Genomic DNA, 121,896 nt, shown 5'->3' with positions numbered 1-121,896 from the left:
AGAAAACATTTGAATATTTTTGGGAAAAAATCTTTTCTTTATAAAATATATTGCATGATTTTTACCTTTCTACTCAGCACTTACTTAACTGATCTACTCTATGAGTTTTTAAGAGTTAATAGTTATGTGGCACAAAAACAGACACTCAGATCCATGGAATAGAATCGAGAACCCAGAAATGGACCCACACACGTATGGCCAGCTAATCTTTGACAAAGCAGGAAAGAATATCCAATGGAATAAAGACAGTATCTTCAGCAAGTGATGCTGGGAAAACTGGACAGCAACATGCAGAAAAATGAACCTGGACCACTTTCTTACACAAGACACAAAAGTAAACTCAAACTGGATGAAAGACCTAAATGTAAGACAGGAAGCCATCAAAATCCTCGAGGAAAAAGCAGGCAAAAACCTCTTTGACCTTGGCCGCAGAAATTTCTTACTCAACACATCTCCAGAGGCAAGGGAAACCAAAGCAGAAATGAACTATTGGGACCTTATCAAGATAAAAAGATTTTGCACAGCGAAGGAAACAATCAGCAAAACTACAAGGCAACCGACAGAACAGGAGAAGATCTTTGCAAACGACGTATCAGATAAAGGGTTAGTGTCCAAAATCTATAAGAACTTATCAAACTCAACACCCAAAAAAGAAATCATCCAGTGAAGAAACGGACAAAAGACAGGAATAGATACTTCTCCAAAGAAGACATCCAGATGGCCAACCGACACATGAAAAAATGCTCCACATCACTCATCATCAGGGAAATACAAATCAAAACCACAATGAGATACCACCTCACACCTGTCCAAATGGCTCACATGAACAACTCAGACAACAACAGATGCTGGCGAGGATGCGGAGAAAGAGGATCCCTTTTGCACTGCTGGTGGGAATGCAAACTGGGGCAGCCACTCTGGAAAACAGTATGGAAGTTCCTCAAAAAATTAAAAATAGAACTACCCTACGAGCCAGCAATTGCACTACTAGGTATTTACCCAAGGGATAACAGCATCCATTGAAGGGGCACATGCACCCCAATGTTTATAGCAGCACTATCAACAATAGCCAAAGTATGGAAAGAGCCCAAATGTCCATCGATGGATGAATGGATAAAAAATATGTGGTGTATAAGTACATATATATATATATATATATATATATATATATATACACACACACACACACACATACACACACACACACAATGGAGTATTACTCAGCAATCAAAGAGAATGAAATCTTGCCATTTGCCACTACATGGATGGAACTGGAAGGTATTATGCTAAGCGAAATTAGAGAAAGACAAATATCATATGACTTCACTCATATGAGGACTTTCAGAGACAAAACAGAGGAACATAAGGAAAGGGAAACAAAAATAATATAAAAACAGGGAGGGGGACGAAACATAAGAAACTCTTAAATATGGAGAACAAACAGAGGGTTGCTGGAGGGGGGAGGGGCTAAATGGGGAAGGGGCACTAAGGTGCCTGATTTCACTACTCCTGAAATCATTGTTGCACTAGATGCTAACTTGGATGTAAATTAAAAAATAATTTTTTAAAAAGTAATTAAAAACAGAGTTGTTCTACTGGGAGAGGCTGATAAACGGACAGCTGCCCTCTTGCCCTCCCCAGGGAACCACAGGGTACCAAAGAGCACAGTGTGAAAACCACAGTTCATCTAACCCTTTCCATCTCCCAGATGAGGACTATGGGACCTAATGGTCTAATTCCCACGCAAGGTCACACAGCTAATCAGAGACAAACTGCCTGGGCTAGAAGCTAGATCTCCAATACCAAGGAACTTACCAACTAGCCATGGAAACGGAATATGTGTGTGCTAGAATGTGGAAGAGAATTCAGGCTGTTTTTCAAGTTGTATTATCAAAGCCTGAGACTTGGCCAAGTCCCTTGCTCTTTGGGTTTCGGTTTCTCGACTGAACCTTCTGTTCTTAATAACTTATGTCTAAGTATCTATTAACAGCGAAAAGAGTGATCACTTACATGCTCAGTCACACCATTTTTTCATTGCATACTTGTACAAATTTGTGGATTTGTTATGAATTTAAATACAAATGGAAAATAAAAATGTTGACATTGTAAAAATAAATAATCATTATGGAAATTAATCGTGTACTTGCTATCATCCCCTGACTGGCACACAGGGTTTTCAGCTACAAGTTTCCCGGGTGCCTACACCAAATGACTGCACGTTGCTTTGTTTTCCTGAACGTGTCTTATTTTTGTGATACTCCTGTCTCTTCACTTGCTGGTAGTGTCCCATCTCTGTCCTCTGGGTGCCTTTCATTATCCATCTCTAACTTGCTGCTTCTAATTTAACATATAGGCGATGGAACCAGACAATTAACCTTGTTAGAGTTATGCCTAGAATGACGGCACTTTCCAGCTACCCGTGAAAATTTCAGTTGCTATTTATTAATAGCCTATATTTTTTATTCTTGAGTGCATCCTGGGCTTAAATAACAAGTGATGTAATCATCCTAGTTATGTGCCAAATAAGAGTGTATCTCTATTAAAAGAGCTTATCTACCCTCCATGCAAGGGCTAAATTATCAAGGTATTGGGGATTTTCAGCATTTATTGAGCATCTACTAAGTGTCATGCACAATGCTAGTCCTCGCTCTCCAGGAGCTTACCCTGTAGTAAGGAGGTGACAGAATCATTAACACGTGACTAATAAGGAATACACTACCATACCTACATAAGGACACGTATAAGGACAGAACCATGCACTTGGGTACCGTGGGGCCACAGACCAAGGGCCATTAGTCTAGCATGGGGTTTGTCAACCTCAGCCCTATTTACATTTTGAACTGAGTGGGTTTTTTTGGTGGTGGAGACTGCCCTACTCGTTGGCAGGTTGTTTGGCTGCATCCCTGGCCTCCAGCCAGTAGATGCCAGAAGCACTCCTGGAAGTCATGACCGTAAAAAAATGTCTCCAGACACCACTGATGTCCCCTGGCGGACAATACCGCCCAGGATTGAGAACTACCCTGGTCCAAGGGTCATGAGGACAGTGTCAGGGGACTGTCTGAAAATTCTTCCTGTAGGAGAGGAAGCTCACCAAGGTCATGTAACTGGGTAGAAGTTGGTCCAGGAGGGGAGAACTAGTGGAGGATTTTACTGATTTCAGCTCAGGTCATGATCTCACAGCTCATGAGTTTGAGCCCCGAGTTGAGCCCTGTGCTGATGGTGTGGAGCTTGCTTGGGATTCTCTCGCTCCCTCCCTCTCTTTTTCTCTCTCCCTCCCTCCCTCTCTTAATGACCCTCCCCTTCTTGTTTTCTCTCAAAATAAATAAATAAATAAACAAACAAACAAACAAACAAACAAACAGTAGGGAGAAGGGATAGACGGAGTGGGGGTGGGGAAGGATGAAAATCACTCCGGCGTTGCTAACCTATCTATATTGATGATTTTTTTGCCTTATCTTTCCCATTTTTCTTTGTGTTTTGGTGATGGTCAGGTTGACAGCTTAATTCCGAGCAGATAATACACGGAAAAGCACTTTGCAAACCCTGGGAAGTGTCACTCATACACAAAGTATCGCTGGTATTACCATAGCAACAGATAAAAACAATGCAGTTTATGGCTTTCCTTGTATGTGCTAATTCTTAGGAATTTGTGAAGAACAGAGTATTGCCGCGTTGCTTATTAAGCCATTGTCTCTCACGCCAACCCCCCCCCCCCCCCCGCAGCCTGCTTGCCAGAGCTAACCACAATCCTAACTTTATGAGAATCACTTTTTTTTTTTTAGTTTTCGACACAAACTGTGCATCCATAAATATAGCACAGTTTAGTTTTTCCTCTTTTTAACTTTATATACAAGATCACACAGTACGTATTTTGAGGGGTTTTCTTCCTCAACATTTTTAAGATCCCTCTCTACATTGCTCTATCGCATTTGAACGCAGTCATCACAACTGGTCCCACCCTCTCTGCAAGAGCAGGAGATGCCACCGCGCGTGCGCCCGCCCCCCCCTCCCGGCGCTGGCCCCGCCCCCGGCGCTGGCCCCGCCTCCCCAGCACCTCGCTAGCTGAGCTCCGGGCTTGGGTCTCGTTGGCTGCGGTCTCCAGGGCAGCACCTGCGACGCGGGCGGGGCGGGGCGGGGCCGGGCGGCGGGAGGGAGGCCGGCTGGTGGCGGCACTGGAGAATGCGGGCTGCGGGGGTCACGGTCTCCGAGGAGCGCTGGGCAGGTGACAGGCGGTTGCCTCCTGAAGGGGGGGGGGTGCGCGTGCCCGGGAGGGAAATGGGAAGAGCTGAGACTTGGGGGGGGGGGGTTGGTGGGGACGGGGACAGCAGGAAACCTCCAGAGGAAACTGGATCAGGACCAGGAGACACCCAAGGAGCCCGTGCTAGACAGCATTTGGGGTCCAGGCGGGAAAGGGGACCGTGGCGAGGCAGGGACAAGGGCCCCTGGAAATGCTTCGGTGCCCAGACTCCCAGAGCAGCCCTGTCCTCTGTTGACTAAGACCCGTGCAGGGCACGACCCGTCACTTCCCTGATCTTAAACCGCCTTTGCTGCCCAGTCTTGTCCATCAGTGGGGGGGAAAAAAAGGAAAATACAGAAAACAAACCGGCCGCCCCGTACGGGCAGTTTCCAGGCTGTTCCACAACAGGACAACTTTCTACTTTTCCTCTTAGCCAGAACACGCAGAGTTCCCTTTCACCTACAGAAGGAAATTCGTTCCTCCCCGTATGAGAGGATGAGACTCAAGGTCTTGAAGAGAACCCTAGGGAACTGGCCGAGTCTCAGCGCCTGGATACCAATGGCGACATCCCAGCCTGTCTTGTTTACTTTGTAACGAGATTTGTCAGCCTCTCTAGGTCAGAAATTCAGTGAAAAACAACTGTACCACTAGGGAGCCACTTTCATTACATTTAAAATGCCCGTGTGCTCATTTATTCAAGATACTAGTTTCCCCTCTTTAATCTCACGCCTTTATGAGATCAGGCCTCCACCAAAGTCTGGTGATGTTTGCCTCTACTCTCTCCCCACTATCCCAGATTTCATTAACAACAAAATTATCTTCTTCCACGGACATTATTTTTTTATTCGTTAAATCTCAGAAACCTTAGCCTATTTCATTTAAGAACAACTGAGGGGACTGAAGGATTTCATGAGCAATTCCAAATTGAAACAGAATGATTATTTTAAGCCTTGTCTATAAGATCCCAAGTACAGAAGCTTAAACTCATTCAGTCAAACTCTTAACAGATGTTTATACAAATTTTCCATTAAAATGTTAGTACTTGGTGGATTTGCTGCTTTCTAAAAACACCCGAGGGGCCCCTGGGTAGCTCTGTCAGGTAAGCCTCTGACTTCAGCTCAGGTTCATGAGTTCAAGCCCCGCCTCGGGCTCTGTGCTGACAGCTCAGAGCCTGGAGCCTGTTTCAGATTCTGAATCTGTCTCTCTCTCTCCGCTCCTCCCTGCTAGCACTCTGTGTCTCTCTCAAAAATAAACAAACCTTAAAAAAAAAAACTTAAAAAAATAAAAATAAAAACACCCTAAAGAGCAACAGTTAATCTGCTTATCAATATTGAGCTAACAAGGTAAGGCACACTATGTATTTTTAAAATGAGCTGATACAGCAAACTAGTCTGTACAGTTAACCCATAATATATTAGGTCTACCCCCTTGGGGGATTTTGAATTAAAAAGAAAACCACTTCATAATGTATTTAAATCTGAAAGCTGCCTTTTGTCTGTTTTGTTTGTTAAGGTATTTTCCTCTAAGGAGCTGATAACGTTAGCAACCAGATTCCACGTGATTACAGTGCAAGGAATCCGAATAAGTTCATTTATTTAATTAAAGCTAGCGGTCTGCCAAAATAACAAGAGCCCTTATAAATGTTACAGGAATCTCTGATGGTAAAGTTTCTGTTACCTGACCTACGGGGGAAAAAATGGCACAAAGGCGGGGAGAAAGAAGACAGAGCAAAATAGGAATGCTAGGTGGAGATGAAAGGGAGCACAATCCAAAATCATCATCTCCTTTCAATCTGATATGAACTCAGAGCACCCCTTTCCATAAACTGTCTCATGGGTCTTTATGACAGCCCTTTGAGACAGGGAAGGCTCGCCTGGAACCACACACTTAAGAGAGTTAGAAGGGACCCTCGCTGTTACTCAGGCCAATCTCCCACCCACCCAACATTCTCCAGGACAACGTCCCTCTCAGGTAGGTAGATGTCCAGCCTCTGCTATGAGTCACTTAGTGGCCGAATGCACAAAGCCTCCAAATATTTTGTTAAACGGTTCTAATCATTGCTTTTTTAAATATATATACTGACCGGAGGTTGACCTCCATGTGATGGCCACCTAAGTTACACATTCCTACCCAGTAGCAAGCTGGGTACCAACATGTCTCCTAAATGACAAGACCGGCCAATATCGGTCTACGCACAAAAGCCTTCCCTCTTTACAGTTCCAAAACACATTCTTCCCTTTTTTCTCCTCTACTTTTCAAAAGGTAGACCCTGAACCTGTTTTATTCTATTCATGAATACTCCTGAACCTGGCATATTTATATTGGTGCCCTGGGTGTTCGAAATAATTAATTATTTAGCTCTTGTCCAGGCGTGTCTGTAACAGGCCCTTGGAAGGCAGAGGAAGGAATCTAGCCACTGGATTTCCTCAATAAAGCTGCATTTGATTACTCAGGCTATTTATGAGCTCCACATCAGATGTGTTTCCGTAGAGAGAAAAACACAATAGTTTTTCTAATAGACCTTCCTCCCACAAAAGGGTACAGAAAGGCTGCAGATAATATAACGGAGTTCTACTCACTTAAATGTTTGAGTAACCCTGGAATTAAAGAGCTTTCAGGAGTCGCCAAGTGACATAAACTTCCTTGTTTTTTAGGTGATGCTTTTGTGAACCGCAGCTTTAAATACTCAAGCCAACTGCTCCTATCGAGAATATTTGTATTCATATTCATAAGTGTATTTTTTCAAGATGAGTCATAGTAAATTAATTCCCAAGCTCTCAATTCGGTCTCCTGTCCACCACACCAGCTTAAAAGTCCAGTCCACAGAGCCACCTTTTAAGAAAGACTTACACCTGATTTCAAAAGACTCCTTGGAATCCGATTCAGAAAGCTTCACTCAAGAGAGCAAGTCCCAGTCTGAACTTGGAAATCCAATCCAGGACAATATGGAGCCTGACAGCCTGGAGGAGGAAAGCCCTCAACTGGAAAGCCTGAGTGAGACAGAAGAGGAAGCAAGCAGAAAAGCAGCCCAGAAGGACGGCAAGGAAAACCTCCATACCCAGAACGATGGCATATATTCCAGGTAAGGAATTGGCTTGTGTAAGATACCAGTGGGTTCTGAAATGTATTGTTAAATAATTACAAGCAACAGTAAGGACAGGCTAGAGTCATGAACACCTTGTAATGTGTCTGGCACTGGTCCCAAGCAATTTCCTGTCCATATTCCAAGTGCCTCCACTGCTACGACCTGACCTTGGAGAAATTCCAGGAAGCCTGTTATATAGGAAAGCACCAGGACGTGGAACCAGGTGGTCTTGATTTAGTCCAGGCACTGCTATCTAGTCTGTAATTTGGATAAATCATTTAACTCTTTTGCAACTCATTTTTCTCACCGGTCAAACTGATCTGGCCTGCCTATATCTCCCAGGACGGCTATCAATGTCAGTAAATACATTCTGGGAGTAGAATCCTAGCTACCTCCCGGGGCTTATATAATCATATAAGGATTTAATTTCTAGTAAACTGTATTTATGGGGTATTAACATAATGCTATGTGGGAACTACCAAATAATTTAAGAGAATATAAATGAATACAGTACTCAGTTTTAACGAAAATACTAATTTTCTGACACAGTGTGGAAGAAGTTAAAAGCTACTGATTAGAAAAGAGGTTTTCACAGGGTAATGAAGCATATAGTCCAAAACGGACAGTCTGGGTTCAGATTCTGCCACTTACTAGCTATGTGACTTGGCCAAGTTCACTTAATCTCCCTGTGCCTCAGTTCCATCATCACTGAAATGGGACAATAGTTCCTTCACTGAGTTTTGAGGTGAAAGTCAATCAATACACACAGAGTATGTAGAATGAAGTGCTTTTTAAGTTATATAGGTATCAGGGTTTTTTTTTCTAAATGGATAAAATATATTAAAAAAATTTTTTTAGTGTTTATTTATTTTTGAGAGAGACAGAGACAGAATGTGAGTGGGTTAGGGGCAGAGAGAGAGAAAGACACAGAATCCGAAACAGGCTCCAGGCTCTGAGCTGTCAACGCAGAGCCCGACGCGGGGCTCGAACTCACGAGCTGTGAGATCATGACCTGAGCCGAAGTCGGACGCTCAACCGACTGAGCCACCCAGGCGCCCCTAAATGGGTAAAATATATTGAACAAAGTTTATAGAAGGCCTAGAACTTGGGCAGGCAGGGTTTTGGAAAGAAGGTAAAATTTGACAACAACAGAATTAGAACGAACGCATGACACGTTAAAGCCCCACTTGGTGCCAGAGGAGCATAGAGAAAGAGGACGGCACAGGGCCCTGATTATAGGGACCACAGTGAATGCAACCAGCCCACCCCCCAGACAGGGCATTGAACATGGAACCCAACAACCAGCCCTAGCAACACCGTCCTAACAAGGGCACCTGCGGGAGCCACAGTGACGGCCCAGTCCTGAGTCTTTTTGTTCCTTTCTGCTTTCCTTCCTTATTTCTTTCACTACGGACATCCTGCAGAATCAAGTGCATTTGCTTCTAAGCAGTAACTGCTGTGACCAAGGTGCAGCCACGGCGCTGGGGGAGAGAGGTGGGCTCAGGGAGGCATCAGCCAGACAGCCACCCCTGCGTGACCTGGGTTGGGTACACCACGGGGAGAGAATACAGGCTCTTGGGGACACCTGGGAGACGAAGCCATGTGTAAGGAAGATTATCCTGTAAGCAGGTGCATCGTGAATTAGAGGGTAAACTCATGATGGACAAAGAGACTACCCAATAGTAACAATTTATAGCCATGACAACAGTATCTCTTTTTAAAGGCCCATCTGTAATTTCTTTTAATTCTGCATTGCCATCCTGCAAGAAAATGCTGCTATTCCCCTTTTATGGATAAGGAAAATGAGGTGAACAGAGGTCAAGTAACTTGTTCAACATCATAGTGCTGTGGGAGGATACTTGTGGTTTTGTTCTTGATGTTGATTTAAATTTCGACAAAATTCTGGGGGGCCTGGGCGGCTCAGTCAGTTAAGCATCCGACTCTTAATTTCAGCTCAGGTCATGATCTCATGATGCCTGAGATCAAGGCCCACGTTGTGAAGCCTGCTTGGGATTCTTCCTCTCTCCCTCTCTCTCAAAATATTTAAAAAAATATGACAAAAATCCTAATCTACAGATTAACCCTTCTTGCCATATGTGTGTCGTATATTTTTTTAAAGACCTAAAATGTTACAGTTAAAGTGTCCTTATTCCCCTTCTCAAACCCATTCCCCCACGTGCCTCCTCAGAGAGAACCAGTATGTACCCTTCCGTGGATGTGTATCCTTCTTAGCAATCTTTTATTCACTTACTGCATCGGTAATTTAGAAAGAGAGAGAATGAGAACATGAGTTGACAGGGCCTGTTGACACATTAGATATGGTGACCGAAGGAAGAAGAGAAACCAAAGGTCACTATTAAGGTTCTCGTAACAATAGCCAGCATTTATAGGATGTTTATCATGAGCCCGTCCCTGCACTAAACACTTTATGCGTATTGTCTCATTTAATCTGTATGCAGCCCTGTTAGGAGATGCTACAATGATCCCCATTTTAAAGGCTGCCCACGACGCTTAAAGGGATTGCTATTATATACATTTATTACCTTGGCTGAGTGGGAGAGTGGAAAACTCACACAGTCTCTGTGCCTTAAGCCGTGTTTTTATCATAGCTCTGATGTAAGAGAGTCAGAGTCTCCTAGGTAATAAATGGTAGTTCTTTGGGGGGTTTTTTCCTCCAGAAACGAGGGCACTGGAAAGGACAGATCTTTGCAGTAGATAGGCATTCTTGTCGGTACTTTTACAAGGGAGAAACCAAAGCAAGGATCCATTAAGTGACCTCATTTCCCCAGTGTTGAGTTTTTCTTCTTTTGAGTCCAGTGCTCAGGAAGCAGACTTTTCTCCCTTGCTCTTTACCCCAGGCCAATGTAAATGCCACTCAATATATTTCAAAATAAAGACCACTACTTATGGAAATCAAAATTATGGCCAGGGCCCTCGTCTTCTGATTCAGAGATCCATGAAGATTGCTGTTTTTTGTAGACCGATTTTGTTTCGAAATCTTTAATGACAGACTGTCATCCCCGGGGTTAGAATGGCTTTTAGCCCTAGTAATTGTTTGGCGGTGTAGTGCTCCGTGCACTGAACATTAGGAGGACCAGTTCTCCACTACAAAGGAAAACAGAACTGAAGCATTTAGCCAAATAATGCCTCAAAAATATTATTCAGGTTAGTTACTGGCCTTTTTCACTTTAGTCCTAGAAACCTTTCCTATGTGCAGTTGTTGCTTGGCCCTGGGTAGTTTGCTAGCCGTGAAACAGACAAATCGATCCCAGGCTCTCCTATGAAATTCAAGCAGGCTTTCATTTTTGCGAGGTAGATGGTATTCTGGGAGTTGTAGTTCAAAAACAATTACTCAAAGCCGTGCCTTAAAACCATGAAAAATCTCGGGCGCCCGGGTGGCGCAGTCGGTTAAGCGTCTGACTTCAGCCAGGTCACGATCTCGCGGTCCGTGAGTTCGAGCCCCGCGTCGGGCTCTGGGCTGATGGCTCAGAGCCTGGAGCCTGTTTCCGATTCTGTGTCTCCCTCTCTCTCTGCCCCTCCCCCGTTCATGCTCTGTCTCTCTCTGTCCCAAAAATAAATAAACGTTGAAAAAAAAAAAAAAAAACCATGAAAAATCTCTTTCCTCTTGCTGTTATAAGCAACAATTTTAAAAGCTGCCTGACAAATCACTTGAGCCCCACTCTTCTGTTTTGATGTTCCCAGAACCTCCTCAAAGCAATTACTCTCCTGTACCTCACCAAAGTCAAGCCATAGTGCAATGTATATGGATTAGAGAAAACCTTTTACTTAATGGAAATTGGAGCGGCATTGACTACAGTGAATGAATCGAGAGTGGAGAGAGAGAGAGAGAGGATCTCCACGTGATAATCCTTAAACCCCACTCCACAACTAGCCATAGGAAACTCGGCAATGGCAAAGAAAGAGATCAATGTAATTCCTAGAGCATTAGAAATAGCCTCTTCAGTCGTGGGGCCTCTGAAACCTTATATGTTAAAAAAAAAAAAAAAAAAAAAAGTCAGGGGGCAGCGGTACCATACCTAGTATATGTGTTTAATAAGAATACTTAAATGTAATTAGCTACCATTTGTAGAACTATTTGCTTTATATATACTATCTCATTTATCCTTACAAGAGCCTCTTAGGCACTATTATCCCCATTTTGCAGATAAGGAACCAAGGCTTTGAGAGTCGTGTAGGTGTATGTCGTTTCTAAGTGGCAGAGCCAGAAATTGAACTGAATGAAAGCTCTCCTAACCAAAGCCTGATCCTCTAATTATCGGTTATCTAGATAGGTGATCAGGGCTGATAGCAAAAATTAAAGCTATAACAATCTCGATACGGACTAAATGGAGGCCAGAGTAAATATGTATGTAAGGTAATAAATTTTAGGAAAGTAACACACATTTTTTTCAAGGATACTGTGCCTTTGCAATGCACAAACATTGATCGCACTTTGTTCTGGGCGGCAGGGTCACTGGCTACAGCATCTGTCCCAGGAAACAGAATTGTTTTCATTCATCAAGGCCTGTAGGTGTCTTCTGCATCACCTGGGAATGAAAGCCTTCACCAAAGATCCCATATTCTAATAAACCACCTCATACCAGAAATCACTGGGCAGGAGACAGGCACAATGAGGAATTTTTTTTTTTTAATTTATTTTAATGCTTATTTATGAGAGAGAGAGAGACAGAGTGCTGGGAGACAGAGTGCAAGCAGGGAAGTGGCAGAGAGAGAGACACAGAATCCGAAGCAGGCTCCAGGCTCCGAGCTGTCAGCACAGAGCCCGAGGTGGGGCTCGAACTCACGTGCCAGGAGATCATGACCTGAGCCGGAGTCACACGCTTAACCAACTGAGCCACCCAGGTGTCCCCCCCCCCCCCCCCCCCGGCCACAATGAGGAATTCTTACCCTGTGATACTCAAAACTGTCTAAAAGTAAGAAATGGATTCAGTAATAATCTGCATTTTTATCGTGCTGTGGTGGTATAGGATCTTCCCCTCAAATGCTTTCATAGGTATTATTTCTGATTACTAATACAAGAATCAGGTGGAGGGCTTAGAGCAGTACTGAAGAACCAAAAGAGACAGTGAGTAAAGAGAGACTTGGTAAAAAGCAAAACTCAGCGGGGCACCTGGGTGGCTCAGTCAGTTAAGCATCCGACTTGGGCTCGGGTCATGATCTCATGGCTTGTGGGCTCGAGCCCCACATCGGGCTCTGTGCCGACAGCTCAGAGCCTGGAGCCTGCTTTGCATTCTGTGTCTCCCTCTCTCTCTGCCCCTCCCCTGCTCGTGCTCTGTCTCTCAAAAAATAAATAAATGTTAAAAAGAAAAAAAAAAAAAAGGAGCAAAACTCAGCATCTCATTTCCCCTCAAATTTCCCAGGCTGTTTTGGAGAACACACTGGAAATATTAAGCTGAGGGCAGACTTTCTTTCACAGGTGGTGTAGAGATTCCCGCCCCCCAATAGTAGAGTAAGAATGACACCCGAGGGCACGTTTAACATGCTAGTGTTACTAAGAACATTGTGAGAGATTCCGGGAGCTCACTCATCCCTGTTGGTCTCTAGAAACATTCACCCATGTTCATTTTTATTGACTTTATTGGATAGATTTTCAATTTAAGGACATCAGTTGGCCAACCACTTGAAATATACTACACTGCCTTCCTTACTCCACACAGTATTTGGGGGAACGGCTACTAGCATTTTTGTTGTTTGTTTCTGATCACGTGGGAGTGGCTGTTATCAGAGAAGTGACTTTTTCCGTAGGTATTAGTCATTTGTTTTCTTTTCATCCGTTTGTTCAGAAACTCTGCTGTAGTTAAACCTCGGCGCCCTCCCCTGGGAAGGCAGGGTGCCATCACAACGGATGAGCCGTCAGAGACAAAAGTAAAGAATGTGCGTGGGCATAGATTGTGTCCATTAAAGGCAGAGTCCCCGCCAGAAATGCTAACGCCACAGTGCCCTGGGGTTTAATGCCCTCGGAGACCACCACCAGTTCCTTTCTGGCTTATTTCAAAATTGGGATGCTTACTGTGTTAAATTAGTAAATAGCGAGTTCCGAACCTCACAAAGCAGAATTTAAATTCACATCACCTACAATCCTGTGAGTTTATCAAGATGATTAAGCGGATTATAACCAAGTTACTAAAGGAATGGCTTAATCCATGGCCTTTATTGTATTCATTTTATTTCTACTCCCTGGCAAGTGTGAAAATATAGAAAGCTTTCATTACTATACGTTTTGAATATATTGAATTTAAAATGAATGCTTTTTCCAATTCGTTTTTTTTTTTTTTTTTTTTAATGTCATTTTTGAGAGAGAGGGAGGGAGGGAGGAAGGGGCAGAGAGAGGGTTCCTCGCTGACAGCAGAAAGCCCGATGCGGGCCTTGAACTCATGAACCATGAGGTCATGCAAACCGTGAGATCATGACCTGAGCCAAAGTTGGACGCTTACGCAACTAAGCCACCCAGCCACCCCTCTCTTATGTACATTGGTGAGTTTAGCACAATGGATGCAACCCAATGAATAAAACTGGATTCTTAGAGCTGCAGGGCTCTTAAAGCCCAGCCTATTTTCCTTATCGTCCAAAGGAGGAACCGGGGGCCGAGGGCGGTGAAGAGATTCACCCAAGTGCACCCAGCCGGTCAGTGGCAAAATCTGGACTTGGGACCCAGGTTTCAAGACCTGTCCCTTCCACTGCTTTTCTCATGACATCATGGCTACCTTGCAGGTACAATGCTGTTAATATCTGGCATCTCAAAGACAGGAAATTCTATCTAAAGAAAGTGTAAGCACCTAGACATTTTATAAATCCAAGGCTCTGCTTCTAAGAAGGCAGTGTTGGGGCGCCTGGGTGGCGCAGTCGGTTAGGCGTCCGACTTCAGCCAGGTCACGATCTCGCACTCCGTGAGTTCGAGCCCCGCGTCGGGCTCTGGGCTGATGGCTCAGGGCCTGGAGCCTGTTTCCGATTCTGTGTCTCCCTCTCTCTGTGCCCCTCCCCCGTTCATGCTCTGTCTCTCTCTGTCCCAAAAATAAATAAAAACGTTGAAAAAAAAAAAATTAAAAAAAAAAAAAAATAAAAATAAAAAAAAAATAAAAAAAAAAAAGAAGGCAGTGTTTCTGCAGATTAAAAAGAACATCCAAGACCTGTACGGAAAATTCCTAGTGAGCGCTGTAACTCTCACAGACTGCGAGGAATTATGTTTCTAAATACTGGACATAAAACATTTTCCTTGTGAAGCTGTAGGGAGGCTTTGTTTCACGTAAGTGATAGAGGTGAGGTACTAGGATTTTACACTGCGATTACAAACACACACTCTTTACAGCGTTTATTTTCCTTTAATTCACAGATTGCCCTTGAATCAAGGCTGAACGTGGGGCAAATATCTGGTTATTTTGCCGCCATAAATCTGTTGTCGACAAAGAAGGGACTTTAGTCGGAATTACCCAAATTATATAATTGCTGTAAATAAAATCCACTCGGTACCATCCAATCCCTTCTCTTCGGTGTGTTTCTGTAGATAGTGTTTGGCCTTCAGTTCATTAAAGCAACATTCTTCCATTAAAATGTTTAATTTTTTTTTTAGCAGAATGCCTACATTAAGTGAAATTTCCCAAACTGTAAACAACCTACTTGAAGTACATCCGTATAGTTGTGGCACCATTTTATTTCATATTTGCAGAAGTGATTTTTTAATCCTTTGGATTTATTTCATTTGATTTATTTAAAAGCCATTGATTAAAAGATGAACATGAGCCTAGAATTCAGAAATCCTTGGCAGTGATTGTCAGTTTTATAGTTCCTTAAAGAAGCATTAAAAACTTTACACTTACACAAAAATTGAATTTGCTGTTCATATGCATAAAAGATTTAATGGCATATAAATTGGGAATAATTGGTCTGTTTAAAAGGATTAAATTAAACCTAAATCAATAATAACATGTGCAGTTTCAATTTAACTGCCTACTTAAAATAAAGTGGCAAATAAATAACTGCTAAATGATTAATAGCAGTGCTTTTATTCACCTCCTCAACAGGCAAAATGGCCAGTTATTGAATATTTTATTATGAGTGCCAAGGATGTTAATTGTGCTAGAAACATGCTCTAATTTTAGTAGGTTTTTTTTGATCGAGTGCTATGCTACATGTGAGGCTCTTCATTAAATGGAGATTTGATTTTATTTTGTTTGGAGTACAGTAAGCCCTCGAATACGGTCCATGAAAGCCAGCAAATATCATGGTGCATGCATATGAGACCACCCTCCCCTGCCTCTCTGCATCCGTGTCTTACCTAGGCATCTGAAGAGGAGACCTTGCATCTGTTGTCTGAACGGTAACAAAAGAGTTGTGTCCGCATTGTCTGCGTAACCTTTCTAGCGAATGCGAAGGAAAAGAAGTGCACGTTTTGTGTGCGGATGATTACCGATGAAGGAGCACTTCACGCTCATTTTGTTCCCGCGTGTTGACCTGGACCACGAGACATAATTGAGCGTCTTTGCACACAAGCCCGGTACAATGGGGATCCTTCAGTATCATGTTCTGTTTCGGCCATTAGATTTGTTTCTGTGAAACAGTACAGCTTCCCATGCCCGTGATTTTGCGAAACGTAACCTTTCATTTGTTTCAACGTAGAGTTTCCATCTAGACGGGGGACCGAGGGGAGACTTTGAGACAGTCGTGGCCGGCGCAAGTGGCACAGCGTAATTAAAGCTCTTAGAAGAGCCACGTTTTCAGATTTAAATCTGCTATGCAAACATCATTAGCGTTTCTCTCCACACGATTGGTTCAAAACCAGTTTTCTCAGCCAAAGCCATTAATTCTTTCTGATTTGTTTCCAAGCCCGTTGTGTTTTCTAGGTTCCACTTATAAACACCAGTCTCTCTGCGGCGTGTGATATAGTTCTACGGGCATTTAGGAACGGAAATTTGTTGAGGCCCGAAAGTACAGTTATTTCTGTAGATCTAAAGTAATTTAATTCTCCCTGTTTTATCTTCCCCCTCATCTTTCAGCAGGTTCTTAAAATACTTCACCACGTGGCTGAAATTTCTTAATCCCATCTCCTAAACTATAGCTCAAAAAGATTGTCCACGGTGCCTAAATCGTGGTTAAAAAAAAAAAAAAATTGGATTTTTAAAGATAAGTGTTAATCCTTCAAGGCCACTCAGGTGCCACTTAGTGCATCACAAGACAGCCTTATGTTCTGGAAAGAACATAAGCCCCAGGGAGAGAAGAATCCCTTGAGATCTATCAGCAGGAAGCACAATACACAACACTGTTATGTCACGGTGACTGTGACACTCAGCAAGCAAAGCACGGTGACAGAGCTCACTGACATAGGCTTTCACAGCTAGCCCTCACTCTGTGGCAAGGACACAACTACAAGCATTCGTACGTATTAATTCACTTAATCCCCTCAACAGCGCTGTGAGATGGGTGCTGTTCTTATCCGCATGTTACCGATGAGGAAGCGCAGAGAAGGTAAATAATTGGCCCACGCTCACACGGTTACTGTTGGCATCAGGAATTGTGAATACGGGCAGTCTGATGTGGGCCGCCTGTCCTTAGACGCTCTGCTATACCATTTCTCAGAACCAAAGTACTCCCCGTCATTATCCAGGCAGGAAAAGCACCACGGAGATGATGTATAACTGAGGAAGGTCTACGGTCGCGACTGCGGGCATAATGCCATTCCCGGCCGATGCTGGGTAAATACAACGGCCGCTCTGAGCGCTAGTCTTACTGCAGAGATACAACCAGGGAAACCATATCCTTCAATCCTCGAAGACTACCTATTTTTTTTTTTTTTTTATAAAAATAAGCACCCCTCAGCGTATCGCTTCTTCTGTGAGTTTATCACAGGGTCATAGAAGGATAGAACTGAAACGGACCTTGAGGTGATCATCTAGCAACCGCCTCTGGAAAGAAGAGGTTAACACGTTTTCAGTGAGAAGCAAGGTTGTGCAGCCCCCCATTTTAAATACCCATAATATGCTGCATGTTTCTGTACACATCTAACTTCGCCCTTGATTGTGAGAGCTGGCGCAGAAAGCCTGTTTCCTTTCCAGTAGGTAAGATCCGCCGGCCTGCTTCTGTTTGCTCACCACGCTCCAATGCCTCCGCACCCGGGGAGCCACTCAGCGTGTATGTGGACTAACTCGCTAACTCACATGAGGCAGGCCTCGCTCCGTGACCGCCCGCGGGGATAGCTGCACAACACAGGCCACCGACCCCGTGGACAGGAGCCAGTGCAGGCTGCCGCGGTCTCTGTCCCGGCTCCACCACGTGTTCGCTCTGTGACCTTGGCAAAGTGACACAAGCTCTCTGGGCTTCAGCTTCTTCATCTATTAAATGGGGCGCATGAGAGTACTGCCCTCACAGGGCTGTTCTGAGGAAAAAACTGGAGATTCGCCGTGAGCACTCCCCCTCCCTGGCACGCAATAAGTATGCTGCCTTCCCAAAGTCAGCCCGTCACATCCCACCCCGACCGAGTAGCCGAGCAGATCCGCAAAGTGATGCGTCACTCTTAACGGAGTGCAAAGAAGGGGACTCTATCTGTTCGAAACACCAAATACATACGCACACCTCTAGAGACAATCCCTTCCCAAAACTCATCGCCTGGACTGTTCGAAAGTATTCGTGTCTAACACCTCTGTTCTCTAATTAAGTTATTTTTGCTCAATGAAAGCCAGACTCTCGAGTTCACTGAGGTACATGCAGACCAGGTTCCTTCGCAGAGTTCACAAAGCCTTTCAAAGACCTCCCCCCTGCTTCGCCCTGAGCTCTCCTCAACCTGCCCTCCTCCCGCCCTCCGCTGCATCCGTACAGAATCTGTCATCAGGTCCCTCATCACGGCCACTGTAAACTGCCTGTTTCCTGGTCTGTATTCCCCACAAGGCAGGGAGCCCATCGCTGTATCCCCGAGCTCAGTAAGTGCTCAGTAAATACCTGTAGGGTCACTGAGTGAGCAAACGAGTGAGGGAAGTTAAATTCTGGGAAACGGAGCAAATGAATGAACAAGGAGAGTTGAACGTTATGTTTTCCTTTCAATATGTACGGCACCCTTCTTCATGTAAAAAAAAAAAAATCATGGCTTTACTGAAGATTATATGATTATATTGAATCATATATTGAATTATATAATATATTGAATTACATAATATATTGAATTATATAATCAAGGTACCCCTTCCTCTTTTCTTCCTTAAACCACTGCCAATGAACCCTATGTTTAACTCATTACGAACCAAGCCTTGAAAGCTTTCACTAATTTGGTTCCAGGCAAGAAGCTTTCCTGCATGTTTCGAGTCTAATTTCCTACACCGTTGGGTTTTTAAAAATTAACATCCGATGCCACATTTGTGTTGACTCGAGTATTTTTGAGGCCCAGTTATTGAAGAAACACCCGTTAACTCCTCTGTCCATAGCTCAGGGTGGAGTACTAAGGGCAGAGGTTAGAGAAGGAAGGGTGACACTTAAGTCCCTGTTGCCCAGAGCCTTAACTAGGTCGAGAGGCAAAGTTACCACAGTGAAAATAAGCAAATACAAACCCTTAATTATGACATAACTGCCTCATTTTGATGCTTATGCAAGCCCAACAAGTAAACAAAATATAATTTTTCCCTACTTACAGACCAGAGAGACTGGCTCAGAGATGACAGCATTCGATGCACAGATAGGTAAGGACAGACCCAGAACTGTCCAGTCCCAGGTCCAGATTGTGCCCTGCTGCACCACTCCGTGTCCCCGCTACCTGCCCAAAGAGACCCACGGAACCAGGCGAAAGGCAAGGCCAAAACACAGTGCTTTCAACGTGACAAGACATCACCCAGGAGAAAGGTCCCCATCAAAGCCCCAGAGGCACGTAACCCTGTGCTGCCTAGGGGGTGGACTAAGCTGAACAACCGGGTGTCCGGCTTCCCGACTCGTGGGCGCAATCTCCCTTCAGGCATTTTGCTGGAAGAGCGTGTCATTTCGCTTCCCTGGGTGGAGAAAGAAAAGCAACCAGCTCCAAGAAGTTCTCCGTCTTAATACGTGAACCCCAAATTCAAAGTGACGGTTTAGCAAGGCATGGGAGTTTTGTGGTGTTGCCCTAATTTTTGCCTTACATCGAAGCAAAAGAAATCTAGGTCCACGTTAAGAGAAGTAAATTAGCCGTAGGGGCACCATTAGTCTGTTTACCCAGCATAGAATTACGTCCTCTGTAAACGGGAATATCAAGTAGCATAAAAAGCCTAGGTGATTTACATTTTCTTTTTGATTAGAGGATTGCAAGTACTGTACTCAAGGAAGGAAAATCTCCCCCATTTAGCTTTTGAAGATCAAAGGGGCCATTAAATATGCCATATTACCAGCCTTTTTTTTTTTTTCTTTTTTGGTTAAGACCGGGAGGTGCTTTACAAATTGAGACTGTCAGGAGGAAAAGGCAAGACTTTATTTGGGGTCATATGCACGGATTATGGACTGGCCTGTGTCCCTAAGGCAGGACCCTACGTTTAACCTTTGGCTGAAACAGGGCTGTCCTACAGCTTAAAGCGCATGCTGACCTGTCTGCTGTTCTGTGTGCATCGATCCGACCAACGAAAAGAATACGAACTGAGGATGAGTTCGGATTCTCAACATTTGGGGATCTTTCTGTAGCGCGGCTGATAAAACCTACAAAGACAAAGTGAAAAGTAAAATCGCTTTACAGCAGGATGAACCTAGGCGGGTATTCAGTTGAGACGAATCTTGCTTTCCCTCACAAAAGGCGCAGACCGAGGAAAATAGCGTCCAGGCAGCAACAACATGTTCTTCCTAGATAAGCAGTCAAATGTGTAGGTCACCAGCCAAAACGTGAAATCAATTTTATCTTCATTAGCCGAAGTACTTAAGGTGTGCATAACAGCTTCCCTTAAACCAGTGAGTCACTGACATTTATTTTTCAGCTGTTTTTCTAGCATTTATAAATTAACTATCCCCCACTTTGATTCTGTAATTTAATGAACTGGGGTAATTAAGACCTTTTCGTCCTTAGGTACAGCGTGTAAACCTAATCTGAGCCTCAGATAGGTCTATGAACACATAGATAGCAAAAGAATGGCTCAGTAGGTTAAGCATCTGATCTTGATTTCGGCTCAGGTCAAGATCTCGTGGTTTGTGAGAACGAGCCCTACACTGGGCTCTGCACGGACAGTGCAGAACCAGCTTGGGATTCTCTCTCTCCCTCCCTCTCTCTCCCTCCCTCTCTCTCCCTACCCCTCCCACATGTGCACACCCTCTCCCCGCCTCTCTCAAAGTAAATAAACAAACACTAAAAACAAAAAAGATAGTAAAGAGGAAAATTATAGGAGAAAGATTCAAGTAGGATAATCAACTAAATATAATGAGTAAGTTCATTTTGATGAAAGACTTGACATTTTCCTTCTGCTTTGGGCAGCCAACAGCCGGTAGAGGATAAATACTCAGACCTGCGATACGACCCAAACTGGAAGAGTAAGAAAGAGGAGAGGAAGTTCTTGACTGTGGAAGCACTGCCAGAGTCTGTAGACAGCTCGACTGAAAATCTGACTTCAGATCCACTGTACCCCTCCAAGGAGACGTCCATGGAACTCCCTGGGGGAAAGGCGGAACAGAAGAGGAGCCCACAGAGCGTTGCCTCCTTACTTGGCAGTGAATTTTTAAGCCCGAACTATGAGCGCGGCACCCATCACAGCCAGCCATCTTCGGAGCTGAGCGACCGTGATCTGGAGAAGTCCAGCAAGCTCTCTCGGTGCTTGAAGAGTTCAAGTTCACATAATGAGGTTTCTCTGCCAGGATCACGTGGCCGGCGGCGAAGGAAGTCCAAACAATATTTTGTGGAAAAAAACAAGCTGACTCTGGGATTACCTACTCCTAAAACGGACTCGTATCTTCAGCTTCACAATAAAAAAAGGGGGGACGTTCTCTCAGAACAGGTATGTAAGTGCTCCTTTCTCTCTTCCCAGCCCTAGACTGGGACTTGCCCTTGTTTGAAATGGCTGGAGACCACTTCCTTTGAGATGGTGATGTCATTGTAACCACATGGCTAAGACAAATGTCCTTGCTCTTCTTTGAGGAATCGGGGGAGTTATTCCACTAATTCTTAAGACCAAAATCAAAGCCATCAATGGCTTACAATGCTATAATTCAATTATATCCAAAATATCTCCATTCAAGGAAACAGAATTTAAAAAGAAATTTTTTTTAATGTTTATTCATTTTTGAGAGAGAGAGACAGAGACACAGTGCGAGCAGGGGAGGGGCAGAGAGAGAAAGAGAGAGAGAGGGAAACACAGAATCCCAAGCAGGCTCCAGGCTCTGAGCTGTCAGCACAGAGCCTGACACGGGGCTTGAACTCACGAGCTGTGAGATCATGACCTGAGCTGAAGCTGGACGCTTAACCGACTAAGCCATCCAGGCACCCCAAATGCAGATTTTTTTTTTTTAACTGCCTATTCCATTAGATAAAATAGAGAACTGAACGTATGGTTCCCTGTGCTGGTTACCTGGTTTTCAACCCTCTTAAATGCCCAATACAACGGAGGTGACATGACAAACTCACATCAGAAACAGCAACTCACATACACAAGTTGTTCTCAACTTAGATTTTGGATACATATTGTGTGGTAGTGGGAGAGGGGCGGGGTACAACATGTGGTTGTTTGGTCATCGTTTTTCATTCTCCACCTGATTTTATTACCTTTCCAACCATGATTGATAATCACTACACCTTCCTTTATTCTGTGCAGATGATATAATTAAACTTTAGTTTCTCCATCTATAAAACTGGAATAAATGCCCCCCCCCTTTCTCATCTGATCATTTCTAGAATAAATTCTATCCCAGATGATGGATTCAAAATCTATTTCATGGGCACTCATTAACAATCCTATCAGCCCACCTCCTGGTGGACGTGTCTGTGGATGTAAGAAAAGAAGGTCTTGGGCGCCTGGGTGGCTCAGTCGGTTAAGCGCCTGTCTTCAGCTCAGGTCATGACCTCACGGCTTGCGGGTTTGAGCCCCACGTCAGGTTCTGTGCTGACAGAGCCTGGAGCCTGCTTCAGATTCTGTGTCTCCTTCTCTCTGCCCCTGCCCTGCTTGCGAGCCCTCTCTCTCCCCTCTCTCTCAAAAATAAATTTTTAAAAATTGTTAAGAAAGAGGGCGCCTGGGTGGCGCAGTCGGTTGAGCGTCCGACTTCAGCCAGGTCACGATCTCGCGGTCCGTGAGTTCGAGCCCCGCGTCAGGCTCTGGGCTGATGGCTCGGAGCCTGGAGCCTGTTTCCGATTCTGTGTCTCCCTCTCTCTGCCCCTCCCCCGTTCATGCTCTGTCTCTCTCTGTCCCAAAACTAAATAAACGTTGAAAAAAAAAAAAAAAAAAAAAAAAAAAAATTGTTAAGAAAGAAAAGAAGGGCCGGATCAGTATATCTACCATCCATATTGGGGAAATAGCTTGAAATTCATTACCTACTAATGTGGAATCATTTTCAAATAAGAAGGAAAGTTATTAAATGAGGATGCCCTTAAACCCATCCCAGATTCAAACTGGTATTATTTAAAGTGCTCTAACCTGTTCTAACCTGTAGCTTTTCTTTTTTTTCTTTTTTTTTTTTTTTTTTTGATAGAACAAGAGAGATGAGGTAGATGAACATTTGAGATTTTCCCTTAATTCAGAAAATCCTTTTATAGTCTTAAAGGATTAGGGTCACATCCTCGCCTTTGTAACTAATAATAAAACAAAAGAATGGATGTATTATATTCAGCTGAATTATCAAAACACTTAGCGGAATTTAATTTTGACCCAATTTTAGATGTTAACATAATTTTCATGAAACTTAGGTGGAATTGTGAATTTTGCTTCATTGCCCATTTAAAAATATAAATAGGGGTGCCTGGGTGGCTCAGTTGGTTAACCATCTGACTTTGGCTCAGGTCATGGGTTCAAGCCCCACGTCAGGCTCTGTTCTGACAGCTCAGAGCCTGGAGCCTGCTTCAGATTCTGTGTCTCCCTCTCTCTCTGCTCCTCTGCCACTTGCACTCTCTCTCTCTCTCTCTCAAAGATAAATAAACATTAAAAAATTAAAAAAAAATTTTAATATAAATTCAACAGTCCAGTATCTGTGAAAAATGCTTAGCCAGTAGTTTCCCCCAGACAAGAACAATATTTTTCATTTATTTTTAAATGTGTTCTCCAAAGAAGCCAATCTAGGAGAGGCAAATAATGAAGCCAAAGGAAAGAGTTATATGTCTACTAATAAAAGTGAAAATAGCTTTATTATAAACTCTTTAATTGCTGATTTTTTTTTTTTAACATTTATTTTTGAGACAGAGAGAGAGAGAGCATGAACAGGGGAGGGTCAGAGAAAAAGGGAGACACAGAATCTGAAACAGGCTCCAGGCTCTGAGCTGTCAGCACAGAGCCCGACGCGGGGCTCGAACCCACGGACCGTGAGATCACGATCTGAGCCGAAGTCGGACGCTCAACCGACTGAGCCACCCAGGCGCCCCTAACTGCTGATTTCTTAATTGCTAATTTTTCTTAGTAGTTGTAACTTAATTTACAGACAACATTGGGGTGAATTGACTGTCAGTGATTCCACAGCATAATTCTGTGTTATGCCAGTGAGGAAGCTTCAAAGCATTTTTGGCCCGCTCAATCTTTAAGCTCATGAATTATTCTTTGAAGTGGCCATTGACCTTGTCTGCCACTTGGTCCAGGTTTAAATGTTGAAGGGCTTATTTATAATTATAATCGAAAGTGTTTCTTCATCATTTCCCAACATATATTTCCTTCATCTTACTCCATTTAAAAAAAAAAAAATAGTAGCAATTTAAAAATAAACAGGCTAGAAATCAGTTTGACCTAACAGTGATATGATACGTGTAACTTGTTTTACTGAATTTTAGTCAATGGCATAGAATGACGTGTTCCTTTCATTATTTATATATGAAATATGTGCAGGTCTTTCTGCCAGTAGAGATTAAAAGTTCCCTTATGGGCAAGAACTATGCTTTGGACTTACCTTTTTTTTAGCTTATTTATTTATTTTGAGAGAGAGAGAGAGCAAGTGTGAGCAGGGGCGGAGCAGGGAGAGAGAGAGGGAGACAGAGAGAGAATCCCAAGCAGGCTCCATACTGTCAGTGCACAGCCCGATGTGGGGCTCGAACCCAGGAACCGTGAGATCATGACCTGAGCTGAAGTTGGATGCTTAACCGACCGAGCCGCCCAGGTGCCCCACTTTGTAGTGATTTTTAATCTTCGTGGTAATGAGCCTAACATATGGCAAGGTCTCAGTAAATATATGGGAAATGAAAACTGAATCTCTTCCATCACCGCCAAACTTATTCTCTTCAGTATAAAGTTTATTTGAGGGGGAAATAGTATTTCCAGAGCAGTGGTTAGAAAGCCTCACTGGATATTAGATTCACCTGAGAAACGAATTGTAAAATGATTCTTGGCTTCACCCAGACCAACTGACATCTCGGGGTAAGATCCTGAGAGGCAGTATTTTTCTTCCAAAGCTCCCCACGTGATTCTAATATTTAGCCAAAATTGAGAGGATCCTTGATCTAACGGAGTGATTCGGGGGCACCTGGGTGGCTCAGTCAGTTAAGCATCTGACTCTTGATTTTGGCTCAGGTCATGATCTCCCGGTTCGTGAGATCGAGCCCCGCATCAGGCTCTGTGCTGACAGGGCAGAGCCTGCTTGGGATTCTCTCTCTCCCTGCCTCTCTCTCTCTGCCCCCCTCTCTTGCAAAATAAACAAATAAACATTCGAAACAAAACAACAGGGGTTCCCAAACGTTAGTGTGCATCAGAGCCAACTGGAGGGTTTATTAAGACAGACAGCTGGACCTAACCTAGGGTTTCTGATTTCGTAGGCATAGGGTAGGACCCAAGAATTTGAGTTTTCTATATGGTTCCGAGTGATGCCACTTCTGCTATCAGGCCCACTGAGAGCCATGGATCTTTTTTTCCCCTCAAACTTTTTGAAGGCACTAATGAGCCACCTCAGGATCTTGTTAAAATACAGATTTCGATCGAGTAGGTCCGAGGCGAGACTTAATTAAGAGTGTTCATCTCGAACAAATTCCCAGGTGATGTCAAGGCTGCTGGACCACACATAAAGCACATACAGGGGTTTCCAGAGACCCAAAGTCAAAGTTGGGTACGTGAGTACCCACAGAGCATTGATGTTTTCAATGGCTGATAGGATTGTTCTGTGGATTTGGGAGCAGGAGGTTAAGTATTGGGGGTGGCGGGTGCGGAAGTTATTGTTTTAGATTAAGCAGCATCTATCTGGAAGGTTTTCATATTTGAAAATCTATTGTCTCCTCCTAATTTCTCTGAAAAAGATGACAAGTGTCTTACAACTAGAAATACTGAAAGAACAAATGACACCTGTTGCCAAATGAATGACTTAATGTCAATTGCCATTACACAGCCAAGAAAACCAGCTTCTTAATACGTTTTATTGTTGCAAGCATCCCTGCCCAGTTGAGTAATACAGGGTCTTAAGTAGTGTATTGTATTTGGGAAGATTTGATAGTAAATCTAAGGGGCACCTGGGTGGCTCAGTTGGGTAAGCCTCCAACTTCAGCTCAGCTCGTGATCTCATAGTTTTTGAGTTCGAGCCCTGCTTCGGGCTCTGTGCTGACAGCTCAGAGCCGGGAGCCTGCTTCACATTCTGTGTCTCCCTCTCTTTCTGCCCCTCCCCTGCTTACACTCTGTCTCTGTCTCTCTCAAGTAAATAAATAAACATTAAAATTTTTTTTAAAAAAAGAAAGTAAATCTAAGAAATTTACATTTAAAAAAGTCAACAGTTTTTTTAAAAAACAAAACTCAAAAAAAAAGCTGATTAAGTTCAGATGAAATCTAAAACCAGGAATAATAAAGAAAGCTCTGGAAATTAAGAATCATGCGAGAGGGGCGCCTGGGTGGCTCAGTCGGCTGAGCGTCCGACTTCAGCTCAGGTCACGATCTCACAGTTCGTGGGTTCGAGCCCCACGTCGGGCTCTCTGCTGACAGCTCAGAGCCTGGAGCCTGCTTCGGATTCTGCGTCTCCCTCTCTCTCTGCCCCTCCTGCTCTCAAAATGAATAAACATTAAATTTTTAAAAAATTTAAAAAAAAGAATCCTGAGAGAATCTAGTACTACCGCATAGTGTATTATAAAGCCTCAATAATTAAATACCAGGGTAACATTTAATGCATATACAGACATTAAAACGTGGTAGAAAGTCTAGAAACAGAGCCAAATTACATACGGGAGTATAGGATATGATACTACGATTCGATGAAGCAGGATCTCAAGTCAGTGAGGGAAATGATGGCTTGTTCGATAAAACAAATGGGTAGCCATCTGGGCAAAGATGAAGTCATATCCATACCTCATATCATACAACAAGCTAAATTCCAAATGGGTCTAATATTTAATTGAAAAAAATTAAACCGTAAAAATACTAGGTGGAAAAAAAAAACAAGAAAATTCTCCTATAACCTCAAAATGGTTCACAGTCCAAAAATCTATAAAAGACTGAGAAATTTGACTACATAAGTATCAGAAACTTCTGCAGAGAAAAAGCCTAAGAAAGTCAAAATATAAAGAACAAAGTAGAAAAATACTTCTAATTCATATCATAGATGGAACACTAATATCCCCAATATATAAAGAGCTCCTAGAAATCAAGACCAAAAAATCCCAATATAAAAATACACAAGGGCGGGGAATAGATAATTCACAAACAAGTTAATACCTGTATCTATGAAACATGAAAAGATCCCCAACCTCAGTCATTAGACCTCAGCCTTTAGGCCAAAACAGTACAGAATAGTTGGTGAGAGAATAAATTAGTATAACTGATATGGAACACAATTTGTTAATATCTATTTAAAATACAAATACAGTTACTCCTTGAAAAAGTAAAGCATAATGGCTAAGAGAATAGACTTTTGAGCCACGGCGGCTGGCACTGACACCTGCTAGCTGTCTGACCGTGGGCAGGTGGCTTAACCTCTATGTGCCTCAGTTTCCTCATCCTTAAAAAAATAAATAATAGTACTTTCCTCCCAGGATTATTAAGAAGATTAAATCAATGGGTTAATATAAGGAGTGTGCTTAGATCAATGCCTGGCTTATAGCAAAAACTACACAAGTGTTAGCAATGATTATGATTTTTTTTTTTAAGTAGGCTCTGTGCCCGGCATGGAGCCCAATGCGGGGCTTGGACTAACGACCATGAGAACAAGATGTGAGCTGAGATCAAGAGTTGGACACTTGGGGCACCTGGGTGGCTCAGTCTGTTAAGTGTCTTGACTCTTCATTCTGGCTCAGGTCATGGTCTTATGGTTCGCGGGATCAAGCCCCGCACTGGGCTCTGTGATGACAGCACAGGGCCTGCTTGGGATTCTCTCTCTCCTCTCTCTGCCCCTCCCCCTTTTGCATGCTCTCTCAAAACAAATAAATAAACATTAAAAAAAGAGAGAGAGAGAGAGAGAGGCGCCTGGGTGGCTCAGTCGGTTGAGCTTCTGACTTCGACTCAGGTCACGACCTCGCCGTCTGTGAGCTTGAGCCCCGCGTCGGGCTCTGTGCTGCTGACAGCTCAGGACCTGGAGCCTGCTTCATATTCTGTGTCTCCCTCTCTCTCTGCCCCCACCCCCACTCATGCTCTGTCTCTCTCTTTCTGTCAAAAATAAACATTAAAAAAAAGAGAGAGAGAGTTGGACACTTACCCGACTGAGCTCCCCAGGCACCCCACAATTATTTTTAGTTGACCCAACACATTCCACTCCGAGGCATTTTTCCTAGTTAGGTATGTGCAGTTTTTAAATAAATCGTGTATAGGATTATTCATTTCAGCCTTATTTTTTTTTTTTAATTTTTTTTTTCAACGTTTATTTATTTTTGGGACAGGAGAGACAGAGCATGAACGGGGGAGGGGCAGAGAGAGAGGGAGACACAGAATCGGAAACAGGCTCCAGGCTCTGAGCCATCAGCCCAGAGCCCGACGCGGGGCTCGAACTCACGGACCGCGAGATCCTGACCTGGCTGAAGTCGGACGCTTAACCGACTGCGCCACCCAGGCGCCCCTCAGCCTTATTTTTAATAGCAAAAGACTGGAAACTACCCAAATGTCTACTATTTGGGGCATACTGAAATTATAGTACATCCATAAAGTAGAGGACATTGTAACTGTTAAAAAAAAAAAAAAAAAAAAAAAAAGAATGGAGATGTTCTCCATGACCTCTTATGGATAACTTATCAGGGCTTATTAACAGAGAAAGTAAAGGTGTAGAAGAATGGCACATACAGTGTAAAAAAAGTGAGGAAGAATAAAGATACATGTTTTGTTCGGAACGCATAAAAAACCCTGATAGGACTGGCGGGTGTGAATTGCAGAGGGTGGACGGGGGGCCAGAGTGAGAGCACAGCTTTTCCCTTTCTATCCTTTGATAGCTCCTCTCTTTGGAACCATGACTATGGATCCACAACACACAACATCTTGTAATAACCCTTGTAACTATACACCCCCGAGTGCTTGGGGGTGACCTAAAATGCATTCTCTGCTTCTAAATAATGACTCCGAACCACCGACTTTTCAATTCAATTGCTCTGCAATTTTTTGTGTGTGCCATTTTTCACACATCTGCTGATCGTACATTAAAACGCACTGGAAATCACCTTGAAATGTACGAGAAGATCTTTATCACATGCCGTGGAAAGCAAGGAACGGATATAAAAATGAACACACACTAGAGGGCACCTAAGTATCACAGTCAGCCAGGAGCTTTGCTGGGGAGTATTCAAGGCTTAACTTTTTTATTCATGGTTTGTTCAGCGTTTGCCGGAAACGCACCAGGATTTGAGCCCATGTATGATCTATCATGAAAAGAAAGTGGGGTCTTGAAAAAGGAGCTGCCTTTGTGTCTTGATTTCAGAATGACTCTGAAGACTGATAAAGGTGAAATCTAGCATGCTTGGAAAACAGCAGGAACAGCTTTAGACACGCTATTCGTCTCCTGGCCTTCCTTAGAAAGTACAGATGCTTTTCAAGTGCAAATACAGAAACGTTATTCAGTCGCCCTATAGCCTTGAAGCCAACGTAAAGCCCTGTAAGTATCCACTACCCATTTTGAAGGTCAACATACGTTTGTGGCTCTTGCTGCGACAGCAGGTCAGTCAGCCCACACACCTTTAATGAGCACCAACGATGTGCTCGGTGCTGTGCTCGGCATGGAACAGAAAACAAGACACACAGAGCCTAGTCTTCAAGGAGCTTACCTTCCAGTCACGTGACAGAGGCAAGAAACGTGTAACAAAATAATTTCAAACGCCAATAAAAGCCTCAGAGGATGCTGAATAGCTACTTAATGAAATGACGAGGGGGAGCCTAACTGGGATGGTTGGGTTCTTGGGAAGGGCTCGGAGACGTCGTCCAAGTTGAGGCGTGGACGGACGGGAAAGGGAAAACGTCAGGAGCTCTGGGGGACCAGCTTCATTCGGTCTGTGCCAGCTTTGGGAGCAGCGTTCTCCCATAAGGGCAACACGATGTCATGGGAGAAAAAAACAAAACCAACACAAAGCGCTAGTTTGGGAGTCAGACCATCATGGATTATACATCCTGGCTCCCCCGACGTCCTAGGTGGTGGCACTTCCTAGACATCTGAGCAAGGGATTCTTTAAACCTTACCTTCTTCATCTATTACGTGGGGTCAACGTCTGCCTTGGAGGCTTATTGGAAAAAAAATTATACAAAGCCCCTGACGCGCTGCAGACACTCAGCAGAGGGAAGCTGTTACCAACACTGGGCATTCCGAAGCCACGGCTTCTAAACAGATCGTTTTCTTTTTTCAGGTTACAGTGACGCAAAAGGAAAGGGATAGGGCTTCAGGTGGGATAAGAAAGTGTAGCTAAAAGGATAGCATGTAAATGCCCTGCCAGCCCGGTCGACGGCTGGACCCCCAGAAGACCGTCCGCAAACACTTCACGCTTGCCATGTTGTAGGTCAGACTCAGACCCTCAGACTCGCACACCCTCTCCGAGACCCAGCCCATTCCTGCTGCTTCAGTCTTATTTATTTTTTGTCATCCTCCCCCTTCCATCTTCTGGGAGCTCGCGGCTCCCCGAACCCAGCATCTCCCCTGTGTTTCTGGCCACACTGATGGACGACCCTTCCCTATCTTGTTTGCTTAGGAAAACTGTACCCCCCTCTTGCGATGCAGCTCAAAGGCCCCGGCCTTGTACCACAGGTTCAGGGTTATTGGGATGACCGAATGAGATACTATGTGTGAAAGCCTTGGATGGGCATGTCGCCCTACATGTCTATTATTATTGACATTTAATTTGAACTTAGTCTCCCACTAGAGAAGATTAATAGTTAAGTGATACACTGCTTGCCTTTTCCATAGTTTCAGCCTTAGCAAGACGTTTGGCTGTCTAGAAAATCAGGCTTTACCTTTAAATGATGATCATCTTTTTCTTAACACATCTGGCTAGAAACATAGAATCCCGTTCTAGAGAATTCTTCCAGTCTGATGGCCTGTTCGAGTCTCACCTTTTTATGCTGGTAAAAACGTTTCTTCTACAGAGTAAGTACTCTGTGCGTTCATTGATTGGCCTTTTTTTTTTTCTTCTGCCCCGTGCGACCGCAACAAGAGCACTTACTTACGACAGCCTAATTTAAATTGAACTTTACGGTTTTGTCCAGTGTGTTGCTTAAGGCGTCTTTCCACGCGTGCTGTTTAGCACTGGCTTGGGCTACCAGTTGTATGATCCATAGAGTGGCACTCCATTTGAACTCCATGTGACTGAGGAGGGATCCACGAAAAGAGAACCTTTCCACGTAACGAAAGCATGCCCTTTAGAAAGCCAGAAGTGATCGTAACACGAGTAATCGTGTCTCAGGACAGCTTGCACAGATGCGCCCGGTGTGCCCAACCCTTCCGTGCCATCTTGCCCAGGCCATACGGCGTGGCTCTGTGGTAAGGTCGGGAGCTGTGGCAACGGGAAGAAGCCGTTCTTTTGCGGCTGTCAGTATATCTGCTCTTCAGGACCTTCTGGCCCCATGGCAAGTCCACAGAGTAAAGACTGGGTACCGGATAGCAGCTGCTGTAGTAGAGACACGTACGGCCCCGAAGGAACACAGAAGAAAAAGTGCGCAAGTCTGGCAGGGGAAGTCAGCGAGGGCTTCACAGAAGAGGCAGTCGTTAAACAGATTCTCTAAAAAGCAGAAGTTAGCAGGTGGCGGTGGGCGGAAAAAGTATTGAGGCCTAGGGAGTGAAGTGCAATGGTGTAAAAGCAATGAGAGGATGCTGGGGTGCCTGGGTGGCTCAGTCGGTTGAGCGTCCGACTTCAGCTCAGGTCATGATCTCACGGTTCGTGAGTTCGAGCCCCGCGTCGGGCTCTGTGCTGACAGCCTGGAGCCTGCCTCAGATTCTCTGGAGCCTGCTTAGGATTCTGTGTCTCCCTCTCTCTCTGCCCCACCCCCACTCGTGCTCTCTGTCTCTCAAAAATAAATAAATGTTAAAAGTAAATTCTTTTAGAAAAGCATTGAGAGGATGCTGTTTAGGCAGAAGCCCCCTGGTACAGTGGGAACCTCTAGGATACAGGTCAGGAATGGTATTTGGTCAATCAATCCAAGTGGCTTGGGTGCCTGGGTGGTTCAGTTGGTTAAGCATCTCACTCTTTTTTTTTTTTTTTTTTTTTTAATGTTTATTTTTGAAAGGGAGAGAGAGTGTGAGCAGGGGAGGGGCAGAGAGAGAGAGACAGAATCCGAAGCAGGCTCCAGGCTCCGAGCTGTCAGCACAGACCCTGACACGGGGCTTGAACTCATGAGCCGTGAGATCATGACCTGAGCCGAAGTCAGATGCTTAACCGACGGAGCCACCCAGGCGCCCCAAGCATCTTACTCTGGATTTCGGCTCAGCTCGCGATCTCAGTTTCGTGAGTTCAAGCCCCATGTCGGGCTCTGGGCTGGCCCAGCAGAGCCTGGTTGGGATTCTCTCTCTCTCTCTCTCTCTCTCTCTCTGCCCCTCCGCCTCCCCACTCCTGCTCTGCCTCTCTCAAAATCAATAAATAAACCTAAGGAAAAAAGCAGTCAAAGCAGATATGAACAATGATAACCTGAGATAGTTGATTTTCACGTAAAGTATATAAACATACATTAATTCACCAACCTTTAACAGAGGGGCCAAGGCCTCTTCTGTCCGTGCATATGATACCAGGATATTGCGTCATCTTTCCTGAATCAGTCTGAGAGCTAAGATTTATACTTTGGATTTCTTAAAAGCAAAGGGAAAACTTAAAAAGCCTAGGATCTAAGAACATAATCTTTGATTTTGCTAATAACCATTTCCATAATCTTTTACAGCTTTCCCCCTGCCCTACTTGTCATTTTGCCTTTTGCTTTACTGGGTCAGTCTAAGTTATTTTACTTAGTTGTCATGAAAATAACGACTCTCTGTTCACACACAGACTTCTCCAAACAATCTGACCTTCCAATGAATTTTATAATTTTAATAACACGTGTAATAGGGGCGCCTGGGTGGCGCAGTCGGTTAAGCGTCCGACTTCAGCCAGGTCACGATCTCGCGGTCCGGGAGTTCGAGCCCCGCGTCGGGCTCTGGGCTGATGGCTCGGAGCCTGGAGCCTGTTTCCGATTCTGTGTCTCCCTCTCTCTCTGCCCCTCCCCCGTTCATGCTCTGTCTCTCTCTGTCCCAAAAATAAAAATAAACGCTGAAAAAAAAATTTAAAAAAAAAAAAATAACACGTGTAATAGAAATCAATAGGTTTGCAAACAAATGGAGAAGGAACTGCTGGTAAACATACAGTTCAACTACCGGAGACAGAAATACCCAGGCATCCTAGAGAGCAGCTGGCCAGTCATGGCATCTGGCTGTGGGCATTAGCTGGGATATCTTTTTTGGTTTTTTCTAATGTTTATTTTTGAGAAAGAAAGAGCGAGCAAGGGAGGGGCAGAGAGAGAGGGAGACACAGAATCGGAAACAGGCTCCAGGCTCTGAGCCGTCAGCACAGAGCCCGACGCGGGGCTCAAACTCACGGACCGTGAGATCATGACCTGAGCCGAAGCCGGACGCTCAACTGACTGAGCCACCCAGGCGCCCCAGGATATCTTAAAGAAGGACTAGAGGGTATTACTTAACCTGGTAAATTGAGACGACGAGTACTTCCGTGTTGCATGGGACTAGATTGTGTGGATGGGAGTGTAGGTATTTAGGCAGAGAAACTGGCTGGTGCCTTTCATGCAGGCTCTTGTAGGTCACTGTAATGCAGGGGCTCTCAGAACGTGGTCCCTAGATCAGCGTCAGCATTGCCTGGGAACTTATTAGCCGTGCAAATTCTTGGGCCCCATCCTCTACTTCTTGAATCAGAAACTCTGGGGCGAGGCCCAGGAATCTAGTTTATTTTTTTAATTTTGGAGAGAGTGCACACACAAGCGGGGAAGAGGGGGAGAGGGAGAGAGAGAGAATCTTAAGCAGGCTCTGGGCTCAGGGCACAGTCTGACACGGGGCTCCATCCCACGACCCTGAGATCAGGACCTGAGCTGAAACCAAGAATTAGACACTCAACCCACTGAGCCACCCAGGTGCCTCCCCCGCCCCCAGCCATGTTTTAATAAATGCTCCAAGTGATTCCAATACATGCTCAAGTTTTAGAATGCTGCACTAAGGAAGTATCTTTTCCTCTACATGAGGTAGAATCATTGAAGGATTTTAGAAAGGGAACAATTTGAATTATGTGGTCATCCAGGGGTCCCATGTCCATATTCTTAGTTGTGTTATACAGAACTCAGGCTGCTGGTTAATCGAATACAAAATCTCTTTCGTATTCTTTCAACGTTTATTTATTTTTGGGACAGAGAGAGACAGAGCATGAACGGGGGAGGGGCAGAGAGAGAGGGAGACACAGAATCGGAAACAAGCTCCAGGCTCCGAGCCGTCAGCCCAGAGCCCGACGCGGGGCTCGAACTCACGGACCGCGAGATCGTGACCTGGCTGAAGTCGGACGCCTAACCAACTGCGCCACCCAGGCGCCCCTCTTTCGTATTCTTGAAAACAGTTAATTGCATCGTTCACCTGCCTATATTTATTACCAGCTTATGGTGGGTCAGGCATTGTCTTAGGTACTTAGAGTACATCACTGAACAAAATTCCAAAAAATTCCAACCACCATGGGGCTAACTTTCTAGTAGGAGGAGACAGACAATAGACAGAATAGATAAATCAGTGCAAAGGAGAGAAATAGAGCAGAGAAATGGTGAATTTGGGGCTGGGGGGAAATTATAGTTTTAAAGAGGTCATGAAGGAGGTGAGAGAAACGAACCTAATGACCAAGGTAAGACTTGTTACAAAAGGGAAAGTACAAAGTGCCAAGGCCATAAGCTCAGGTGCATCTATTGTTAAGTAGCCTCTGAGGAGTCAAGGAGGGCTTCCTAGAGGAAGTTATATTTCAGCCAAGGCTGGAACAGGAACAGTGAATGGGATTGGTCAGAATAAATCAGGTGAAGAGGGGTTTCTCAGCAAAGGATGGCCTACGTGCGGACCTAGACATAATGGTACATGCGGCCCAACCACAGAACTGAGAAAATACGGTGTGAAAAGACCAAGTATAGGATGCAGGGCCTTACAAACCTTTAAAGATTAAGGACAATGGAAAAGTGCTGAAGGTTTGTTTGTTTGTTTTTTTCATTTCTTTATTTTTGAGGGAGAGAGCACAAGTGGGGAGGGGCAGAGAGAGGAGGAGACAGAATCCAAAGCAGGCTCCAGGCTCTGAGCTGTCAGCACAGAGCGAGCGGGACCGGAACCTGTGAACTGTGGGATCATGACCTGAGCCGAAGTTGGACATTTAACCGACTGAGCCACCCAGGCGCCCCTGAAGGTTTTTTTAAGTTTGTTTATTTTTTGAGAGAGAGAGAGAGAGAGAGAATATCTCAAGCAGGCTCCACACTGTCAGAGCAGAGCCTGACATGGGGCTCGAACTCATAACCCATGAGATTATGACCTGAGCTGGACCCACTGAGCCACCCAGGCACCCCACTGAAGGGTTTTTTAAAGTGGTGGCTTAGCATAATTAGTTCAGGGGTTTTTTAAGCTGCGGTACCTTATAGGGAGAATGAATGTAAAAAATAATAGATCCAGAGGTCTCGAGGCCCTCAAATTCTTATTGAACACATATTTGTGAAATACATTAGGAAGTGATCGGCAGGCACGGAGAAAGCGGCCCACGGGAGCCAAAGTATCTCCCGTGTATTGTCTCTAAACAGCTGAATAATTACTACAGGTCCCCAGACAATCCAAGTAGCCGTGCGACGTATCGGAGGTGGAGCCCCACCACGGCAGGCTCTCTGGACCGCCACGCCTCCACCTGTTTTGCTGGCCACGTATGAACAGAGGTGGCAGCACCCATGTGAGCAGGTGGGGACTGACACGGAGCAGAATGTATGAGAAATAGGACAGAATTAATACAGCAGATCGCTCGTCAGCCCAGTTAACAAACGCTCATTGAATCCGGCGATTATGCACCGAAGGGAGGGTTTCAATAGCAGATGTGTTGGGGTGAGAGCGAGCGAACACTACATTTCAGAAATCAGACTCCTTGACCTGCTTTAATTTGGGCACGTGCTAGTTAATACCCTCAAGGAATAACAAGGAAACAAATTAATAGTGGGGCTCCCCATAAAGTTAAAAAAAAACACACACAACATCAAGGAATAAAGGAGCCAAACATCCAGCGATTACAGGACTTAAGGCTGATACGCTTTGCAAACACAACTCAGCATGTATCGTGCAGATACGCTAATTCACATATCGCTCTTGGTTAAAGCCTCAACTTTTTTGTGCTGTGCCGATTCTCTCTGAGAACCTGCCCAGTTTCTTTGAGAGAGAAACCGCAGCCCAGTCTAGCTCAGCTGTACTCAATCTGAGTTGCTTTCCTTCCTACAAACCCTCACTTCAAAGCAAGGAACATAATGTACAATTTTTTAATGGCTCTAGACCCAGGCACTCAGGCTCTCTGCTCTGCGCCTTACCTCAGTGTAAACACCTAATCAGGATTGCCCGCGCTTCATCAATAGCAGCCAAATGCAATTCGAGAACCACAAGCCTTTGAAGTCCTCCCAGCAAAGGCCGGTTTTCTAGTCTGGGATAATGACATGCCATGATTGCTGTCTTTGTTGTATCTTTTCAGTAGAGAAGCAATTATAGGCCCCAATTTAACAGAATAGACATTACGCAGCTTATGATGCTCAAAATGCAATTTCATTTGATCATTTTCTCGATTTGATTGGTATTAATAGAATGGTTCACAAAAAAAAAAAAAAAGCTAGCAGAGGTTGTGTCCCACTCCACTTTCAAAGAGATAACGTAGAAAGAAGCATGCTTTACTCGCTCGGAGTCTCTCGCTGGGGTGATTCAGACACGGAGTCCACCGAAACAGCGTGTGGATGGAAATATCACGCAGCCCACATTCTCTGGGGAAGGCAGCGTAGGGCAATGCATTTCTAATTTGTAAATTCTTTACCAGAGGCTGTGTAGGGGATCCCATTACTGGTCGTCAAACCATCGATATCACCAGTGAAAAACGGAGTTAACGAAACCCAGTCCCCTTCCCAGAAGTCCAGGGAATCAAACATCCTAGTGGAGGCTCTAGGAGATCAACCCAACTTTTTCTCCCAGGCTCCAGATAACGTTTTTGTCCAAGACGTCGCTCATTTGAGGTTGGAGAAAGGATTATTTCCTTGCCTGCTTAGGCAGCCTATTTAGACTCTTAATTTTTTTCATGTTTATTTGTTTTTGAAGGAGAGACAGAACATGAGCTGGGGAGGGGCAGAGAGAGAGAGGGAGACACGGAATCGGAAGCAGGTTCCCGGCTCTGAGCTGTCAGCACAGAGCCCCACGCGGGGCTGGAACTCAAGAACTGTGAGATCATGACCTGAGCCGAAGTCGGACACTTAACCGACTGAGCCACCCAGGCGCCAACCCCCCCCCCAACTTTTTTTTTCTTTTAAACTCTGTTGGCCTTCATTTCTCCTCCAGGAAAGAGATGATTTTACTTTTAAATGAGTGGTGTTTCCTTTTAACATCATGGTAACAAGGGATGGAAACCTTTACAGTAAGAGGAGCAAAAGCTGTAAAACCCTAATGCTTGTATAATCCCCTTGTGTTTCTTGAACCGGTGCCGTGAGAGGGATGGAGACATGGGCATCATGACACAGTGGTTCCTGACCTTGGGTGGCAGCATTCATATTTCTTAACTACCTCAGTGCAAGTTACACTGTTTCGTGGTGTTGGGAAGCTTCCCTTTCGCGGAGTAGGTAATCCTTCAAAATCTGATCAGTCCCATTTGTAATCAGAAAAATCCCCATGATCCAACGGCACAAGTCGCTCCGTGTATTTGCCAGGATGGTTCGAGCATCAAGAAGTTTTGTTTTCATTTTTCCCCATTTTCAGATCAATCTCTGAGTACCTACACTTCCACACCATCAATTTGCCGTATCTCCGTATGCGACTACAGTAACCATGACAGGTGTGCCTTCAGGTAGAGAGAAGATTTCACTTAAAATAAACGTTGTCTTTCTTGGGGCCAGAGAAGCCACAGGGAGTGGTGAGAAATGAGGTTATCTTTTTTTTTTTTTTTTTTAAGTTTACTTATTTTGAGAGAGAGAGCGCGAGTGAGAGCAGGGGAGAGGGGCCAAGGGAGAGGGGGAAAGGGGGAGAGGGGGAAGGAGAGAGGGAGGGAGGGAGGGAGGGGGAGAGAGAGAGGGAGAGAGAGAGAGAGAGGGAGAGAGAGAGAAAGAGGGAGAGAGAGAGAGAGAGGGAGGGAGAGAGAGAGAGAGAGGGAGAGAGAGAGAGAGAGATCCAGGCAGGCTGCACACTGTCAGCACAGAGCCCAACCCTGGGCTAGAACTCGCGAACCGTGAGATCACGACCTGAACCAAAATCAAGAGTTGGACGCTTAACCGACTGAGCCACAAAGGCGCCCTGAGGAATGAGGTTATCTTCACTGTCAGACGCTGGCTTATTAATATGTAACAAATATTTCCCCCTCTTCCCTGTATTGACTCTGCATGTATGCGGAGTACGGAGCAGCAGGAGAATTGGAACACGTGAACGCACACGACGGACCCTAAACCCCATGCTTCTTCCAGCATTCCACGGCTCGCTGCTCGTCACGCTACGCAGCCCACCGGGGACAATTTAATAAAACAAGATCCAAAACCTAAATTTGAAAGTTATATGGGGTGCCTGGGTGGCGCAGTCGGTTAAGCGTCCGACTTCAGCCAGGTCACGATCTCGCGGTCCGTGAGTTCAAGCCCCGCGTCGGGCTCTGGGCTGATGGCTCAGAGCCTGGAGCCTGTTTCCGATTCTGTGTCTCCCTCTCTCTCTGCCCCTCCCCCGTTCATGCTCTGTCTCTCTCTGTCCCAAAAATAAATAAACATTGAAAAAAAAAAAAAAAAGAAAGTTATATCAGTTTCGAAAGGGCAAGCTCAACATTGACGAGCCATCAGGCACGGTGGCGAAAGGAACCCAAGCTGGGTAACCTGTCCCGGGACGAATGGCAAAGAAATCTCGCCACCGCGCCCGTGAATAAGAGGAGGTTTAGCAAAGGCATCACAGTCAGCTTCTATTATTTGAGGCCATCGTCTGAACGAGCCAAACAGTCTCATTTTGTTTGACTTACTCCATTATTTCAGAAGGAAGCAGGCTAGAAATTACAGGAAGATGTATTTCTGCTCTCATAGGAAGAAATTTTATAGCAATTTCTATAAAATTTGGCTCAGTGATGCGACAGTATGTTCACCATCCACGAAACAGGGATTAAGAGAGCGAGTGTTTTACTCCATGGGATGGTCGAGAGGACCAGGTCTCCTACAGAAAAAAAGGAATATTCTCAAGCCACCTTATGCCTTCTCCCCTCCTTAGTCCACAGAAGGTCTTTAAACCTACAGTGACACAGACGGGAGTGTATTTATTTTGAGAGGGAGGGAGGGAGTGTGCACATGTGCACACACATGAGCAGGAGAGAAGAGCAGAGCGGGGAGAGGGAAGGGGAGAGAATCCCAAGCAGGCTGCACACTCAGGACGGAGCCCGACCCAGGGATCGATTCCAGGACCCTGGGATCATGACCTGAGCTGAAATCAAGAGTTGGATGCTCAGGGCACCTGGGTGGCTCCGTCGGTTAAGCGTCCGACTTCAGCTCGGGTCATGATCTCACGGTCCGTGAGTTCGAGCCCCGCATCGGGCCCTGTGCTGACAGCTCAGAGCCTGGAGCCTGTTTCAGATTCTGTGTCTCCCTCTCTCTCTGCCCCTCCCCTGTTCATGCTCTGTCTCTGTCTCAAAAATAAATAAACATTAAAAAAAAAAAGAGTTGGATGCTCAACCATCTGAGCTGCGCAGGCGCCCCCTGGGGCATGTGTCTAAATAGCAAATGGATGGTATAGAAGTACTATAGTTACACTGGATTACCTCTAGAATCTTTTACCAACATTAAGACTGTATCACTTCAGGGGCGCCTGATATCTTGTCATTCCAACATCTGACTAAAGTTGAGAACCTCACTCTCCATCATTCAAATTCACTAAGTGCCAACATTACAAATTCTGCAAGTCAAAGATGATATTGCTCTCTATGTTTTTACGTTTTTAATTTTTTTTTTAACGTTTATTCATTTTTGAGAGAGAGAGACAGAACATGGGCAGAGGAGGGGCAGAGAGACAGGGAGACACAGAATCTGAAGCAGGCTCTGGGCTCTGAGCTGTCAGCACAGAGCCCGACACGGGGCTCGAACCCACCAACCGTGACCCGAGCTGAAGTTGGACGCTCAACCGACTGAGCCACCCAGGCACCCCAAAGATGATATCTGTAATAAGTGAGTTACTTGAGCAAAATTGCAAAATATGAGGCTCTGGAATTAGACTGTTTGGTGCCTCTACTTACTAGCTGTTGATTCTGGGCAAGTTACTTAACCTCTCTGAGAGATGATAATCAGATCATCTGTTAATAGTTAATAGTTACATACCTGATATGGTAGTTAATAGTTACATACCTGATCAGCTTTAATATAACTGATAGAGGGGCGCCTGGGTGGCACAGTTGGTTAAGCGTCCGACTTCAGCCAGGTCACGATCTCGCGGTCCATGAGTTCGAGCCCCGTGTCGGGCTCTGGGCTGATGGCTCGGAGCCTGGAGCCTGTTTCTGATTCTGTGTCTCCCTCTCTCTCTGCCCCTCCCCCGTTCATGCTCTGTCTCTCTCTGTCCCAAAAATAAATTAAAAACGTTGAAAGAAATTAAAAAAAAAAAAAACATAACTGATAGAATATATGCTAAGTGCTTAGGACAGCTACTAGCACACCATGCACATCCAATGAATATTGTTATTTCTGTTGTTGTTGTCGCTATCTTCAAGTACAGCGTTATTTCACTACGTTAGTATCTCATTTGATATACTCGACATTTGTTGCTACATTCAGTTCAGGTAACTGTTCGAAAACTGGGTCCCCTGAGTATATATCGAACATTTAAAGCACAGGGTGACTGGGTGGCTCAGTCGGTTAAGCGTCCAACTCTTGATCTCGGCTCGGGCCATGATCTCACAGTTCGGGAGTTCGAGCCCCACATCAGGGTCTGTGCTGACAGTGCAGAGCCTGCTTGCGATTGTCTCTCCCTTCTCTCTCTGCCCCTATCACACTCTTGCTCTCTCTCTCAATAAATAACTTTTAAAAGTTTTTTAATAAAAAAAATAAATAGTAGTTTGACCTCAAAGCACCAATTCTCACATCGTGCCTACAGGAGGAAACGTTATTTATTCCCATTTTCCTTAGGAACAATCCAGGTCCCTGAAGACTGAGATAGATCCTTGAACCGAAAAGAAAACACAGCCCTTCAGGGTCTCTTTCTAGGTTACACGGATGAGCCTCGTGGCTCTAAGACTAAGAAGAAACTTGTTAACATGCTCTCTCTGTTTTACCCTCTTAGATCTCCTACTCCATCAGTGTAACTGACAAGACGTCCATTCAGAATGCCAAAGAGACTGAAAACGCTGCCATTGATCCTGTAGACAAATGGCATCAAAGAGCCCAACAGTTAAAGGTTACTTGCTAGACTGAATTTTAAATGGGTTTCAAGGGTTACTGCTAAATATCAATAATATCCACCACTGACTTCTTATTACTTACAGGTGTATTCTTTTTTTTTAATGTTTATTATTTTTGAGAAAGAGAGTGTGAGTGGGAGAGGCACAGAGAGGGAGACATAGGATCCAAAGCAGGCTCCAGGCTCTGAACTGTCAGATGCTTAACCGACTGAGCCACCCAGGCACCTCTATTTACAGGTCTATTCTTATGCCTGAGAATAGTTACCCACCATAGGTAAGACTGATTTGTGCCCAGATGGGCAGAATTGCAATTGCTGGGTCGTAGGGTAGTTCTATTTTTAGTTTTTTGAGGAACCTCCATACTGTTTTCCAGAGTGGCTGCACCAGCTTGCATTCCCATCATTTGTTTATTTTATTTTTTTGAGGTTTGTTTATTTTTTGGGGGGAGGGGGGCGGACAGAGGATCCAAAGAGGGCTCTGTGCTGACAGCAGAGAGCCCAATGTGGGGCTTGAACCCACCAACCACAAGATCATGACCTGAGCCAAAGTCAGACACTTAACCAACAGACAGAGCCACCCAGGCGGCCCAGAACTCATTTGTTTATAACCCACTCCTGAATGAAGATAAAGAGGAGCCAAGTATCTCAAGATGGTTAGACCTAACATGGCAGCAATACAGAGTGGCCCATGGGATGCTTCCAAAGGATTTGTTCATTTCAAAAGGATTTGTTAATTCCCTGCTGCATCCTACACACCAGTCAGGCGTTCAGCATACCAATGCTGCAGGCTGCCTTTCCTTTTCCTCTTCAACTACCCAAATCTAGTGCCTTCTTTCTGGATGGAAGACCATGGAACCCGAGACATGAACATCTCAAGAAAAAGACACCGGAAACAAGGTCCCGAGACAATTTATATTTATGTACCCTCACTTTAAAAATACTGACAACTGATGGTCGTCATAATCATTTTTTTCTTTTTTTGAATTTTTTTAAATGTTTCTTTTTTTGTGGGGGGGGGGGGACAGAGAGAGAGGGAGACACAGAATCCGAAGCAGGCTCCAGGCTCCCAGCTGTCAGCCCAGAGCCCGATGCGGGGCTCGAACCCACAAACAGCAAGATCATGACCTGAGCTGAAGTCGGATGCTTAACCAACTGAGCCACCCAGATGCCCCATCATCATTATTTTCTATGGAAGCATCCTACTTGTGCCTGAGGTCTCTACTTTAAACCAACTAATCCCTCTTCACTCTACCTTTCCACATAGGTCTTGTCCTGAATCATTCTGTGCGGTCCTGTGAACGTTCCTGGGTATTCCGAATCCCAATTCCGTTGTGTATCCAGAACTAGACCCAGTACTTTGCTGACTAGTCTGAGGAAGCACATTCCCAATAGCAGAAGATCCTTTCCCAGGCATGGAACAGGTCACCAATAGAAAGAAATGCAAAGTTCTCCAATTAAGTAAAGCTTCAAAAAAAAAAAAAAATGAAATAGGAGATTTGCTTTCTTGCCACTCTAAAATAACTCTTGGGGCTCCTGGGTGACTCAGTCATTTAAGCGTCTGACTCTTGACTTCAGCTCAGGTCATGAGCTCACAGATCCTGAGATCAAGCCCCAGATCAGGCTCCATGGTGACATCACGGAGCCTGCTTGGGATTCTCTCTCTGTCCCCCACCCCTACCCTCTCTCAAAAATAAACAAACTTAAAAAAAAATAAATAACTACTGGGACGCCTGGGTGGCTCAGTTGGTTAAGCATCCAGCTCTTGATTTTGGCTCATGATCTCATGGTTCAGGAGAGCTCTCTCCCAAAAAATAAACATTTAAAAAATAATGAAGTAACTCTTGACTTTCTAGGCAAAGGAAGGACAGGGTATGTAGGATCTTTGACTGGTTAATGTCAGGTTCCTTGTAATCACATCCTAAGTAACTTCCCACCTTTCCAAAGACCTATTATTTTGGTTTGGGCTCCAACACTGTCAAGACTTCTTGACGTCTTTTGTTCATCTGAACACAGAACCCTCCCTTCCTGATGCTATAAATTAGAGCCAGTTAATATGTGTGCTCTAAGTTTTCTTATCCGATGGAATTTCTAACCCAAGTTCGAAGTATTTGTGTTTCATTGTTAATAAACACAACAGACACTTCTCAACGTCAGAGCTGACCCTGGAGCCCAGGCACAACCCTTAGGACGCCAGGGTCGATCAGGGTCACTAAGGACAAGAACAGCTTTTGTTTTTTTTTAAATTTTTTTTTTTCAACGTTTATTTCTTTTTGGGACAGAGAGAGACAGAGCATGAACGGGGGAGGGGCAGAGACAGAGGGAGACACAGAATCGGAAACAGGCTCCAGGCTCTGAGCCGTCAGCCCAGAGCCCGACGCGGGGCTCGAACTCACGGACCGCGAGATCGTGACCTGGCTGAAGTCGGATGCTCAACCGACTGCGCCACCCAGGCGCCCCGAACAGCTTTTGTTTTAAAGCAGATGAACCTTTGGTTAAGACGACCATGCATCCTCCTCTCTGCTTATAGCATAGCAACAGGAAAGCCGCCAAAGAGAAACAGCCAGACGCTGCCTTTTGTGGGGTTGGGGGCAAACTACCCTTGGATGGCACGGTATGAACAAACGTTAATAACGAAGTGCGGATCTTACTAAGAAATCATCCTCCCAGCGTGAGGCACCAGGATTCCCCGACACAAACGCTGTTCCAATGGACAAGGGTGTGTGTGGGCCAGGGAACCCTAGTGCCATTAAGCCGTTATTCTGAGTGCATGTGGCATGGACCGGTTGTGAGTGTTGGTAACAAAAGAACCCCGTTGAGAGCAGGATAAAATAGAGGATTTCAGCGCTGATGGAGATTAAGTAGCCTGAGAATGGCTTTGTATATTACCTTGAGGGAACTCAGGTCTTGTGACCTAAAAAGTGACACCTGGCACCTCAATTGTAGGGAAATAAATCTTCAGTAAAACCACACAGCTCAAGTAGCCCGCTCACAAGGTGAGAGAAATCACAGCAAGCCCGTAAATGTCTTCCCTTCTGGGGACTGAAATGCCATCTCTGGGCACTTACGCTCACGTGAATAGCGGATTTAACACTCGAGACAATTGAAGTTTCCTCAAATGAGGAGTCCTCCGCCTTGTTGACAAAGCCCCCTATGAAGAGTACTACTGTAATCTGAATCGTCAGCAGCAAAGGTGGGACATGATTAAAACCAAGTGGTAACCCAAGATTTTGGGTCTGGGACCCCAGAGAAAGAACTCTTGGTAGCTTTCCCCCCCCCCCCTTTGTCGATGGGAATGAGGAGGGAGGGCTAGGATGGCAGCAGAAAGAATTCCTGTTCGCTTATTTTTCTAGCAACTAAAAGGCTGGACAAGTTTCTTTTTAATTGTTTGTTTATTTTGAGAGGGGAAGAGAGCCGGAGATAGAGTGTGAGCCAGGGAGGGGCAGAGAGAGAGAGGGACGATCCCAAGCAGGCTCCTCACTATCAGCACAGAGCCCCACGCAGGGCTCGATCTCACTCGCGACTGTGAGATCGTGACCTGAGCTGAAATCAAGAGTCAGACGCTTAACCGACCGGGCCACCCAGGCGCCCCAGAACAGATACTCTTCTATATGACACTATCAGCATCAATACATATTTAGAGATCACAGCAAAGGTGATTTTTCTTTTTTGCCTTCATAAACAGGGATGACAGCCATGAAAAGAGCCACCGTGTTTCATTAACACACTGATACGACTGTAAAATAGCCGTTTTCTTCTGGGTCCACTTTAAGGAAGGATGCTCTTGGATTATCTATTTGCAGAGCCTCTGTGCCCACATTTCTCCCGTGCGGCAACATGTACCACACGGAAGGAAAACTGTTTTTCTTTAATGTTTATTTTTGAGAGGGGATAGGCGGGGGGGCGGGGGGAGACACAGAATCCGAAGCAGGCTCCAGGCTCTGAGCGGTCAGCACCGAGCCCGATGCAGGGCTCAAACTCATGAACCACGAGATCATAACCTGAGCCGAAGTCAGATGCTTAACCAACTGAGCCACCCAGGTGCCCCTTTCTTAACTGAAATACAAAAAAAAAAAAAAAAAAAAAAGGAAGTTTTTCTTTTTTTCGAGTACCAAAGGTAAAAATGTAAAGTTTAGACGAGCTAATCAGAGCCTGGCCAATCCTCCGGAAAGCTCAAATTCTGAGGAGAACATAGTCTAAATTTCAGATAAGCCATTCTTACTTAAAAATCTGACAATGCAGGGGCGCCTGGGTGGCGCAGTCGGTTAAGCGTCCGACTTCAGCCAGGTCACTATCTCACGGTCCTTGAGTTCGAGCCCCGCGTCAGGCTCTGGGCTGATGGCTCGGAGCCTGGAGCCTGTTTCCGATTCTGTGTCTCCCTCTCTCTCTGCCCCTCGCCCATTCATGCTCTGTCTCTGTCTGTCCCATAAAAAAAAAAAAAAAAAAAAAAAGTTAAAAAAAAATAAAAATCTGACAATGAAAAGTAATATTGTATATTACTGTGTTAAATTTAACAGTCTCGACCTAATCATTATAAGGAGACTTCATTAGAAATAGAATGCCATTTATTATTACAGAGAACAGGATGTCCTAGTAATTCTACCAGAAACGTGAAAAAAAAGTTGAACTCGCTGCAATAATTTAATCATTATTCATAGCAAGCTTAAACAATTTGAGCAAAAAAAAAAAAAAAAAGGGTGTTCCCCCCCTCGAGTGATCCAGGTAACTTGGATTTTTCAATTAACATTGCATAGATACAGGCCATAGAGATTTTTTAGGTGTTCAGAAAGGAAAAAATATGGCACAGGTATATTCCACACTGATGCATATGGTCTTTACTATTTTTACTAAGCATTTAATCATTCTTTTCCAAAGGCCTCTTAACTCTGCTAGTTTTTCACAAAGTAATGAGTGCTTTATTCCTTGGAAAATATTTCTAAATGGCTTAGCACAATATAGTTACATAGTGTATCTATTATACCAGGAGTACATTTTGTTGTTACAAGACTTTGAAAAGCATAAAGACCTTTCTGAAATTGAAATATTTCCCCCAGATGTTTGATTGCCTAAGTACAGGCTATATTAAGGAACTGAAGCAAAACAACCCTTGTGGTTTCACAGATGTCCTATCACAGTGCAGCCTCCTTTATAATCCTCTGAATAAAATCTAATTTGTTTCATCTGGTGAAGAGGTCATTTCTAGCTTCTGACCCATATGAGTAGGAAGATCTGATCATCTAAATTGTATCTCCTATTAGATTTGTACCTGGTTGGTAAGCAGATCACTGATGTCCCTTCTGGTTAAGATGTTTAAAAATATCCGTCTTGGTTAGAATAAACTTGCATATTTCGGTACAGATTTGCACCTTCTTTGTAATGCAGCCCTGTAGAGGTAAAGCCCCTTTCCCTCCCCACCCTGCGGTGATACATCGTTTTACATTTGAAGTCAAAGACTAGTCGTGAATATAAAGCCCATTCTAAACTCTCTTCTTCTTTCTAGAAAATTCATAATCTGAAAGTGCCAAGAGGAATTACTCAATCACTCTCATATCCTGAAAGTAGGAAAGGTCCCCCCCTCCCCCATTCATAATCTCCTTTCGATTCTGTGGTCACTTTCCAGAAGTCTTAACTGGCAATTTGGAAAATACTAATATAAATTGTGAAGCATGCTGATCATTTAGCTTTACGTTAACCAAAGGTCTCTTTTTAGAATCACCAAGGACACTGGTCTCAATGTGAAAGTGCAAAATCAAACAACCTACTGAGACGTCAATCATCTGAAACCACCAACGGTCAGCAGCCTTCCAGAAAACCAGCCAAGCGCAGCATCCGGAAACAGCATCAACGCCAGCGTGGCCTGAAGTCTCTGGTGACTGAGGAGCTGGCTGTCTGTCAGGGAAACCAGAATAGCACTCCCAGACAGCAACCAAACGAGAATAAGCCCACTGATCCTTCAATAAAGCACGGAACAACTGTAATTATGAATGCCCCGAATGATGATTTACAAGACTCAAGTGCACTTAGGAGCCGGGATCCCAAAGTAACCTCCAACAAACTTGGCCCAGCACAGCAGGCTTCTGATAAGGCATCGTATAACAACTCTGCTGGACATCAGTCAGTGACGGATGTTGACCAACAAAGAGGACACGAAGGCCAAGAAGAGAAAAGACCGTCACATCAGCAGCCACACATCCACACTCTTTCCAATGTGGGCTTGAACCACCTAAACGAGCTTAGTAAGAGACAAGTGCCCCTGAGCCAGAAAGGCTCACTGTCTGTTCCTACAGTAAATGTTAATGGATCAACCACAAATAAGAAGCAACCCAAGCAGATTTACACAGAGACGAAATATAAGAACTTAGAAATATTATGGTAAGAATTCCCTTTTCCCAACTTTTTCCTAGAGGAGCTATGAGAGACCACTGGAGACAGGAGAAGGCGTGGGTCATGGGGACGGTCAAGGGAGAGGAAAACATCGCCTAGCAATGTCCTTGGCTCTGATTTCTGCCTCACATAGCCCACTTTCGAGGTATTTCTTTTCTTCTTCCCAGTCTCCTCTACTTTTCCCACTGTAGTTAAGCCAGAGGTTGGAGGGACGGGAGGAGAGAGAAGGACCCAATTTAAAAAAAAAAAAATCAGGGGCGCCTGGGTGGCGCAGTCGGTTAAGCGTCTGACTTCAGCCAGGTCACGATCTCGCGCTCCGTGAGTTCGAGCCCCGCGTCAGGCTCTGGGCTGATGGCTCGGAGCCTGGAGCCTGTTTCCGATTCTGTGTCTCCCTCTCTCTCTCTGCCCCTCCCCCGTTCACGCTCTCTCTCTGTCCCAAAAAAATAAAAACATTGTAAAAAAAAAAAAAAAATTAAAAAAAAAAATCAGTATATTTTGAGGGTTACAAGTAATGTTTGGTGGAAACGGTCTCCAACGTGGTTATCCTAAGCAAACATAGGTATGCCCCCAAATACCATCATTTACCAAAATGACAACAATAATCCAACAATAAGGAAACGTTTAGGTAAATGATGGTATTTAATGTCACGCAACCATTAAAAAGCTTTGGTTATAAAGAAACACTTCTATAGGGGCGCCTGGGTGGCTCAGACGGTTAAGGGTCCAACTTCGGCTCAGGTCATGATCTTGTAATTTGTGGGTTCGAGCCCCACCTCGGGCTCTGTGCTGACAGGTCGGAGCCTGGAGCCTGCTTCGGATTCTGTGTCTCCCTCTCTGTCTGCCCCTCCCCCCGCTCGTGCTCTTTCTCAAAAATAAACATTAAAAAAACCTATTTTAAAGAAATACTTCTATAAAAAGCAAACAGTAAGGTGCAAATTTACACCTAAGGAGTAGGAGCTCTACTATGCAGAAATAGGCACCAACGAGGAAAAATGCATCAAAATGTCCATAGCAGTTATTTCTGGCAAGAGAAATTGGACTTATTTTTAATGTCCTGTGCATACTTTCTGAATCTGAATTGTTCAAGTTCCCTGCGGTGTAGATGTATCGCTTCCATCGTCAGACCAAAAAAAAAAAAGTTATTTTTAAACTCACATCAGGGGACGTGTGCCGATGTCATTCAATCGAATGTGTATATTACACACCAGATATGCATTAAATCCAGTGCTAAAATGCTATATAGAAGGTTCAAAAGTAGTGTGATGCCCGGGTGCCTTCAAGGAGCTTACTTTCAAAGTAGGTAGACAATTTTGCATGTCTGAAGTAAGAAGACATCTCAGTGCTTCACCTGGAGGTATGGAACAGTCAATAAAATTCAGAACTGGCTTCCTAGAAGAGATCGTGATAGGTAGCAGGCATCCCTGTCTTTTTTCCTGACTTTAGAGGGAGCGCTTCTAACATTCATACCATTAAAAATATTTAACTTTTGCTAGATAGGGAGGGGAGACAGGAAATGTCTCCTATTCCTGTTGCCAAGAGCTTTTATCACAAATGGATACTTAATTTTATCAAAGACTTGTCCTGCATCAATTGAAAATTTTTCTCTTTAAATCCTTTAAGGTAGTTAAATATATTAACAGATTTCCTTTTTTTTTAAGTTATTTTTATCGGAGAGAGACAAAGAGAGCATGAGCAGGGGAGGGGCAGCAACAGAGAGAGGCTCTGTGTATGGTCAGCATGGGGCTTGAACCCACAAAACCACAAGATCATGACCTGAGCCAAAATCAGGAGTCGGTCGCTCAACTGACTGAGCCACCGAAGGTGCCTCTATTAATAGATTTCCTAATGTGACATCATCCTTTTATTCCTAGGATTAACCTAACTTGTCACATTGTATTTTTAATATGTTGCTTAATTTTTTAACACTATTTAGGATTTAACATTCACATGCGTGAAGTGAGGTGGGCTTAAAATTTTCCTATCTGCCACTAGCCTTATCTGAATGGGTTATCAAGACTATACCAACCTTATAAAACTAGCTGCAGAGTATTCCCCCTTTCTCCATCCTCTAGGACACTTGATATACAACTGGAATTCTCTATTACTTGAAGTTTCATAGAATTTTCCTATAAAACCATTTAGATCACATGTATTTTTTGTCTGGCTTTGTTCGGTTTGTGGGCAGATTTTCAACTTTAATCTACTTATGTTTACTGTAATAATCATATTTGGATTTATTTCTACCATCGTAATTTGTCCTTTCCGTCACCCTGTTTCTATCCTTTGTGTGTGTGTGTCTGTGTCTTTTATTGAATAGAATTGTTACTTTTTCCCCTGATTTGGAAATACGCTTTGTCTATTTTGAGTATAGTTGACGCACAATGTTAGTTTCGGCTGCACAACTAGTGATCTGACAAGTTTATACGTTATGCTACGTTCACAAGTGTAACTGCCCTCTGTCCCATCACATTGCTATTACAGTATCATTGACTGTATTCCTTATGCAATGACTTTTATTCCCGTGACTTATGCATTCCATAACTGGAAACCTTGTATCTCCCTCTCTCCATCACCCACTTTGCCCAACGCCCTACCTCCTACCCTCCGGCAACTGTCAGTTTGTTCTCCGTATTTACAGGACCGATTCTGCTTTTTAGAGTTTATAGATTTCATTTATGAGTGGAATCCTATGGTATTTGACTCAGACTTCATTCACTTAGCATAATACCCTCTAGATTCACCCAACTTAGGTTTTTGAAAAACTTACTTAGCCAGGCAAAATATTTCTGTTCTCTTCCAGAGCATATTCAGAATCGCTGGATTGTTTTAATCCAATCGCCCTTTGAGTCACGCATCATCCTCCAGCATCTTTTGTAGTTCCTAGGTCTCCAAAAGTTAAGGCTTCTTGTAGAGAGTGTTTTAAATTTAACTGTTTATTAATGTCCCTGCCTCACCATTTTTCTTCCATTTGACTTTCTTCCTGAGGTAGAACTTTTGGAAAGGTTTTCAGGAAGGGTAGGTCACTGCTAAATCTACCTGAAGGACCTTTACTCTCTATCTTGAATTATAGTTCAACCTGGTAAAGAGCTGGAAAACATTTTCCTATCTCCTGGTTTCTGTTTCTTTGAAAAGTTTTTGTCAATATAATTATCATTCCTTTTTTCTCTTTTAAGGCTTCCCCCTTTGTTTTTGGTATTCTGAGGTTTCCCTGTGTTAGGTCTCGATATGAAGTTTTTTTTAATTTTTTTAACGTTTATTTATTTTTGAGAGAGAGAGAGACAGAGCATGAGCGGGGGAGGGTCAGAAAGAGAGGGAGACACAGAACCTGAAACAGGCTCCAGGCTCTGAGCACTCAGCCCAGAGCCCGACGCGGGGCTCGAACTCCCGGACTGCGAGATTGTGACCTTAGCCGAAGTCGGACGCTTAACCGACTGAGCCACCCAGGCGCCCCTCGATATGAAGTTTTTAATCCTGCTTGTGATTCCTAAATCTGAGGATTCATCGCTTTCATAAATTCCATAAAAACTACCATCCATTTTCCCTTTGATTATTATGTACTATTTCCTATGAATATTTCCTGTCTCAGGAAATACTCTTTTCCCTCCGGGAACACCAAATACATGCATACTAGATTCTGTTATTCTAGACTCTGGGTCTCTTTAACGGTTTCTTATTTCATCTTTTATCTATCTGTGCTTGAGAAGTTTCCTCCCACCAGTTTCCCAATGCACTAACTTTCTTCAGCTGAGTCTAATATGCACTTTAATCAAAATTTAGTAAATTTCTTTTTAAAAAAAAATTTTTTTTTCAACGTTTATTTATTTTTGGGACAGAGAGAGACAGAGCATGAACAGGGGAGGGGCAGAGAGAGAGGAAGACACAGAATCGGAAACAGGCTCCAGGCTCTGAGCCATCAGCCCAGAGCCCGACGCGGGGCTCGAACTCACGGAGCGCGAGATCGTGACCTGGCTGAAGTCGGACGCTTAACCGACTGCGCCACCCAGGCGCCCCAAAATTTAGTAAATTTCAATAATGGTATTTTTCATGTCTAGAATTTTTATTCGGTTCTGATTAAAACCTTTTTTTTTTTTTTTTTTTTTTTCTCCAAAATCGTTTTCTCAGGGTTTTGATTTCTCCTCTCAGGTCTTTAAAATCTTTACACATGCTTCAGAATGCTATCTAGGGGCTCCTGGTTGGCTCAGTCAGTTGAGAATAAAGATCCTGGGGTCATGGGATCCAGCCCCGTGTCAGGCTCATGAAGCCTGCTTAAGATTCTTTCTCTACAGAGAGACTGAACTGCCTAGTTCAGTCGAGTAAGCATCTGACTTCGGTTCAGGTCATGATCTCACCTTTTGTGAGTTTGAGCCCCACATCGGGCTCTCTGCTGTCAGCGCACAGAGCCTGCTTTGGATCCTATGTCCCCCTCTCTGTCTCTGACTCTCCCCCACTCATACGTGTTCTTTCTTTCAGAAATAAAGATTAATATTTTAAAAAAGGGGGGGTGCACCTGGGTGGCTCAGTCAATTAAACGGCCGACTTCGGCTCAGGTCATGATTTCGTGGTCTGTGATTTCGAGCCCCGCATTGGGCTCTGTGCTGACAGCTCAGAGCCTGGAGCCTGTTTCAGATTCTGTGTCTCCCTCTCTCTCTCTGACCCTCCCCCGTTCATGCTCTGCCTCTGTCTCAAAAATAAACGTTAAAAAAATTAAAAAAAAAAAAAAAGATTCTGTTGGGATGAGCACTGGGTGTTGCATGGAAACCAATTTGACAATATTTTAAAAAATTAAGAAATTAAATTAAAAAAAAATTCTCTCCCCCTCTGCCCCCTTCCGAGCTCACTCTTTAAAACATAAAAAATAAAAATTTTTTAAAATATTAAAATTCTATTATCAGAAGTTCGTAGAAATCCGTCACTGTTTCTTGTGCGTGTGCACGTGCGCCTGTGGACACTTAGTGGATTATTTCCTCATATATTCTAGGATTTGGGATTGTGAATGTATGCTTGGCTATCTTGTCCAAAGACACGTAGGCAGGCTAGAGAAGGAGGTTATCCCTCCAGAGAATTTTTTTTTTAATGTTTATTTTTGAGAGAGAGAGAGAGAGAGAGAGAGAGAATGAGAGTGGGGAAGGGACAAAGCGAAAGAGAGGGAGACACAGAATCCGAAGCAGGCCCCTGTCTCCGAGCTGCCAGCACAGAGCCCAACTCGGGGCTCAAACTCCGAAACCATGAGATCATAACTGGAGGTGAAGTTGGACACTCACCAACTGAGCCACCCGAGGCGCCCCAGAGAACTTTTATATTTGGTTCTGCCAGATGCAACAGGGAGACCCCTCTTCTACGATCATTTTTATGTTAATTTTTTTGGTGGAATCCACGATTGTGTGGAGAAGGTAAATTTGAACCCCAAACGCTGTCCCGTGGAAATTCACAAGGAATTTTTTCTCCACTTGAGAGCTTAGACCAAGACAAACAGCCTTGCTTTGCAGATTCTCAAGGCTGGTGACTTTCACTAACCCAACTTTTTCTTGAAGACGTAGCTCTCCAAGGCCTGTATGCAGGCCTCTCCCTTGATTCCCCATGCCACACGGGGCCAAGATTTCACATATCCTACACCAGCGTTAAGTGTTAAAACTCAAGCCCAGGGGCGCCTGGGTGGCTCAGTCGGTTGAGCGTCCAACTTCCGCTCAGGTCATGATCTCACAGCTCGTGACTTGGAGCCCTGCGTCGGGCTCTGTGCTGACAGCTTGGAGCCTGGAGCCTGCTTCCCATTCTGTGCCTCCCTCTCTCTGCCCCAACCCACTCACATTCTGTCTCTGTCTCTCTCAAAAATAAACATTAAAAAACAAAACTCAAGCCCATAGGTGCAAAACTCCCACCAAGAAAGCCATAGCTTTAGCTTATCCAAAATCTGCTTTTAGTTCCTTTTTTGTGTGTGGTCTTGAAGTTTCCCTGTCTCTCTTATAAATTCTACTATGTATTTACTAAAAAGATGTTTGTTCAATTTAACCCAACATTTCCAGGCGTTTTATAGTGGGAAGGTCTTTGACGTTTCCACGGGGCGTTTGTTGTTTTTGTTTTTCGATTTCGAATGCACTAAATGCAAGTCCTCAAACAAGAGCTAAACTACCCTAAAGAAAAACTAGGAGGATTTTAAGAGGTTAATGTATTTATGCAAAGATTCAGCTGAAGGTCATGAGTTTGATTTGGAGAGCGATGAATACCTCAAGTTCAAAAAGACTTTTCTGCTAAACGTCCTATATACCCAGGTATCATTAACAAATTTGTGGGTTGTGGTTTTTTTTTTTTTTCTCCCCATTCAGGAAATTCCATTCTCCCTCTGACAGCCAGCCTGTCAGAGCTTCTCCGGACTCACAGCTCGCTCAGATCATGGAGCATCATCAGCAGGCCTTAAAGCAGCTGACAGAGGTGCAGCCTAACGAAGGGGCCTCGCCCAGCGTCACATTTCCACCTATCTTGTCCAGGGTAGAAAGCGAATCCCAACTCAGCGCGGGGACAAGCCAAAGAAACCAAATGAAAGTGGGTCGGAGCAACTCCGAAGGCTATCTGTTTCAGCTGGAAAAAGGAAAAAAGCATAGGAAAAGCAGCAGCACCAAGGTAATAAAAGCATTTTTACCAAATAACCTTTCAATTCTGGTAACGCAGGTGGGCATGGCCATTCCCTTACTCCCAGCCCCGAAACAGGTCCTTCCGGGTGGGCCCAAGTCCTGAGGCGCTTCCTGATCTCATCCGTCCCTGGCTGCCGCCTGAGATGTCCCTACTTTGTGCTTCATCTCTGGGAAGGGTGCACCTTCGCGGAGAAGCGAGAGTCCTCCTTCTAGCCCCAGGTTAGACGTCACACGCTTGGGTTCCTCACACCCCATTTCAACCCCTAGCCTAGGCTGAGTCTCTCCGCACGTGCTCGTATTTGAAAAGAGGAGACAAAGTAGGGCTGAGGGAGTCTGTCACTGCATTCTACCGGCTCCATCCCGCTGTCCCTCCACCCTGGGGAACAATTCTTGTCCTAATCCCCCCCCAGCTCCTGCACCCCAAGACCCAGGACCAACCAGTGACTGGGCTTCCCTCAGCGACACTGGCTCATCTCTTCTGAGTTCTTTGTAAAAGTCACCATGATGAGCACCTTTGCTCCATTTAAATCTTTCGCATCCAGTCTGTAGAGATAAATAAGCGGAAAGGGGGCAGAGGGGATTCCTAGTGGAGTCTTCCCAGGAGGACCTGAAGGAACGTTGAAGGAGTCTTTTTATGTCCTGTGCATTTCTCCACTGTTGCAAGTAATAAAAACCCCTCAGGAAAGTCACTGGCTTCGAATGTCAAGCGGTCAGGAAACAACTGGAAAGTGCATTCCGGTTTACAGGGCAACAGGGCAAGACCCAGTGGGAAGCAATATGGGAATGTGGTGACTGGGTTCCCCAGGAATAGACTCTGAAGTGGAGATTCCTTGCAAGAGGCTTACTGACAAGTGCTTCTAGAACCACCCCTGTAAGGGGGTGGGGGTGGGGGGACAGGGCTGGCTGAGGGAGAGTGTGTGCCCATGATACAGGGGAGGCAGAAGACTCGAGAGGCCCACAGGGACTCTGAAGTTGGGATGGCCCTTTAAAGGTACAGGACCCACATGGACCAGCCATTGGCTACTGACTGTCCCTGGGGAAGAGCTGTAACTTTGGGTACCACAGCGCCATCTGGCTGAGGGCGGTTCTTAGGGAGGGACCCAACTGTGAGCCACAGCAGACAGCACTCCCAGCAAGTGGGGGATTGAGTGCCTCGGTCTAGAGGAACCCTCCCTAGAAGGCAGTTTAGGGCATCAAACCTTAGCTCAGTTCCACATAGGTGCCGAATTCCTATTAGGAACAGTGGTAGGTGCCAGGGTGTAAAGAAAATGAGCCACGGCCCCTCCTCGTGTAGACACACATGAAAATGGCTTCAGTATAATGTTGCACATAAAAAAAAAAAAAAGAAAGGAAAGAAAAGAAAAGAAAAAAGAGGTATGTGTGGGCTGCACTGAGGAGCACCAAGGAGTTTGGGGGGGAGGGTGGCGGGGTTAAGCAGAGCTTCGGAGGATAATTCTGAGCCAAGTTTTATTTTCTTTTCAAGTTCATTTATTTTGAGAGGGAGAGAGGGACAGAGGGAGAGAGGGAGAGAGGGAGAGAGAATCCCAAGCAGGTTCCACACTGCAAGCACAGAGCCCGACGTGAGGCTCGAACTCACAAACCGGGAGATTGTGACCCTGAGCTGAAACCAAGAGTTGGATGCTTCACCGACTGGTTAAGTGCCACCCAAGCGCCCCCCCTGAGCCGAGTTTTAGATGATCAACAGTGAACAAGAAAAGACAGAGAGCATTTCAGGCAAAGGGACCGGCCTGAGCAGCTATTATGAAGCTGGAGACACCGCGATGCATGCTGGGAACTGCCAGCACGTCAGAGATGCTGTCCCTGAAACAGGGAGCACGGGGTGTGGACGGATGCAGGTGGAGCAGTAGGTAGGGGCCAGGTCTCACAGGAGCCTGCTTATCATGTGGAGAAGGACTTTATGCATATTTAAGAGAAGAAAAGAAAGATCTGCTTGAGGCAAAGACGCCAGCGGTTGATGGGTAGGAAACAGCCCAGCCAGCTCCTTACAGCTGCCAACTTGGAGGCCTGTCTACCTCAGGACTCTAGCCCCCCTCATAACCCTGGCGTCCCTGCCTCAGCTCCCTCGCGCACCCCCACCCCGCGGCTCCTTGGACTCCTTGTTCTGACCCTACGCCCTCTTAGCCTCAGTTCTGCAGGGGGTCCCTAATCCCCGCCCAGGCCATGGGAACCACAATCAGCGGCTTGGAGCTGGGAAAAGCCCCAGTCTCCCTGTAAATAAGGAGCAGCGTGTTTCTGGGATCCCAAGTTCCTTCTTTTTCTACAGAAACATCATTACGTGGTAATTAGGTTCTGCGGTAGGATTAGCGCTGTTCTCAAGTCCTTCGTAAATAGAAGGGGTCTTGCAGGCCAGACTAGGAAGGCAGACACCACGCAGGCTATTATGTCTAAACAGAAATCCATTCAGAGCTTTGGAACCAGCACATTCTCAGGGTGAGGAGGGCCTGCTGACTCGAGGGTTGATAGGTTACCAGCGGCCTAAGCCATAGCTCCAACACACTCCTCAGAAGAGGATCTTCTGCGTTAGGTTTCTTGCCAACTAGGGGTTGTTGTTAAAAATGCAAGCTTTTAGGGACACCTGGGTGGCTCTGTTGGTTAAGCATCTGGCTCTTGGTTTCAGCTCAGGTCATGAGCTCACAGTTCCTGGGTTCAAGTGCCGTGTTGGGCTCTGTGGTGAGTGTGGACCCTGCTTGAGAATCTCTCTCTCTCTCTCTCTCTCTCTCTCTCTCTCTGCCCCTCTCCCATTTGCATGCATGCGCTCTCAAAATAATTTGTTTTTAAATGCAAGCTTTAAACACAGTTCTTAGGATTTAGAGAGAGAAAGAGCATGAGGTGGGGAGAGGGGCAGAGGTGGGGAGAGGGGCAGAGGTGGGGAGAGGGGCAGAGGTGGGGAGAGGGGCAGAGGTGGGGAGAGGGGCAGAGGTGGGGAGAGGGGCAGAGGTGGGGAGAGGAGGAGAGGGAGGGACGCAGAGGGAGGGACGCAGAGGGAGGGACGCAGAGGGAGGGACGCAGAGGGAGGGACGCAGAGGGAGGGACGCAGAGGGAGGGACGCAGAGGGAGGGACGCAGAGGGAGGGACGCAGAGGGAGGGAGAAAGAGAGATTTTCAAGCAAGGTTTACACTCTCCACAGAGCCCAATGCAGGGCTCAATCCCATGATCCTGGAACCCTGACCTGAGCTGAAATCAAGAGTCAGATGCTCAACTGACTGAGCCACCCAGGCGCCCCTGGACTCCGTTCTTAGTGAGCAGGGTTAAGTCGGAGTCAGACTCAGCCATTCCCAATTTCTCAGCTCTCTTAATACTGGTGTCCCTTGGGCAAGTCAGTAACTCACCTGAGCCCGTTTCCTCACATGCACAATCAGAAATCATTCCTTCTTTTTGCAGATTCGGTGTGACAATTACATGAAACGATGTATTAAACCTTAGCTTAGGGGCATCCGGGTGGCTCAGTCGGTTGAGTGTCAGACTCTTGGTTTTGGCCCAGGTCATGATCTCACAATTTGTGAGTTCAAGCCCCGCATCAGGCTCTGCACCGACAGACAGAAGCCTGCTTGAGATTCTCTCCCTGCCCCTCCCCTGCACGCTCTCTCAAAAATAAACTTTAAAATCTGGAAAAAAAAAAAAAAAAAAAAAAACACCTTATCTCCGTCCCTAGTGAAGAGTAGACCATCAAATCAATTAGTTGCCTTTTCCTTCTTCCTTCCCTCAGTAACCTAAATTCAGGTCTTACAGAGGAGAGGGGGAGGAGAGTACCTCCGTGACAGTGTGTGTCCCCAGAAGTCTGAGAGCATGGGAGGGTAGGGAAGAGGAAGGAAAAAGAACTTTCAGTTACTGCCGCCCAAACCCTCTTCCCAAGTCAGAGAAGCCCTTCCCTTCCTGCTTTCTTTCAGGAATGTTACCATCCACCCATATCCATTTTCTCGCTCCAACACCTTCAACCTACATCTGACAAATGCACAGAAGCGCCCTTTGTCCTTTAAGCTACTCCAGAAGCTCAAATGATTTCGAACAGAGCTATTTGTATAGGACAGCAGGTAGCCGGGGCACCAGACGGGGGGGAATCATTATCTGGGTCATGCCCATTTGCTAGTCACAGCAAATCTTGTGGTTTCCAAGGGAATCGACTCGAAGCACATTAAAAATGTGAGGATTTGTAAAGCCAACGGGCCCACGCACCGTTCCCCTTCCCCTAGCAGTTCTGAGGGGACTGATTGATGAACACGAAGCATCGTCGGTGCTGTTAAAGCCAGACGTCAGGCAGCAAGAGACTGACGCAGCGCCCGGGACGACAAACAGCATAAAAGTATCTATCGCGACCCGCCACAAAAACCACTGCTTACAGGGTTCTCCCGCAGCCGAGCTGCAGTAATTAACTCGTGTGTTTGTTGTCACAGACAATCTGGGTATTGCTGCTTGACTGCTTCTAAGGAGAGGTTTATTTGGATTAAATTTCTCAACCACAGAGCAAATTCCCTTCGCTTGCTGTTCTCTCCAGTATCTGAGGCATTGTTTTTCATTGTCCCGCTTTTGAGTAGCCTTCCCCTGCTTATACGTCTGAGGAATGTTCTGGAGAAAAGCCCTGCCGTGGCCCCCACAGCAGGGTACATACAGCGTTTCAGAGTTGAAACAGGTCCTCGCCAGACAGTCAAGGTCATTTTCAATTCACGCACACTTCGCCCCAAGTTTACAAGAAAACATCACTCTTCTAGCTTGTGAAGGGTGATTAATTACCGGCAGAAATATGCCATCAGGACAGTCCCGTGCCATCTTCTGCTAAAGGGGCCATCAACAGTGAACAGCAGTTCAGACGGGTGGGTCTGGTCTTTGCCATCATCAGGCGGGGCCAGGGATGGCTGAGGTCAGCTTGGGCACATCTTATGCAAAGACTAGCGGCGAACCCCATCAGGGGCGTATTGAGAACAGGACTTTATTCCCCCCCCACCCCGTGTTTGGAGACCTAACAGGGCTATCATTGTTGATTTAATTTTCAGGGTGTATGGGGGGGGGATGCTATTGTGACCTTTTAGTCTTGTAACAGCCAAGGAGAACTAAATCAAAGTAAATTCTGAGGATTATTTTACTATAAAAGCCTTTTGAAGAGACAGAAAGCAGGATTAGTCGTTGCCTAGTGCTGGAGGTGGGGGGCCGGGGTGGGGGGCGGGGGAGGAGCGGCTGCTAATGGGTACAACTTCAAATGGGGGAGTTCTGTGGTATGCAAAGTCAATTTCAGTAAAGCTGTTAGGAAGATTTCTGATGGAAAGAGATCAAATGGAATTACAGCACTGAGCGGCAATCAAGATTACTTGAGGCAAACTTAAGCAAATCTAGGATTTTTCATCGCCAGTCACCCAGAGCAAACTTCGTTACGAAGCATGCTCTCTCCCCCTTGAGAAAGGTTTCTGGCTAGAAGCAGCCCAATCCCGGAAAAGGCGTTTGGAGCATTTGGATTCCCCCTCCCCTCCGGGCCACACTCTTTACTTTGTAAATAGGTAACGCTAGTCTGTTACCGTGTTCTGTTTTTCAAGGACAGCCAAGACGTAGATTCTGGTTATTGGAGGGGATAGTAAAAACTGGGGGAACCCGGGAGCAGGGAGCTATTATTCACGCTTCACAATGTATCTTTTAGGGAGTCCGTGCAAGGATTACAGTTAAGCTGCTTCACATTAAGTTTGTGATTTCTGGACACACTGATCATTTCTCATCCGTTTTGGACAAATTGGATTTAGGACTTGGATATGAGCGAGGTTCTCTCCGTTTTCATTTCTGGTTTACTCTGGCAAATAGTAATTTCAGCGATTGCAAAACAACAGGTCAGATGATAAAGAACAAGTTTGCGATTGCCACGTAGAAGATACAAGGGTTCATTCACCTAGTAATTAGCAGAGATTTTTAAATGTGATCACACACAGTGCAATCAAGGCTTGCACAAAAAGGCCTTTCTTACACATTGCTAATGGAAGTGTTCATGAAGGACCTTAAAGGTGTTCATGATTTTGCCTCAATAATTCCACTTCTGTTAACTGATCTCAAAGCAATTCTCACAGTAGCCCACAAACAACGCTCACTGCCAGGACATCTTAAATGGTCGACATTTAGAGGAATAGCTAAATAATGCAACTATAACCAGAAGACAGAATGTTATGTATGGAAGTCCTTTTTGGAAACCAATGACGGGGAAATGCAGTATAATGCTACAACGCTTAGTGAAGGGGCCCCTGGGTGGCTCAGTCAGTTAAGCATCCAGCTCTTGATTTCCGCTCAGGTCATGATCTCGTGGTTGTGAGTTTGAGCCCCACTTGGGGCTCTGTGCTGATCGAGGAGCCGGCTTAGGATTCTTGCTCTCTCCCTCTGCCCCTCTCTCCAACTCATGCATGTGTGTGCTCTCTCTCTCTCTCTCAAAAAAAAAAAAAAAAAAAAAATGCTTAGTGAAAATATCTAATTTGTAGTACTTGACAATTTTACGCAAGCATGAACAGATAAATATCAAGGGCAAGAAGCAACTAGAATGGTTTTGCCAGGTGATCGTTTTTCTTAAAGGGGATTTAGGATTTTGACGAGCCTTTAATGAACACCATTTTCTCTCCATAGTTTAATATTTTTAAACGATTTTTAGCCCAACAACTTCTTCCGAAAAAAGGAACCTCCTCTCTCCTTTTAGAGTTAGATATGCCCAAAGAGTTTCGACTGTAAGTTTTGAACATTCTAATCAGGGAAATTCGGTTTGCAGAACTCGATCCTTGAAGCGTAGAAATGTTGCCTACGAGTCACAAGATTCTGGCTCTCTGAAGCACCAAGACGTTAGAAATATTGCTTTCACTTCCAAGTCACAGAATTACGATTTACCGTACCTTCAAAAAGATGGGCTCCTTCTCACATACGATTAACCCACCGGTAGAGAGCCACACAGCTCACAACACCAGAACCAGTTATTGGTATGGTTCTCTTGTTCCCTTCCCGACCCACGATTGCTGTTTCAGATCCAAGAACCATATCCGCATTCAAGGCGAGAAAACAGAAAAAGAGAGGGGCAGAGCCAGCCCGGATAAAAGCTTTCTAAGATACAAGCTTTCCCCCGGCCAACTTTCATTTATACCGCACGGGCCAGAGCTCAGTGCTTCGGATCTGCAGAACAGAGTACGTGGCTCGAAGATTCTATAGTGGGGAAAGGCAATGGAGAAACTAACTGGGGCCAGCTGTGGGTAGTCAGGCAATAGCCCAGCGGGAGAACACATTCTTGTAACAGTTGATACAAAGGATACCCAAGTTCCCTTCAAGGAATGATACGCAGTAACTGTATCCAACGTAAGATTTTTTTTTTTTTTTTTAAGTCTCTGGACGCTCTCTGCCAAATTCTGTCTGAAGAACTTATTAGACGTACCGCTTATCTTAGGCCTTATCGTAATTTACGAGAGCTTTCGAGATCTAGAGAAACGCTGAGCTTTGTACCACGTGCAGGTGAAACAGGGCAGTGCTGTCGCCTCTTGAGGATGGCTGTTCTTTCTCCAGCTGAAGCGTTGACATAGATCTGTCTGAACAGAACCATTGTCATCCAAACTAGCTCTTTGGGATGGTCCTTTCCTACCCTGCTCAAGGAAGGAAACCGAATGAACTCACAAACTCAAAAAAAAAAAAAAAAAAAATAGAGGGAGGGGTGCGGGGGGACTTGGTATCTCCACAAGGGCATCTGCCCCAAGCAGCAAGTCAGTTTTAACACTGAAAGCAGGAGTCAGGGGAATATCATCATCTAGTCTACAGTCTGGAGAGCATTAGTGTTTTTCCGGCCTGTGATTTTGCTCAAATGTTATAATTTAAAATTAAATCGCCACATCATGTTACTGTCCCTTTAAATATGCAATACCACTATGAAGGTCATATAAAATTACACCCTTCAGGGGCGCCTGGTGGCTTAGTCGGTTGAGTGTCTGACTTCGGCTCAGGTCATGATCTCGCGGTCTGTGAGTTCAAGCCCCGCATGTGGCTCTGTGCTGATGGCTCAGAGCCTGGAGCCTGCTTTGGATTCTGTGTCTCCCTCTCTCTCTCTGACCCTCCCCCGCTCATGCTCTGTCTCTCTCGGTCAAAAATAAATAAAACATTAAAAAATAATAATAATAAAAATAAATAAATAAAATTACACCCTTCAAAATATCCAAAAATCACACTGAATGAAAGGAGTTTCTCCGTAGATCTTGCCTAGACTCTAACCCTTAGAAATTTACTATCTTGGGACGTCTGGGTGGCTCAGTCGGTCAAGCATCCGACTTCAGCTCACGTCATGATCTCCCGGCTTGTGAGTTCGAGCCCCGCGTTGGATTCTGTGCTGCCAGCGGGAGCCTGCTTCAGATTCTGTCTCCATCTCTCTCTGCCCCTCCCCCACTGGTTCGTTTTCTCGGTCTCGCTCGCTCAAATATAAACAAACATTAAAAGATAAAAAAATGTACTGTCTTTTGAATGTTATGACATCATCAGGGCACTCCTCTTTTTGAAGCAATGCTTACCTGATTTAGATCGCCTCTTCCCAGGAAATCATTTGGTTTTGTCATTGTAGGAGACCAGACATAACAGTAATAGCAGATGTTGTTCAAAAGGTTAATAACAAAACACCAGTTCGTTCACTCGGAAATGTTTATTTGTAATTCTCAGAATTCCAGCTTTGTTGTTGTTGCAGAAGTCGGAGAAGTCACAGCCCGTGAGCCGACCAGCTACAAATTACCCAAGAAGCTACAAATTATCAAGAGCTACCCTTAACGTGGAAGAACTATCAGGAACTGCGGCCACACTCTCCCAGCTGTCCACACGGACCTCCCTCCGTTCTTCCCTGTCCTGTGTGGCCAGGACAGCTGGGCGGGGGTGGGGGGAACACACAGTTCCTTAATAGAAACTGTCTCTTTGTATCTGTAGAGTGCCAAGCTGAAAGGTTATCAGAAAAGAGACGTGAAGCTTGGAGGCCTTGGACCTGACCTTGAGTCCATCAGAGACAAAGTGAGTGTGACGTACGTACAGCATTCTGTAGGCTTGGGTTTGCCGACCTGCCTTTTAGCAGAACCGCATAGACCCGTGCCCCGGAACCAAGTCCTCATCCAAATGTCTCCCTCTGAGTAGGCTCTTCTGAAATAGCATTGGTAATAGAGACCCGGATATGCCTTTTACCATAAAAATTACCCAGCCAATGCTGTTTTATGTATCCACCTTTTAGTTAGGTTTGAGGGCCCGCACAGAAGAGGGCCATGTGCACATGAAAAGAGATGTGTGTGTTAGACGGTCGTTGGTCTTTCCCAATAGAGTGATCTTGGTAATTTCAAAGAGTGGCTACAGAGAAGACGCTTAGGATAAGGGTTCCCCAACCCATGAAAAGTGCATCCACTTTAGTTCCTTTCCTCTAGTGAAAGGAGATCTTCGTTTAATGTGTTTTAACTGCGGTTGCACTCAGGGCATGAAAAGAGAGTATAGTTCAAAGTTGGAAGCCAAAATGAAAATAAATTGGGTAAATGCAACAAAGGAAGAGCTGAATGTGATTTAGCCCCTGTTAAGGGAACGCTGGGTGTGCTACTGCGGTGATGTCCCGCCCCCTCCGCCCCCTCCGAGAGAGACTGTTTCTAGGAGAAACATTAACTTAACCATCTCACCGCCGTTGCCTTACACATGGTAACCCCGTTTCCCCAGTGCCTCCGAGACGCTACCATACGCCCAGCCGGCTAAAACCAGTGCTGTTTTTAAAAGGAGAAAATCTAGCAGGGCGGAGATCTAGCAGGGCCTGTGCACGGTCGTAACTTTGTTTCTCCGAACAGATGCAGAAATTAATCCAAAAAAAGGAATACGCCAGACAAGTTCAGGAGTATAACACCAAGACGCTTTCCCTCCTGCCGAAACCACAAACGGCAAAAACCAAAAGTAAATCTGCCATCCCTCGGCAGAAGGTAAGAAATTCTCAGCAAGGCCGCTAGCTTTGCAATTAGAATGAAAAGGAAACCTTTGTTACCTCTTAAATTCCCCCACCTTTTTGGGTTTTTTTTTTTTTTTTTTTTGGAACACAGGGATGTCTTAGCTACTGCTGTTCCTGCAGCTGTCCCTCCTTCACAGATACTGATATTGATAAAGACAGTGATACAAATAACACGTACACACATATGATGCTGTAAGATTAGCCTGAAGTTCGTCATGGTCTTTAGCCCTCCATGGTTTCTTCCGAGTACAGTATTTCAAATTTGTCACCCACCCACAAACTGAACAGTAAGGCCGGCAGACATGAAGAGATACTCGACATCACTCCTCATCACGGAAATGCAAATCAAAACCCCGATGAGATCACCTTACACCTGTCAGAAAGGTTAGAATCAAACAGACAAGAAATAACAAGCGTTGGTGAGCCTTTGGAGAAAAAGGAACCCTCATGCACTGCTGGTGGGAATGTCAGGTCACACGGTCACTGTGGAAACCAGGATGGAGGCCCCTCAGAAAGCTAGAAACAGAAACACTATATGATCCAATAGTTCCACTACTTGTTATTGACCCAAAGAAAACAAAAGCACGGATTCGAAAAGATACATGCACACGTATGTTTATTGCAATATTTGCCGTAGCCGAGATACGGGAGCAACCCCAGTGTCCCTCTATAGAAGAATGGAGAAAGAAGACGGGGCGTATTAAAGAAGGATAAAATGGGGCCACTTATGCCAATGTGGATAGGCCTAGAGGGTATTCTGCTAAGTGAGATAAGTCAGACTGAGAAAGAAACACAATTTCACTCCTATGTGGAACCTAAAAACCAAATGAACAAGCAACAAGCAGAATCCAACCCATAAATACAGAGAACAAGTTGACAGTCGCCAGAAGGGAGGTGGTGAGGGCGAGGGGCAAAATGGGTGAAGGGGAATGGCAGGTACAAGCCTCCGGTTATGGAAGGAAATCATGGAGACGAAAGGCACGGCCCTGGGATTATAGTCAACGATACTGTCACGGCCTGCGTGGTGACAGATGGTAACTACACTTGTGGGGAGCACAGCCTAACCTACGGATTCGTCAAATCACTATGCTGCACACCGGAAACGAATGCAACATTCTGTCAACTCGGCTCAAAACTTTAAAACCGTTTTCACTGGATAGTAGGGTGATTTCTTAGGAGAAACCAGCAATCCTGATAGAATCCTATCAATTTCCTTCGCTAGCATTAAATTTTAAGAAATTAGAGTCGTCGTGTCATTTAGGAGTACGTACGTCAAAGAAAAGTCCTTCACTGTTTCTTTCAATTTCATTCCCCTCCATTGTTCCCAAGGGACCGTAATATATAGGTTTCTCTAGCCACAAAAAAAAAAAAAAAAAATATTTCATAAAATACAGAATGTTCTCCGTCTCAGAGGTCATCCAGCTAGAAGCCAGGATGTGAATGAAGTACATTCGGGGAAACACCGAGCCTTGCAGGGCAAAGTCTCTGTCTCCGTCCCAGTAAGAACATGGGACCCTTTGCATGAGGGACAAGTGACCCTTTCGTGCTTTTAGGAATTTGTACTTCATGTTCTCTCTCACAGACCATCATATTTTCTCTTTATTGCCTTTCTTCCTCGGACCTTGAAGACCTCAGCCCACTCGACTGAGTTTCCATGGTGCCATTTTTTCTTTTCTCTCCAATCCATTATTTTTTCATGAAGAGAGTCAAGGCAACAAGTCTGTAATTAGAAATTCCTACAGAAATCACCTACACATACGGAGGAGTCTGGAGCCCCCCACCCCACGACCTAAATATACTATTCCCATTTCAGCTATCAAGAAACGCTCATTAAAATATAAAATTGATATAAAGGCAGGTTTAGAAATCTATTTCGTGATCTCATGTTTATTGTAGTGCCTTTCGGAACGGACATCACTGAAGGAAAAAAAAAAAAAAAAAGTCTGCTTTTTCCAGTCTCCGGGTTTCTATAGATAATATGCTAAAGAACAGAATAATTCCCAACCTCTGATAAATAGTTGCCAGAGTTCAAAGAGCCTAGGAATAAGGAAGAGTTGGATGTAACAATGGAGGCTCATCGACGACAGTGAGATCTTTGGTCTCAAGCTGTAACAAGTCCACTTCGAACGGTAAGGTCCGTCTCTCCTCAATAGAAGTTTGGTTTTAAGAAGACAGCCAGAAGCTAAGTAGAGCCCACACGTGAGAAATCTACTTTCAAACACTCGAATAAAACTCCGTTTTACAACGAAAACACCCAAAGGCACAAATCTGTGTGTCATCTCTCGGCTCTTTTTCACAGCACACGGTTACGCGGCTAATTTATTTGGTGGACACTGTGTGTTGTTTCACATGATTTGCATACCCCATTCTCTCTACATTCCCACCCACATCTCAGTAGGTTATTGTGGCCGGAGGCTCCGTTCATATGGCTAATAAGCATTTCCTAAGACTCCACATCATTAAAGGAACCCGGGGCTCACTTCCCATCTCAAATAACATTTTATCTTTATGCTTTTAGGCTTTGGAATATGCTAAGACCATCCCCAAACCCAAACCTTCCAATCTGACTGATCGAGCATTGAAGGAGAAGAAAAATCCAACCTATGCTCGAAAGGAAGACGCTCTGCCTGAAATCTCCCTGCTGGAAATACTGCAGAGCAGGCACGAAAGGGAAAAACAGGCTGTGGCCGCTTTCAAAGCCCTTCACATTGTGTAGACAACACATGTATCAGAGACCAAAAATGCCCGGGGACTGGACACGGAGGAAGAGGGCCAACCAACCTCCCTGCATGGGGAGGGAGGACCCAATGTCCTCCAGCCGCGGCCCATGGTCGCTTTGTGCAGAACTTAAAATATGGAGCCGTACCACATCACGGTGCCACATTTTAGGTTCTACAAAGAATGTTTTCTTCATTATTTATTTTCAAATCAGAGTTCTGAACTCATTCCATTTGAATAAGAACTAGGGAATAAAGGCCTTTAGTTGTAGATTGGATTTTTTGCTTTCTTAAACAATCTCTACCCATCCTTGCATAAATGAAAACCTTGAAGTCGCCCAGTAATAAATGTATCTACTATGCTGCTCTCTTACCCTCCAGATAAGAAAAAGGTATGAATGCTTCAGTTTCAACTAAAATGAACTTAAACTGGACTAACTAACTGCCAGTACATCAGAAGTCTTTCCGGGGCGCCTGGGTGGCTCAGTTGGTTAAACGTCCAACTTCGGCTCAGTTCAGCTCTCGCGGTTCGTGGGCTCAAGCCCCGCGTCGGGCTCTGTGCCGACAGCTGGGAGCCTGGATGGAGTCTGCTTCAGATTCCGTGTCTCCCTCTCTCTCTGCCCCTCCCCTGCTCATGCTCTGTCTCGGTCTCAAAAATAAATGCAAACATTTAAAAAAGAACTATTTCCAAAATAGTTCTAAACTAAGTTAAACAAAATCTCTAAATTTAGTAAAGGTTTGTATATAAAATTGAAAAAAACGAAGGCACATCTAGGTTTGCCTACTTAAGTAGAACATATCCCAATGTCATTCTAACAGAGCATCTAGACATTAGAGGGGCACCTGGGTGGCTCAGTCGGTTGAGTGTCCAACTTTGGCTCAGGTGATGATCTCATGGTTCATGGGTTCGAGCCCCACATCAGGCTCTGGGCAGACAGCTCAGAGCCTGGAGCCTGCTTCAGATTCTGTGCTTCCCTCTCACTCTGCCCCTCCCCCAGCTCATGCTCTCTCTCCCTCTCATTCGCTCAAAAATAAATAAACATTAAAAATATATATTAAAAAGAAAGACATGAATTAGAGAGTCAACAAGTCCAGGGGTGCATGGGTGGCTCAGTGAAGTGTCTGACTGGATTCCAGCTCAGGTCATGATCTCACAGTTCAAGGGATCGAGCCCATGTGAGGCTCTGCATTATCAGCAAGATTCTCTTGCTCCCTCTTTCTGCCCCTCCCCTCTCTCTCTCTCTTAAAAAAAAAAAAAAAAAATCCAAGGGAGTAAATCTCCTTTGTTATAAACATTTCACAGGTACCATGATGTGGCATAAAAGCTACTTGTACATAACTTTCTCTTAAAACTGGAAGCAGTTAGAATTGAAAGTCTTGGGGCGCCTGGGTGGCGCAGTCGGTTAAGCGTCCGACTTCACCCAGGTCACGATCTCGCGGTCCGTGAGTTCGAGCCCCGCGTCGGGCTCTGGGCTGATGGCTCGGAGCCTGGAGCCTGTTTCTGATTCTGTGTCTCCCTCTCTCTCTGCCCCTCCCCCGTTCATGCTCTGTCTCTCTCTGTCCCCAAAATAAATAAACGTTGGAAAATGTAGGTTTGATCTGGAATAGGGTCCAGAAATCTGCATTTCTCCTATAAAAAAAAAAAAAAAAAAGAAAGTCTTGAATGATCATGCATATCTGAAGATAAATAGTAAACTGATGAATCGTGTTTCAGTGGGACTTTGAAAATAATCTATGTGAAGCATTAGTTTGGGGAAATTCATAGCCCAAAGTGATCCTAAAATGTATTTGTAAAAGAAGACCCCTCATGGTACATGATGAAGACTTTTCTAGAAGCTTAAGAATTGAATCGTTTTTCCCAAATAGCCTTAAATTTAAGCTTAGTCTGGAAGTTTAAGCAACGCATATAGCGACGTTTCTAAATTTAAAGGGACGGGGTAAACTTTTAAAATAATATTCCATTTCTATTAGAGTACCTTAAAAGAATGTAGAGCTTGGGATTGGTGTATTTTGTTCACCTACCAATTTTTCAGAGAAGGACATGGAGATCAAGGTAGGATAAATGACTGACCTCTGTCAGTCCTACTGATAGTAACGGGAGAGGGAGCCTCCAGGTCGAAACTTCAACCTTTCAACACCAAGGACAGCACTGTTTGATTATTTGTTTGTAGCAAGTGGTAGTTTTGTTTACTGTGTAGGAAAGGAGGAGGTCAGTGTTATGAACTTCAGTTTTGGACGTGAACTTCCATCATTAAGTTCCCTTTTTAGAAATGTGCAGGACTACTTACTTGATCACATCGTAATGCCTATCATCTGGCAACTTCATGATTACATTGTTAAAGTTGAAAGCTACATATAAAGCAACCCAGATGTTGCCTAATAAAAGACACAATTTCACTTTTGCACATTCCCGCTAACCGTTTCTCTGTCAGCCTAAGCACTTTTAAATCCTTCAATCCCTTTCACCCATTGTCAAGAATCGCACGGAGCTGAAGCAGGTGGCATGGTGTAGTCGACGTCAAACAGTTCACAGAATCTTTACTTCCAAACCAAGTGTTTCGCAGCCAGGATATAAACCCTCACAGTCCTCTGTACACAAGTATTAAAAGTGGCCAAGTGGCATCGAAAAGGCTACGGCTACAGTAGAACACACTTGCTAGAAGCTGGGGGAGGAGATTAAAGAATGAACCAAGAGAGGCCTTTGGCCCCCACCTCATAAGATCTAGCTACCATGATACGGAGGATAACGATTCTCAGAAATAGTGAATGACAAATACTTCTTTGCCCTGCCTTGAAAATAAAGGCTAATGGCAACAACATTGGTCTTCGTAGACCCAAGTGGATCAGTGATCAATTTTTACAGCATTTCTGCTTCAGATATTTAAGAAGTAAAAACACTCTGCCCATTAGGAAGCAAGGAACTTTAAATTTGAGTGATAGAATGATGGAGGGCTTAGATTTACCCGGATGTTAGATGTGCCACTGAAAAGACACAGTGCCTAATCTGCCTAATCTCTATGAACTGGTATAAAGGACCTTTAAATCATGCATTCTCGCATTATAGACTCCTTTTTTATGGCACTTTTCCATCTTCAATTTCCAACGAGAACATCCTGTTAAGAGGAAGCTTTGTTCCAAGTAGGTGAATTCAGTAACAGCTGTCTTCAGGATACTGTTTTGTATATTAAGGAGTCTCTTAGGAGTTATCCAGAAATCAGCCCCAGAGAAGACAATATTGAGGAACAAAATAAAAGGTAAGTCTAGCAAAGGCACCAATGCTTAATGGTTCCAATTGGGGCCCTATTATTGGTTAATGAATCATTGTCGAAACATCAGCGAGCATAAGCGTGCAATCTATAGTGAGAAAATGACTCTTCATCCCAATGGTTATTAGCTGGGAGTTGTTTGAAAACACATCCAGTAATTATAAAAACACTGGAGCTAATTGAGAACTTTGAGTTGATAGCAAATGGTCTACAACAGCCGACTAGATAAACACGGGGCCGGGGGTAGAGGGTGGTGTGGATTCTTTTTTAATTACTAATTGAAAAATAGAACAGGATGAATAGAATTCGGGTCATAGTCTTAAGATATCAAGTTTAGCTAATTCTTTCCAAAATCTTCTTTAAAACACAGATGACCCATCATATTCAAAGTAGCATTTGGAAATAGATTCTTAAGGAAAAAACAAAGTTGCTCTCCTACAAGTTGCTCTCCTAAATCTTTTTAAGATTAACTTTATTAGAGCAAGAATAAATTGTGAACTTTATTTATCCAGAGCGTCTTACTCCCCCTTCATCCCGGATAAGGAGTCGTCTATGTTGTCAGACAAAATTTGTATACCGTAAAGGCAATATAAAGGAGGAAGATATCTAATAAAAATTTTATTCAGGTATTCCACTCTTAATTTTTTTTAAGTGTATTTATTTACTTGGAAAGCAAGCGAGCAAAAATAAGCAGGGGCGGAACAGAGGGCAGGAGAGACAGAGTTGCAGGCAGGCTCTGCATCATCAGCACACAGCCCGGTATAGGGCTCGAACTCATGAACTGCAAGACCATGACCTGAGCAGAGATCAAGAACAGGAAGCTTGACTGTGCCACCCAGGCACCCCTAGGTATTCCACTCTTTAAAATGCACTAAAGTAAGATTCCGGAGTAGCTCAGCCAGGAGAGTATACGACTCTTGATCTCAGGGTCGTGAGTTCAAGCCCCATGTTGGGCCTAGAGCTTACTTAAAAAAAAAAAAAAAAAAAAAAAAAAAAAAACACATATATGTAGATATCCAAAATTGTCCCTTGACCCCACCTCTCCAGACTAAAATATTTGCTCCTACTCCCCCTCTAGCTTTGTTGAGCAAAACCATACATCTTCTCACAAAAGGTACTGAGAAAACGTACATCTGGATTTTCTAAGCAAACATCTGGTCAATGGAAAGCAAAAGGTTTTAGAGGGCAGATTTCTCATTCATTTATTAATTTTTCCCCCGGTCTTAAAAGTTCCATTCTTCAGTGTTTGGTTAGTTTGGGCTCAGTGAAATACCTGGAATCTGGGGGCCCTTCCCAAAGTGTTGTGGAGATATCACCTCGCGAGACGAAGTTGCCAACTAGATTTTGCAGCCCCCGCTACAGGGAAGGCTCTTGGCGGCACATGAAGGGAGGAAAACGAAACAAGAACTTGGTGGGCAGGGCTGATCTTCTCCACTGCCTTTTCATTTTCCCTTGCAAACCTGAGCTATGTAAGTAAGTAATTTTCACTAAGCTGAGAAAATGGTCTTCCGCGCTTAAATAGCTCTAATAGGCTGAGAGGGTTACAATGATACGAACATTTCAGGCAAATATGTTTAGTGAAGGCTTGGAGATCTGGGGTAAGATTTCATAAATGTCCTTTACTGAGTTGACAGCTCGTCTCTGAGACCCGCCCCAATAGCGCCAGACGGGCTTCTCAGGGTCCCCTTACGGTCGCTAGGGTCCCAAGCTTTAGCAAGAGATATTGAAACGGTGGGTATCCTTAGGATGCAAAGTCAACAGTGGGGGAAATAACCTTCAGATATTTAAAGTCCAAAAGGTGACCAATTATCCTTTGGGAAGCTGTCTACGTCGGGGAAGGAAGTAGATAACCGCATATACGTATATGTATTTTTTTTTTATTGAAAAAAATGTAGCTATCTAGAGTATAATATAGTATGGCTACGGTTAAATTACATATAGTTATATAGCACAGTTAAATTACTTGGGCCCAAACCTACTCTTTTCTCTGTGGCAAACAGGTCTCCCAGAATTGATCTTACACTTCTCCTTTTGCCATCCTGACAACTATCAAAGTCACGGCCGTGAAGCTCGGTTGGCCTTACCTCGTAGTTCCAACCTGTCACCTGGCAGTGAGGCGAGAGACGCAGAGAGAGAGAGAGAGAGACGCAGAGAGAGAGAGAGAGAGACGCAGAGAGAGAGAGAGAGACGCAGAGAGAGAGAGAGAGACGCAGAGAGAGAGAGAGAGACGCAGAGAGAGAGAGACGCAGAGAGAGAGAGAGAGACGCAGAGAGAGAGAGAGAGACGCAGAGAGAGAGAGAGAGACGCAGAGAGAGAGAGAGAGACGCAGAGAGAGAGAGAGAGACGCAGAGAGTCTCTGCCTAAAATTGATGAACTCCACACAAACCTCAAGTGTCTATTTTTAATGAATCCTTTAGATGAATATCAAAGAACTATTTAGCCATGTCTAATATTTTAATTACATTATATTCTCAATTTAACCCATTAAACCTCCTTTGATGATCCCCATATTTAGTGTTTAGCCTCAGATGCACGAGGTAATGAATGCCGGACCTTTTGATTTAATGAGAATTTCGGCTCTTCCAGCCTGGGCCTCTTTGTATACCTTTTATTTTGCCGGCTATAGAATTCAGTTAATTGAAGGAGTCTCTTACCATCACACATTAAGGAGGATAAATTAGCATCCCCATTCTGATTGGAAAATGCAAGCAGACAGTTTTGCTTTGATCTGAGGATTGAGCCGAGGAAGGCACAGCCCTCTGAAAACGAGCTGATGGCCTTGTTATCAGGGCAAAATGCAGATGCGTCCATGTGTCACAAGACACTTAATGTCTTAATTGATCACCTCCCAATTCTCCCTGTCCCGTTTGCCTCATTCTCTTCAGGCGAGTATGTGCGTGTCTGTCTGTCTCTCCGTGTCTCCGTGGCTGTGTGTCTCCCTGTCTCCGTCTGTGTCTTTCTGTGTCTCTCTCTCTCTCTGCGTCTCTGCGTCTCTCTCTCCTCTCTGCGTCTCTGCGTCTCTCTCTCTCTCTCTCTCTGCGTCTCTGCGTCTCTCTCTCTCTCTGCGTCTCTGCGTCTCTCTCTCTCTCTCTGCGTCTCTGCGTCTCTCTCTCTCTCTGCGTCTCTGCGTCTCTCTCTCTCTCTGCGTCTCTGCGTCTCTCTCTCTCTCTGCGTCTCTGCGTCTCTCTCTCTCTCTGCGTCTCTGCGTCTCTCTCTCTCTCTGCGTCTCTGCGTCTCTCTCTCTCTCTGCGTCTCTGCGTCTCTCTCTCTCTCTGCGTCTCTGCGTCTCTCTCTCTCTCTCTCTGCGTCTCTCTCTCTCTCTCTGCGTCTCTCTCTCTCTCTCTCTGCGTCTCTCTCTCTCTCTCTCTCTCTGCGTCTCTCTCTCTGCGTCTCTCTCTCTGCGTCTCTCTCTCTCTCTCTCTCTGCGTCTCTCTCTCTCTCTGCGTCTCTCTCTCTCTCTCTGCGTCTCTCTCTCTCTCTCTCTGCGTCTCTCTCTCTCTCTCTCTGCGTCTCTCTCTCTCTCTCTCTCTGCGTCTCTCTCTCTCTCTCTCTCTCTCTGCGTCTCTCTCTCTCTCTGCGTCTCTCTCTCTCTCTGCGTCTCTCTCTCTCTCTCTGCGTCTCTCTCTCTCTCTCTCTGCGTCTCTGTCTCTCTCTCTCTCTGCGTCTCTGTCTCTCTCTCGCTGCGTCTCTGTCTCTCTCTCGCTGCGTCTCTGTCTCTCTCTCTGCGTCTCTGTCTCTCTCTCTGCGTCTCTGTCTCTCTCTCTCTCTCTGCGTCTCTCTCTGCGTCTCTCTCTCTCTCTCTGCGTCTCTCTCTCTCTCTCTGCGTCTCTGTCTCTCTCTCTCTCTGCGTCTCTCTCTCTCTCTCTGCGTCTCTCTCTCTCTCTCTGCGTCTCTCTCTCTCTCTCTGCGTCTCTCTCTCTCTCTCTGCGTCTCTCTCTCTCTCTCTGCGTCTCTCTCTCTCTCTCTGCGTCTCTCTCTCTCTCTCTGCGTCTCTCTCTCTCTCTGCGTCTCTCTCTCTCTCTGCGTCTCTCTCTCTCTCTCGCTCTCTGCGTCTCTCTCTCTCTCTCGCTCTCTGCGTCTCTCTCTCTCTCTCTCTCTGCGTCTCTCTCTCTCTCGCTCTCTGCGTCTCTCTCTCTCTCTCTCTCTGCGTCTCTCTCTCTCTCTCTCTCTGCGTCTCTCTCTCTCTCTCTCTCTGCGTCTCTCTCTCTCTCTCTCTCTGCGTCTCTCTCTCTCTCTCTGCGTCTCTCTCTCTCTCTCTGCGTCTCTCTCTCTCTCTCTCTCTCTGCGTCTCTGTCTCTCTCTCTCTGCGTCTCTGTGTCTCTCTCTCTCTCTGCGTCTCTGTGTCTCTCTCTCTCTCTGCGTCTCTGTCTCTCTCTCTCTGCGTCTCTGTCTCTCTCTCTCTGCGTCTCTGTCTCTCTCTCTCTGCGTCTCTGTGTCTCTCTCTCTGCGTCTCTGTGTCTCTCTCTCTCTGCGTCTCTGTGTCTCTCTCTCTCTGCGTCTCTGTGTCTCTCTCTCTCTGCGTCTCTGTCTCTCTCTCTCTGCGTCTCTGTCTCTCTCTCTCTGCGTCTCTGTCTCTCTCTCTCTGCGTCTCTGTCTCTCTCTCTCTGCGTCTCTGTCTCTCTCTCTCTGCGTCTCTGTCTCTCTCTCTCTCTGCGTCTCTCTCTCTCTCTCTCTGCGTCTCTCTCTCTCTCTCTGCGTCTCTCTCTCTCTCTCTCTCTCTGCGTCTCTCTCTCTCTCTCTGCGTCTCTCTCTCTCTCTGCGTCTCTCTCTCTCTCTCTGCGTCTCTCTCTCTCTCTCTGCGTCTCTCTCTCTCTCTCTGCGTCTCTCTCTCTCTCTCTCTGCGTCTCTCTCTCTCTCTCTGCGTCTCTCTCTCTCTCTCTGCGTCTCTCTCTCTCTCTCTGCGTCTCTGTCTCTCTCTCTCTGCGTCTCTGTGTCTCTCTCTCTCTCTGCGTCTCTGTCTCTCTCTCTCTGCGTCTCTGTGTCTCTCTCTCTCTCTGCGTCTCTGTCTCTCTCTCTCTGCGTCTCTGTCTCTCTCTCTCTGCGTCTCTGTGTCTCTCTCTCTGCGTCTCTGTGTCTCTCTCTCTCTGCGTCTCTGTGTCTCTCTCTCTGCGTCTCTGTGTCTCTCTCTCTGCGTCTCTGTGTCTCTCTCTCTCTGCGTCTCTGTGTCTCTCTCTCTGCGTCTCTGTGTCTCTCTCTCTCTGCGTCTCTGTGTCTCTCTCTCTCTGCGTCTCTGTGTCTCTCTCTCTCTGCGTCTCTGTGTCTCTCTGCGTCTCTGTGTCTCTCTCTCTGCGTCTCTGTGTCTCTCTCTCTCTGCGTCTCTGTGTCTCTCTCTCTCTGCGTCTGTGTCTCTCTCTCTCTGCGTCTGTGTCTCTCTCTCTCTGCGTCTCTGCGTCTCTCTCTGCGTCTCTCTCTCTCTCTGCGTCTCTGCGTCTCTCTCTCTCTCTCTCTGCGTCTCTGCGTCTCTCTCTCTCTCTGCGTCTCTCTCTCTCTCTGCGTCTCTCTCTCTCTCTGCGTCTCTCTCTCTCTCTCTGCGTCTCTGCGTCTCTCTCTCTCTCTGCGTCTCTGCGTCTGCGTCTCTGCGTCTGCGTCTCTGCGTCTGCGTCTCTCTGTGCATGTCTCTGCATATTTGCAGGTCTGTAGCTCTGTTTTGCTTTTTGTTTACCCTGTTTCTCTACTCAGAATCAGGGACGTAGGTTTTCAATTAATTGGAGAGCAAGGAAGTTGAAACAACCAATTCCCTCCCCTTGAAATAAATGTCTGAGAAGATCCCGTAAAACTGTTTGGACCTTTCACAGACCAAGATTCTCAAGGACGATCTTCCAAAGCTCCCCAACTGGCGATCCTGCACCACTGGTACCGAATAGGAGGCAGGAGGGAAGGGCTATTATGTGTTTCGGCGACGAAGTCAGCCTTTTCATCTGTTCTAATGAGAAAAGAAGTCTCCCGAGCCTCTATGAACACAGGTGCATAAAAGAAACATCCGGTGAAAGATCAACACCTCCATCGCTCACTGTAAAAGCCAGAGTAAAATAACATGAAGTTCAGACGACAAGGCGTCTAGGTAAACACCTTGGACGGGACACATGAACACACGTACATCTATGCACCGTTGGCAAACCCATGCTAAAATCACAGTAAAAGTTTTTAGAAGGTATAAACATACAAGAACAGGACGAGAGACCACAGTAATAAAAGTTGGAAAGCAGGAAGCCGATAAAAGAGTTGGGGGAAAAAAATTCTAACCTAGCAAATGGGAAACCCAAGAATCAGTCTGATTTACGCTCCAGAATATCCAAAATGCTCAGGAACGGATGGCATGGATTACCTCTTAAAGAAGAGAATACGGGATTGGGGGGAGGGGGGTGCGGCGGGAAGGCCTGATGAAGGACTACTGCCCCTGCACTACCCCCCAAAAAGATGGCTCTCCTCCCCAGAGGGTAGCACAGTACCTCCAAAGGGAGGGACGAGTGGCTCTGCCGGGAGACACAGGAAGGAAAGCAGAGTCGATGGTGAACTTATTCTAAACTCAGAGACCTCTGGTCGTCTTCTGCCACCTGGCTCCCAGAACACTGAGCCCTCATCCTACGAGCAGGAGTTTGGAAAAATCCTTCCCTGAATGGGATGTTTGGGTGGCTCAGTCGGTTGAGCATCCAACTCTTGACCTTGGCTCAGGTCATGATCCCAGGATCGTGGGATCGAGCCCCACGTCAGGCTCTAGCATGGACCCCACGTGGGATTCTCTCGCTCTTCTCTCCCTCTGCCCCTCTTCCCCACTCGCATGCTCTCTAAAAGAAAAAAGAAAAAGAGGGGCACCTGGGTGGCTCAGTCAGTTGAGTGTCCGACTTCAGCTCAGGTCATGATGTTGTGATTCATGAGTTCAAGCCTTGCATCAGGCTCTGTGCTGACAGTGCAGAGCCTGCTTGGGATTCTCTCTCTGCCCCTAGCCTGCTTGCTCACTTGCTTGCTCTCTCAAAATAAACAAACTTAAAATTTTAAATTAAAGAAAAAAAAAAAAAGGAAAAGGAAAAGAAAAAGAAAAAGAAAATCCTTCCCTGGAGAATCTGACCACCCTAAACAGACTTAAAAACTCTGACTTCAGGGGCGCCTGGGTGGCTCAGTCGGTTGAGTGTCCAACTCGATTTCGGCTCAGGTCATGATTTCACGGTTTGTGAATTCAAGCCCCATGTCAGGCTCTGTGCGGACAGCTCAGATCCCGGAGCCTGCTTCAGATTCTGCGTCTCCCTTTCTCTCTGTTCCTCCCCTGCTTGTACTCAGTCTCTGTCTCTCAAAAATAAATAAAAAAAAAATTTTTTTTTAACATTTAAGTTCTGACTTCAGACGCTCTCCAGCTGAAGAATTCAACCATATTATTGGAAAGCTCATAGTCAAAAGCATACCCCCCTCCCCACAACATCCCACTGTGTATTCATTGCTTCCTATTAGCCTTTTTGTTTCTCATATTTAAACATGAGCAGAAAACTGACCATCTCTACATGTCTGAGGATACCATACAGGAAAGCCAATAGAAAGGCAAAGAAGGAAATTAAGAGATCTTGGAAGTTAGAAATAGGATAGCAGAAATTTAACATTTTAACGGTTAGAACATTGAAGAATTTTCCCAGAAAGCAGAGCAAAAAGATAAAAATAGAGAAAATGGGAGAGAAAAACAACAAATTTAGAGCATAAATCCAGGAGGCAAAAAAAAAAAAAAAAAAAAAAAATCCACATAATAGGAGTTCCATAAAAAAAAAACACAAAGAAGAGAAATTCTCTTAGAGTTAATTCAAGAAAGTTTCCTGTAACTGAAGGAGTTTTCAGGCTGAAAAGACCTACTGAGGATCCAGAACAACAGGTGAAAACAGACCTCCAGCCAAGGCACACATCTGTAAGATTTCAGTCCATTGGCTACAAAGAAAAGTGTCCCAGAAGCTTCCAAAAAGGAAAGCAAATGAATAAACAGAACAAAGAATCGACAATCGAAATGGCTTTCCACGTATACAGCAGCAACTGGAAGTTAATGAAAAATAAATCAAATGCTGCTTTTAAAATTACTCAAAAGTATTCAAAAATAATTTCCAACACAGAATTCTACGCTTAGTCAAAATACTAATAAAGCCTGTGACTAGAATATTCTTTAGAGGAGGAGGAGCTCAACACATTTACCTTTCACCCATCCATCAGGAAACTACAGGAGACTGTGTTCCCCCAAAATGAGAGAATAAAGCAAGAAAAAGGAAAACGCTGGATACAAGAGTAAACTGAAAGGAATCCCAGAATGAAGGGGAAGAGAGACACATGGACATAAAATCCAGAGGGGAGCTCTGGGAGAGATTTGTTCAGGAAAATGAAATCTTCCCAAGACTATCTTGAGAATCAGGTATGGACAAGCAGTCAAGAGTCTGGAGTTAAACTGGTCACAAGTACATTAAAGATTAACAAGGCAAATATTAAGTCCAAGAAACAACAAAGTCTTGCAAAAAAAAAAAAAAGTAATCCGAGTTGATTACCTGGCTTAGCTAAGAGTCAGATATGCATATCCTAGAAAGGACCTAACCAGGGGCACCTGGGTGGCTCAGTTGGTTAAGCATCCAACTTCCGCTCAGGTCATGATCTCACAGTTCATGGGTTTGAGCCCTGCATCGGGCTCTATACTAACTGCTCAGAGCCTGGAGCCTGCTTCAGATTCTGTACCTCTCTCTGCCCCTCCCCCACTCAAGCTTTGTGTGTGTGTGTGTCTCTCTCTTTCAAAAATAAACATTAAAAATATTTTTAAAAAATCAAAATTAAAAAAAAAAAGGACCTAACCAAAATCAAAACACAGAGAGAAGGGACGAACAGGGTGCACAGATAGGGTGGGAACAGGGAAGAAAGAACTAAATTTTCATCTTTTATAGCAGGAAATACTAGATAATGCCTAAAGGTCAAATACCTAGAAAGTGGCAGTGCAGCAGGAACTTAGAAACACGAAGAGAAATACAAAAAGAATCACCCAGTACTAGAAATCGATTGCCTCTGTAGTAAAGAAAACAGGGAAGGGGTCAGGGGACTGCTGCTGCTTTAAACAATCCTTGTAGAACCATTTGACTCTAGAAACAATGTGCATGGGGGGCGCCTGGGTGGCGCAGTCGGTTAAGCGTCCGACTTCAGCCAGGTCACGATCTCGCGGTCCGTGAGTTCGAGCCCCGCGTCGGGCTCTGGGCTGATGGCTCGGAGCCTGGAGCCTGTTTCCGATTCTGTGTCTCCCTCTCTCTCTGCCCCTACCCCGTTCATGCTCTGTCTCTCTCTGTCCCAAAAATAAATAAACGTTGAAAAAAAAAAAATTAAAAAAAAAAAAAAAAAGAAACAATGTGCATGGGTAAATGATGAAACTCAAATCTTCAATAAATGAACTTGGGAATTGAAAAAGAAAAATACACGGGGAAAAGAGAACAAGCTGGAAGTACCAGTACTTTGTCTTTAGCTTATAAATTATCTCCATTTGAAATTCAGGATAAAGAGCCACCCTTCTACCCTTATTTCCATCGCTTTCTACAGTCTATTTCCCATTCAATGTCAAGCTCGGAGGAAGAATAAAGACTATTTGGCCATTCTTTAACTTCTGGCTAGAATATGGACAAGTGCACCGAGTTATACCATTATCTGCAGCCATGGAGGCAGGGAGCGAACGGAGGTTACAAATATTCAGATAATACCCAAGAATTTCACTAGTCCACATTTTTAAGCAACTCTTAGTTATTCTTGTCACAGAAATACATTCATAAGCGGGTCTTTTTTAAACTAAAAACAAAAAGAACAAGTCTTAAAGGCTTTGCGGGGAAAAAAAGCTTGGATTTCCCTGGTATATAGCTTTTACTGGAAACAGGCAACTCAATCTCTTACCAGGGCTCCCATAGATTTGAATTATACCGTCCTTCTCTCCCTATCTATATAGCATTTATGTCTGCCAGGAAGAACAGAAACCCTGGGGCGGGACGGGGGTGGGATAGGAAAGGGGGAGAGAAGGAACATTCTAAATGAAGGATCCTCAATGCAACTGGGTGGCCCTGTGTGGCCCGATTTCATCCAGGGCAACCACCTCCTCTCTTATTCCACACACATGACCAAGAAATAAGTGATTTTAAAAATTCCTTAGAAATGGACAGAATAACTCCTCATAATGATAGTGATGGCACACACCTTTTAATTAACCATGTCACTACTGCAGTTTTTAATTTTTTTTTAATGTTTATTTTTGAGAGAGCGAGAGAGACAGACAGAGCATGAGCAGGGGAGGGGCAGAAAGAAAGAGAAGGAGAGACAGAGAATTTGAAGCAGCTCCAGGCTCTGAGCTGTCAGCACAGAGCCCGACGCGGGGCTCGAGCCCGTAAACTGTGAGATCATCACCTGAGCCAAAGTCGGATGCTTGACCGACTGAGCCACCCAGGGGCCCCATTACTGCTGCAGTCTTATACAGACCTACCCACAGTGTGATATCGAGAACCAACCTGGGATGTTCAGATCCGTACTGTAATTCATTGTCTTCCCCTAGCACTTTTCATCCAAGATCTCACAGTAGGTACTTTTATTTTAAATATTTATTTTTGAGAGGGAGAAAGAGTGCGAGCAGGGGAGGTGCAGAGAGCGAGGGAGACACAGGATCCAAAGCAAGCTCCAGGCTCTGAGCTGTCAGCACAGAGCTCAACACAGGGCTCGAACCCACGAATCATGAAATCATGACCTGAGCTGAAGTTGGACACTCAACCGACTGAGTCACCCAGGCACCCCTCAGAGTAGGTAGTTTCATACGTCTTATATCACATCTTCTCGCCATTTGTAACTTATAAGACACTCTCGTGTTTCTGAGGTCATGTAAGGGAAGTAACGTAATTCTTGCAAAAGGAAGATTAGAATTTAAGTCTCCAAGCCAACCCATCTAGCCAGTGGCCATGATGCCAAATCCAAATGCAGCTACACAATATTGTAAAGACGGTAAGAAGAGAAGGTCCACAGAATTACAAATGAAATCGTGGAGGAAAGGTTAACTGGCATATACACAGAGAATTCTGAGCAGGAAGGAGTAAATAAAAAAGAAAGGAATCTTTGGGAGGGGGAATTAAAACCAGAAAATACAAGCGAGAGAATCTGGACAGAAAACAGAAGCATCATACCTTTTTTTTTTTTTTTTTTACCTCACTCTATTTATTGGACTGCTCTCTGAACTCTACATGTATTAATTCTGTAACCTGCCAGATTAATCGGCTATAAGACACTGAACATGTCAATCTCTTTCTCAGTCACCTTATCCATAAGGATTAGGGCAAAATTTTTAGTTTCATCTTTCATCCTACTCGATGTGTCAACCTCTCCGAAAACATTCCAGCAAGTTGTTATTCAACTTTGGCTTGAATGTAAAGGGCTAAGGAGTGCAGTACCTCCTCGGAAAGCCAAATTTAAAGTTCAGATTGCCCTTAATCAAATATTTTCCATACATTGATCTAAGATCTTACTAGATAATTCCCAGCTAATTTTTTTAAATTTTTTAATTAAAAATTTTTAAATTTAAGTTTTTTTTAATTTTTAAAACTAATTTTTTAAATTTTTTAAATTTTTTAAAAATTTAATGTGCCCAGGTGGCACAGCTGGTTAAGCATCTGGCTTCGGCCCAGGTCATGATGTTGAAGTTTGTGGGTTTGAGCCCTGCATCAGGCTCTGTGCTGACAGCTCAGAGCCTGGAGCCTGGTTGGGATTCTGTGTCTCCCTCCCTCTCTGACCCTCCCCTGCTCACGTGCTCTCTCTCAAAAATAAACAAACATTAAAAAATTAAATATAATTTTTACATCCAAAATCACTATGGGAGATCCTTCTACATAATACAATGACCCCCTGACACTTTAAAGTGGGATCATTAAAACTGGCTTCTCGTCTTAATTCTGCCGTCTACTTAACATTGACAATACATTCATTATAGCTGGATCCCAATTTCCTCACTTCAAAAATGAAGGGCTTAGATTTTGTCAGATGTCTCTAACGCGGACAGTTCTTTCCTGAATATACATTTGTCCTTAATTGCATGGACCATCACCTTATTTTTGCTTCCCTTCTCAAATGAGGTGTTGAGGACTTCTTCAATGAATAAAAGATCTTTTCCTTCTTTTTCCTGTTTCTTTTAATTCTTCTAATTGTTATGGATATATTTAGAGTACATGAACGGAAATCTTAATGAGAAGACAATAACTTTAATAAGCTGGAATGTATAGTTCCTGGTCTACAAAAAAAAAAAAAAAAAAAAGATAGGATACTAGGTCCTTAAGTGTTAGAAAGAACCAACCGGGTTCGACTTCCCACTAACAAAGAACCAAAACAGAGCCTTCCAGCTTCTGCTCCAACCGACTTTTCTAGAGAAAGGTGCTTAGTGTCTTCTGGACTTAGCCTGTCCTGTTAACGGACAGCACAGTACCTGGCCCATAGGAGGTACGCAAATGCTGTTCCCAAATCTGTTTCCCCGGAAACCACCCATCAGTTCTGGTCCTGCCTTCTTTAGCATAGCCCCATAGATATAGCCCTTGATACGAGGAGCCCTGCAACCATCCAAACTACCATAGCTAATCCCCTCTCCTGCCCCCCTCCACGACTCTGCTCCTCCAAGCCCTAAAGCTCACACTCCTTTATTCCTTGTTTTCCACACCTTGACTATCCACGTTGCTGTATACCGGATGGATTTTAGCTTGTCAACGCCCTCTTTAAAATGTGACACTAAGAACATAAATATTGCAGTCACCTCATTAGGTCTGCACCGAGCCCAGCTCAAGACGACCAGAGAGTTACGGCTTCGACTAAACAGGTTTACTGCAGGATTCTCTTAGCACCAAGAAGCATCCTGCTTGCTCTGTGCCCTCCCAGATCTTTATCTCTAGTCATCGAACACTCGGAGCCCGTCTTCTGCCTTCTGAAGTGGGGTCATGAATTCCAACTAATTCTTAGTGGAGGACTCTCAGCTAGTACTGGGCAGAATGGGGTGTTGTCCATTTCTTGTGTCACGTGAGCAGAAACAGCGTCAAGAGTCTATCTCTGAGAATCTATGAAGTCCGTGACCAACAGCATTGAGAACAAACCCGGAACAAAGTATTTACTACACTTGGGATTCCCGGTAGGCCACCTCAGCTAGTTTAAGAGGTTTTCGCCCCTTCAGAACCAGCCCTGGGTCTTTAATCCATCCTAATGAATGTGGTTTTGTCAGATCTTCACCACCAAGGGAAACGGCGTCGAGGCAAAAGCCTAGGTAATTCAGACAAAATACCTCTTCAGCCTATGGAGGCTTTGATCGGTCTTGAAAGCCAAAACCAGTGCCATCGTGTTACATTAAACTGAAACTTAACTGGGTCTGTCCTCGACTATCATCGCCCCTGTGTGTGGAAAAAGAAAAGAAGAACCAGGAGAACTGTGCTGTTGGATTGTTTGCCATCAATTTCAGGGAACGCTGCCTGATGAGAAAACCGTGCCTCAGTCAGTGTGGCAGGTGCTACAGAGGTGAGCTCTTCCCTTCCCACTTACTCTAGGCAGAAAACAGCCACATAAGGCGGCCACGATAAGGCAGAACAACCTTCCTTCCGCATGTAATGCTCATGAATCAAAGACAAGGCCATTCCCTGGCTCCGGGATTCACTCTGCCTCTGATCAGGCAGAACGGTGCCCACACTAACAATGTTTCCTATCTACTTGCCTTTTCAAAAGTTCAGGAGACATGCCTCACCTGCTTCTGTCAGGGCCAAAATAGACCCTAGCATCTTCCTGTGAAGACAGGAGGAGAAAGATCTAAATGTCTGGGGCTTTGGGGTTTGTGTTAACCATCCGATTCAAAATTTTTTTTAATGTCTTTCCAAAATATAGTATTTCTGGGTGCCTGGGTGGCGCAGTCTTTTAAGCATCCGACTCTTGGTTTCAGCTCAGGTCATGAACTCCCTGTTCTGGAGATGGAGCCTCACATTGGGCTCTGCACTGACAGCACAGAGCCTTGCTTGGGATTCTCTCCCCACTCTCTGCCCCTCCCTGGCTCATGCTCTCGCTTTCAAAATAAACTTAAAAAAAAAAAAAAAGTATTTCTACTCACTTTAAAGATTCTCCCCAAATTCCTTTTGGTAGCTCTTCTTTCTAGTATTCAAAGAATCTGATATTCTCCGGAGTGCCTGGGTGGGTCAGTTAACGTCCGTCTTCGGCTCAGGTCATGATCTTGTGGTTCATGGGTTCAAGCCCAGCATCAGGCTCTGTGCTGACAGCTCAGAGCCTGGAGCCTGCTTTGGATTCTGTGTCTCCCTCTCCCCCTCTTGTGCTCAGTCTGTCTCTCTCTCTCAAAAATAAACATTAAAAGAAGAAGAAAAAGAATCTGAGATTCTCCCCCTTGTGGAATAGTATCTACTATGCCTTCCAAGTTACTGGGAACATTCTTATTCACAAATCACTTCCCCTCTCCCCACCCCCCCATAACCAAGCCTTTTGTCTTATTGTAGAGCACTTGCCAAAAAACCCCCCGCCTTAAAAAGGTATTGTCATCATCTGAACAGGGAGAGAGGAGAAATCTGAGTGTAAATTTGTTTTTAATAGCGCACATCCACACATTCTAACTCAAGGAGAGAGGTGTTCACATAAAGTGATAGAGGCAAAATGCCAACCGGTACGTTGTTACAAGAAAACAATGTACTGAACAAAGACATGAACAAGGAACCAGAAGAGAGATTTTTTTGGTCCTGCTTTGGCTGTTAGCTAGTCCTGATTTCATGGGTAGATCCTTCCATCCTGCCAAGCCTCAATTTTGTTAACTATGGAAGGGAAAACGAATCCTTGTCATGACTCACAAGATCTCGACTGATAAATAGCACTTTGGGAAATCCAAACACCTATACAACCCTTACGTTTTTAAAGCAATAGCTTTGCATCCTAAATGATGCAGATTGGATAGAGGTCTCACCCTGACACTTATCTTTGCTTAAATTGAGGTTTCCTGGAACAAACCTGTTAGAAAAGAAAGAAAAGAATTCCTATGGCTACATTCACAGAATCCTAGAACTTAGACCTACAAGGATATTTAGGATTGTCCTCTTATTAGCGAAACAAGGAAACACAAAGATTAAATGTAACCCAAGCTCACACCGCCATGGCGTATAGAATTACTATTCATCCTTAGGACCCAAGGGTCAGGATTCCATGTAGCCACACGCCCTTGTGCAGCCTTTCTGGGCTCCCTACCTAACTACACAACCAGGGCCAAAGGAAGATCGCAAGCCGAGCTCGCCTCTAGCTGGCCGCTGCATTTCTAAGTGTACTGGGGACGTAGCATCGACACACCATTTGGTAGAATTTCAAACTCCAAATACCGAGTAATCTCTGTCCCTTCGGTGTTTCAGAGTCAAAAAAAATTCCATCTGCGGTGACCTTTTCCGTGTAGGTGAAACTCACGACTATACCAAACGAGTAAAAACAGGAAAATCGGGGTGGCTGTGAGGGGGTCGGCCACGGAAAGGTTTTTAGCCCCGTTCACTCCGGTCGAGCACAGGAAACCACCCAGAGCCGAGGGGAGGGGGCGTGCTCGGAGGAGGACGCCGTAACAAAACGATTCCCGGAAACTCGTGTTCGTTCCCAGTTTTGCCCGGCGAGCCCTTTATTATCTAAAGAGACTGCAAGCCCGGGGAGAGAATAGGAGACCTCGTAGGGGAAAAGGAGACGGGAGAGGGGCGACGCGCTGGGCCGGACTCCCGCCCCACCTCAATAGTCCACAAACAGGTGCCCCCCCCCCCCCCCCCAGGAGATGCGTCTCCCCCTTGAGCTTTAATCTCGCTAAAACTCCGCATCCCTAAAACGCAAGGGGAATGGGCATTTCCACACGCAAGCCAAGGAACGCTCATTTTCAAAGTATCTGGAGCCCATGGGACGTGTTAAGAGTTGCGGGACAGGTGCGGCAAGGTCAGGAGGCAGACGTCGCCCGGGGGTGTTTTCTCTGCCCAAGTTTCTCGCCGCGGGTGGGCGCGCCGCTCAGGACGGGGGCGAGGCGGCGTCAAGAGCAGGGGTACCCGGGGGCCACAAACCAGGGGTGCCAGGGTTGCGAACCGCAAGCTCGGGAGGGAACCGCGACGGGGGAGGATGGGAAGCGCCGCCCGGAGGAGGGGGCGTCGCTTTCGCTTTTGAGTTAGAGACTGGGGACCCGAGTGCGAGGTCAGTGGCAAGCAGCGCGCGAGTCGGTCGGGCACCGGCGTCTTAAGCATCCGGTTGTGGCTCAACCTGGCTCCCCGCAGAGCGGAAGGCGCCCACCCGGTCCCTTACCTGCGGCCAATCGGTCTACCCAAGGAAGGGCAAAGGGTCCCGGTGGAGAGGTCGCGGAGCCTGCACAACGGAGCTGGGGGCAGGTGGCGGAGAGGTGAGGGCCGAGAGGGTCTGCGATCGCGGCGGAGTTCAGAGAACCGCCAGCCCGGGGTCCAGCTTGCGCCACTTAAGACGCGGGGCGCGGGAATGAGCTAACGCAGGTGCGCGCTCGCCCGGCAGGGCCTCGGCGGGCCGCAGGGGGAGGAGGGCGTGAGCACGGGGCCCCCGCACGAGTTCGAGGGTTGACAGGTGTGTTTTGTTTGTCTCCGAGGCCCGCCCCCGGCCCCGAGTCCCAGTGTTCCGGCTCCCGGAGGGCCCCGCGCCCCGCCCCGCCGCGTCCTCCCCGCCTCCCCCGCCACGCGGCTCAGAGCACGTGCGGCCCCGAGCCGAGCTCCCCCTCGTCCCCGATGTCCACCTCGTCCTCGGGCTCGGTCAGCACGAAGGGGCCGGCGGGCAGGCCCAGCCGAGCCTCGGCGGATGCGGCCTCTGGGCCGCGAGGGCTGCCCTCGGGGCTCTCGAGCCCATCGGGCGCTTTGGGCTCATCCTGACTTTTCCTCAGCTGCTTTTTATGCTTCATCCGCCGGTTCTGGAACCACGTTTTCACCTGATTGCAGGGAGAAAAAAATATATATATACAACCGCGTCATCCCTTCAGACCCATAGTTACTAAGATCTCAGAGACTGCTGGGGGCTAGGAAAATGGACCGCGACCCATTCACGAATTACCCAGGAGCTGTGACCATCTCTTCCTTGGGTTAAGTCACACCTGAACTGCTCGCAAGTTACTGTCTTAGGCTGAATGAGAACCAGACATCCTAAGGCTCCTGGAAGTCATTATCCAAAACAATAGTAAAGGTCAAACGGGTGTGGTTAGTTAATACTGGTTAATACTAATATCTAATTAATGTTATTAATTAGAATGGCCAGTAGTAAGTGCTACGTGGGCGAATCTCCTTCGTGTTTACCTTACGTTCTCCTGATTATGACCTCTAAACACCCGGTCCAGCAAGACTCCTGGACGGGAGGGGGAGAATCAATCTTGCTGGTTCTCATCAGAAAGAAAAACCATTGGCGCCCGGCGGGGCTCCCGGGTACAGAGAATAGAAGAGAGAGAGAGGCAGTGGAGGAAGGAGTTTGAAGGTTGCAGGTGAACAGCATCTGGGAGATGGAAAAAAACAGGTCTTCCACTCGGGACAGGGCAGTGAAGAGGAGGGGAGTGGGGAGGCTGGATTCGCAGGCGGGAGAGAGATTAAAATAGTAAGGAAAGAATTTTCCTCCGTGCGCGCTTCTCTCGCTTCTCTCGGGGCAAGAGCCGGCCTAGTCTCTGATTTTTACGTCCGACCGGGGTTACCGCCCGGCTCGGAGAGGAGGGGGGGCGGCACAGGAATGAGCGGTCCTCGGACACACAGACAGGGGACATCAGGATCACCAAAGGTGTTTCTCTTCCAGGTCTAGCGCTCGAGAGAGAGATGAGATCAGGTCTCGGGAAGCCTGACCCGAGGTTGGAAGTGTCGGTACCTTTACTAAGGATCTTTGGAGAAGCCTAGAATAACGGGGAGAGGGGCCACTCCCACTCCAGAACTCCGCGGCGGCGGGAGCTACCGGGAGAGGAAAGCGGGGCGGGGATCGGATCTGCCCCTCCCCGGCCCACCTGCGTCTCGGACAGGCTGAGGGCCGTGGCCAGCTCCACCCGCTCTGGCGTGGACAGGTAGCGCTGGATCTCGAATCTCTTCTCCAGGCCGGAAAGCTGCGAGTCCGAGAAAACCGTGCGAGCTTTGCGGCGGCGGCAGTGCTTCCCCGGCAGCTCGCTGTGCTGGGGGTGCGGGAACAGCGCCGGCACCGGCACCCCTGCAAGAGAGAAAAGCAACCGAGTGGGTCGAGCCCTGACACCCGGGAGCCGCCGCCGCCGCGCTCCCCTGGTCCCCAGCGCCTCCCGCCGCCTCGTGCGTGCCTCCGCTGGTCCCCTCGCCGCCCCAGACCTACTCCAGCCCTTCTCCCAGGAACCTCAGGGCAGGGGAAAGAACACATCACAAGAATAGAGCTGGAAGGTCTTTATCGGGAAGGCCATCTAGACACGCAAACAATCAACGGTGAAGTAAAACGGGAAAGAAATTGTTTTTAATCGGGGGCCTTAAAAAATGTCTCTTGAAAGACTTCCATAACGCCTGCCAGCTCCCAGTCCTCTGTGGCGCCTCCCGAAGTTTTCTTGCGATCGCCCGCTGGTCCAGTAGCTGTTCTGACCACCCGCCGCCCTTCCCCACCCCTGACGACATTCAGCATTGCTCTTGGGCTCCTAGAGGCTCGACTGTGGCCTCGCCTCCCCACCTCACTAAAAAAAACACCTTTCTCTTTCCTGAGCTGCCCCCATTCTCCCGCCTGCGGCCAAAGGAAACAGATGAAAACTCATCAGGAGAAGCTCAAGGGCCAGAAGGGAGGGGCAGTGCCCGCCTGGCACGTTCCGGAAGGAGGAGGCCCGCTGGGGACCCAGACCTGTAATCCGGCCCTCATTCTTTCTCTCGGACCCTAGGCAGAAGGACTGAAGTGCTTTCCCCACCCCCGCCAGGTCTGGGGAGACTTATCTTGTCTTTCCTGACCTTCACAGGCATTACAGGGTCTGAGATGCCCCCAAGTAAACCGCCACAGACATCCGTTTCTGCCAATCCCAGGGAAAAACCAAAAACAAAACAAGCAGTTCTGTCATCACGGGCTTTGGCCACTGCTGTTTGGGGGGAACCCAGAAGAGACGGTCATTGGCCAGGCAGTGAAGACAATACCAAAATGCAGGCTTCCACATAGCTTTTGTAATTGCCCTTCCGACCTCGTGCCTCAGAATCGGGGTTTTACCGCATCACAAAAACTTCTAGCTCTCTCCGTAGATCCCAGAGCCCATATTTCGCAAACTGCCTCGTGTGTTTCCACGGCTCTCCCCCAGACCAGGGTTGTTTTTTTCGGCCGTGCTCTGCACCTGCATTCAGCAAACTATTATGTTTTAACTGGAATGAAAATGCCAGAGAAGAAAGCGTGAATGTGGCCTTTCAGAGAGCAGCAAAAAAAAAAAAAAAAAAAAATCTGGGTATTTCCTCACCTCTCCCTGTCCCAACCACACTTTGCTGCCCCTCCCCCCAGTCCTTGTCATTCACGGAAAATCAAGATACTTTGGCGTAGGGCTCCAGCTCAGCCAGCAACCAGGGCAGAGGAGGGCAGCCAAGCCCAAGATTGTGAGTTAGACTTCTGGAGTAAGGAGAGTTCAAGAGGAGCAGCGTCCCTCCTCCCGTGCCCCGGTTCATTATTCCCCTATTCTGGCCACGTCAAACCTTCAGTCCTCCGAATATCCCAAACCTTCTTTCATTTCTAAGCCCTTTCAGCATCCGTGAATGCTCAGTGCCTGAGAGGAGAGAGCTGGCCTGCCCGGAGCCTTTGGAACTAATGAGCTGGAAAGTTGAGCTGTGTTCCATGGGGTGGTCAGGAGTCTCCTTTAGAATGAGGAGAGGCAGAGAATCAGGATTGAGAGCTGGACCAAAGTGGCCAGGAAGACCACAAGGAAGGAGACTGAGCATGGTCTACCAAGACTATCATCAAAATCCTCCAGTCGCCTCTTGGATAGGAACGTTTCCTCCATTGTAAAGAATGCAGAGTGACCATGAGTGCTCCCCATGGGTTGGCATGCCTCAAGGGAGCTCAGCCATATCCCCAACCTTCCACTGTCACTTAGGGGAGGAAGCCGCCAAGCCAGGCCGAACCAGCTCTGGCCTTTCCTCAGCTCCATCACAGACTTAGGGCCGGTAGTGGGAGACCTGCTCTTCCGCTCCCCAAACCTTGAGGCCCCTGTTACTTACCCGAGGTGGTGAGGAAATAAGGGTGGTGGTGGTCTCCCTTATGCAGAGGGTGATGAGGGTGAGGAGCCAGGAGGGTGGGTGTGGGCATGAGGGGGTAGCCATAGTCTAGGAGAGGCACCCGGGAGGCCAGAGAGCTGGCGAAGTGATCAGGGGCCATCTCCCTTAGCGGCTTGGGCTTGTGCAGCAGGATGTCCTCAATGAAGAAGGACGTGGGCCTCTGAGAAGACGCCGGGTGCAGAGGGGAGGTGAAGTTGAGATTCATCTTGAGCCAAGCGCCTGCCACAGGGCGAGGGCCGGAGACGAAGTGTAGGAAGCAGGCAGCGACTCAGCAAGCCTAGTCGAGAGCCGACAACCACCCTCCGAGGCTCAGAAACCCTCGAGGCTCTCTCCCCGGCCTGGGCTACCCCGGGCGCTGGAGAGGCGAGAAGACAAGCTCCTGGGTAGGTTGGGTCTATGTGTAGAATCGGCAGCTTCGAGAAGGGGAGGTGGGAGAGCCAATGGCAAAGCTGCCAGCCGCGGAGGGGAGGGTGCGGTGGGCTCGGGGCGGGGCGGGGAGCTGTCCGCGGTGCTGAATACAACCGGCCAGGCCCGGAGGGAGCGGAGCGGACAGGGTTCTCGCTTCTCTACCAGGTTGGTTTCTCGATCTCAATTTGAGCTGCTTTGCTTTCAGCCATTTAAAAAGAAAGCTATAAATAAAAAGTCTCTGTCTTTCGACAGACTCCTCTTTAGAGAGCAAAAGGCATCTAAACGACCCCAAAGCAATAGGGATAAGGCACTTATTTTGGCCGTTGGGCCTAGGTTTTAAAACTTTAGAGAGATGATAGCAAAGGAGAAAGGGAGACGTGAGGAGAAAAAGTCCATATCCGCTACACCGAACTTAAACTGATGGCTGAGGCGTGGAAGGACTGTCGAGGTAAATAAATAAACTGTTGATGATCATAACAATTTTTTCCCTCAGTTATAGAGAGTGGTGTGATTTTTATCTACATTAGTCAAGTAATTTGGTCTGTGTAAGTATGTCCAGACCTACTTCTTAATGCCAGTCTCCATCTCTTCTCAGATTTCCATTACTTCCTCCTCATTCCACTCACACAGCTTCCTAGTTCTGCTATTCTACCCCCTTTCCATGCTAGCCCCCCCCCCCAAATAATTGTCCTCGGTTTTTGTGTCCTGTTCTATTTCCCAGCCTTTCTTTTCACTTCCCTTACTCCCAATCCTTCTGGTTTGGGTTTTTTAAATTTTTTTTTGTTTTGTTTTGTTCTTCTGTTTGTCTCTTTCTAATCTGTCCCATTTATTTCCCTGGAGTCAATTTGCTAAAATTAAGGTGATCATCTACAGCACAGCAGGGGTAATTTCAGCTCGCATCTCCGAAAATTGCTCTAATTATTGATGTTAAACTCGGGGAAATTAAAAGAAGCCACTTCTCTTCCATCTCCCCATTTTTAAGCTCTAATTTGTTGAAATATAGTCGTCCTCACAATTCCAATCACCACCGCTAATAGTAAAAGTGTTTTAATAGAGAGTGAGTCCTCACAACCCATGCTATTAGATAATTAGAGGAGGTGTTAGAAAGCCAAGTGCTAATCCTTGGGCGCGAGGGTAGGATTTCCATCTGATCCAGCAGGTAGAACAAATTAATTACCAGAATCAATTAGGCCCCAAACTACGGTGCTCCACGAAGTGGGAGCGTCGTATTCCATACGGATGAACTGGTAAATGGTAAATAGATGAGGAGTGAGAAGAAGGGGGGAAGAGGGGGAGAAATAACTTTAAGATAAGATCTCGGCAAGTAGGCCATCCAAACAAAATCAGAATGCTTTGTCCTGGAGTCTGAACTGTGATTCATTTTCTTTCTTTCTTTTCTTTCTTTCTTTCTTCTTTCTTTCTTTTTCTTTCTTCTTTCTTTCTTTCTTTCTTTCAACTGATTATAATGATAACTGAAAACTCGAGAGCAGGCAAAGGAAAAGAGTGGACTTTCAGGAGTCCTTCCTCATCTGTAGCCCTGGTCTGTTTATCTTCCGCAGGGCTAGAGGGAAACCGAAACCGAGGAGACTTGGGGAGTGGCGCTGGGGGTGACAGTCCACACTTTACCGATGCTCACTTCTCTCAGTGAGACCCTACACAGCAAGTGAAAGCCAAGCCATCCTGTCTCCTAAGACCCTAAAGGCTGAGTTGAGTGGCTACTGAAGGCGTGGCGGGTGTACAACCAGACCCTGGCCTCAGTAAAGACCCTGAACGCACCCTGCACTCCATCCCTACATATTTGCACCCAGCCTTGCGGGGGTGGGGGGGGAGGTGGTATTTCAGCCTCATTTCTGGGCTCAGAGACTAACTTGAGCCTGGGAAACAGAAATAAGGACACTAGTGAATGTCCCTTTGGGAGCAGGAGCAGTTAAAAATGTGTTTAGGTGACAGTTACCTTTGAGTCAAGGCACTGCAACCCTTTGTCAGAATTTAGCCTTACTCAAGAACCAGGGTGTTCTGGGGGCGAGGGGGGGGGGATCCGAAAAGGGGAGGGGAGGGATAGGCTGTCTGCTGGGTCCTTACCCTCCCCCTTGTTCCACGTCAGCAGGACTCAGCTCCCCACTTTCCCCCAGAACTCTCCAGGCCCCCCCCCCCCCCCCCCCCCCCCGCTCTCTGGCAGACACGCTCCCCTTTTTCTAGTTCTGCTCACGCTGGGACTCGCTTTCCTGAGCCAAGCGCTGAGCGCCACCGAGGGAGAGGTGAAGGCATTTCCCTGGGGAATCCAGTTATACTGCCTTTGCCTAGGCCCCAGCAGGAACCTACCACGACGAAAGAGGAAGGGAGGAAACTGGATTGCTATGGAAAGAAGTAGGACCTCGAAGACTGCGGGAGTTTTCCTTCCTCCTTGGCCTCCGCCTCCCCTTTCTGTACCGAAAGGAAACAAAGCTCTGTAGCTGAGAGTGCCAGCAGCCCACACCAAAGCAGGCCCGGGGACGCCGAGGGGGAACTAGGATCGGAAGTGGAGGCGGAGACAGGGATTCCTCGGTCACCACCCTTTTCCATGAGGGCGAACCCCTCCTCCCAGGGTGCTCCAATAATCACAGCTGGGGCTTATCTTGAGAGCTCTAGGGGGTGAGCCCCGCCTGCCAATAGGCAGGCCGTACAGGGAAAGCTTGTGCTGGAAACGTGCCTGTTGAGTCCTGGCCTCAGACTCCTTCTGGAGCTGTGGCCCACACCCTTGGGGGAAATTGAAAAGTCAAGAAAGCTGGGAAGTTTCTCTTTGGTGGTGGGGCTACTGAGCAGAAGCTGAGTTTCTAGTGTATTCTAATGTAGAAATGCTAGGGTTACCAGAACCCATTCCCTACCTTCCCCCCCAAGGCTCTGGCCTGGCCCATCCTACTTCTGCTTTGGGGTGAAGGAGGCCCCCAAGATGTCCAGCCTCCTTTTGACGTTCCATTCTGGTCTGTCCTACCAAAGGAGGAAGAGGCACTCCAGAGCTTATAGGCCTTCCCCTGCCACCTGGCCTGGCCCTTTTAGGGCCAATCTACCTAAAAGGTAAAAGTTATATATTTATTTATTTTTTAAAAACTTATTTATTGGGGCGCTTGGGTGGCTCAGCCGCTCAGGTCATGATCTCTCCGCTAGTGAGTTTGAGCCCCACATCGGGCTCTGTGCTGACAGCTCAGGTCCTGGAGCCTGCTTCAGTTTCTGTGTCTCCCTCTCTCTGCCCCTGTCCCACTCGCGCTCTGTCTCTCAAAAAATAAATTCAACAATGTTAAATTTTTTTAAAGCTTATTTATTTGTTTTGAGAGAAAGAGGGGGGGAGGGCACAGAGAGAGGGAGAGAGAGCGAGAATCCCAAGCAGGCTCCGCGCTGTCAGCACAGAGCCAGACGCACTCGATCCCACAAACCGTGAGATCATGACCTAAGGTGAAATCAAGAGCCACAGGCTTAACCAACTGGGCCACCCAGGTGCCCCAAAGTTATATTTTTAGGTAGTTTATAAACAATTCGCCCCTTAAAAGCAGAGATGTTTCATTGCCTGGATTATCTCTAAAGGATAGCCCAGCACTGTCCAATAATGTGAGCCACATAGGTAGTTTTAAATTTTCTACTAGTCACCTGCAAAAAGTAGGAAGAAATGGGTGAAACGTTAATGTATTTCATTTAGCCCCAATATACCAAGAATACCATTCAACATCCAATCAATACAAATAGATTAATTTCTTCGTGTTTTTTAATACTAAATCTCCAAAACCCAGCGTGTATTTTATAGTCACTGCACATCTCAGTGTTTACTAGCCATATTTCAAGTGCTCAGTAACCACATGCACGTGGCTACTGGTTAAACTAGTAGTTACCTATTGGGAAGCACATGGCTAGTTCATTGTCATAATCCCTTTTACCCCTTTCCAGTGTAGGTAGACATACACAGAAAAATGGGAAGCAGTGGCTGAAGCCACCCTAGCACTTTCTTAGGCCTGCCTTTTATGCATGCATTATATACGATTATTGTGTTCACCGAACATCGACTATATGCCAGGCTACTCAGTACACACCTTCCCGAGCTTTCCCCAAGGTTTAGGACATTAGATAAATGGACTCACATTTATTGATTCTCGTTTGACTAAAATCTGTCGCCCAGATCCAGCAGGCTGGAGCTATATGATAGGCTGACATATAAACAGATTGCACACTGTTGCTCAGGATTTGCCCTGAGCAAAAAATAAATAAAGATCACATGCATTTCCCCCCACCCAACCCACAAGAGCTGATAGAGCTCCCGCTTATGGTTTCAACTGAAGAATTACGAATTCCAAGAGAGAAAAGACATATTTTTGGGGGAGCAAATAATTAAACAACACTTCTCTCTTTCATGTCTGCCTCATCTAAAACTGTCATCTGAGCTGGGACTTGGTTTCCCAAAAAGATAATTCTATTGATGATCAAAGGAAGAGACTGGTGCCATTAGCCACATTGCCTATATAGTGGCCTTCAAAATAAGGGGGGAAACGTATTTTAGAAGGATCCGAGTAACACGCTTTACTCATAACATTTTGTCTTATATTGCTTTCTGTCGGTTTCAGCTCACTTTCTGAGTACTTTATTTTAAGCACTATCAAAGTGGATGATATGTCTAGAGAAAGAACAGGAGTCACTGAATGCTTCCTGCAAATGCATCTTCAAATAATGCCCTTACCCCCAGAAATTAGGATGTGAACTCCCATGAGAACACATTCAAGATATCCAAATCACAGTATTCCTCAGGTAAGGACCATCCAGTTTGCTCATTCAGGACAATGTCAGTCTATAGGGTCAAAACCTTTCATTTCTCAGGGCACGTGCGTGGCTCAGCCGGTTGAGCGTCCAACTTCGGCTCAGGTCATGAACTAATGGTCCACTCCCAGTGCAGAGCCTGCTTGGGATTCTCTCTCCCTCTCTCTCTCTCTCTCTGCCCCTCCCCCACTCATGCTTTTTATTTCTCTGTCTCAAAATAAATAAATAAACTTTAAAAAATACTCATTTCCCAAAAATAAATAAAAAATAAATAAAATTAAATTTAAAAAACGTTCATTTCTCTTTCAAAGTTTTCTGTGCTGCCCTTAACATCTTGATTTAAAACATGCTTCATAAAGCGATAGAAAGAAAGACCTGGAGTTTGAAATACTTAATCCTCTAAAAGATATATAGTGAAGTGAATATCCCCACCATTTTCCTCATCAAGTCCCAAAAAAGTAACCAAACGTATTACCGGAGAAAAAGCAATAAGCTAATCAAAATGCCTTTTAAATATCCTTTTCTTCCATTCTAAACCATCCAAATTCTATTCGCAGATTTAAAATTTGGTACCTATTGATACAATGTACTTCAAACAAGAACACCAGATTAGTATGCATAGCTTTGAAAATTATGGGGCATAAAATGCTACCATTATGAACTGCGAATTTCTGATGTTAGAGATTGTAAAACCTTTTCAAACTCTATTAGGAGGCATAGAGATGAGTTTGTAAACATTTCCCAAGAGGACTTTGTGCATGGAACTAAATACCTGGTATATTTTTGTTAAAATGGTGGATCGGCTATATTTGTTTGGGAATACTGTTCTCGAAGACGAATTGATTTTTGCTCTTCCGACTTTCGTTGATAATGCAATCAAGTTAGTGGACCAAAAGAAATAGAAAGTACAAATGTTTGCACTACAAGAGGATAGCATTGAAGTGGTTTTAGCAATGACCAAGATGGTAGTTAATCTTAAAAGGAAACAGCAGAGGGGCGCCTGGGTGGCGCAGTCGGTTAAGCGTCCGACTTCAGCCAGGTCACGATCTCGCGGTCCGGGAGTTCGAGCCCCGCGTCAGGCTCTGGGCTGATGGCTCGGAGCCTGGAGCCTGTTTCCGATTCTGTGTCTCCCTCTCTCTCTGCCCCTCCCCCATTCATGCTCTGTCTCTCTCTGTCCCAAAAAAAAAAAAAAAAAAAGTTGAAAAAAAATTTAAAAAAAAAAAAGGAAACAGCAGAAAAACTATTGGAGAGGTTGTTGTTTTTTTTAATGTTTATTTCTTTTGAGAGAGAGAGAAAGAGCAAGCCCATGCATGGGGGGAGGGACAGAGAGAGAGAGGAGGAGGGGAGAGAGAGAATCCCAAGCTGACGGTGCAGAGCCGGATGCGGGGCTTGATCTCAGAAACCATGAGATTGGGACCTGAACCAAAATAAAGAGCCTAACCGGCTGAGACACACAGGTGTCCCTGAGAGGTTTTCTTGAATAAACAGAAAATAAGAAAAGTCATTCTATGTATAACCTAAAACCTGGGAGCCAAAGAAGAAAATGCTGATAAAATTAACTGTATTAACTTTTCACAATTCTGCATGCCAAAAATTATCAAAAGCAAAGGAAAACGACAACAAAACGGATAGAAAGTATTTGTGACTCATATCCCAGACACAGGGATAATTTGTTATATATAAAAAAGTTCCTACAGATCAATAAGGAAAAAGGCCAAGAGAACAATTTAAAAATCGGCAAAAGATACGAAGAAACAGTTCACAAAAAAAGAAAATATAAATGGTTATTAAACATTTTATTTATTTTTTTTTTAATTTTTTTTCAACGTTTTTATTTATTTATGGGACAGACAGAGACAGAGCATGAACGGGGGAGGGGCAGAGAGAGAGGGAGACACAGAATCGGAAACAGGCTCCAGGCTCTGAGCCATCAGCCCAGAGCCCGATGCGGGGCTCGAACTCACGGACCGCGAGATCGTGACCTGGCTGAAGTCGGACGCTTAACCGGCTGCGCCACCCAGGCGCCCCTAAACATTTTATTTTTTTAATGTTTATTTATTTTTGAGAGAGAGAGAGAGAGAGAGAGAGAGAGAGAGAGAGCATGAGTGGGGGAGGGGTACAGAGAGAGGGAGACACAGAATCGGAAGCAGGCTCCAGGCTCTGAGCTGTCGGCACAGAGCCTGATGCAGGGCTCGAACTCACAAGCCACGAGATTGTAACCTGAGCCAAAGTCAGTCACCCAACTGACTGAGCCACCCACGCACCCGTGGCTATTAAACATTTTAAAGAGGCTAATCATTATGCTAAAAAGAAGCCTAATGAAAGATCAGCTACACTGAGACAGCATCATTAATATATGGAATTGAAAAATAAAAAAATCTAATTGCCCTCTCCTGTTGGCAAAACTGTGGGGGAAATAATCAGTCTCACACTTTGATGCAATTCCTACATGCCCTTTTGTACCCTTTGAATGGGAATCATATGAATGTGGTGTTATTAAAAACTCAATCGTGTTCAAATTAAAACCTAAAGGAAAAAGGAATTCTTTTACTTCAACCCCAAAATGTCCAAATCAGAATTCACTACATTACATTATGATTTTAGCCCTTTTCCCTAAGTTACTGAACCCAAATTAGTATAAAGTTGTGTTTCACAGACATTTGCCTATAAAGGACATTAAAGTTTTATTTGTTAGTAAAGGTCCTGAAATGCTTTTTCCTATATTTATGATTTTCAAAAAGCTGATCACACACCCCACTCTCATCCAGAAATTAGGGATAATACCTACGTAATCACTTAAAGAAAGGGCTTTGAAGAATACTTTTTGACTATTTCAATGATGGTGATATGGACATTTCTCGTATTTACATTATATATCGCATGCTTTGTGCTTTCTTACTTGAAGATCGCACCTCTTTTGTTTTTACATATAAAGACATGGAGTACCCCTTCGGTAGTCATGAACTCAAGATCACTCGGCTCTGTATGTCAGGATATGAACTCAGATTTCTCTGACCCCAGCGTCCATAGTCTGTTCATTTCAACCACATTATCTTTGTAAAATAAACAAGTAAAGCTATCACAGATGCTGTTTATTTCTCATCTGGAGGAAAACCTAAAACGATAGCCCTTGATTTTTTTTTTTTTTTAAATTTTTTTTTTTTTTTCAACGTTTATTTATTTTGGGGACGGAGAGAGACAGAGCATGAACGGGGGAGGGGCAGAGAGAGAGGGAGACACAGAATCGGAAACAGGCTCCAGGCTCTAGCCCTTGATTTAAGACACCCATCTTCCCAGTCCTCCTTGGAGGATTTATAAATTCATACCATTACCTTCGATACCTAGAATCTCAAATACCAGAAAGGATATTTCAAGGTTTTAACTTTGGAATATGAATACACACACACACACACACACACACACACACACACACACACACTTCGCATCATCACTTCAAGGTGAACGTTGCCAATGGTAAACAGAAAAGGGCTTGGAGGTTACAGTCTGGCTCCGTCATCGCTGCATGCTAGCTCTATGAACTTGGAATTTTATTTAACCCCTCTAAGCCCTACTTCATAGGACAGCTTGGGGGAGTGATTCAGAGAATGTATACACCCTCAACATAGCCAATGTTTTAGGTCAATGATACCTCAATTTTTAAAAGGTAATATGGGGCTCCTGGGTGGCGCAGTCGGTTAAGCGTCCGACTTCAGCCAGGTCACGATCTCGCGGTCCGTGAGTTCGAGCCCCGCATCGGGCTCTGGGCTGATGGCTCAGAGCCTGGAGCCTGTTTCCGATTCTGTGTCTCCCTCTCTCTCTGCCCCTCCCCCGTTCATGCTCTGTCTCTCTCTGTCCCAAAAATAAATAAACATTGAAAAAAAAATTAAAAAAATAAAAAATAAAAAAAAATAAAAGGTAATATATGTAAAGCATTTTGCTAGGTGCCTGGCATACAGCTAGATCTCAGTAAGTAATCCTATGACCACTGCTCATGCTGTTGGTGATGGTGATATCAGGGAGAGTGGAGACTGATGGTGGCCTGACCGATACAAGCAAGACCACAGGATCAATTCTGGAACCCTGGGACTACTATTGACATGGGTGATTAACACATCCAACATCGTATCGTTATATAAAAGGAGCTTATATAATCCCAGAAAGAGTTTCTTGTCAACAACAAAAAGGAAGGTATTGGGAAGGAGACAGTGCCTAAATAGTACTCTCCTGCATACAAATGGGAACAAGTGGGGAATATCTATTTAGTTCTAGAAGACACCTTGAAGAAGATTTTAAGGAAAAAGGCAGCATCTGGGGCTCCTGGGGGGCTCAGTCCGTTCAACATCCAACTCTTGACTTTTGGCTCAGGTCATGATCCCAGGGTCATGGGACCGAGCCCTGCGTCAGGCTCCGTGCTGAGTGTGGAGCCTGCTTGGGACTCTCTCCTTCTCTCTCTCTCTCCCTCTGTCCCTCTCCCCCTCTCGTGCTCTCTGAAACAAAAATTAAAAAAAAAAGATTTATGAAAAAAATTGAAGATGGCATCATCTCACTTTCCCCCGCCAGAGTTCAAAAACATTAAACTAGAAAATACGGTAAGATCAACACCAAGTCTGGTGGTGTTCTCTACCACAAGAGAACAATCTGGCAAAGAGCATTTATTGTCTACCAAGTATCCTACCTTTGCTAGGCTCTATATGAGGTGGTTTGGAGAGATAGGGTAGTGAAGTACAGGAAACAAAGAAAAGTAGAAGACTTACGTCTGCTTCAAATACACAGACACACACACACACACACACACACACACACACACTACATGTAACTCGAAACATGCAAAACAAACAAAACTAACCAAGAGCTTCTGTGTGTATTTTGCTTCAATAGGAAAACATCACTAAGATGATATAGGCTCAATTGTAATTAGAATAGAAAATAATAGTGAGATACAGTAAGGCCAAAAACTCTGTGATTTGTTCAGTTTTCATCTGCAAACATTTATTGAACATATACCTTGGAAAAAGGTGGGTATGCATTTGGAGACTTTTTCTCATAGGTGTATATTTTGCTTCCACTTTTAAGCCAAGGATTTAATTTTATCTACTATGTCTTTAATATTTTCCACTGCACAGTGGACTTTCCCAAAATTGACACGAAAATACTTCTATGATTGATTGCAGTATTATTTGACAGTTGCCGGGTAAAATAATTGAGTCCTGGTTACCAGATCCCTCCCCATTGAATGAAAGGCAGGCAGCTCCTTAAGAAGGTGTGGTGATGCCATATCTTTTTTTTTTTTTTTTTAATGCCATGTGGTTTGGTGGGGGGAAGAGATATGGACTGGTGAATTTGGGTAAGTCTCTTCAAACCGAACTAAAATAGAACCTCTGGGGTGCCTGGGTGGCTCAGTCGGTTAAGTGCCCGACTTCGGCTCAGGTCATAATCTCAGAGCTTGTGAGTTTGAGCCCCGCGTCGGGCTCTGTGCTGACAGCTCAGAGCTTGGAGTCTGCTTTGGTTTCTGTGTTTCCCCCTCTCTCTGCCTCTCCCCCACTCATGCTCCGTCTCTGTCCCTCAAAAATAAATAAGCATTTAAAAAAAATTTTTTAATAGAACCTCTGCTTTGCACGCTGAGGTCTTAGCCTCACCTAACTCAGTAAAAATTGCTTTCATCTGTCTTTCTGGAAGTATCATCCTTCTCAGCTCCCATCTACATAGGTAATTTCCATCCAAATCTACACCTAGATCATTCCCTTCTCCATCAGAAAACCACTCCTCCTTGGTATTGAATCACCATAGTATTGGCAGACATGCCCCTCACTTTTGAAATAGGCTAAATATGGGGCGCCTGGGTGGCTCAGTCGGTTGGGCGGCTGACTTCGGCTCAGGTCATGATCTCACGGTCTGTGAGTTCGAGCCCCGCGTCGGGCTCTGTGCTGACAGCTCGGAGCCTGGAGCCTGTTTCAGATTCTGTGTCTCCCTCTCTCTGCCCCTCCCCTGTTCATGCTCTGTCTCTCTCTGTCTCAAAAATAAATAAACGTTAAAAAAAATTTTTTTTTAAATAAAAAAATGAAATAGGCTAAATATTATATTGACGTGCTTTATCTCTTTTCATTGCCATGTTCTGTCTTCCAATGAGATCATTTTTTATAGGCTGTCTATTCGAATAATTCCAAAGTCAAAAATTAGAAAAAGTTATGAATTGAAACATCTCCCCTGTCCCTCTCTTGGCCAATTCTCTCTTTGGAGCCCATTGCTGTTACTGCTAAGTATCCTTCCAGACATATTTTAAGCATATACAGATTATATATGTACATACACACACATACGTATATATGAACAAACATATCTGTGAATAAATAAATGTATGGGTGAAATCTATATGTATATACATTCCTCACACAGACACACCCCGTCTCCCTCTTTTTAAACAAAGGGAGAAGGGTAGCCTCCTACAGACTTTCTACACCTTGATTTTTTACTTAACTCTTTTTTGGTTGCACATTGTAACATGCACGGATGTGCCACGGTTATTTAACCAGTTTCTTTCTATGAGATCCAGGATGATTTCTTAAGATATTTAGGATGTTTTCAATCTTGTGCTGTTACAAACAATGCTGCACTAAATACGTGCAATAAATAACCATATACACATATTATTTTACACATGGGCATTCTTAGACGATGAATTGCTGGATTGAGTATGTAATTGTTTTTTCAATTTTATTTATTTTTGAGAGAGAGAGAGAGAGAGAGAGAGAAAGCACGCATGGGGGAGGGGCAGAGAGAGAGGGAAAGAGAGAAAATCCCAAACAGGCTCCACACTGTGAACACGGAGCCCGATGTGGGGCTCGAACCCACAAACCGTGAGACCATGACCTGAGCCAAAGTCAGACGCTTAACCGACTGGGCCATTGAGGCGCCCCTCGAGTTTGTAATTTTGACTCTTTTTGCCAAACTGTACTCCATAAATGGAGTACCAATTTATATTCTCATCCGTGGCACATGAAAGAAGCCCAGGTGATTCACATGCAAATGACGTCAGGTACAAAACCCTGGTTTTTAGGTCACTTAACCCTTGAGAGCTTCAGTTATCCTACCCGCCAAGTGGGTACAATGCCACCTACCTCAGAGACCTATTGTAGGGACTATTTTGTGAGGGAAATTGGCAAAAGAGCTTTAAAAACTGTCCAGAGGAAAATGTTAATTACTATTAAGGGTAACAGCTTCTAGCGCTTAAACCATGATAGGCATTGTATTACACGCTTAAATATATTCTCTCTATACTGCAAAGTGAGCATAATTGCTTTGGACTTCTATTTCAAGAAACTGAAGCTCAGAGACAGGACTTAGACTTAACAGGCCACACATCTGGTAAGGACAGAAGAGGGATTGAAACCCAGGTCTGCACGGGTTCAAAGACTGGGCTCTTTCCACTGGGCTTCACTTTGACTCATAATTTGTTTCCATTCAATTGTTTGTTTGTTTATTTATTTATTTATTTATTTATTTATTTATTTATTTTTATCCAGTGTAATTAACATACAGTGTTCTGTCAATTTCAGGATTACAATATAATGATTGGGCATTTGACTTATAATTTAAGTAAATACAGTATTACTGCTTTAATTTTTATAAAATGTCATTTAAATCTATCAAACATAATGAAAGAGCGAGGGTCTCCTGCAAGACAACACCAGGGACCGTGAAGAATTGGTAGAATTTGGGGGGAAGGAGGTGAGGACACTGTCCCCATAGAGGAGAATAGCAAATACGAGTATTCAGAGCGAGAGGGTAGAACAAGTGTATTTTCGGGATCCTGAGACCATCAAAACTGGAGTGGAGACTGGGAGCGGGATTTGGAAATGTGGTTTGGGCCTTATTAATGGGTACTTTGGAAGACAGTTCAGAAGACTTTACTCTTAATTTGGAGGGCGGTGGGGTGAGGGTAGAGGCCAATAAAGATTTTCCAAAAAGAGCTGTAACTGAGGATGATAATGTGGTAGGACATTTTATGTCAAGTCTTTATGCATGAGGAGTTAGAGGAGAGGCACTCAGATGTGCGAAAAGTATCGATGTTTCCAGACGGGTCCATGCAGCCATTCAGTCAAAAAACAACCATCCGTTCATTCAACAGATATTTATTAGGCCCTTTCTCTGGATGTCAGACATGGTAAGAGTAGCTCAGAAGATATAAATATAGGGGCGCCTGGGGGGCTCAGTCGGTTAAGCCTCTGACTTCTGCTCAGGTCATGATCTCACGGGTTGGTGGGTTCAAGCCCCACATCAGGCTCCGTGCTGACAGTGTGGACAGCCTGCTTGGGATTCTCTCTCTCCTTCTCTGTCTCTGCCCCTCCCCTGCTGGCACATGTGCTCACTCTCGCTCTCGCTCTCACAATAAATAAACAAACTTTAAAAAAAAAAGAAAATATAACTATAAATACCACATGGTCTCTGCTATTCAGACTTTCAAACCTCATGATAATGGCACGATCTTAACTGCTAACAGCTTTCATCGCTCCTTCTAATCCTTTCTTCAGGAGCCAGAATGTTGATTCAAAAGTGCAAATCTGATTATATTAGTCCGTAGTCCGCGCTTAAAATCCTTTGGTAGCATGTTTTGTTACCTTCCCCTCCAGCAACATGTGTTGCTGTAACCATCTCTCCAACCCTGGCTTTCACTCCTCGACAGGTCTCAGAACAAATCGCTTCCTCCCAGGGGTGCCTGGGGGGCTCAGTCGGTTAAGCCTCTGACTTCAGCCCAGGTCATGATCTTGCGGTCCCTGAGTTTGAGCCCCGTGTCGGGCTCTGTGCTGACAACTCAGAGCCTGGAGCCCGTTTCAGATTCTGTGTCTCCCTCTCTCTGTGACCCTCCCCCGTTCATGCTCTGTCTCTCCCTGCCTCAAAAATAAATAAACGTAAAAAAAAAAAAAAAAAATTCTTTTTAAAAATAAAAAAAAAATTGCTTCCTCCCAGAAGTCTTCCCGGATGCCCCCAGGGTGTGAGGGGTGCCCTGCCCCGTGTGCTACCACGCACTTCTGATATCATCATATTTTTCTCACTGTATCGCAACTGCCTCTTCAGTCGTTTATCTCCTTCCCTGAACTGTAATGTGAATAACTAAATAAGCACATAGGTGAAAGCCACTCGGATGATGCAGCCGGAGAGATTCGACTTTACATGGGAAAGAAGCAAGCGTTTTCTGTTGTTCACAGAGTGGCACGAGGGCTAATCCTCCCTAGTCACCTCTCTGATTCAGTAGCAAATGGGGCCGAGATTGTAGGTGGCGGTGGAGTTGGAATGGCTGGTTAGCAGATAACAAGTCGAGAGGAGGGTGGTTGCTATGACAACCTGTAAGCTTATCAAATACCACAAGCCCGTCGTGCCCTGGAAAAACCCAGATTTGAATGGGTGTAAGATCTGCAGGTCCCAACTACCCGGCCCAAATAGTTTTTTGTGTTTTTGTGGTTTTTTTTTTTAGAACCCTAGAATGCTAAGGCGGGTACAACTTTAGAGATTTTTTTCCTTTTTGTACTCCTTGTTGTAGAAATAAATTCCAGAGAAGGTCAGTGGTCTGTCCAGTCACACATAGCAAATTATTGGAAGAGCCGAGGTAGGAGAAAAAAAGAGTCTTTCTACACCCCCTGAAGTGTTACCATTTCGTGATTCCCAAAGATGTTGGATTCTTTCACCGATACGTCAGTCACCGTGGGTTTGCACACTTTCTCAGTATGTTCAATTTTTCATTCTACTCCCTCAAAACTTCACGCGTCCATCCACTCATCCGTTCACTCCTTCAACCAGTCGGTCTCGGGGAATGTTACTCCATATCTCATCCTCCTAAGCGGTACAGAAAATAGGAAACTCTCTAAAGCTGTGTTCTTTGGCCCTCATTTGATTTTGCTATGAAATGGGGAAAACTGAATTTTTTGCCTGGTACCAAAGTATCCCCCTACAGGTTACTTGCTGTTTACAAAGAGGCAAGTGTAACTGTATGGGATGTGATCAGGCTGTCACCACGTCGACCCAGGGATCAATCTGACCAGCCGTCACAGTGGGACAACCAGACATGCATCGCAGGTGCCCCGTGATGATGCTAAATGATAAATAAATTTATGATCATTAAATACACCATCACCTACAAAATATTCCTGCCAAATATTTTAACCTGGGCCCAATCAGGTTTAGACCCTATCTGAAGCTACAGAAAGTACGGAGGATAGAAAACAAGCTACACTAGACCATGTGGAAGCCTTCAGAAATATCCAGGAGGTCCAACATTGTATGGACCGCTCCCCATTTCCTTCGGCAAAGGCAATGCCCTGAGGAAAATAAGAATAAAGTGAGAACTCAAGACTTAAGACACACGGTGCGCGGTCCTTGACTGCATGCTGCTCTGAACATACCAACCATAAAAAAAAAAAAAAAATACTTTTAGAGAAATAGAGACATTTGAATATAGACGAGGTATTCAAATATTAAGGAATTGTTAATTTTGTTAGAGGTGATTATGGCATTGTGGTTATACAGGAAAATATCTTTTTAAATTTTTTTAATGTTTCTTTATTTTGAGAGAGAGAGAGAGGGAGGGAGGGAGAGAGACAGAGTGCGAGCAGGCTCCAGCCTCTGAGCTGTCAGCACAGAGCCCGATGCAGGGCTTGAACCCACAAACCGTGAGATCATGCCCTGAGCCAAAGTGGGAGGCTTAACTGACTGAGCCACCCAGGCCGCCCCTCCTTCTAATTTTTTTTAAAGGTGTATTTTTGGGGCGCCTGGGTGGCGCAGTCGGTTAAGCGTCCGACTTCAGCCAGGTCACGATCTTGCGGTCCGTGAGTTCGAGCCCCGTGTTGGGCTGGGCTGATGGCTCGGAGCCTGGAGCCTGTTTCCGATTCTGTGTCTCCCTCTCTCTCTGCCCCTCCCCCGTTCATGCTCTGTCTCTCTCTGTCCCAAAAATAAATAAAAAACGTTGAAAAAAAAAATTTAAAGGTGTATTTTTAAGTAATTTAGGTGAAACATATTGTCTGAATATATTTTAAGAAAACTTCAGGGGAGGGGTAGAGATGAAACGAATATGACAATACGTTAATAACTGCTATGTTTTCGGGGTGCCTGGGTGGCTCAGTCGGTTAAGCGCCCGACTTTAGCTCGGGTCACCATCTCCCAGCTCGCCAAGAGTTCGAGCCCTGCGTTGGGCTTGCTGCTATCAGCGAGGAACCCGCTTGGACCCTCTGGCCCTCCCTCTCTCTGCCCCTCCCCTGCTCATGCTCTCTCTCTCTCTCTCCCTCAAAAATAAACAAACATTAAAAAAAAATAACTTAAATTTTAGTGATCAATACATGGAAGTTCCTTATACTATTTTGTGTATTTGTCAGAAATTTTCCATAATAAAAAGAAAAAGCAAAAATATTATTCAACCATTAAAAAAAGGTCGGACGTGGTGTTAAGTCAGGGTACGCTCAGTACCCAGCGTCCAGAAGGCAGCCCAGGAACAGACCAACAGCTTTCTAGGAGTCTGGAGAAGAAAGCGGTCTTGGCCTGGGGAGGGACTTGGTGAACGCAACAGAAAGGTGCATGGGCAGAAAGAACGGAGGGTCTGAGCAGAGCCTGGACAATTGTCAGTTTAAAGGCACACTCACCTCCACGCTTCTCCCACGTGGGCTGCAGGAGAGATGCTGGTGAGTCTGACACTCAAAGGTGCCCGAGCCTCATTGCCTAATTTGATATTAAAAGTCCACTCACAGTTGGTCCAGAGAGCGAACCCAGAGCCTGACCTCCCACGGTGCACGGTGCACCGCGTGAGCTCCCAGCCGCCGCCGAATAATCAAAGCTAATTACAAACACAAAGGGACGCTCATTTGCAAAGAAATGACCCACAGCTACTTGTTGCACCGTCAGAGGTCAACTCAGTCCAACCCAATTAGTACTTTCCCCGAGAGATTCCTGACCTCCAAGCCCATCCCAACAGCAGGCTCTAGCTGGAGCCAGCGTAAAGCCACCCAGAAGCCTTTGAAAGCCCGAGGAGTATGTTTTTCTCTCAAGCTCAATGTTGACCTTTTTTTTTTTTTTTCTAACCCGGCCCTTATCCCTTCAGAACAAATTCAGTGGGTCCACATCAAACAAAACAACAGCAGAATGGATGATGTTGCCATTTATCTGCTCTGACTAATGCAGTTCCTGATTTCCCTTCCAAATTAAATGCGTTTCGCTTAGTACATTTTCAACAGACGTTACTCATCTGCTCGATTAATGAGTTTGCGGTGAAAGCGTACTTTGGTAGCAATTTGAAACAAAAGCACCTTAACGTGCCTGAGGCTTTGCTTTTTCCTTGTCTCTCTATATCTTAGCCTCTCTTCCTCCCTCTCCCTCCCAAGGGCAAATGCATCACAGTAGTGAGGACGGGGAAGCTGGAATTGGCTGAGGGTTCTCTTCTGTGTCACTACACTACATTAGGAATAAAACCTTCCACTTAAACACTTAAATGAAAACATCGAGAAACTAATTTACTATTTGCAATCACATGATTTAAGCCGAAGCTGCCTTAATTTCCTTCCCATTTTGCTTCATATTCAATGTGAGCACACACTAGATTGGTCTATGAAAAGGCTGTCTTCGAATCACAACACTTAAGACCTCTTTCATTTTCTTTTTGATTAAATAATTGAAATTCCTGTCAGGGCCTGCACTTTACTGACGCACAGATTTGGTGTGTGAGGATAAAGACCACTTTTTGTCTGCTGCCTGGGTCTTAAAAGCCAGCAGGCTTTCCTTCACTGAGGGGCTGGACCCACGCTATTCACCCATTTCGCAGAAACGTTCTGGGCCCATTATGTGATTGTTCGAGACAAATTATGGAAAGCGTCTCCTCTCATTTAACCATCCCTATTCATCTGGAGGCTTCTGCTAGGCTGAAAAGAGCTGAGCTAACTTCATCCACTAGGAAATTAAAAAAAAGAAAACCCACGTGCACAGCTACACACAGACGCAAAGCACGCAAATATCAAAAAGAAATAAGTCACGGAAAACTTCATTCGCTTCAACTAAAGAAACCTGAGGCTATTTACATCCCGTGACGGGCTGTGGCAGGGGCCCAGCATGGCCACAGGCCGCCAGCATCCTTAAGGGTGTGGTAAGTGGATCATAAAGACAAAGTCACCCCCTCTTTATTCCCATCATCTGACGAGCCGGTGACTGAACTGCACAGAAGCAGGTGTTTACGTGGCTCTACCCTTTGAAACTTGTCTCTGTAACACACACACGGCCTTCGGATGTGTGTCCGTGTTTAAATACAAATCACGGGGCAGCTGGGTGGCTCAGTTGGTTGAGCGTCTGACTTTGGCTCAGGTCATGATCTCGGGGTTTGTGAATTCAAGCCCCATATCCTGCTCTCTGCTGTCCGCGCAGAGCCCGATGCGGATCCTCTGTCCCCCTCTCTCTCTGCCCTTTCCCTGCTTGTGTGTTCTCTCTCTAAAATAAAAAGATATTATTTATCTTAATAAATGCTTAATAAATAACACACATTCTCTCTTTTTTTTATTTTATTTTATTTATTTATTTTTTTTTTTTTGAGAGAGAGAACAAACGGGAGGGGCAGAGAGAGAGGGAGTCACAGAATCCAAAGCGGGCTCCAGGCTCTGAACTGTCAGCACACAGCCTATCGTGGGGCTTGAACTCATGAACCAGGCAATCGTGACCTGAGCTGAAGTCAGTTGCTTAACCAACTAAGCCATGCAGGTGCCCCCACACACATTCTCTTTTATAAGGCTGGTCATCAGATACACCTGGATGTTCAACACACCTAGCTGGGTGCCCTTGGGTATATTATCTGTGACCTCCAGGAGCCTCGTGCTCATCTGTAAAATGGGGACATAAATAAATGGTCCCTCATTCCTCTCAGGATGGTGGGGATCTTTAAATAAGACAGTGCCTGGGAAGTGGTTAGTGTGTCTAAGCAATCCTGTTATGTGCTTATATGTCTTTATATGTAAATCTACATATGATCGTGTTCACATTCCCCCAAATAGTGTACTTTCAGAGAATGAACAGTCATACCCACATTTTACCCATTAAAAACCAACCACACAGGGGCGCCTAGGTGGCGCAGTCGGTTAAGCGTCCGACTTCAGCCAGGTCACGATCTCGCGGTCCGTGAGTTCGAGCCCCGCGTCGGGCTCTGGGCTGATGGCTCAGAGCCTGGAGCCTGTTTCCGATTCTGTGTCTCCCTCTCTCTCTGACCCTCCCCCGTTCATGCTCTGTCTCTCTCTGTCCCAAAAATAAATAAACGTTGAAAAAAAAATTTAAAAAAAAACCAACCAAACAAAAACCTACATCTGAGTACAGAAGGAGAGCCATAGGTCATACACACATGCACGCGCGCACACACACACACACACACACACACACATACAGTTGACCCTTAAACAATGGGGGAGCTAGGGGCACCAACCCCCACCCCATGCAGTCACAAATCCACGTATAACTTTTGACTCCCCCAGAACTTAACTACTAACAGCCTACTGTTGACTCAAAGCCTTATCAATAACATAAACAGTTGACTAACACATATTTTACACATCATATGTATTATATACTGTATTATCATAAAGTAAGCGAGAGGAAAAAAATTTAAGAAACTCATAAGAGAAAATACCTGGACAGTACTGCACTGTATTTACCGAAACAAATCTGCGTGTGGGTGAACCTGTGCACTTACAACCAGTGCTGTCGTGGGTAAGCTGTATGGCATATTTTTCTTTAAAAAAAAAAAAATGTTTATTTATTTTGGAGAGAGAGAGAGAGAACATGAGGGAGGTAGGAGCAGAGAGAGAGAATCTCAAGCAGACTTTGCACTCTCAGCACAGAGCTCAATGCAGGGCTCAAACTCACAAACCGTGAGATCGTGACCTGATTGGAAATCAAGGCAGACGCTTAATTAACTGAGCCATCCAGGCGCCCCTGTATAGTATAATTTTATTGCAGGAAAGGGCCTTAACGGGTATCTGGCCCAACCTCCACCCAAAGTGGGCCTCCCACCTAAAACGTCGGGGACAGTTCAATGACTTCCCCAGAGGAAGCCTCAATTTACTTCTGGATAACCTCTAACTACTGATTCCTGTTCTGACCTCCGGAATCACATGGAAAACTCTGCTACAGAGAAGCTTTTCCAATATTAAAACACAAACAATAACAACAACAACAACAAAGACAAACATTTTAAAAGCTCTACTGTTGGCTCTGAGTATTCTCTTACCCAGAACCTGCACAGCCCCTCATAACATAGGCTTTTTAGACCCTCTTACAATTTTGGGGTTCTCAACTTTAAAGGGTACCTGCCCTGGAGGACGTGGGAGGCACCGGAAGCAAGATGACGGCAGTGGTCGATGAGTTGTTCCCTGAGGGCGCTGGGCTCTACGTGGACCTGGAAGAGGCAGGAGGCAGCACCGGGCTCCTGATGAACTTGGCAGCCAGTGAAAAGGCAGTTCATGCAGACTTTTTTTTTTTTTAATGATTTTGAAGATCTCTTTGATGATGATGGTATCCAGTGAGGTGTGGTCCAGCGATGCGTGTGGTCACGACTCTGTCACATATTGGTGTGGTGGATCTCCTCAAAGGACAATTTCAGGGCGCTTGGGTGGCTCAGTCAGTTGAACATCCAACTTTGGCTTAGGTCATGATCTCACAGTTCAAGGGTTTGAGCCCTACATTGCGCTCTGTGCTGACAGCTCAGAGCCTGGAGCCTGCTTCGGATTCTGTGTTTCCCTCTCTCTCTGCCCCTCCCCTACTTGCGCTCTGTCTCTCTCTCTCTCTCTCTTTCCCTCTCTCTCAAAAAATAAACATTAAAAAAAATTTTTTTAAATAAAGAACAACTTCAAGTGGTTCTAAAGAACTTGTGGACAGTACTTGAAATTAAGAGATGGTTAACCAAGAAAGAGAAGGATGGTTTTAACCCTCTGTGTGAGGCCCACTAGTCTCCGAATGTGACCAACTTTTGTCCTTCAATTAAAAAAAAAAAAAATGATGGCATCATTTGCCAGATAAAAATAAGACAAACAAATAAATAAAAATTAAAAAAAATAAAGGGTGCCTGTCTCAACTATACATAAAAGTCCAAATGTGGTCTGATAATGTTGGATAGATATACATATTGAATTTCATTCATTGATTAACTAATTAATCCAACATTTATTGCCAGCAGAAACTAAGCTAGTCACATAGATGGATACACATATTAAATACCTTAATAAATGCTATATATACAAGATTTCCTTTCCAGGATGGTGACTATAGATAATGATATTGCACTGTACATTTGCAAGTTGCAAAGAGAGAGTAAATCCTTTTTTCAGTTTTGTTAAGCTTTTAATTTTAATTCCAATATAGTTAACATAGAGTGTTATATTAGTTTCAAGCATACAGTATAGTGATTCAACAATTCTATACATTACTCAGCGCTCATTAAGATACGTGTGCTTGGGGTGCCTGGGTGGCTCAGTTGGTTAAGCGTCCGACTTCGGCTCAGGTCACGATCTCACAGTTGGTGAGTTCAAGCCCCGCGTCGGGCTCTGTGCTGACAGCTCGGAGCCTGGAGCCTGCTTCTGCTTCTGTGTCTCCCTCTCTCTCTGCCCCTTCCCTGCTCATGCTGTGTCTCTCTCTGTCTCAAAAATAAATAAACATTAAAAAAAATAAATAAATAAAAAGAGCACCACCGGAACTTGTGGGCTTTCTAAAAAAAAAAAAAAAGATACGTGTGCTCACGTGTCTTATTAAAAATAAGATTTATTTAAAGATATTAATTAAAGATATTTATTAAAATAAATAAATTTATTTTTTTTATTTTATTTTAAGAGAGAGGGAGAGCACGCCCACTCCAGCAGAGGGGCAGAGAGAGAGAGAGAATCCTAAGCCCCCTGATGTGGGCCTCAATCTCATGAACCATGGGATCATGACCTGAGCCGAAATCAACAGTCAGATGCTTAACCCACTGAACCACCCAAGTACCCTAATATGTATGCTCTTAATTCCCTTCACCTATTTTACCCATCCCCGCCCCCACCTCCCTTCTGGCAACCACCAGTTTGTTCTCCATAGTTAGAAGTCCACTGGGGCTCCTGGCTGGCCCAGTCAGTAAAGCATGGCACTCTTGATCTTGGGGCTGTGAGGTTAAGCCCCACACTGGGTGTAGAGATTACTAAAAGAAATTAATAAATACTTTTTTAAAAAAGAGTCTGTTTCTTGGTTTGTCTCTTTACCTAAGAGAGAAGGTCTTAAAAGTTCTCATCACCAGGGGCACCTGGGTGGCTCAGTCGGTTAAGCGGCCGACTTCAGCTCAGGTCACGATCTCGAGGTCTGTGAGTTCGAGCCCCGCATCGGGCTCTGGGCTGATGGCTCAGAGCCTGGAGCCTGCTTCCGATTCTGTGTCTCCCTCTCTCTCTGCCCCTCCCCCGTTCATGCTCTGTCTCTCTCTGTCTCAAAAATAAATAAAACGTTAAAAAAAAAAATTAAAAAAAAAAAGTTCTCATCACCAGAAAAAAAAAAAATCTGTAATTACGTATGGTGATGGCTTGTAACTAAATTCATTGTGGCAATCATTTTGCAGTATCTACAAATAGCGAATCACGATGTCAAACACCTGAAACTAGAATGCTGCATGATCATTATATCTCAAAATGAAATAATAAAATAAATATTCTCCAGAAGAATGACCTCTTAATGGTGCATGTTGAAGATTATCCGTGACCAAGCACTAATTCCAAGGACATTGCTCTCAATCCAACCATGCTTCCTGGGGTTCTCCCTTTGGCTTTCAGTTGTTACGGGCTCAGAGACCACACATTCATTGTTAGCCTTGGCCTAAAGAATAAAAGAGAAAGAGGGGCGTCTCCCTCACAAAGTTACTTCATACTTCTCAAGGCCAAAGAGAGAGATCTTGGTAAGCCACCAGGAATAATGCAAACTCAGCCCTGCTTGGAGGCCAAAGGAGAGACATGATGTCACTCAAAGATCCCAGCCAGCCAGGATTCCCTTTCCCAAGAACAAAACCAACCACGCTCACGCAGAGTAGGGGAAGCTTGGTATTTATTTCCCAATACCTTTGTCAAGCGAGGACAAAGATCCTGGCCTTCTCGTTTCCACATGTAGGATTTCGGTGGCACCGGGGAACTAACTGAACAAGCTTCCAGTTTCAGACTTTCGGGTCTGCGTCTCCCCGCTCTTGTTGCTGTCTTTTCATGACGCTCTCTCTCTGGTATATTTTCAGTGTTTGAATCACTGCCATCTTGGAGCCTGCTGGACAGCTCAGCAAGGAAGAGATATTAGCCGTGCAAACTCATTGCCCTGAACTCCCATGTCACTACTTGGGACAGAGTAGGAAGGGGGATTTTGAAGAAGTGGAGCCCAAACAATTAAGGAGAGAAAACAAACCAGGTTGCTGTCACAGAGACCTGGAGATTATGTTTCCAGCCTTTTCTATTCTGAACAGAGAGGTCTCTCTGACTTGTTCCCGGAGTAGAACCCGGGATTGGTTCTAAAGCCATTCCAGCCTCACCAGATGGTCTCCTCCTGGGGTTCAGTTTCCCTAAGCGTGAAATGAACTTAGCCTCCCAGGGCTGCTGAGAAGCAGCGGTGAACTGAGACGCAGAAAGTTGCCTAGGATGTTTTGGAGGATTTCCCAACTTCCTATCGAGGGTGTAGACAAGGCAGACAAAGTAAGGTCAGGCGGAAAATGCCACTTTACTGGTTTCACCAAAGCGCCAAGCACTGTGAGCACAGATACCTGGTTCACACTACCCCATGGCGCCCATATCGCCTGCCATCTCCCACCTGAGCCATGAACCCTGAGCCCTGTGAGAACCCAGACTACATCTAAATTTTGTTCTGATTTCCTTCCATCTGGGATAACTTAGGGATCTGTCCCTGGAAGCAGACAAAAGCAGTAGATCCAGAGTTCCCAGAGGCTGGTCTATGGACCGTGTGACACGTAATGAGGTTTTTACTGATTAAGATAAAACGAGTTCAATAAAGACACCGTAATGAATCTTTCATACAGCTCAATTTCTCTTGAAGAGTTGTCTTTTAAGATTCTTTTTCGTGTTTACTTTTATTTTTGAGAGAGAGAGAGAGAGAGAGAGAAACAGAGTGTGAGTAGGGGAGGGGCAGAGAGAGAGGGAGACGCAGAATCCAAAGCAGGCTCCAGGCTCTGAGCCATCAGCATGGAGCCCGACGCGGAGCTTCGAACTCACGAACCATGAGATGATGACTGAGCTGAAGTTGAACACTCAACCGACTGAGCCACCCAGGTGCCCCGAGTTGTCTCTTTTTTTCTTAACGTTTATTTATCTATCTTGAGAGAGAGAGAGAGAGAGAGAGAGAGAACGAGAAAGCTCAAAAGCAGGAAAGGGGCAGAGAGAGAGGGAGAGAGAGAGAATCCCAAGCAGGCTCCACCTGATGTCAGCACAGAGCCTGATGCAGAGCTTGAACTCACTCGTGACCTGAGCAGAAATCAAGAGTCAGACACTTAACCAATTCTCTCTCTGTCTCTAAAAACAAAAACAAACAAACAAAAACATTGAAGACAGAGCAACATTTGCTTCTAAATTGGGCATGTTCTTCAGTATAAGGGGAAACTAGACCAAATCCTAATGTGATGAATTGAGAAAAATGAGGATTTTTTTAAAAGTTAAACATATTTTTATGGGGCGCCTGGGTGGCTCAGTCGGTTAGGCGGCCGACTTCGGCTCAGGTCATGATCTCGCGGTCCGTGAGTTCGAGCCCCGCGTCGGGCTCTGTGCTGACCGCTCAGAGCCTGGAGCCTGCTTCCGATTCTGTGTCTCCCTCTCTCTGACCCTCCCCCGTTCATGCTCTGTCTCTCTCTGTCTAAAAATAAATAAACATTAAAAAAAAATTTTTTTAAATAAAGTTAAACATATTTTTTAAATTTATTTTTCTTTCTTTTTTAAGATTTCATCACTTTTAAGTACTCTCTACACCCAATGTGGGGCTCGAACCCACGACCCCTGAGATCAAGAGTCACGTGCTCCAGTGACTGAGCCAGCAAGGCACCCCTAAATACGTTTTATTTAAAGCATTGTTCTTTATGATGTCTTTGGTGTCTTGAAGCTTTTTATTCTGTTATTATATCATGATAATAGTAGACAGGAGTTGTTTCTTTTTTCATTTTAGAGATAGCGCACAAGCGGGGGAGAGAAGCAGAGGGAGAAAGAGAATCTCAAGCAGGTTCCATGCTGTTAGTGCAGAGCCCAACGTGGGGCTCGATCGCACAACCCTCAGATCATGACCTGAGCCGAAATCAAGAATGAGATGCTCAATGACTGAGCCAACCAGGCCCCCCGGTAGTTGTTTCTTTTTAAAGTCAGGAATTCACAAAATTTCAAGTTTTGTACAAAATTTAAAAAAAAACTGAGAATCCGCATCATTGTTTCAAACTGACCTAAGACAACGTGGTTATGCACAGTTACGGGGCTCTTTTTGATGGACATTGATAACCTCCACTAACTAGTTGACATAGAAAATAGATCTAGGTGGGGACTCAGTCTGGGTGGCTCAGTCGGTTGGTTGAGTGGCCGACTCTTGTTTTTGGCTTGGGTCATGGTCTCACAGTTTGTGAGTTTGAGCCCCACATCGGGCTCTGTGCTAACAGTGTGGAGCTTGCTTGGATTCCTCTCCCTCTCTCTCTGTCCCTCCCTGCACCCCCCCCCCCAAATAAATAAAATTTAAAAAAGGAAAAGAAAAAAGCTTTATGTTTCCCTCCTGCAATTTCACCATCAGGTTGTATGTTACTAAGAGAGCCACAGACCAAATTCTGTTATGATAGGGAAAGATAGGATAAAATAGGCAGAGTGGGAAAGGTTAGGACCTTAGGTCCCTGGGTGGGGAAAAACACATATTTTATTTATTCTTTATTTTCTTAATGTTTGTTTATTTTTGAGAGAGCGCACCAGCAGGGGAGGGGCAGAGAGAGCTGGAGACACAGAATCCAAAGCAGGCTCCAGGCTCTGAGCTGTCAGCACAGAGCCCGACGAGGGGCTTGAACCCACAGACTTCAAAATCATGACCTGAGCTGAAGTCAGACACTTAACCGACGGAGTCACCCAGGCGCCTGGAAAAACACACATTTTAAAACAAGGCTAGGAGCATCCGGCCACAGCAAACCCCCTGGGGCTTAAGGTTCCTCTTAAGACTGGAACAGGCTCCACCTACCCTCCCTCAGGTTCCCCTCAGGAGTCTGACGATCAAGCTACCTAATAAGTAAACCATAACACTTACGCTATACGAGGGACAGCATGGCCATAGTCTGACACCTCACCCAGCAGAATCGAGCCAATCAGGAACGGACAACCCAGCACCCGGAGTTATCAAGCCAATAAAGGTAGGACTTGAGAAGGAGCAAGGGGGAAGGGGGGGGGGAACCAAAACTCTGTAAAACAAAGTCCCTTGCCTATAGTCGGGGATATTCACCTTTGAATGTCCCCTCTCTGTAAAGACAGCTTTCATACTATTCTTACTTTCTGATCTTATTGTTAATACACTTTCGGCTGCTGCTCATTTTGTGCCCGCCTCTTCATTCTTCGAAGCAGCGAGACGACAAATCCCAGGTCTTGAGGCAAAAAATCCTGCAACACTGTCACATGCACAAACATTAGCAATTAGATATAGAAACAGCCACACAGGGGCGTCTGGGTGGCTCAGTCGGTTAAGCATCTGACTCTTGAATGTCATTCAGGGCATGATCTCACAGGTCGGTGGTTCAAGACTTAAGTCAGGCTCCGTGCTAAGAGTGCGGAGCCTGCTTCGGATTCTCTCTCCCTCTCTCTCTCTCTGCCCTCCCCCGCCTCCCCCAACATAAATAAATAAAGTTTAAAAAAAAATTGTTTTTTGTAACAGCCATACAGCCAATTCCGTGAGCTCAGTGAAGGTGGAGCTCTCCGTCCTTTTCCAAAATTTCTTGCCACTATTGACATTCAGGGTTAGGTCATTCTTGGGGGAGGGGGCTGTCCTGGGCAGCATCTCTGGCCAATATCCATTAGACGCCAGTAGCAACCCTCACACACAACACACACGCACAATTGCGACAACAAAAACGTCTCCAGACATTGCAAATGCTTCCCTGCCTCATCCTCCTCACCCCTACCTCCCCTGGTGGGGGAGGGGCAAAATTGTCCCCAGCTGAGAAACCTCACTCCAAAACAAGGCATCTTGCAAGCAAGGTTCGCTCATGGTAGATTCATATATTAATTCTTAATCAGAGCCAGGCGACCAGATCCTGTCCAAGCTTCCTAGAGTATAACCAGGGACCTTTCTAGGGCTAGGCAGTGTTCCAAAGGGTGTAGGCTACCGGGCACGCTTGCAGCACGTTCCCTGTACGTCCCTGAGAGGAAAGTGCCAGATCGATATTTCTAACCAATCCACGTATCTTGAACACCACTCATTCCGCCAGTAAAAAACCTTTTCTGACACCAGTTGTTCATAGTAGCAAACGCTGGTGTGAACAGGGGGTGAAGTTCATCGAGGTGGCCGTAGCAGTCACTTGAGAGGTACGGACTTTTGATTAGAGACTTTCAAATGTTAACTCTTCATACGGAAGCAATTTTAAATAAAGGCAATATAATAAGTCACTCTAACAGCTATTTAGATACCCCAAATCTTAGGGGACCTGGGTGGCTCAGTTGGTGGAGCATCTGACTTTGGTTCAGGTCATGATCTCATGGTGCATGAGTTCGAGCCCCACGTTGGGCTCACGGCTGTCAGCCTGTCCTTCTGTCTTCTCTCTCTGCGTCTCCCCTGCTTGTGCTCTCCCCAAAACTAAATATTTTCTTTAAATAAATGTCCCAAATCTTTTATCATTATCATTATCATTATCATTATCATTATCATTATCATTATCATTATTGGGATGTGATTGATCCCCGAAATCCAAAAGGCTGAAAAACCATCACCCCATATCAAACTGCTTCTTTGTGAAAAGCTATTCAGGTGGAAACTAGTCCCTCCGAAGGGACTCTCACACTCAAACTGTTCCTGCATGTGATTTGTAGCCAAATTTTAATGAAAACCAATGTCCCCAGCCACTTTTCCCAACTGACGGAAAAGACGGTTTCGAACAGAAGTCAGCCTAGGGTCCATCTTAGGGGTGAATTGCATGATTGCCAACCAGAGTTTGTTTCTCAGGGAGTTTGTGTGTATAAGAATGCACAAGTTGCAATTAATTCCCAGCGAAGTCACTCCTCAAGTTAATTAGAAATGCAAAGTGTGAGTCTAAATGTTATGAGATTATAAAATGGCTTAATAATGGGAACAATGAGATTGAAGCATATGCATTCTGGCCATGTAAATATTTCATAACAGTGCCAGTCTGATTTCATTTGCCTAATCATGCCATTGATATGCAGCCACCAGCCTGCAAATAGAAAGGCTGAATTGCAACAGATCACCCTTCTAATGTCATAATTATTAATATTGGAGGAAAATGGAGCTGCTCTACTCCCATGCAGACTGCTGGGCCTTTGGAATTGAGACGGGGGCGGCACTGCAGTGGGAAGAGGAGGAAGGTGATAGGTACGCCAGCCCCAACGTCCCTATCCCGCCTGTTGGCCAGAAGTATTTAGGTAAGTAGGCAGCTCAGCAGAGCAGAGTGATAGGAGCACGCTGGAGAGCAGAGTTGCAGGACGTGAATTACCCAGCCCTTGGTCAAAATCACAATGAAACACACATGGAACTGGAGAAGAGGAAAGAGGAGAGAGTTTTGTGGTAATACAGGATTCTGTGTTTGAGACTTCAGCTGGGGGCCGGGTAGGGCTGCGGGGCTGGGCGGGGCAGTAGCCTCTGTCCTCTTTGGCTTCTTCTATTGGGTCAGTATCCTCCATATACTTTGTGCACAAATCTTTGATGTGCACAGAATCTGACTCCCCGCCATCGACATTTGAGAGCTGCTTTCCCTCCATTTCCAGTTGAACTGCTTTGGGACACTTCTCCTATCATCAACTCTTGTCCCGGGTGTATCCTGCCTGTCCACTTTAACCATAAGGGGTAAAGGATACTCTGGATACTCTCTGATTCCTCTGTGGCATTTAGTACAGTGGGGAGGGTATGGCGACTGGACGGACTCCATCAGCAGTGACATGAACTTGTTTAGGCAGCACGGCCTAGGGAAAGAATGCTAGATAGTAACTAGTGAGATGCAGGTTTGAATCCCAGCCCTGCACTTAACTTGGGTAAGTCACCTAACCTCTCCTCCCCAGTCTCAGTTTCCCCATTTGTAAAATGGGGGGTCATGGGGTACCCGAGTGGCTCAGTCGGCCAAGTGTCCAACTTTGGTTAGGCCATGATCTCACGGTTCGTGGGTTCGAGCCCCACGTCGGGCTCTGTACTGACAGCTCGGAGCCTGGAGCCTGCTTCAGATTCTGTGTCTCCCTCTCTCTCTGCCCCTCCCCTGCTTGCGCTTGGTCTCTCTTTCTCTCTCAAAAATAAATAAACATTAAAATTTTTTTAAATGAGGATCATGATGCCTGGCTCCCAGTTCTGTTGTGGAGGGTTGTTCAAGAAAAAGAATGTGACAACACTATGTGTGTAGGTACATAATGCCTTGTTTTAAAAAGGATCTGCAGCAGCCAGAACCTTTGTAATACGATGTCAAATGCTACGCAGAAGTTCAAAATGAACATTCTCAGCCTTGAGTTTCTCTGCTTCCTTCTGCTCCAAGCAGGTGTCTCAGGTCTTGGGCACACAGGTCATTCCCTGGAAACAGGCATCAGACAAGCTTCCTTTTAGAAAGTGGTCCTTACCCCCCCCCCCCCCCCGCCCCAGCACTTCTTGTCCGTAAGATTCGCAGACATTGGCAGAGGAGTCTACTAAATTTAGGCAGCACATTTTGGGGGTGCTTTTTAAAAACTGGGCAAATTACTGAACTTCTCAAAACCTCAGTAACTTCATCTGTGAAATGGAGAAAGTAATAGCTCTCTCCACACGGGCTTACCGTGAAGATCGAGAGAACACCAACGGAAAGCATTTAGTGTGCTGCCCAACTCACAGAAAGCACTCTGTGTAATCTATTACCATGCTTACTTTTTATTTATTTTATTATTATATAATAAATAATAATTATATTATATAATTATAAATACGTAATACTAACAGTATTGCTAATTATTTATCACTGTTAATTGTAATAAGTAGAGATGTAACCGTGGGCTCTAAGAAACCCAGAAAGCTAGAGATGTTGCCACAAATATAACTCTTGATTACCTCCTTTCTGGCAGACTGCTTAAAGAACTGTAGATTATTGCTATATGTGCACAGCATGCAGGACCTGTGAAACGTGTGCTGTGGACATAGTTGTTGGGGCACCTGGGTGGCTTAAGTCAGTTACGTGTCTGACCCTTGATTTCAGCTCAGGTGATGGTCTCAAGGTTCGTGAGACTGAGCCCTGCATTGGGCTCCACGCTGGGCATGCAGCCTGTTTTAGATTCTCCCTCTCCCTCTGTTCTTCCCCTGCTCTTAATCTCTCTCTCTCAAAAAAGAAACAAGGAAGGAAGGAAGGAAGGGAAAGAAAGAGAGGGAGGGAGAAAGAAAGAAAAGAGAAAGAAAGAAAGAAAGAAAGAAAGAAAGAAAGAAAGAAAGAAAGAAAGAAAGATGGATGAAGGAAGGAAGAAAGAAATGAAGGAAGAGAGAAAGTTGGCACTAAATGTGTGCCAGGGGTGGGAGGGAGGGGAGAGTGGGTGATGGGCATTGAGGAGGGCACCTTTTGGGAGGAGCACTGGGTGTTGTATGGAAACCAATTTGACAATAAACTTCATATATTGAAAAAAGAAAAAAAAAATGCGTGCCAGACACTGGCTAAGCACTTTACATAAAACTCATTTAGTTCATACAATTGCTCTCATGAAGTGGTACTTAACATTCTCCCCATCTTACAGATGAAGAAACTGAGGCAAAGGAAGGCGTACAACTTGTCCGAGAGTCACGGAGACAATAAACCGCAGAGCTGGCATCAAAACCACGCCATTGGCTTCAGCATCCATGCATGCCTTTACAGTGTGGACGATCCGCTGTGCTGTTTCCTTACCATAAAGGAATCCACAGGAAAGGAGAAATTCCAGGTCCCCTCCGCTCGCTCCTCCCG

General features: G+C 45.3%; 3 protein-coding genes and 1 non-coding gene across 6 annotated transcripts; 2 read left to right on the top strand and 2 right to left on the bottom strand.

The window, feature by feature from the left end:
* The first annotated feature begins 4,114 nt into the window (after positions 1 to 4,114).
* On the top strand, positions 4,115 to 67,376 carry JHY (junctional cadherin complex regulator). 3 transcript variants are annotated; one of them, XM_086678828.1, is made up of 10 exons: positions 4,115 to 4,222; positions 4,671 to 4,853; positions 6,892 to 7,319; positions 20,740 to 21,256; positions 41,307 to 41,420; positions 47,131 to 47,792; positions 54,125 to 54,419; positions 63,347 to 63,427; positions 64,234 to 64,362; positions 66,907 to 67,376. In XM_086678828.1, exons 3-10 carry the CDS (start codon positions 6,985 to 6,987, stop codon positions 67,102 to 67,104), a joined length of 2,331 nt encoding a protein of 776 aa, XP_086534954.1. In that variant the 5' UTR covers positions 4,115 to 4,222; positions 4,671 to 4,853; positions 6,892 to 6,984; the 3' UTR covers positions 67,105 to 67,376. The 3 variants fall into 3 exon arrangements, with proteins under 3 accessions (XP_086534954.1, XP_086534956.1, XP_086534955.1); XM_086678830.1 differs by lacking the exon at positions 41,307 to 41,420; XM_086678829.1 differs by lacking the exon at positions 4,671 to 4,853 and having other exon boundaries at positions 4,130 to 4,222.
* On the bottom strand, positions 23,734 to 23,818 carry TRNAR-UCG (transfer RNA arginine (anticodon UCG)). Its single transcript has one exon. It is a non-coding gene; the product is annotated as a tRNA-Arg (tRNA).
* Positions 67,377 to 87,056: 19,680 nt separating the features above from the next.
* Positions 87,057 to 90,798, bottom strand: BSX (brain specific homeobox). Its single transcript, XM_025929171.2, has 3 exons — positions 90,537 to 90,798; positions 88,352 to 88,548; positions 87,057 to 87,304 (listed from the first exon to the last, which is right to left on the bottom strand). Exons 1-3 carry the CDS (start codon positions 90,796 to 90,798, stop codon positions 87,065 to 87,067), a joined length of 699 nt encoding a protein of 232 aa, XP_025784956.1. The 3' UTR covers positions 87,057 to 87,064.
* A 20,328-nt stretch (positions 90,799 to 111,126) lies between these two features.
* LOC112866026 (COP9 signalosome complex subunit 9) lies at positions 111,127 to 111,307 on the top strand. Its single transcript, XM_025929063.1, is given in 2 exon segments — positions 111,127 to 111,258; positions 111,260 to 111,307. Coding segments are annotated over 2 exon segments (180 nt in total).
* Positions 111,308 to 121,896: the final 10,589 nt, after the last annotated feature.

Source organism: Puma concolor, chromosome D1, assembly GCF_028749965.1.
Source record: "Puma concolor isolate L17-30 chromosome D1, mPumCon1.1.hap2, whole genome shotgun sequence".
Classification (NCBI taxonomy): Eukaryota; Metazoa; Chordata; class Mammalia; order Carnivora; family Felidae; genus Puma; species Puma concolor.
This window is presented reverse-complemented; position numbering and strand designations above follow the sequence as displayed.

Coding starts and splice junctions, on each gene's coding strand:
- BSX (XM_025929171.2), bottom strand. CDS start 90,798: ATGAATCTCAACTTCACCTCCCCTCTGCACCCGGCGTCTTCTCAGAGG. Junction 88,549..90,536: donor TTATTTCCTCACCACCTCGG/GTAAGTAACAGG, acceptor TCTCTCTTGCAG/GGGTGCCGGTGCCGGCGCTG. Junction 87,305..88,351: donor TCAGCCTGTCCGAGACGCAG/GTGGGCCGGGGA, acceptor CCCTGCAATCAG/GTGAAAACGTGGTTCCAGAA.
- JHY (XM_086678828.1), top strand. CDS start 6,985: ATGAGTCATAGTAAATTAATTCCCAAGCTCTCAATTCGGTCTCCTGTC. Junction 41,421..47,130: donor AAAGAGCCCAACAGTTAAAG/GTTACTTGCTAG, acceptor GTCTCTTTTTAG/AATCACCAAGGACACTGGTC. Junction 54,420..63,346: donor GGAAAAGCAGCAGCACCAAG/GTAATAAAAGCA, acceptor TTGTATCTGTAG/AGTGCCAAGCTGAAAGGTTA.